Source organism: Miscanthus floridulus, chromosome 4, assembly GCF_019320115.1.
Source record: "Miscanthus floridulus cultivar M001 chromosome 4, ASM1932011v1, whole genome shotgun sequence".
NCBI lineage: Eukaryota > Viridiplantae > Streptophyta > Magnoliopsida > Poales > Poaceae > Miscanthus > Miscanthus floridulus.
This window is the reverse complement of record NC_089583.1, coordinates 41530012-41674190: the sequence shown is the minus strand read 5'-3', so window position 1 is coordinate 41674190 and position 144179 is coordinate 41530012. Positions and strand designations below refer to the sequence as shown.

At 45.4% G+C, this 144179-nt stretch overlaps 2 protein-coding genes and 1 pseudogene across 6 annotated transcripts; all 3 read right to left on the bottom strand.

Moving 5' to 3' along the window:
* Nucleotides 1-3816: 3816 nt before the first annotated feature.
* Nucleotides 3817-10303, bottom strand: LOC136549636 (endo-1,4-beta-xylanase 1-like). 5 transcript variants are annotated; one of them, XM_066540995.1, is made up of 10 exons: nt 9861-10183; nt 9631-9773; nt 8319-8680; nt 8096-8237; nt 7476-7837; nt 7239-7398; nt 6493-6830; nt 6222-6399; nt 5585-6121; nt 3817-5073 (listed from the first exon to the last, which is right to left on the bottom strand). In XM_066540995.1, the coding sequence occupies exons 2-10, from the start codon at nt 9730-9732 to the stop codon at nt 3958-3960; spliced, it is 3297 nt and encodes a 1098-aa protein (XP_066397092.1). In that variant the 5' UTR covers nt 9733-9773; nt 9861-10183; the 3' UTR covers nt 3817-3957. The 5 variants fall into 5 exon arrangements, with proteins under 5 accessions (XP_066397092.1, XP_066397093.1, XP_066397094.1 ...); XM_066540996.1 differs by having other exon boundaries at nt 9870-10183; XM_066540997.1 differs by lacking the exons at nt 9631-9773; nt 9861-10183 and adding an exon at nt 10193-10303.
* Nucleotides 10304-21422: 11119 nt separating this feature from the next.
* LOC136551402 (endo-1,4-beta-xylanase 1-like) lies at nt 21423-27779 on the bottom strand (annotated as a pseudogene).
* A 29136-nt stretch (nt 27780-56915) lies between these two features.
* Nucleotides 56916-135387, bottom strand: LOC136548425 (uncharacterized). Its single transcript, XM_066539955.1, has 4 exons — nt 135328-135387; nt 58275-58584; nt 57602-57639; nt 56916-57497 (listed from the first exon to the last, which is right to left on the bottom strand). The coding sequence occupies exons 1-4, from the start codon at nt 135385-135387 to the stop codon at nt 57303-57305; spliced, it is 603 nt and encodes a 200-aa protein (XP_066396052.1). The 3' UTR covers nt 56916-57302.
* Between the last annotated feature and the right edge of the window lie 8792 nt (nt 135388-144179).

The following is a 144179-nucleotide window of genomic DNA, read 5'->3' as shown; positions in this document are numbered from 1 at the left end:
GTTCTAAGAACCAAAAGCAGTTAACATTAGACCATAAACCTAGGGTTTCTCATTTCATCCACAACAATAAACCCATAACATAACTACATGCGGCTTGGTTTGCTAGCTTTTTCCATGCCTTGAAATGAACCTACGGTTGTATAATACATATATTGAGGGATACAATGAAACCCTAAGTGATGACGATTCTTAGGTTCAAAAATCCGACTAATATGTACCGAATCGATGCGAGAAAAACAAGGAGGTGAGCGAGTATACCTTGCTCTCGAAGATCTACGGATCAAATCAAGGTTTTCAAGGTCCAATATGTTGATTCGTGAGGTAGGATGAAGTGGCGAGAAAAAAACCCGAGAAATAAGAGGAAGAACGCTCGGGGAAGAAGTGCAGGCTGGGTTAAATGTAGGTGGCTCGGCGCCATTCAGACTGGCGCCGAGCTCTGCGCCAAGATATACGGCGTCGAGCTCGGCGCCAAGATATATGGCGCCGAGCTCGGCGCTAGTCACTCTAGCGCCGAGCCCCTGGCAGGCCATTTGCTCGTGCCTAGGACCTCGGCGCCAGTCACCGTGGCGCCGAGCTCAGCGCCAGAGTGACTGGCGCCGAGCCAAGGGTCCATTTCTGGAATTGTTTCCGCCAGAGGTCTATTTGAGAGAAACTTTCAAAAAAAGGGTCAAATAGTAAAAAATTCGACGCTCGTGCCCATGCCCAGCACGTCGTATGGCATGTCCGCCCACGATCCACTGGCGTCCGGCGTGTCCACGCAACGCAGCAGAGGACGCAGTAGCTGCCCGCCGTGCTGGTGACCGACGGGATCCGCTGACCCCCTCCCCTCCGTCCCCGCACATCAGGATGCGGCGGTCGCGGGGCTCCGGGACGAGGGCCTCCTCTCCAACACGTGTCCCGCGCGCTCTGCGTCGGCGCGCCTAGGCCAGGAGGTGGTGGCGCTGTAGCAGGTCGGCGTCCAGGGGGCGCTCGGCATCGATCTTGCGCCCGCCCCGCCGCTCGTCGACCGTGGCGACTTCCACGCGCAGCGGCGCAGCCCTTCCCCGATGCCACCGGATCGATGAGCAGAAGTTGTGAGGAGATCGAGTGCGGCCGCGTTCGGTGAATCAGACCGCGTACTTGACGCTCTCGATCCTCACTGGTATCTTCGCGTCGGGCCTGCTCCGCGCCATCCGCTTCCTGCAGCTCCACTGGGAGCAGCTCGACGACGACATCGAGGTCGGGTCGCTGACCCCGCGCGTGGCCGACCCGTCCATCCGCGACGCCGTCGTGGGCATCCTCCGGCCAGACCCGGAGCTGGCGTGCTTCGTCCGCACCGAGTGCTCCCAGGGCGACTGGGCGAGTATCGTCACCTGCGTCATCCCCACCCTGGAGCACTACAGCGGTGGGCTGCCCATGGCGTGCACCATGTACGCGTCCTCCAAGTGGAGCAACCACACTCGTGCAACGCCGCGAACAAGGGCGGCGGCGAGAATGCAGCAAGAGGTCGTAGGGGCGCGTGGTCGGGAGCGCGCCGAGGAGGGACGCGACGGAGTTGAGCAGGCGCGGGTGGGACACGAGCACGCGTAGGTCCAGGTAGATCGAGGAGGTGATCCTGGACTTGAGATGGTGATCCCCGTGTCGGTGGAGATCCTGACGCAGGTGGCGAAGATGAGGGGCGCCCGAGCGCGGCGGCGCCGCACTTCCTCGTCCCGACCGTGGCTGCTCCGCCGACCTCTCCCACTTGCTCTGCCGCGCCGGCCTACTCTGCCGCACCGGCCTCGCTCTAGGGGGCTAGGTGGCGAGCTTGCACACGGTCCGCGGCGGCGGCGGCGAGCCAGCGCGCGCCCGGCGATGGTGCTCAGCATTCCCAGGCCCCAGCGCCACCAGCGCGATGCCGTCGAGAGGGGGGAAAAGCGAGAAGAAAAGAATTAATATAGATTTAATACAGGGAAGGGTAAGGCTGTGAAAGAAAAATAAATAGAGAAGGTCTACGAATATAAACACAAAACGAGGGGTCATGGACTCTCTATGCATCACTCATCAAGATTTTAGACCTAAAAATACACTTTCAAACTTGATGGACCAAATCGATACACTCTTACAAGTTAATGGACTATTCATGCATTTTAGAGGAATTAAAATCTACATAATGGATTAGACTATTTGGCTTGAATTTGAAATTCCATAATATTTCTAAGCTCATAAATAAGCCTATCTCAAATTCATAGGTTGGGAGATGGAAATAATTTCTATAGATCACTATGCTATAATTCTACTCTTCAACTTATAGCACACTCTTCAACTCACTTCCCTACAATAGAAATGCAACGTATAAGTATGTCCCTACAATATATTTCATATATAGCTATATTAGTTTAATTAATCTATATCTAAATTGTAATTATTAGAATAAATTCAATTCCAGGGATCCAAACGGACCATAAAGCTTTCTTTCAACACCTGCTTCTTTTAGTTATAGGATCTCCTGTCGAGTAGTTTGGGAACTTTGCAATTTGTGTCTAATCTGCTTGTTCGGATGCCTGAAACTCCGCTGTGTACTGTTCGGCGACTCTTCTTTTGCTTGCGGCGGACGGGTTCTCGCAGGCCTATTCCTTGGACCTCGTCGACAATGCGTACGGCCATGTCTTCCTCGTGGCCGTCGTGTCGTCGTCGTCGGCCACCTGCAGGAACGTGTCGGAGTCAGTGGAGCACACGACGATGTTGTGGCACACTCCTCCCTCGGGCCTCGACCTCTAGTTCACCAACCACACGCTCGCTAGAAGTATCTCCTCGGTCGTGCTCATGTACTCCTGCACCTCGCGCAGCTGCTCTCCCACACGGAAGAGCTTGTAATGGAGTCTCGGTCTACAAATTACGGGCACTGAAGAGAGGTTTGCAAATAGAGAAGACAGAAGCATATGTTAAAAGAAGTGAGAGAAGAATGTTTTGGAGTCTCGAAGAAGAGAATACGAGAGAGAATGCTCACAACGGAGAGAGATAAGTGCGCAAGGACGGATGATGGTCGTATGTGGCAGGAATCAGCCGCCTTTTGTTTTTTCTATATTTTGCCATGAACCAGGAAATAGTTTACTAGCTAAAGATAACTAATGATAATAGCAGCTACTTCTAATTAGGGAATTAAATATATACTGTGAACAAGTACATTGGATGAGAGTTGTAATTGTTGATAAAATAATTTCAGTTAGTACTTCTATGCATCATGAATTTCACTTCAGCATGTTGCACTTGCTAATGGATTCATTCCTGAAGAAGCTAAAAAAAACATTTTTTTTTCACCATGGATTTATTCCTGATGAAAGCATATTATGTTTTTATCCCAATGTAACGCACGGGCATATTTGCTAGTTATTATGAGGAGAGAAGATGAGTTTCATCTATATGAAACATGGCACGTAGCCGTATTCAACACAATGAAAATTGAGTAAAACTCCGTCAGGAGTATTTTGTTTCTTCCTCACGTATCGGAAACCGAGCGTAACTCTACTGGAAGCATTCATCGTAACACCATACAAATTTAAAATACTTTGCCCTGTTCATTTCTCTTATAATCCATCTTTATTAGCTTGTTTTTTCAGCCGAAACAATGTTTTTCGCTCACAACAAATCATTTGGAACGGTGTTTCGACTTTTTTTCAGCGAAACGAACGGGGCCACTATACAAGCCTATAAAACTGAAAAATCTTTGATGTTAGGCCATTTTCAGGGTAGGTATTATTGCACTTTTCCAAAAGTCAGCTAAAGAGGTGTGAGAGTGACGATGTCCAGATTCTGCCCCGTATGTTAATGTATACACTCGTTATAATCACACAAAAAAATTAGAACGGAGAATAAAAGTGAAAATATTTTAACAGTCATTTTGTATACACTCTGAAGGCGTGGCATCAGCTACGAAACTCTCGGTGTTCAACACCTCAGTACTTCGCTAAACAGGATACATGCATGATTTCCCACACATTAAACATTAAGAGTGATCACCTGGACCGGGCTATCCTTATCAACAACAAACGATCTAGCTACCTTGCCTGAAGGCATGTCCACTTCAACGGTGTACGAACCATGGTATCCTCTGAACTTGAACTCTCCTTGGTGATCGACATTGCCGTTCGTACGGGTCAGCCACTCTTGTTTGAGAGCAAGGTACCTTCTGCCAGCCTCGTTGATTGTCCCATCAGCGTCGACCAGATGCGCATGCTCTCGAAACATAAACATCTCCCAGAATCCCCAGAGGATGATCCCCCCAACAGCAGGATGTGCAAATGCTTCACGGAGGAACACCTCTAGATCATCAGCTCGTATGTGTTCATTCTCTGCTGTGACATCCAACTCAGTAATCCAGATCGGGAGACCTAGTATGGCGAGCTTGTCCAGGGAATCGCATATGATTTCTCCCACTGGATGGCTGATATGACCTTGCACACCGATCCCACCAACTGGGGCACCCCGCTCTTGGAGATCAACTACCTGTTCAACGAATTTCTCAGGGGTAGATTTTGTGTCACATCCATCTTCGACGTTATAATCATTAACAAACAGGACAGCAGAAGGATCAAGCTTATGTGCTTCTCTGAACATGTAAGCTCTAATGTCCCTTCCCAATCTATCTTCATAGAAGGACCCATGTAGCATCTCATTGTTTACATCGTGATGTCTAAATCGACCTTTGTACCTTGACAACAGGCTTTGCAAACGATTTTGGATGGCAGCCATTAAGTGGTGGCCTTGCAATGACCGAACCCAAGGTTGGACAGCGTCTTCTACTTCCCAGAATAAACAGTGGCCACGAACCTGTATCTTATGTTTCTCGCAAAATTCAAGCAACTCATCAGAATCTTTATAATTAAGCCGCCCTTGTTCTGCTTCTGTATGGTACCATTTCAATTCATTCTCAAATACAGCCCAATTGAAGTTCTTCACAAAAAACTCAGCAAGATCCTCGTTCTCAATGTTGTGCCTCGCGATGCACGATCCAAATGGAAAGCTATTCTCGGTCTGTTGTATCCTCACAGATGAACCTAAAAGATTCACTGCATTTGATCCTTGGAACTTAAGAACAACATCACGCTTTCTCACCTGTCAGCAGAATCGAGAAAGTTCATATAGTATAAATTTAGCCAACTGGAGGTTTACTGGTTTAGTTCCACAAAACCCCAGTTTTTTTGCTATGGTACTTAATCCTAAGTTTCATGGTCCAAGCCGTCATAAATTCCAAATTTCTTAGCTAGTGACATCGAGCATTAAGTTATGGTCAAAAGGTTTCATAACCACCCCCTCCCACCACCACCACCACCTTCATGAATAGACTATATCAACAAATTTAATTACAATAAAAAAAAGTTGAGCAGATTAAGGGCAGCTAAGCCATTATTTGGTTATGATAGGGTTTTGTGAAACTTTATGAATGTATAAAAATGTCATTGATTGCAACCGCCCATGAAATATGTGCCTTTCTGCAATTATGTGAAATTTACACTAATAACAAAGCAAAAAAATCACCACTGTTGAAAATAATGGTTGTATCATGCACGATCACATATGAATTGGAAGAACTCACATCGAAAACGTGAAATGCATTAAAGTTTACCTTGTCTGTTTTCTCCTTCAGATACTCAAACCTTGCTTTTCTGTCGACTGGATATATTTGAAAGTCCATGACTCTGAGATCAACACCTGGAGGAGGGCCTTGAACATATGCAGTAACTTTGGATGGCTGCTTTTCAAGCTTGAATGCTCCATTGATTTCATACCATTGATCCCCATCAGCTTCCACTTGCCCACCATTGACCCATTGGTTATTATCCACAGCAAGACAAACATTTACATGGTGACGTCCATGTCCTCCAGACCCAACTCGTACCCAAGCAGATACTCTGTAAGTGACATGCAACCTTAGTTTATCAGTTATGACCTGAGAAGGACCCATCCAAACATCTGTGCGGTTCGTGGCAAGGATATAACGACCACTTATATGTTTCTGACTTGCACGGTCCTTCAAGATAGAAGATAGCATATGGGGTGTTTCAGTCTGGATACTCAATCGACATGAACCCATAGGACTCCACCCAGCAAGCCCACGAGTGAAGGCATTATTGTGCAATAGATTAGTTCCATACAAAACGTTCTGCAATATTTAGTAAATATTCTTGAATTAGAGAGGACACTTTCAGGATCATTCACAATCAAATAATCTCAATACTGTAAGAAGCCATTAGCCTACAAACCTCAATTTTTGGGCACGGTGCAGCTTGTAGCTTTCTTGCTGGAGATAAGACAAGCCCATCTACAAGAATGTCAATTCCAGCAGGAGGCCCTTCTATGAAAATAACAGCTTTGGTAAAGGGAGCATGAAGGAGGAACTTTCCTTTCAAATGTGTCCATTGCTTATCAGAAGTCTGGTTTCTTTGATTATAGAAAAAAAATAGTAAGATAATAATGTAATTGGCTCCTAAAAAGAGCATTGTCAACAGAGAACAAGAAACAAAAACAACTTACTTGGCAAGTCCCACATATCGCTCACGACCATATTCTTGTACCCACAGAGTAGCACGCACTTCAGTATCATTGGCACTCCCAAATATTCGAACAGCAGAACTGATCTCATAAAGAACTTTCCGCTGCACCCTGCCTGTGATCTCTTGCTGGATGCCATTCCAATTGTGAACCCGTCCAGTTGCAGAAGCGAAATAGCTGCCATTTAAAGGCCGGACATTCCCATATGCAGTGAACTCATGTCTGCAGATATTGCATCCTCTTCCTGACCAATTTTTTAACCCATCTTCGAAGTGAGGATTTTTAATTATAGTCTCAGCTCTACTTGGTACTTTTACTTCCTTCAATTCAAAAGGAATCATTAATCAACAAAACCGAGGCTGTAAGAGTTTGTGCACCTTTTTTTTATGCCATGAAGACAATGAATGAAGACCCCAGAACCAAAGGGTATATATGTTATGCACAAAGTTAAATATCAAGCTCATGGAGATCAATACAACAGAATGTTGACAGTAAAATCTTGTGCACTGCATTCCTCGTACCGATTTCATTAGAACTAAATGAAAATAGAGCTTACAAAGAATTTCATCACTCCATGAAAGATCAGGCATAAATTAGGTTAAGTTCTGATTATTTTTTCATTAGACTTCTGAAAAAATATAAAAAGTGCATAACAAGATATTGATTAAAAAAAGGTAAATCAAACATTTAGTTCAAGAAAATATTACAAAAAGCACATAAGAACTCACTTTTGACTGTTTATGTCTGGAGCAAGTAATAGTGACAGAATCAATGACAAGATCCACACCAGCTGGAGGTCCTTCCAGGTAAAATACAACATTTTTTGGCATGTTTGTCAAAGAAAAGGAGCCTTCCAATTTGTTCCACTTTTCTTTTGAGGCAACCACACTGTTACATCAAATTCGATCGTCAATCAAGGATAGTATCAAAAGAATTTGACTGTTGAAAAATTTTAAGTACAATACCTTCCAACAGGGTTATAATGCGTGGATCCATCTGCATTTTGCAACCTAAGGGTTCCTTTGACTTCAACCTGGCCTTGGACATTCCCATCAACTCTAACGAAAGCAGAAACTACATAAGCAGTGCCTATAGACACTTGATTCGTAATATCTTGTTCAAGACCCTGCCAGTGTTCTGTTCTCTTTGAAACAACAGCATAGTTCTCTCCTGAGTTACCTCTAATACCATCAAGGAAACCAGACCATTGTGATGCCACATAAGCATGGCAGCAGATGGGATTCCAAGGATGAAGGCCTTTAGAAAAATCATAATTTAAAATGATGTTCTCTGTTCCACCAATTGATGAAGCTGACCCCTCTGTTTTCTGAAGAAAATCTATAGTTAATAAGGCTATAAGGCAGAGAATCTAGTAGACAAATTAGTATCTAAGTCAGGGATATGTTTAACAAAAACTAAAATGCAAGCTGTCTTCAATGTTAACAATAGTTCTTGCACATGTTCTGGATGATCAAATAAATATGACATGTTCTCAGAAATAGTTTCAGCAGACAATAATCCTTCCTTTTCGAGGGCCATTGAGAAATTGCAGACACACAAGCAAGCAAGAGATCCATTGCAATACCTTGTAGGAGATGGTGACTGAATCTATGAGTAAGTCCACACCAGGAGGGGGGCCTTCAAGGTAGAACACTAAACGTCTTGGTAGAGTTGTTAGATTAAATGAACCTTCCATCTTTTCCCAGCGTTCTTGTGAGGCCAAAATCCTAGTAATAACTGCTTAATGATAAAACAGTGCTGATGATATATTACACAACACACTGAATGATGGCTTATGGTCGAAATACCTTGCAATAGAAAGATAGTTAGTAGAAGACCCCTCCTCAAGTTTGAGAGTGATCTGAACTCCAATGGGCTCATGAACTTCCCCATGAACTCTGACATATGCAGCAACAAAGTACTCAGTACCAAGGGTGACCTTTTCCGTTATGTCCTGCTCAAGCCCCTGCCAACTCTGTGTGCGATGAGTAAGAACAGCATAGGTTGACCCTGAATGTGGCCTTACACCATAATGGTAACCTGATCCTTCAACGGCTACAAATGCATGGCAACTATTTGGTTGCCACAAATGTAGATCCTCAGAAAAATCACTGTTTGACAGAATGTTCTCCATGACAACTTCGTCAGAAGCACTGTGCTTATCTACTGCCTGCTCAACATTGCACAGGAAACAAAATGTTAATGTGCCTAGCATCATGACAGAGGGCATAACCTGGGAAACCATGGTTGGCAAATAATCTAATATGCATAATATATTAAGTTATATAGAAAAGTTGATCTCGGGAAACCACATTTGCTCAAAAAGTTTCAAAGCTTCTAGCAGAAAACAGAAAAATGGAGAATACTATCTCCTAACAAGCCACATGGTCTTTATTCAGTTTACTTTGCACAAACATTTGCTTAAAAAACATTTTTATTTTCATGGTTTTTCTATCTCGGTAATAATACACTAAAAAGGGAAAGGACATAATTATGATGCAACATGTTTGCAAGCATGCCCCTTGTTTGCGACACTGGTTCAGTCCATCTTGACTTTTGTGCTGACATCAAAGATGTACCTTACTAACAATAAAACAAAGAAATTAACATCCCATCATTAAATGAGAAGATAGGTCGAAGCCCTTGACAGCATTTGCATCACATAGCAGGCCTCTCTGGTCGGGGAGGATAGTTGTGATATTTGGAGTAATCCTGACAGCCTGACACAACTGGCACATGCTTCAGCTAAAACATATGATTTCTTCTCAAAAGTTCTGCATGATCTACTCTACTCGAGTGCCCAACATGTCTCGGAATCTCCCAAACCCAATGGGTTGCATTTGGATCTAGGAGGCTTCACCAGTATTGATAGAGACAAGATCAGCTGAGTGAGATCTACTCAAAAAAGCAAACATGCAACCTCAAACCCGCAAAGGTAAAATATGTACAACCGATTGCAGCATACGCACCTTGAATTAATCTTTGTTCAGTGGGAAATCAAATCAACAGCTGATTGGCTATGCTAATGAAACCACCAAACAATCCTATATATGCAAGGCCTACCGGAACAATCAAACAAGCATCCACAGCAAGAAAGGAATGCAGCGGCCGTTGCTATACCTTGGGCTCGGAATCGGGACCCTGTGGATCTGGTTGCGGGAGCGCGCGGCCGGCCCGGCGAGGGTGGAACAGAGACGATAGCCAGCCGCAGCGCCTCCTCATCTCATCCAACCCGGAAATCCCGTTCCGCGCAGCAGCAGCAGCTACCCGGCGGATGGCACGAAGTCAAAACAGGGGAGTGGAAGTGGAAGGAAAGCCGCGTAAGGTAAGCGGTGGTTGCCTTCCCTCACCTCACCTACCTAACTGGCTACCGAGGTGGCGGCACCGCCGACACGACAGCTTGGGACGCAAGGGTAAGCATGCTTCGGGACGGCACGGAGATGCGCCCGTGAATGCGACAGCGGCGCCGAAGCGTCTTCCACAGGGAATGCCGGCGCGCGTGCGTGCGTCCGGAGCGATGGAAAAGGAATCGGATGCGAAGAATGCCGCGCGAGGAGGATTACTGGATTAGGAAGGCCCAGGTTATCCTACTCACGCTCGTCTCCTGGGTCTTCGAGGCATAAAGATGAACACCTTCCCCTAAAGCCAGACGAGTGCGCGGAGCCACGGAGGTAAGCAGTACCTCTCTGCAGGATCGGCGGCCCCTGACCCCTGGAGACGGAGGCCGCGCCGTGTCGGTGTTCGGCGAGCTGGGGCGGCGGCGTGACAGTCGAGTAGCAGAGGACGCGGGGGGGGGGGGGGCGGGGTTGGGGGGCTGGGGCCTGGGGGGGGGGTGGGGGGGGAGGGAGGAAGGAGGATCCAAGTGAAATTGCTGCGCAAGCTGCATCATACTGTACATTCAGATACCGAACTTTTGAGCAATGCGATCGCAAAGTTTTTTCACTCTTTCCGTCACATAAAATCTTTGACATATGCATGAAATATTAGATACAGATAAAAAAATAACTAATTACACAGTTTGATTGTAAATTATGAGATGAATTTTTTGAGCCTAGTTAAACCAAGATTGGACAATAATTATTAAATACAAACAAAAATGCTACAGTGCCAAATACTGATTCCTAACCCTAATCTAAACAAGGCCGAAGTCAACATCATGAAAAGGTGACGTGTTCACGTTAGAAGGCAAAAAAATTGGCTCATGGACGCTGTTGGAACCTGGCTTTTGCCACAGACCATAAAAAAAGATTGGCTTTGCCGGCAGCCATTACAAATATAGCCCCGTTCGTTCGATAAAATAGTTTTTTTTCTTATAATATTTTAACATAAACATCAACATAAATTAAATTTCAACATCAGCGAACAGGTGATGATATAATTTACTACAAGACACTACAGCCCTTATAATAATATTTCACAACCAAACTAGTCATATAACACGTAATATATGGACAAGTTTGCTCTGCCCTTCCATTCACCAATAGAAGTGTACGTTTCAGCTACATAATTTACTGTACACGGCATGTTTCAGCAAAAAAAACAAAAGGCACAGTAAACAGGTTTAGCCACAACAGGCTATCAAGTACACTACTAAATCACACATTACAAGGTTATTATTTCTTCTTGGACCTGACGACCTTCTTCGCTTTTTTCCTTCTGATGAACAACAACAATAACAACATAGCCTTTCAGTCCTAAGCAAATTAAGGTGGGCTAGAGTTGAAATTCACCAAGAACCCCAAGTCACGGTTCAGGCACTTCAATAGCTACTTTCCAAGTACTCATATTCAAACATAGATCTCTAGTATATCTCAAGCTTTCAAATATCTTTTTATTGCCTTCCTCTGTCGACAGAATATCGTCGGAAGTCCTCCGATGGGTATCCCACGAAGGTAGATTGATCGGCAGAGAAGCGTGTGATCAAGAACAAGAAGGCAACAGAGACACACGAGTTAGACAAGTTCAGGCCATCAGTATGACGTAATACCCCTACTCATATGGTCTGTTGGTTTGTATTAGTTATCGTATGCTATTGCGTGAGTTTGAAGGGGGTCCCAGTCCGCCTTATATAGTCCGGGGGCAGGGTTACAAGTCGGTTAGATCTGAGAGATAACCAGAAAGTAATAACAGATTATAGGAATCTTGGGATCATACGCATCCTAACAGATCTCGTAGTATCTTCAGGATATCTTCCCGGTGTCTTGCGGGAGGCGCCGAGCAGAGTCGTGCCCCGCAAGGCTTCGTCTTGTGGGTTGGGCCGCCCCTAGGGGCGCAGTCCATGTGGTCTGCCGTGGGTATCCGGGGTCGTACCTCCACAGCTAGTCTCCGAGCACCTTGTACCCGTTGTGCAACGCCATCTTGAGCTTGTCTGAGCAGGTGCGAATAAAGTCGAGCAGTCAAACTCATGGTCCGACCACCGTGATGAGTTGCCGAGCAGTTGTGAGCAGTTGCCGAGCAGCGTGAACTGTCGTCGAGCAGCGTGAACCGTAGCCGAGCAGTAAAACCCAAGTACGGCTTGCCATAAGATTGTAAGGAGCTCAAGTTCAGAATCGAAAATTTTCTTCGTAGTGGACCAAGTGTGCCCACTTAGAGTCCGACCACGAGAAAAGGAGGTAGTCTTCTTCAGCTTCAAGAGGCGCAGAGTCTTCCAAATTTAAGCAAACACACTCACCGCAAGGTGAAGTGTGCCCACTTAGTCCCCGAGCCTGATAGTAGATAACGTAGTCATGTGGTGCTAGGGTCCAAAGTAGAAGAATAGTAAAAGACCAGCTGAGCAGACAGCCAGTCCCCGGGCGTAGCCCTGAAGTGAGAAAAAGCACATTCACCGTAAGGCGAAGTGTGCCCACTTAGTCCCCGAGCCTGACAGTAGGTGACGTAGTCAGGTGGTGCCAGGGTCAGAAACAACAGTCAATTGAAGAAAATCCCCAATGTGGTGAGGAACCGAGACGTAATACTGACGCAGTCCCCGAGCCACTTTAGGAAATCTTGGAGAAAACAAACCACGGAGAAAATACCAGAGTAATGGTTGTACAGTAGTAATTACTGAGCCATAACGATTGGTGGAGAAGTCGGCGAAAATTCGGCCGGCCGTAACAAATTACGGAGATAAATCGGCGATACGGGCCGTGGTTGCGCGAAAGCCCAGGTAACGGACCACCTTGCTGTTGCGGAGAATTTGGAGAGGCATAAATTACGGGAACGGTTTCCCAAAAACCCTCAAATGCGAAAGAGTGGAAAAAGTGCTTTATAACTGCACCGCCGCATCCCACATTCCCACCTTTGCCACTTTGCCATTTCGTCTTCCTCCTCAGCCCTCGCATTTCTAGATTCGCATCCACACTTGCTTCCACCGCCAAACCCTAATCAGATCTGAGAGATGGCACCGAAGAAGGGAGCTGCGAAACCAAAGAAGACAAGCCCCAAGAAGGCGATTGCCAAAGCTCGGCGTGACGAAGAGTGGGTGCCGTCATGAATGGGAGAGGCGGAGCTCAACAGATTGGTGGAAGCGGGCGTTCTGCCTGACCGCGTCACCGCCGAATGGCGGCCGGCCCTCGGTGAGCCGTTCCCCATGCCTCATACCGACGAAGTGGTGGTATTTGAGGATTATTTCTGGCGTGGGTTGGGATTTTCTATGCATCCATTCCTGAGGGATCTGTTGGAGCTCTAGGTGGTTAGTCTGTGCAATCTCCACCCAAATACCATTTTGCACATCTCGATCTTCATCCATTTCTATGAGGCATATCTTGGAATCCTTCCCCACTTCAACCTCTTCTATCACCTGTTCTGGCTAAAGAAGAGAGGCAGCGGTGGTTCCAAGGTGGCGGAGTGTACCTTCAGCTGCGCAATGGAATGGCGGGCGAGTACCTTACTGTGCTGCTGAACACGTCGCTGAAGGGGTGGAACACTAGGTGGTTCTACATGAAGCAGAGCCACCCAACCGTCCGCTGTGACGCTGACCACATCCTGGAGAGCCAGAAGAGCTAGTCGGAGTTGCCAAGCAGTGCTAATATGGAGCAAGTGAGGGAGCTCCTTGGCTTAATAAAAGGTGTGAAGACCAACGGCGGATTGGTGGCGACGAGCTTTATAGTTCGCCGCGTTCAGCCCTATAAGGAGAGGGCGCACCCAGCCTTCGAGTTCAAGGGAGAGACCGATGGTACCCGGGAGAGGCCGGAGATGCTGTCGAGGGATGTTGTGGAAGAGCGGGCTGTAGAGCTATTCGCTCCGTTTGTCTCCTTCAGCATGTCAGGGTATACGAAACCCTTTAACTACAAGAATCTACGTCCTAAGGTAAATATCTCAGTTGTGTATTCTTGATGCTTTTTATCTTTTGTCGTTGCCGAGCAGTGGACTGATTCACTTATGCGAAGATCCACTCGCAGGAAAGAGCGGTGTACTTCTTGGGCGTGTTGAGGAGCGATTGGCCGAAGGGAGTAGACACCCGGCCACCGCCATAGCCTAAGGAGGAAACCGTTAGCATCTCATTAGAGAGTCCATCCCTGGTGTCGGAGAAAATCCAGGGGAAGAGGGCAGTGGCAGACGAGCCAGCCCGGAAGAAGAGAAAGACAGTAGGTACCGCTCCCCTCAAGCTGGGCGGCATCTCGCTTGGTGGTGACCAGACCACTCAGACACGAAGGACCACGTTGTTCGAGTGGTCGGATGATGACGACGTTCCGGTGGCTCCTCCACCGAGCACGAAGGCACCTCCATGCAGCGCGCGCGTGGAGGAACAATCGATGGGAGGGGAGGAAGTTCCCCAACAACGACCGACGGAAGTTCCCGAGCAGCAGGTAAGGGGAGCCCCGGAGCGGCAAGCGGAGGAAGTCCTCGAGCAGCAGGCGAGGGGAGCCCTAGAGCGGCGGGCGGAGGAAAGGCCAACGGCAGAGACTGCAAGATCTCCACCCCAAGATGCAGGCGTCGACCCCAAGGCCGCGGCTGGGGGCTCTGGTAGGCACCGCCGGTTCAAGAAATTGTACCGGTAGACCAAACCGTAAGTATCCTTGTCTTGGAGTTACTTTGCCATTATTCCTTAGCTTTTTTGGCGACTGACGAGCTGAACTGATGCAGGACAAGGCGTGCAGAGGATTCGACCCCGCCTATCCAGACTGTCGAGAAACCAAAGGCTGGTCCCAGAGCAGAGGAGGTGGCGGTAGACCCTATTCCAGAGTCCCCAGGTGCTCGGTGGTCTACGGAGGAGTCAGCTGCCGCTACTGGTGAACTTGGTGGCGGCGAACAGTTAGTGCCGATGGTGAACGAGTCAGCGACGGTGCCCGGGCCAACGGCGGAAGCCACCGGGTCTTCAGCGGTGAATGCAGGAGATGTCGATGCTGCACCTGAGTCTGGGGCGGCGAGGCCAGTTGAAAGGACCTAGGATGCCGCCTAGAGGGGGGTGAATAGGCATTTTTGAAAATTAACACCTTTTAAATGTGGAAACAATTAGTAAAGGGAGTTTCCAAAATGGAAACTCCAAATAAGAGTAATACCACCCCTCACAAGTTAGCCACACAGTGTACAAGGTATAAAAAATATATCTAGAAGCTACAACCCTGCAACACAAAGTTAGAACTGCGAATAAATATTTTTAGCACAGAGCTCTAATACCAGACATGTCCGGTATGCACGATTTCTGCAGAACAGCCCCAAACTTGCTCCTTTTGATTTCTATCTTCAAACCAAACTGCAGGTACCTACTAGAGATATCAATATACACAGAGAACCTGCACAAGAGCTGGAGCAACACAAATATCAAATAAAATACGAATTGAGACACGATATTTGTTTTACCGAAGTTCGGACTCGTTCGAGTCCTACTCTCCATTGAGGGGGCTGCGGGCGACCTAGCGAAGGTCAGCCCTAGAGCATACCACGAAGGTCACTCTAGCCAGAGTCTTTTCCAACTCCTTTTCCTCCTTCCACTAAATGATTCCGAGGCGGCGGAATCGATCGTTACAAACTTTCCATGGCACACCACAATCTCTCGGGTGCTCTCCGGTGACGCCTAACCGTCTAGGACCGAAGTGTCCAAGAGTAACAAATGCGAATCACGAGATTGACAATATGCACAAGTGCTCAAGTGGTTGGATTGCTCTCATTTTGAATTTCACTCAACCCACAATTTGATTTGGCAAATATGATCAATCACTCACTAAGAGAGGGTTGGGAGAGTTGGCAAGGCTCAAAAACGTGTGTGTGTATCAGCAGAATCAGCAGCCCCCAAAGGTGGAGGCTTGGGGGTATTTATAGCCCCCTTGGAAAAACTAGCCATTTTGTAGCCGTTGCAATACCAGACACGTCCGGTATGCATACCGGACACGTCCGGTATGACTTACACTACCCCAACGGTAACTAAGTTACAGTGAAGTTGTGAGGCGTCGGAACTCCCGATGAATGTCGGAACTCCCGACCGTCGGAACTCCCGACCCTCAGCAATTTTGAAAACCATGTAACCGAGTTAAAGTATGTGAGGTGTCGGAACTCCTGACTTATTGCCGGAACTCCCGACCGTCGGAACTCCCGACCGTCGGAACTCCCGACTCATGTCAGAACTCCCGACCCTCAAGGCTTTAAAAAGTAACCGTTGGCCTCTGGTCATGAATACGGACACGTCCGGTATGACCAGGACAGTGAACCCTCTAATGTTAGTTAAAGTGCGAGACGTCGGAACTCCTGACCATTGCTGGAACTCCCGACCATTGGAACTCCCGACCTACGCCGGAACTCCCGACGAACCAACCCGAGACCAATAATTTTATAGCTGCTGGACAAATACCGGACACGTCCGGTATGAATACCGGACACATCCGGTATTGCCAGACCAGCAAGAAATCAGTTAGCTCTTTTGTCTCTCAAACACTCAAAACTCACATGGGTTGGCTTAAGAACTTATGAAACATTATCTATCAACATAATGCATCCCTCTTAATAGTACAGCATACCTATCAAACTCAAGATCAAAGGAAAAATGAATTTATACCACTTGAGTTGATCTCTTTTGAATTGATGCCGTCCCTTTCAATCTTCATCAAGTAAGGGTGCTAACATGTTGATATTGATCTTTTCACTTGAGCATAGCCATTTGAGCATGTGACTTGATTCCATTCATCAAATTTGAATAATCCCAAATGTATCAAGTCACTTCCATCAAACACTCCAATAGTGATTTGATCCTCCACATAAACATGAACATCATAGCTTGATTAGTACATCAACTAAATGCAAGTACTTTCTTCTTCACCCTAGCTAGGTTCTTCGGCCGCCAAGCCGTCGGTTGCCCTTCACCCTTGCTTAGTACCTCGAAGCCTTTCCTTGCTATCTTCACCATCTCAAGCCATCAAGTCACATCTTGTGTTGAATCATCCATTCATGTATTGTTATCTTTTTCATTTCAATTTAGCAAGCTTCAAATATGAGACCAATCCATATGCAATCCCTTATGTCTCATTAATTAATTCTTATAAGCTTGCTTTCACATAGAACATGGAAATCCCACAATAAATAAGCATTTGTATGAATTCTATTTGCATTGTTGTCTTATGCTTGAACTAGATTGTTTATACAACAACATATCATTTTGGCTTTCATTAAGTACCTGTGAGATACCTTATTACCTGTTCACACTTAGCAAACGTGTTAGACCTTTAATCACGTTGTCATTCAATCATCCAAAACCCACTAAAGGGCTAGATGCACTTTCAATCTCCCTCTTTTTGGTGATTGATGACAACTTGATTAAAGCTTACAAAAGAATATAAACATTTAAACTTTTGGGTTCAATGATTTATGAGAGGCTCCCCCTTAATATGTGCTTATGATTAGAATTCACAAAATAACATCAAATGTCAATTGCACATACTAAAACATATATGAGACTCCCCCTAAATCATTGCATCCGTGGGGTGCATGTGTGTGTGACAAAGTAAAACTATGATGCATATGACAAGATATATCACACAAGAATAAATATAAAGACATCACATCAAAGTTAACATTAGACCATAAACCTAGGGTTCTCATTCATCCACAACAATAAACCCATAACATAACTACATCGGCTTGGTTTTGCTAGCTTTTTCCATTGCTTGAAATGAACCTACGGTTTGTATAATACATATATTGAGGGATACAATGAAACCCTAAGTGATGACGATTCTTAGGTTCAAAAATCGACTAATATGTACCGAATCGATGCGAGAGAAAAACAAGGAGGTGAGGAGGAGCGAGTAACCTTGCTCTCGAAGATCTACGATCAAATCAAGGTTTTCAAGTCCAACTATGTTGATTCGTGAGGTGTAGGATGAAGTGGCGAGAAAAAAAACCCGAGAAATAAGAGGGAAGAACGCGGGGAAGAAGTGCAGGCTGGGTTAAATGTAGGTGGCTCGGCGCCATTCAGACTGGCGCCGAGCTCTGCGCCAAGATATACGGCGTCGAGCTCGGCGCCAAGATATATGGCGCCGAGCTCGGCGCTAGTCACTCTAGCGCCGAGCCCCTGGCAGGCCATTTGCTCGTGCCTAGGACCTCGGCGCCAGTCACCGTGGCGCCGAGCTCAGCGCCAGAGTGACTGGCGCCGAGCCAAGGGTCCATTCTGGAATTGTTTCCGCCAGAGGTCTTTTGAGAGAAACTTTCAAAAAAAGGGTCAAATAGTAAAAATTCGACGCTCGTGCCCATGCCCAGCACGTCGTATGGCATGTCCGCCCACGATCCACTGGCGTCCGGCGTGTCCACGCAACGCAGCAGAGGACGCAGTAGCTGCCCGCCGTGCTGGTGACCGACGGGATCCGCTGACCCCCTCCCCTCCGTCCCCGCACATCAGGATGCGGCGGTCGCGGGGCTCCGGGACGAGGGCCTCCTCTCCAACACGTGTCCCGCGCGCTCTGCGTCGGCGCGCCTGGCCAGGAGGTGGTGGCGCTGCGGCAGGTCGGCGTCCAGGGGGCCCTCGGCATCGATATTGCGCCCGCCCCGCAGCTCGTCGACCGTGGCGACTTCCACGCGCAGCGGCGCAGCCCTTCCCCGATGCCACCGGATCGATGAGCAGAAGTTGTGAGGAGATCGAGTGCGGCCGCGTTCGGTGAATCAGGACCGCGTACTTGACGCTCTCGATCCTCACTGGTATCTTCGCGTCCGGGCCTGCTCCGCGCCATCCGCTTCCTGCAGCTCCACTGGGAGCAGCTCGACGACGACATCGAGGTCGGGTCGCTGACCCCGCGCGTGGCCGACCCGTCCATCCGCGACGCCGTCGCGGGCATCCTCCGGCAAGACCCGGAGCTGGCGTGCTTCGTCCGCACCGAGTGCTCCCAGGGCGACTGGGCGACGTATCGTCACCTGCGTCATCCCCACCCTGGAGCACTACAGCGGTGGGCTGCCCATGGCGTGCACCATGTACGCGTCCTCCAAGTGGAGCAACCACACTCGTGCAACGCCGCGAACAAGGGCGGCGGCGAGAATGCAGCAAGAGGTCGTAGGGGCGCGTGGTCGGGAGTCGCGCCGAGGAGGGACGCGACGGAGTTGAGCAGGCGCGGGTGGGACACGAGCACGCGTAGGTCCAGGTAGATCGAGGAGGTGATCCTGGACTTGAGATGGTGATCCCCGTGTCGGTGGAGATCCAGACGCAGGTGGCGAAGACGAGGAGGCGCCCGAGGCGCGGCGGCGCCGCACTTCCTCGTCCCGACCGTGGCTGCTCCGCCGACCTCTCCCACTTGCTCTGCCGCGCCGGCCTACTCCTGCCGCACCGGCCTCGCTCTAGGGGGCTAGGTGGCGAGCTTGCACACGGTCCGCGGCAGCGGCGGCGGCGAGCCAGCGCGCGCCCGGCGATGGTGCTCAGCATTCCCAGGCCCCAGCGCCACCAGCGCGATGCCGTCGAGAGGGGGGAAAAGCGAGAAGAAAAGAATTAATATAGATTTAATACAGGGAAGGGTAAGGCTGTGAAAGAAAAATAAATAGAGAAGGGTTCTACGAATATAAACACAAAACGAGGGGTCATGGACTCTCTATGCATCACTCATCAAGATTTTAGACCTAAAAATACACTTTCAAACTTGATGGACCAAATCGATACACTCTTACAAGTTAATGGACTATTCATGCATTTTAGAGGAATTAAAATCTACATAATGGATTAGACTATTTGGCTTGAATTTGAAATTCCATAATATTTCTAAGCTCATAAATAAGCCTATCTCAAATTCATAGGTTGGGAGATGGAAATAATTTCTATAGATCACTATGCTATAATTCTACTCTTCAACTTATAGCACACTCTTCAACTCACTTCCCTACAATAGAAATGCAACGTATAAGTATGTCCCTACAATATATTTCATATATAGCTATATTAGTTTAATTAATCTATATCTAAATTGTAATTATTAGAATAAATTCAATTCCAGGGATCCAAACGGACCATAAAGCTTTCTTTCAACACCTGCTTCTTTTAGTTATAGGATCTCCTGTCGAGTAGTTTGGGAACTTTGCAATTTGTGTCTAATCTGCTTGTTCGGATGCCTGAAACTCCGCTGTGTACTGTTCGGCGACTCTTCTTTTGCTTGCGGCGGACGGGTTCTCGCAGGCCTATTCCTTGGACCTCGTCGACAATGCGTACGGCCATGTCTTCCTCGTGGCCGTCGTGTCGTCGTCGTCGGCCACCTGCAGGAACGTGTCGGAGTCAGTGGAGCACACGACGATGTTGTGGCACACTCCTCCCTCGGGCCTCGACCTCTAGTTCACCAACCACACGCTCGCTAGAAGTATCTCCTCGGTCGTGCTCATGTACTCCTGCACCTCGCGCAGCTGCTCTCCCACACGGAAGAGCTTGTAATGGAGTCTCGGTCTACAAATTACGGGCACTGAAGAGAGGTTTGCAAATAGAGAAGACAGAAGCATATGTTAAAAGAAGTGAGAGAAGAATGTTTTGGAGTCTCGAAGAAGAGAATACGAGAGAGAATGCTCACAACGGAGAGAGATAAGTGCGCAAGGACGGATGATGGTCGTATGTGGCAGGAATCAGCCGCCTTTTGTTTTTTCTATATTTTGCCATGAACCAGGAAATAGTTTACTAGCTAAAGATAACTAATGATAATAGCAGCTACTTCTAATTAGGGAATTAAATATATACTGTGAACAAGTACATTGGATGAGAGTTGTAATTGTTGATAAATAATTTCAGTTAGTACTTCTATGCATCATGAATTTCACTTCAGCATGTTGCACTTGCTAATGGATTCATTCTGAAGAAGCTAAAAAAAACATTTTTTTTTCACCATGGATTTATTCCTGATGAAAGCATATTATGTTTTTATCCCAATGTAACGCACGGGCATATTTGCTAGTTATTATGAGGAGAGAAGATGAGTTTCATCTATATGAACATGGCACGTAGCCGTATTCAACACAATGAAAATTGAGTAAAACTCCGTCAGGAGTATTTTGTTTCTTCCTCACGTATCGGAAACCGAGCGTAACTCTACTGGAAGCATTCATCGTAACACCATACAATTTAAAATACTTTGCCCTGTTCATTTCTCTTATAATCCATCTTTATTAGCTTGTTTTTTCAGCCGAAACAATGTTTTTCGCTCACAACAAATCATTTGGAACGGTGTTTCGACTTTTTTTCAGCGAAACGAACGGGGCCACTATACAAGCCTATAAAACTGAAAAATCTTTGATGTTAGGGCCATTTTCAGGGTAGGTATTATTGCACTTTTCCAAAAGTCAGCTAAAGAGGTGTGAGAGTGACGATGTCCAGACTCTGCCCCGTATGTTAATGTATACACTCGTTATAATCACACAAAAAAATTAGAACGGAGAATAAAAGTGAAAATATTTTAACAGTCATTTTGTATACACTCTGAAGGCGTGGCATCAGCTACGAAACTCTCGGTGTTCAACACCTCAGTACCTTCGCTAAACAGGATACATGCATGATTTCCCACACATTAAACATTAAGAGTGATCACCTGGACCGGGCTATCCTTATCAACAACAAACGATCTAGCTACCTTGCCTGAAGGCAGTGTCCACTTCAACGGTGTACGAACCATGGTATCCTCTGAACTTGAACTCTCCTTGGTGATCGACATTGCCGTTCAGTACGGGTCAGCCACTCTTGTTTGAGAGCAAGGTACCTTCTGCCAGCCTCGTTGATTCGTCCCATCAGCGTCGACCAGATGCGCAGTGCTCTCGAAACATAAACATCTCCCAGAATCCCCAGAGGATGATCCCCCCAACAGCAGGATGTGCAAATGCTTCACGGAGGAACACCTCTAGATCATCAGCTCGTATGTGTTCATTCTCTGCTGTGACATCCAACTCAGTAATCCAGATCGGGAGACCTAGTATGGCGAGCTTGTCCAGGGAATCGCATATGATTTCTCCCACTGGATGGCTGATATGACCTTGCACACCGATCCCACCAACTGGGGCACCCCGCTCTTGGAGATCAACTACCTGTTCAACGAATTTCTCAGGGGTAGATTTTGTGTCACATCCATCTTCGACGTTATAATCATTAACAAACAGGACAGCAGAAGGATCAAGCTTATGTGCTTCTCTGAACATGTAAGCTCTAATGTCCCTTCCCAATCTATCTTCATAGAAGGACCCATGTAGCATCTCATTGTTTACATCGTGATGTCTAAATCGATCTTTGTACCTTGACAACAGGCTTTGCAAACGATTTTGGATGGCAGCCATTAAGTGGTGGCCCTTGCAATGACCGAACCCAAGGTTGGACAGCGTCTTCTACTTCCCAGAATAAACAGTGGCCACGAACCTGTATCTTATGTTTCTCAGCAAAATTCAAGCAACTCATCAGAATCTTTATAATTAAGCCGCCCTTGTTCTGCTTCTGTATGGTACCATTTCAATTCATTCTCAAATACAGCCCAATTGAAGTTCTTCACAAAAAACTCAGCAAGATCCTCGTTCTCAATGTTGTGCCTCGCGATGCACGATCCAAATGGAAAGCTATTCTCGGTCTGTTGTATCCTCACAGATGAACCTAAAAGATTCACTGCATTTGATCCTTGGAACTTAAGAACAACATCACGCTTTCTCACCTGTCAGCAGAATCGAGAAAGTTCATATAGTATAAATTTAGCCAACTGGAGGTTTACTGGTTTAGTTCCACAAAACCCCAGTTTTTTTGCTATGGTACTTAATCCTAAGTTTCATGGTCCAAGCCGTCATAAATTCCAAATTTCTTAGCTAGTGACATCGAGCATTAAGTTATGGTCAAAAGGTTTCATAACCACCCCCTCCCACCACCACCACCACCTTCATGAATAGACTATATCAACAAATTTAATTACAATAAAAAAAAGTTGAGCAGATTAAGGGCAGCTAAGCCATTATTTGGTTATGATAGGGTTTTGTGAAACTTTATGAATGTATAAAAATGTCATTGATTGCAACCGCCCATGAAATATGTGCCTTTCTGCAATTATGTGAAATTTACACTAATAACAAAGCAAAAAAATCACCACTGTTGAAAATAATGGTTGTATCATGCACGATCACATATGAATTGGAAGAACTCACATCGAAAACGTGAAATGCATTAAAGTTTACCTTGTCTGTTTTCTCCTTCAGATACTCAAACCTTGCTTTTCTGTCGACTGGATATATTTGAAAGTCCATGACTCTGAGATCAACACCTGGAGGAGGGCCTTGAACATATGCAGTAACTTTGGATGGCTGCTTTTCAAGCTTGAATGCTCCATTGATTTCATACCATTGATCCCCATCAGCTTCCACTTGCCCACCATTGACCCATTGGTTATTATCCACAGCAAGACAAACATTTACATGGTGACGTCCATGTCCTCCAGACCCAACTCGTACCCAAGCAGATACTCTGTAAGTGACATGCAACCTTAGTTTATCAGTTATGACCTGAGAAGGACCCATCCAAACATCTGTGCGGTTCGTGGCAAGGATATAACGACCACTTATATGTTTCTGACTTGCACGGTCCTTCAAGATAGAAGATAGCATATGGGGTGTTTCAGTCTGGATACTCAATCGACATGAACCCATAGGACTCCACCCAGCAAGCCCACGAGTGAAGGCATTATTGTGCAATAGATTAGTTCCATACAAAACGTTCTGCAATATTTAGTAAATATTCTTGAATTAGAGAGGACACTTTCAGGATCATTCACAATCAAATAATCTCAATACTGTAAGAAGCCATTAGCCTACAAACCTCAATTTTTGGGCACGGTGCAGCTTGTAGCTTTCTTGCTGGAGATAAGACAAGCCCATCTACAAGAATGTCAATTCCAGCAGGAGGCCCTTCTATGAAAATAACAGCTTTGGTAAAGGGAGCATGAAGGAGGAACTTTCCTTTCAAATGTGTCCATTGCTTATCAGAAGTCTGGTTTCTTTGATTATAGAAAAAAAATAGTAAGATAATAATGTAATTGGCTCCTAAAAAGAGCATTGTCAACAGAGAACAAGAAACAAAAACAACTTACTTGGCAAGTCCCACATATCGCTCACGACCATATTCTTGTACCCACAGAGTAGCACGCACTTCAGTATCATTGGCACTCCCAAATATTCGAACAGCAGAACTGATCTCATAAAGAACTTTCCGCTGCACCCTGCCTGTGATCTCTTGCTGGATGCCATTCCAATTGTGAACCCGTCCAGTTGCAGAAGCGAAATAGCTGCCATTTAAAGGCCGGACATTCCCATATGCAGTGAACTCATGTCTGCAGATATTGCATCCTCTTCCTGACCAATTTTTTAACCCATCTTCGAAGTGAGGATTTTTAATTATAGTCTCAGCTCTACTTGGTACTTTTACTTCCTTCAATTCAAAAGGAATCATTAATCAACAAAACCGAGGCTGTAAGAGTTTGTGCACCTTTTTTTATGCCATGAAGACAATGAATGAAGACCCCAGAACCAAAGGGTATATATGTTATGCACAAAGTTAAATATCAAGCTCATGGAGATCAATACAACAGAATGTTGACAGTAAAATCTTGTGCACTGCATTCCTCGTACCGATTTCATTAGAACTAAATGAAAATAGAGCTTACAAAGAATTTCATCACTCCATGAAAGATCAGGCATAAATTAGGTTAAGTTCTGATTATTTTTTCATTAGACTTCTGAAAAAATATAAAAAGTGCATAACAAGATATTGATTAAAAAAAGGTAAATCAAACATTTAGTTCAAGAAAATATTACAAAAAGCACATAAGAACTCACTTTTGACTGTTTATGTCTGGAGCAAGTAATAGTGACAGAATCAATGACAAGATCCACACCAGCTGGAGGTCCTTCCAGGTAAAATACAACATTTTTTGGCATGTTTGTCAAAGAAAAGGAGCCTTCCAATTTGTTCCACTTTTCTTTCGAGGCAACCACACTGTTACATCAAATTCGATCGTCAATCAAGGATAGTATCAAAAGAATTTGACTGTTGAAAAATTTTAAGTACAATACCTTCCAACAGGGTTATAATGCGTGGATCCATCTGCATTTTGCAACCTAAGGGTTCCTTTGACTTCAACCTGGCCTTGGACATTCCCATCAACTCTAACGAAAGCAGAAACTACATAAGCAGTGCCTATAGACACTTGATTCGTAATATCTTGTTCAAGACCCTGCCAGTGTTCTGTTCTCTTTGAAACAACAGCATAGTTCTCTCCTGAGTTACCTCTAATACCATCAAGGAAACCAGACCATTGTGATGCCACATAAGCATGGCAGCAGATGGGATTCCAAGGATGAAGGCCTTTAGAAAAATCATAATTTAAAATGATGTTCTCTGTTCCACCAATTGATGAAGCTGACCCCTCTGTTTTCTGAAGAAAATCTATAGTTAATAAGGCTATAAGGCAGAGAATCTAGTAGACAAATTAGTATCTAAGTCAGGGATATGTTTAACAAAAACTAAAATGCAAGCTGTCTTCAATGTTAACAATAGTTCTTGCACATGTTCTGGATGATCAAATAAATATGACATGTTCTCAGAAATAGTTTCAGCAGACAATAATCCTTCCTTTTCGAGGGCCATTGAGAAATTGCAGACACACAAGCAAGCAAGAGATCCATTGCAATACCTTGTAGGAGATGGTGACTGAATCTATGAGTAAGTCCACACCAGGAGGGGGGCCTTCAAGGTAGAACACTAAACGTCTTGGTAGAGTTGTTAGATTAAATGAACCTTCCATCTTTTCCCAGCGTTCTTGTGAGGCCAAAATCCTAGTAATAACTGCTTAATGATAAAACAGTGCTGATGATATATTACACAACACACTGAATGATGGCTTATGGTCGAAATACCTTGCAATAGAAAGATAGTTAGTAGAAGACCCCTCCTCAAGTTTGAGAGTGATCTGAACTCCAATGGGCTCATGAACTTCCCCATGAACTCTGACATATGCAGCAACAAAGTACTCAGTACCAAGGGTGACCTTTTCCGTTATGTCCTGCTCAAGCCCCTGCCAACTCTGTGTGCGATGAGTAAGAACAGCATAGGTTGACCCTGAATGTGGCCTTACACCATAATGGTAACCTGATCCTTCAACGGCTACAAATGCATGGCAACTATTTGGTTGCCACAAATGTAGATCCTCAGAAAAATCACTGTTTGACAGAATGTTCTCCATGACAACTTCGTCAGAAGCACTGTGCTTATCTACTGCCTGCTCAACATTGCACAGGAAACAAAATGTTAATGTGCCTAGCATCATGACAGAGGGCATAACCTGGGAAGCCATGGTTGGCAAATAATCTAATATGCATAATATATTAAGTTATATAGAAAAGTTGATCTCGGGAAACCACATTTGCTCAAAAAGTTTCAAAGCTTCTAGCAGAAAACAGAAAAATGGAGAATACTATCTCCTAACAAGCCACATGGTCTTTATTCAGTTTACTTTGCACAAACATTTGCTTAAAAAAACATTTTTATTTTCATGGTTTTTCTATCTCGGGTAATAATACACTAAAAAGGGAAAGGACATAATTATGATGCAACATGTTTGCAAGCATGCCCCTTGTTTGCGACACTGGTTCAGTCCATCTTGACTTTTGTGCTGACATCAAAGATGTACCTTACTAACAATAAAACAAAGAAATTAACATCCCATCATTAAATGAGAAGATAGGTCGAAGCCCTTGACAGCATTTGCATCACATAGCAGGCCTCTCTGGTCGGGGAGGATAGTTGTGATATTTGGAGTAATCCTGACAGCCTGACACAACTGGCACATGCTTCAGCTAAAACATATGATTTCTTCTCAAAAGTTCTGCATGATCTACTCTACTCGAGTGCCCAACATGTCTCGGAATCTCCCAAACCCAATGGGTTGCATTTGGATCTAGGAGGCTTCACCAGTATTGATAGAGACAAGATCAGCTGAGTGAGATCTACTCAAAAAAGCAAACATGCAACCTCAAACCCGCAAAGGTAAAATATGTACAACCGATTGCAGCATACGCACCTTGAATTAATCTTTGTTCAGTGGGAAATCAAATCAACAGCTGATTGGCTATGCTAATGAAACCACCAAACAATCCTATATATGCAAGGCCTACCGGAACAATCAAACAAGCATCCACAGCAAGAAAGGAATGCAGCGGCCGTTGCTATACCTTGGGCTCGGAATCGGGACCCTGTGGATCTGGTTGCGGGAGCGCGCGGCCGGCCCGGCGAGGGTGGAACAGAGACGATAGCCAGCCGCAGCGCCTCCTCATCTCATCCAACCCGGAAATCCCGTTCCGCGCAGCAGCAGCAGCTACCCGGCGGATGGCACGAAGTCAAAACAGGGGAGTGGAAGTGGAAGGAAAGCCGCGTAAGGTAAGCGGTGGTTGCCTTCCCTCACCTCACCTACCTAACTGGCTACCGAGGTGGCGGCACCGCCGACACGACAGCTTGGGACGCAAGGGTAAGCATGCTTCGGGACGGCACGGAGATGCGCCCGTGAATGCGACAGCGGCGCCGAAGCGTCTTCCACAGGGAATGCCGGCGCGCGTGCGTGCGTCCGGAGCGATGGAAAAGGAATCGGATGCGAAGAATGCCGCGCGAGGAGGATTACTGGATTAGGAAGGCCCAGGTTATCCTACTCACGCTCGTCTCCTGGGTCTTCGAGGCATAAAGATGAACACCTTCCCCTAAAGCCAGACGAGTGCGCGGAGCCACGGAGGTAAGCAGTACCTCTCTGCAGGATCGGCGGCCCCTGACCCCTGGAGACGGAGGCCGCGCCGTGTCGGTGTTCGGCGAGCTGGGGCGGCGGCGTGACAGTCGAGTAGCAGAGGACGCGGGGGGGGGGGGGGCGGGGTTGGGGGGCTGGGGCCTGGGGGGGGGGTGGGGGGGGAGGGAGGAAGGAGGATCCAAGTGAAATTGCTGCGCAAGCTGCATCATACTGTACATTCAGATACCGAACTTTTGAGCAATGCGATCGCAAAGTTTTTTCACTCTTTCCGTCACATAAAATCTTTGACATATGCATGAAATATTAGATACAGATAAAAAAATAACTAATTACACAGTTTGATTGTAAATTATGAGATGAATTTTTTGAGCCTAGTTAAACCAAGATTGGACAATAATTATTAAATACAAACAAAAATGCTACAGTGCCAAATACTGATTCCTAACCCTAATCTAAACAAGGCCGAAGTCAACATCATGAAAAGGTGACGTGTTCACGTTAGAAGGCAAAAAAATTGGCTCATGGACGCTGTTGGAACCTGGCTTTTGCCACAGACCATAAAAAAAGATTGGCTTTGCCGGCAGCCATTACAAATATAGCCCCGTTCGTTCGATAAAATAGTTTTTTTTCTTATAATATTTTAACATAAACATCAACATAAATTAAATTTCAACATCAGCGAACAGGTGATGATATAATTTACTACAAGACACTACAGCCCTTATAATAATATTTCACAACCAAACTAGTCATATAACACGTAATATATGGACAAGTTTGCTCTGCCCTTCCATTCACCAATAGAAGTGTACGTTTCAGCTACATAATTTACTGTACACGGCATGTTTCAGCAAAAAAAACAAAAGGCACAGTAAACAGGTTTAGCCACAACAGGCTATCAAGTACACTACTAAATCACACATTACAAGGTTATTATTTCTTCTTGGACCTGACGACCTTCTTCGCTTTTTTCCTTCTGATGAACAACAACAATAACAACATAGCCTTTCAGTCCTAAGCAAATTAAGGTGGGCTAGAGTTGAAATTCACCAAGAACCCCAAGTCACGGTTCAGGCACTTCAATAGCTACTTTCCAAGTACTCATATTCAAACATAGATCTCTAGTATATCTCAAGCTTTCAAATATCTTTTTATTGCCTTCCTCTGTCGACAGAATATCGTCGGAAGTCCTCCGATGGGTATCCCACGAAGGTAGATTGATCGGCAGAGAAGCGTGTGATCAAGAACAAGAAGGCAACAGAGACACACGAGTTAGACAAGTTCAGGCCATCAGTATGACGTAATACCCCTACTCATATGGTCTGTTGGTTTGTATTAGTTATCGTATGCTATTGCGTGAGTTTGAAGGGGGTCCCAGTCCGCCTTATATAGTCCGGGGGCAGGGTTACAAGTCGGTTAGATCTGAGAGATAACCAGAAAGTAATAACAGATTATAGGAATCTTGGGATCATACGCATCCTAACAGATCTCGTAGTATCTTCAGGATATCTTCCCGGTGTCTTGCGGGAGGCGCCGAGCAGAGTCGTGCCCCGCAAGGCTTCGTCTTGTGGGTTGGGCCGCCCCTAGGGGCGCAGTCCATGTGGTCTGCCGTGGGTATCCGGGGTCGTACCTCCACAGCTAGTCTCCGAGCACCTTGTACCCGTTGTGCAACGCCATCTTGAGCTTGTCTGAGCAGGTGCGAATAAAGTCGAGCAGTCAAACTCATGGTCCGACCACCGTGATGAGTTGCCGAGCAGTTGTGAGCAGTTGCCGAGCAGCGTGAACTGTCGTCGAGCAGCGTGAACCGTAGCCGAGCAGTAAAACCCAAGTACGGCTTGCCATAAGATTGTAAGGAGCTCAAGTTCAGAATCGAAAATTTTCTTCGTAGTGGACCAAGTGTGCCCACTTAGAGTCCGACCACGAGAAAAGGAGGTAGTCTTCTTCAGCTTCAAGAGGCGCAGAGTCTTCCAAATTTAAGCAAACACACTCACCGCAAGGTGAAGTGTGCCCACTTAGTCCCCGAGCCTGATAGTAGATAACGTAGTCATGTGGTGCTAGGGTCCAAAGTAGAAGAATAGTAAAAGACCAGCTGAGCAGACAGCCAGTCCCCGGGCGTAGCCCTGAAGTGAGAAAAAGCACATTCACCGTAAGGCGAAGTGTGCCCACTTAGTCCCCGAGCCTGACAGTAGGTGACGTAGTCAGGTGGTGCCAGGGTCAGAAACAACAGTCAATTGAAGAAAATCCCCAATGTGGTGAGGAACCGAGACGTAATACTGACGCAGTCCCCGAGCCACTTTAGGAAATCTTGGAGAAAACAAACCACGGAGAAAATACCAGAGTAATGGTTGTACAGTAGTAATTACTGAGCCATAACGATTGGTGGAGAAGTCGGCGAAAATTCGGCCGGCCGTAACAAATTACGGAGATAAATCGGCGATACGGGCCGTGGTTGCGCGAAAGCCCAGGTAACGGACCACCTTGCTGTTGCGGAGAATTTGGAGAGGCATAAATTACGGGAACGGTTTCCCAAAAACCCTCAAATGCGAAAGAGTGGAAAAAGTGCTTTATAACTGCAACCGCCGCATCCCACATTCCCACCTTTGCCACTTTGCCATTTCGTCTTCCTCCTCAGCCCTCGCATTTCTAGATTCGCATCCACACTTGCTTCCACCGCCAAACCCTAATCAGATCTGAGAGATGGCACCGAAGAAGGGAGCTGCGAAACCAAAGAAGACAAGCCCCAAGAAGGCGATTGCCAAAGCTCGGCGTGACGAAGAGTGGGTGCCGTCATGAATGGGAGAGGCGGAGCTCAACAGATTGGTGGAAGCGGGCGTTCTGCCTGACCGCGTCACCGCCGAATGGCGGCCGGCCCTCGGTGAGCCGTTCCCCATGCCTCATACCGACGAAGTGGTGGTATTTGAGGATTATTTCTGGCGTGGGTTGGGATTTTCTATGCATCCATTCCTGAGGGATCTGTTGGAGCTCTAGGTGGTTAGTCTGTGCAATCTCCACCCAAATACCATTTTGCACATCTCGATCTTCATCCATTTCTATGAGGCATATCTTGGAATCCTTCCCCACTTCAACCTCTTCTATCACCTGTTCTGGCTAAAGAAGAGAGGCAGCGGTGGTTCCAAGGTGGCGGAGTGTACCTTCAGCTGCGCAATGGAATGGCGGGCGAGTACCTTACTGTGCTGCTGAACACGTCGCTGAAGGGGTGGAACACTAGGTGGTTCTACATGAAGCAGAGCCACCCAACCGTCCGCTGTGACGCTGACCACATCCTGGAGAGCCAGAAGAGCTAGTCGGAGTTGCCAAGCAGTGCTAATATGGAGCAAGTGAGGGAGCTCCTTGGCTTAATAAAAGGTGTGAAGACCAACGGCGGATTGGTGGCGACGAGCTTTATAGTTCGCCGCGTTCAGCCCTATAAGGAGAGGGCGCACCCAGCCTTCGAGTTCAAGGGAGAGACCGATGGTACCCGGGAGAGGCCGGAGATGCTGTCGAGGGATGTTGTGGAAGAGCGGGCTGTAGAGCTATTCGCTCCGTTTGTCTCCTTCAGCATGTCAGGGTATACGAAACCCTTTAACTACAAGAATCTACGTCCTAAGGTAAATATCTCAGTTGTGTATTCTTGATGCTTTTTATCTTTTGTCGTTGCCGAGCAGTGGACTGATTCACTTATGCGAAGATCCACTCGCAGGAAAGAGCGGTGTACTTCTTGGGCGTGTTGAGGAGCGATTGGCCGAAGGGAGTAGACACCCGGCCACCGCCATAGCCTAAGGAGGAAACCGTTAGCATCTCATTAGAGAGTCCATCCCTGGTGTCGGAGAAAATCCAGGGGAAGAGGGCAGTGGCAGACGAGCCAGCCCGGAAGAAGAGAAAGACAGTAGGTACCGCTCCCCTCAAGCTGGGCGGCATCTCGCTTGGTGGTGACCAGACCACTCAGACACGAAGGACCACGTTGTTCGAGTGGTCGGATGATGACGACGTTCCGGTGGCTCCTCCACCGAGCACGAAGGCACCTCCATGCAGCGCGCGCGTGGAGGAACAATCGATGGGAGGGGAGGAAGTTCCCCAACAACGACCGACGGAAGTTCCCGAGCAGCAGGTAAGGGGAGCCCCGGAGCGGCAAGCGGAGGAAGTCCTCGAGCAGCAGGCGAGGGGAGCCCTAGAGCGGCGGGCGGAGGAAAGGCCAACGGCAGAGACTGCAAGATCTCCACCCCAAGATGCAGGCGTCGACCCCAAGGCCGCGGCTGGGGGCTCTGGTAGGCACCGCCGGTTCAAGAAATTGTACCGGTAGACCAAACCGTAAGTATCCTTGTCTTGGAGTTACTTTGCCATTATTCCTTAGCTTTTTTGGCGACTGACGAGCTGAACTGATGCAGGACAAGGCGTGCAGAGGATTCGACCCCGCCTATCCAGACTGTCGAGAAACCAAAGGCTGGTCCCAGAGCAGAGGAGGTGGCGGTAGACCCTATTCCAGAGTCCCCAGGTGCTCGGTGGTCTACGGAGGAGTCAGCTGCCGCTACTGGTGAACTTGGTGGCGGCGAACAGTTAGTGCCGATGGTGAACGAGTCAGCGACGGTGCCCGGGCCAACGGCGGAAGCCACCGGGTCTTCAGCGGTGAATGCAGGAGATGTCGATGCTGCACCTGAGTCTGGGGCGGCGAGGCCAGTTGAAAGGACCTAGGATGCCGCCTAGAGGGGGGTGAATAGGCATTTTTGAAAATTAACACCTTTTAAATGTGGAAACAATTAGTAAAGGGAGTTTCCAAAATGGAAACTCCAAATAAGAGTAATACCACCCCTCACAAGTTAGCCACACAGTGTACAAGGTATAAAAAATATATCTAGAAGCTACAACCCTGCAACACAAAGTTAGAACTGCGAATAAATATTTTTAGCACAGAGCTCTAATACCAGACATGTCCGGTATGCACGATTTCTGCAGAACAGCCCCAAACTTGCTCCTTTTGATTTCTATCTTCAAACCAAACTGCAGGTACCTACTAGAGATATCAATATACACAGAGAACCTGCACAAGAGCTGGAGCAACACAAATATCAAATAAAATACGAATTGAGACACGATATTTGTTTTACCGAAGTTCGGACTCGTTCGAGTCCTACTCTCCATTGAGGGGGCTGCGGGCGACCTAGCGAAGGTCAGCCCTAGAGCATACCACGAAGGTCACTCTAGCCAGAGTCTTTTCCAACTCCTTTTCCTCCTTCCACTAAATGATTCCGAGGCGGCGGAATCGATCGTTACAAACTTTCCATGGCACACCACAATCTCTCGGGTGCTCTCCGGTGACGCCTAACCGTCTAGGACCGAAGTGTCCAAGAGTAACAAATGCGAATCACGAGATTGACAATATGCACAAGTGCTCAAGTGGTTGGATTGCTCTCATTTTGAATTTCACTCAACCCACAATTTGATTTGGCAAATATGATCAATCACTCACTAAGAGAGGGTTGGGAGAGTTGGCAAGGCTCAAAAACGTGTGTGTGTATCAGCAGAATCAGCAGCCCCCAAAGGTGGAGGCTTGGGGGTATTTATAGCCCCCTTGGAAAAACTAGCCATTTTGTAGCCGTTGCAATACCAGACACGTCCGGTATGCATACCGGACACGTCCGGTATGACTTACACTACCCCAACGGTAACTAAGTTACAGTGAAGTTGTGAGGCGTCGGAACTCCCGATGAATGTCGGAACTCCCGACCGTCGGAACTCCCGACCCTCAGCAATTTTGAAAACCATGTAACCGAGTTAAAGTATGTGAGGTGTCGGAACTCCTGACTTATTGCCGGAACTCCCGACCGTCGGAACTCCCGACCGTCGGAACTCCCGACTCATGTCAGAACTCCCGACCCTCAAGGCTTTAAAAAGTAACCGTTGGCCTCTGGTCATGAATACGGACACGTCCGGTATGACCAGGACAGTGAACCCTCTAATGTTAGTTAAAGTGCGAGACGTCGGAACTCCTGACCATTGCTGGAACTCCCGACCATTGGAACTCCCGACCTACGCCGGAACTCCCGACGAACCAACCCGAGACCAATAATTTTATAGCTGCTGGACAAATACCGGACACGTCCGGTATGAATACCGGACACATCCGGTATTGCCAGACCAGCAAGAAATCAGTTAGCTCTTTTGTCTCTCAAACACTCAAAACTCACATGGGTTGGCTTAAGAACTTATGAAACATTATCTATCAACATAATGCATCCCTCTTAATAGTACAGCATACCTATCAAACTCAAGATCAAAGGAAAAATGAATTTATACCACTTGAGTTGATCTCTTTTGAATTGATGCCGTCCCTTTCAATCTTCATCAAGTAAGGGTGCTAACATGTTGATATTGATCTTTTCACTTGAGCATAGCCATTTGAGCATGTGACTTGATTCCATTCATCAAATTTGAATAATCCCAAATGTATCAAGTCACTTCCATCAAACACTCCAATAGTGATTTGATCCTCCACATAAACATGAACATCATAGCTTGATTAGTACATCAACTAAATGCAAGTACTTTCTTCTTCACCCTAGCTAGGTTCTTCGGCCGCCAAGCCGTCGGTTGCCCTTCACCCTTGCTTAGTACCTCGAAGCCTTTCCTTGCTATCTTCACCATCTCAAGCCATCAAGTCACATCTTGTGTTGAATCATCCATTCATGTATTGTTATCTTTTTCATTTCAATTTAGCAAGCTTCAAATATGAGACCAATCCATATGCAATCCCTTATGTCTCATTAATTAATTCTTATAAGCTTGCTTTCACATAGAACATGGAAATCCCACAATAAATAAGCATTTGTATGAATTCTATTTGCATTGTTGTCTTATGCTTGAACTAGATTGTTTATACAACAACATATCATTTTGGCTTTCATTAAGTACCTGTGAGATACCTTATTACCTGTTCACACTTAGCAAACGTGTTAGACCTTTAATCACGTTGTCATTCAATCATCCAAAACCCACTAAAGGGCTAGATGCACTTTCAATCTCCCTCTTTTTGGTGATTGATGACAACTTGATTAAAGCTTACAAAAGAATATAAACATTTAAACTTTTGGGTTCAATGATTTATGAGAGGCTCCCCCTTAATATGTGCTTATGATTAGAATTCACAAAATAACATCAAATGTCAATTGCACATACTAAAACATATATGAGACTCCCCCTAAATCATTGCATCCGTGGGGTGCATGTGTGTGTGACAAAGTAAAACTATGATGCATATGACAAGATATATCACACAAGAATAAATATAAAGACATCACATCAATTATTTTCACTCTGGCATGCATAGACCTTATGAAAACAAATACAACACATGTATGTCACACATAGCACTCATTACACATTTTCTCTCAAGTCCACAAGCCACTGAATTATATATTAAGATCATGTCTCAAGAGATACAAAGATAAAGCATAAGTGAGTCTCATCTCTCACATGATACAATCTATCTCAAATCCAAGATACATCAATGAAGCTCAAAAACGAAAACTACAACCTGCAGTACATATCATCAGGTACAAAGATAAGCCAAATGAAACAAATATCCTGACACTTTAATCAGTCTCTCTCCCCCTTTGTCATCTATCACCACAAAGGTCCAACAATGACAAACTAAGGACAAAAGGGGCTACAAGCTGTATCTGATCTCTGGCATCACTCATCATCATCTTCATCTCCCCTAGCATCTTCGTTATCTGAGCGTGTAGCACCGGCTGGACGAGAACCACCTGTGCCAGACGGGTCATAGCCACTAGACCTATAGTAGCCGCCACCAGTGAGGTCACTCCACCAGTCAGAAGCATAGTTATATGCAAAACTAGGACGTGGCTGAGAGTGAGTAGGCACACGAGCCTATAGTGGTAGAGTGTCAGGGTGCTCTGGTGCCTGCTGCTGCTGCTGTCTCTGAAGGAACTCAGCATACTCTCTGTTGTATCTGGTCTGCTGCTGCTCCTCAGTCTCAGACTCACTAGCTGCCTCATCTGATACTGGAGACCTAGGAGGCTCAAGCTCAAGCCTAGAAGCAATTTGCTTCAAAGTTCAAGTATCCTTCCTCCTAGCCTCCCTCTCCTTCTACTGCCTGGTCTAGATGTCTCTGCACATCCCGAATATAGAGCTAAAAAGCCTATGGATAGGCGAGGGAGGACTACCACGGCGTGAAGTAGAATGTGAAGGAGCACGTGGTGAAGGTGAAGCTCCTACTGGTGCACCACTCTTAGGTGCATCTGCCTCTGGTGCTACTGCTGCTCCTCCTGGTCCTGCTAGAGGTAACCCTGTCTCAGGCAGATCTGCAACAATATTTAGGGCCTTGTGAATCTTGTCATACTCGAATGTGTGCCCTGTCACCTGCTCAATCATATACATGATATAGGGAGCAAATCCACATCCCTTAAGTGGCCTCTCTCCCACACTCCTGATCTCTGACCAAATGAAGTCAAATATGCTGAACGGCCGAGCATGAGGTGCCATCCTATGGAGCAGGTTCCTAGAGTAATCTGCAATGTTGCCCTTATCTCTACCATTGCAGTCAATAGTCTTCCTAAACATCATGTCTAGGTACCTGTAAGTAGGGTGAAGACCTAGAACCTTCCCCACTGCTCCTCTCTCACCTCCTGGTGGATACATATAGGCGAGCTGCTCAGGAGGTAAAACCTGCTCGGTGTGGATCCTGTCCCTCTGGAGATCATCCTCTAAGAAGCCAAGCTGAGCGGTGAAAACATCATAATCAACACTGTACCACTAGCCCTCAAGCATCCAGTGCATCCGCCTCTCATCCTCCTCAACGAACAGAGTAGCATAGAACTGAGCTACAACCTCTGTGTTCCAGTCATGCTGGAACTCCATGATCTCATAAACCCCAGTGCACTGGCAAATAGCAATAGCATGATCAACTGAGGCCTTCTGCAACTCTCTAATGTACTGCCAGTCAATCCACTGAGACCTGGCAATCACTGGGTTCCTAGTGAGAATCACACTGGAGTAGTAGTCCAGGTGAAAGGCTATCTAGAAGCGGTGATCGTACTGAACCTTAGGTAAGCCCCTCGGATCAACCCTTCGCTCATCTCTAGCTCTCCTGGTCATACCCTTTCCCCTATAGTCAACTCTGGGAACATAAGAGGGCACATTTGGTAGACGTGTCTCAAGTAGACCATAATGCATACCCTGACCAGGCTGGTGCTGAACTAGAGGAACTGACTCCTCCTCCTCAATCTCCTGCTCCTCATCTGAGCTATCACCATCTGATCCTCTGTCAGTGCTCTTCCTCTTTCTTTCTTCTCTAGACTCCACTCTGAACTCATCAGTGTCAGTGTCAGAAGAAGAGCTCCCTGATCCCTCTGCATATTGAGGTGCTACACTAGAGGCAGCTCTGGTAGACCTCCTGCTGGTTGGCTTGAATCCAGGATGCATTTCCTATCTTGCCTTCTTGTACTTTTCAAGTGCGGGATCATGCCTGTGCTTGGACCTCGGCTCCTGTCGTCCACTCATGGCTGCTGTCCTATATCCAAAGATTTTCAAGAAATTTCAGATACATGCCCAAAATTTAATCTCGAATTACAATTTAGACGTAGAATCTTTGATCCATGGTTTTACATCCATCTTTGACACACAATTGTCAATAGGTTTGCAAAATTAAGATACAAAAGAAGCTAAGCCTAACATACAATTCTAATATTGGATTGAATCAAAAGGAAGCAGAGGAGCTACTCTGCTGAGCCATACCGGACACGTCCGGTAGCATACCGGACACGTCCGATATGGGCGCCCAGCAACCCTAACTAGGGTTCCTTGATTCAAACCATCATGGATCAATTCCAAACTTTGGGCATTGCTTCTATATCACTAATGCAGCATATTGACCGAAGGAATTTCAAAATCATGCATTGACCATGTAGATCGGACGAGGTCCATGATTAGGGTACCTTGAGAGGAGAGATGAGAAGGCAATGTGAAATCCAAATCCCCACGCTTTCAACCTTGATGCAAGCCTTCTCCAAAGCAATCTCCCTCTCTCCTTTTTCTTGGTGAAGTCCTCGGTCGCCCTAGGTGTGGAAGAAGTCGGTGGCTAGGTTGGTTGGAAGGAGACAAGCCTGTCTGGGCTGAAGGGGTACGCTCGGTTTTATAGCCCCGCTCATACCGGACACGTCCGGTATACGCGGGCTGGCCCAAGTTATTCCAAAATGTGTTTTCTCTCTTCCAATCCCCTTTTCTGTTATTTCTCAGTCCAAAAAGGTATATAATCTTGATCCAAACTAAGTATCGTCACTTTTCTTATCCAATGCCATAAAATGATTTTCTCTTATCCAAATATTTGGCATAAACAAGATTTCGCTTACTTGAGAGAGATAGAGTGAGACAAAGTAGATTGTGGACTTAAGAAAGCCATGCCATGTGTGATTAGCCAATCAAACAATCAAGGAGAGCTATAATCATCACATGACAAGGCTATGTCACAAAGACCAAGATTCAAATAGTTTTTCAAATTCACACCACCTAAACATGCTAGTTATGTGTTTTGAAAAACATCTCTCCTATGTCACACAAATGCACATTCTAACATATAAAGGGCCTTAGATGCACTTATAATGCATGTATGTAACATACCTTTGCCTTGAGCCCACAAGAATACCACTAAGAGGATCCATGGCATGATAGTCTTTATGTTGACCTTGATTGCCAAATAATCATGCTAGATTCTAAATCAATTTTCATCCAAAGAACTACAGAGAAAGCTAGATAAATTTGTTAGTCTACAATGGTGCAAAATAGAAATTTAGCTCCCCTTAAATAAGTGCTTCAAGTAATTTGAATGACTTTCAACAAGCACTTTTATTCTATTAAGAAATTGAGAGCCAATTTTCCATTTTGACCATAAACCTAATAAATTTGCCATATTTACAATTGAGTTCAAGAGATGCTCACAATCCACTTAGTTTTGATAAATCACAAGCTTCTGAGTACGTTAAGGATATATGAAAATATATAGATCAAAGACTCAGTTGTAATTCAAATTATGTTCTGGTTGCTGCAATACCGGACACGTCTGGTAGGTATACCGGACACATCCGGAATACTCAGAACAGAAGTACTGACTTTCTGTCCCTGGCCATACCGGACACGTCCGATACGTGCGAGACAGAACCGATTAATTCGCTACTTGTGATTCTTTGTTTGGCTTTATTATTTATTGTGTACTTCAATCTCAACAAATGAATTGCTTTAGTAGAGAATTATTAAAAGCATCATATGGCAAACATGATAACTATCAAGTAAAACTTAATTATCCACTTTCACATATTTCACAAATATGCCTATTTGTGAGTCATTGAGCACAAAACAAATAAAGTGGCTATTTATGTGAGGTTTAGGTACTTGTTATCAATGGTGATGATGAAGTAAATGATATATTTATTAAATTATCTACGGGTCAACAATATAAGAGATTATGATAAGAATTGATTGATAGATTGAGTGAATATTTTCAATTTACTTGCTCAACCACCCCGAAGCCTTCATCTCATCATCAAGTACCTACATCTTTATCCTAAGCATACTTTGGTACCCAACACTTGTTGGGTCCTTTTGAGTTAGTCAACAAGTGCTTAGGCACCCAAATGGCTTTAGCACTAGTTTGTGGTGAACACATCACCTTGCTAGCGCTAACTCCATTTGTGGTCTTCCTAAGCATATCATCATAAACAAATGTGTTCGGATTAGGAGTTTTACCATTTGGGCATTCATAACTTAAATGTCCCTTTCTTATACAAGCATAGCATATGCGGCCTTTGTTTGCTCTTTGCTTGCTTTGCTTGTATGGACATCCATCAACCATGTGGCCCATCTCATTGCATCCATAGCATCTTCTTGTTGCAACTTGGGCTTCCTTTCTTGCCTCTTTGTACATTGGGCATTTCTTGGTAGAATCCCTCAACTTCTTGCTCATGAGACAAGTGTTTTGTCCATCACTCTTCATTTGCTTGGCCTCCTTGGTAGAAGCCTTTTGATTGGTGGCTTCAACCTTGTTGGCCCAACTCTTGTGTGGACACATAGCTCACTCATGTCCATACAATCCACAACCATAGCACATTCTTTTTCCATGTTTCTTGCTCTTGGTTGTGTTGGCCTTGCTTGAGATGTGATTCCTTTGTTGGGTTTTGGAGGAAGCAAGGTTTGAACTCTTCTCAAGCTTCTTCACCATGTTATCACGGTTATCTTGAGAAGGTTGTGCTTTCTCCCTACCCTTCAATTGAATCACATCTTTCTTTAATCTTTTCACCTCTTCTTTGAGCTCTATGTTTTCTATGAGATTTAGCTCAATCGAAGATTGGCTTGCTTGAGGAGCACACTCATTAGTACAAGAAACATTTAATTGAGATGGTGTACTAGTGAGTGGATGTGTGAGAGGTTGAGAAAATTTTACCGATGTAATCACAACCTCATGAGCCACCTTAAGCATGATGCTTGATTCTACTACTTCATCATGAGAGCACTTTAGATGAACATAGTTTGCTTGTAGCACATTATACTTGCTTGATAGTTCATCTAGCCTTGCCTTGAGCTCAAAGTTTTCCTTCTCTAGTTGTGAAACACTAGAAGAGGAGTTAGTAACTAAAGCATGCTCAATTAATAATTTTTCATACCTTTCACTTAGAGCCTTTAGTTCTTCCATCTTGGAGATGAGAAACAATTCTTACTTTTGAAGTGATTGCTCTTGCTTCTCAATCTCTTCTTCAAGCTCATCATTCTTTTCAACTATCTTCATGATGATGAACTTGTCTTTGCGGTTGAGATGATCAAGGTTGTAGTTGTCTTCAACTTCAACATCACTCTCATCTTGATCATCTACTTGTGCTTTCTCCTTTTCTTGATCTTTCTTGTTACTCTTTTTCTTGCTTTTCTTGGCCATGAGACACAAGTGATGAGTATCATGAGATACTGAGATTGACTCATCACTTGGTCGCCACCGGGCTTGAGCATCGTTGCAAATAGCTGCTTGCTGGTCTGCTGCCTCGGCCATACCGGACACGTCCGGTATGTGCAGGCAGACAACAAGTCATGAGCTACTTGCACTTCTTGCTCCGGCTCGGCGCTCTTGAAGTCTTGTGAGGCTTCTTTGCTGTATGATGACACAATGAACATACTTTCCATTGACTCGATCTCAAGTGCATCATCACATTTGGATTTTCTATATAAATCAAAAAGTCTAGTCCAAATGAGATGAGCACTCTCCGGAGGTGGTTGTCCATTGAAGATTGCCTCATCTTGAACCTCTACACTCAATGTACTCAAAATAATATTAATAGCTTGAGCATTGAGTTGCATGCATATCTCTTCCTCTTTTGACAAATTTTTGTAGTTGCTCCAATCAACTATAGGAAGAGGTATGCTTGCATCCACAATATGCTCAACAAGAGGACTAATGTCTCTAAAAGCATTGAGTACATGTATTGACCAAGGTAGAAAGTTTGAACCATCATTTTGGAGAAGCACCGGCTCCAACTCGATAGGCGTCGACATCCTTTTCTCACGGCGGTGAAGCTTTAGGTGAGAACCTCACTCTAATACCAATTGAAAGGACCTAGAATGCCGCCTAGAGGGGGGGGGGTGAATAGGCATTTCTGAAAATTAACACCTTTTAAATGCGGAAACAATTAGTAAAGGGAGTTTCCAAAATGGAAACTCCAAATAAGAGTAATACCACCCCTCACAAGTTAGCCACATAGTGTACAAGGTATAAAGAATATATCTAGAAGCTACAACCCTACAACACAAAGTTAGAACTACGAATAAATATTTTCAGCACAGAGCTCTAATACCGGACGTGTCCGGTATGCACGATTTCTGTAGAACAGCCCCGAACTTGCTCCTTTCGATTTCTATCTTCAAACCAAACTGCAGGTACCTACTAGAGATATCAATATACACAGAGAACCTGCACAAGAGCTGGAGCAACACAAATATCAAATAAAATACGAATTGAGACACGATATTTGTTTTACCGAAGTTCGGACTCGTTCGAGTCCTACTCTCCATTGAGGGGGCTGCGGGCGACCTAGCGAAGGTCAGCCCTAGAGCGTACCACGAAGGTCACTCTAGCCAGAGTCTTTTCCAACTCCTTTTCCTCCTTCCACTAAATGATTCCGAGGCGGTGGAATCGACCGTTACAAACTTTCCGTGGCACACCACAATCTCTCGGGTGCTCTCCGGCGACGCCTAACCGTCTAGGACCGAAGAGTCCAAGAGTAACAAATACGAATCATGAGATTGACAATATGCACAAGTGCTCAAGTGGTTGGATTACTCTCCTTTTGAATTTCACTCAACCCACAATTTGATTTGGCAAATATGATCAATCACTCACTAAGAGAGGGTTGGGAGAGTTGGCAAGGCTAAAAAACGTGCATGTGTATCAGCAGAATCAGCAGCCCCCAAAGGTGGAGGCTTGGGGGTATTTATAGCCCCCTTGGAAAAACTAGCCATTTTATAGCCGTTGCAATACCGGACACGTCCAGTATGACTTACACTGCCCCAACGGTAACTAAGTTACAGTGAAGTTGTGAGGTGTCGGAACTCCCGATGAATGTCAGAACTTTCAACCCTCAGCAATTTTGAAAACCATGTAACTGAGTTAAAGTATGTGAGGTGTCGGAACTCCCGACTTATTGACGGAACTCCCGACCGTCGAAACTCCCGACTCATGTCGGAACTCCTGACCCTCAAGGCTTTGAAAAGTAACCGTTGGCCTCTGGTCGTGAATACCGGACACGTCTGGTATGAATACTAGACACATCCGGTATGACCAGGACAGTGAACCCTCCAATGTCAGTTAAAGTGCGAGACGTCGGAACTCCCGACCGTCGGAACTCCCGACCTACGTCGAAACTCCCGACGAACCAACCTGAGAACAATAATTTTACAGCTGCTGGACAAATACCGGACACGTCCGATATGAATACCGGACACGTCCGGTATTGCCAGACCAGCAAGAAATCAGTTAGCTCTTTTGTCTCTCAAACACTCAAAACTCACATGGGTTGGCTTAAGCACTTATGAAACATTATCTATCAACATGATGCATTCCTCTTAATAGTATGGCATACCTATCAAACTCAAGATCAAAGGAAAAATGAATTTATACCACTTGAGTTGATCTCTTTTGAATTGATGCCGTCCCTTTCAATCTTCATCAAGTAAGGGTGCTAACATGTTGATATTGATCTTTTCACTTGAGCATAGCCATTTGAGCATGTGACTTGACTCCATTCATCAAATTTGAATAATCCTAAATGTATCAAGTCACTTCCATCAAACACTCCAATAGTGATTTGATCCTCCACATAAACATGAACATCATAGCTTGATTAGTACATCAACTAAATGCAAGTACTTTCTTCTTCACCCTAGCTAGGTTCTTCGGCCGCCAAGCCGTCGCTTGCCCTTTACCCTTGCTTAGTACCTCGAAGCCTTTCCTTGCTATCTTCACCATCTCAAGCCATCAAGTCACATCTTGTGTTGAATCATCCATTCATGTATTGTTATCTTTTTCATTTTAATTTAGCAAGCTTCAAATATGAGACCAATCCATATGCAATCCCTTATGTCCCATTAATTAATTCTTACAAGCTTGCTTTCACATAGAACATGGAAATCCCACAATAAATAAGCCTTTGCATGAATTCTATTTGCATTGTTGTCTTGTGCTTGAACTAGATTGTTTATACAACAACACATCATTTTGGCTTTCATTAAGTACCTGTGAGATACCTTATTACCTGTTCACACTTAGCAAACGGGTTAGATCTTTAATCACGTTGTCATTCAATCATCCGAAACCCACTAAAGGGCTAGATGCACTTTCACCAGTCACGCCCGAGGAGCAGATGGCGCCCCCAAGGCATCATAGAGCATGGTTGAAAGGTCCTAATATGGCTAGAGGGGGGTGAATAGTCTATTTAAAATTCTACAAATCAACTAGAGCAATTTGATTAGTATGACAAATAGCGAAAAGCAAACTTGCTCTAGCTCTACAAGGGTTGCAAGTCACCTATCCAACAATTCTAGTTGCAATGATTCCTAGACACACAACTTGTAAAGTTACTACTCACTAAGAGCTCTCAATCTTGCTACTCTAAAGAGCTCCACTAGATGAACTTAAAATAACAAAGCAAGCTCTCAATTCTAATTACACTAAAGAGCTTGCCACAACTAGTTTGCAAAAATATAAATGAGTGAGTAGGGTGATTATACCGCCGTGTAGAGGAGTGAACCAATCACAAGGTGAATATTAAATCAATCACCGGGAGAATACCAAATAGCAAGAGACAACTGATTTTCTCCCGAGGTTCATGTGCTTGCCAACACGCTACGTCCCCGTTGTGTCGACCAACACTTGGTGGTTCGGCGACTAAGAGGTGTTGCACAAACCTCGTCCACACGATTGGACACCACAAGAACCTACCCACAAGTGAGGTAACTCAATGACACGAGCAATCCACTAGAGTTACCTTTCAGCGCTCCGCCAGGGAAGGTACAAATCCCCTCACAATCACCGGAGATGGCCACGAACAATCACCAACTCGTGCCAATTCTCCACCGCTGCACCAAGCCATCTAGGTGGTGGCAACCACCAAGAGCAACAAGTAAAATCCGCAGCAAAACACGAATACCAAGTGCCTCTAGATGCAATCACTCAAGCAATGCACTTGGATCCTCTCCCAATCTCACAAAGATGATGAATCAATGATGAAGATGTGTGGGAGGGCTTTGGCTAAGCTCACAAGGTTGTTATGTCAATGCAAATGGCCAAGAGAGTGAGCTTGAGCCAGCCATGGGGCTTAAATAGAAGCCCCCACGAAATAGAGCCGTTGGGCTCCTCACTGCACTGAACACGGGCCGACCGGACACTCCGGTCAGATTGACCAGACGCTGGACCTCAACGGCCAGTCGTGCAATGTGCACCACGTGTCATCGCCTTCAAATGCCGTTCACCCGATTTCAACGGTCAAGTGATGACCGGACGCGTCAGTTAGAAAGTGACCGGACGCTGGACCGCAGTGTCCAGTAAGGTTCCAAACGCGAATTTTCACGACTGGACACGTCCGGTCATGCTCGACCGGACTCACCCAGCGTCCGGTCACTCAACGTCTCCTCTATGTTCCTCACATCAGCGTACGTCAGCACTGACCGGACGCACCCTACCAGCGTCCGGTCGTAGAGCGACCCAGCATCTGGTCGTTTGATCGACGCCAGCGTCTTCGCTGTCACACCTGACCGGACGCGCCGGTCCAACCGAGGCCAGTGTCCAGTCACTCCCAGTGACCTCCATCTTTTCTATCTAGGGCGCCGGTGGCACCGTCGGACTGTCCATACTCTACGGACGGACACTCTGCCGGTGGAGTTTCCTACCCTTGCTCAAATGTGCTAACCACCAAGTGTATCACCTTGTGCATATGTGTTAGCATATTTTCACAAACATTTTCAAGGGTGTTAGCATTCCACTAGATCCTAAATGCATATGCAATGAGTTAGAGCATCTAGTGGCACTTTGATAACCACATTCCGATACGAGTTTCACACCTCTTAATAGTATGGCTATCGATCCTAAATGTGATCACACTCACTAAGTGTCTTGATCACAAAAACAAAATGTGTCGGGTACCTTAGAACGGGGTACCCCAAGCAAACATCAAAAGGGTCGCTAAAAGTCCCATCTAAAAAATAAAAACTAGAAGGTGAGTCGTGGGCCCCTCACCCGCCACGACCGAGCCTGGGCCCCTCACCCGCCACGACCGAGACCACTGGGTCCTCCTCCTCCTCGCCTCGAGCCTCGAGCAGGAGGTCTCGGCATCCTGACGCAAACTTCGCTTCGTGCGAGGCTCTCCAGGGAAGGCCTCGGTAGGGAACGCCGTCTCCGCCTCGCCCGAGGCTCTCCAGGGAAGGCCTCGGCAGGGAACGCCATCTCCGCCTTGCCCGAGGCTCTCCACAGAAGGCCTTGGCAGGAGGTGCATTCTCCGTATCGCACGAGGCCTCTCGCGCGAGGCCTCGGCAAGGAGCCTGATCTCCGTCTCGCGCGAGGCCTCATTCTCCGTGTCGCTCGAGGCCGTCTCGTCCGTAGCCCGTCGCCCCCCGCCTCGGTCAACCCTCCCAACAGCGCGTCACGTCTCATTAATACTTCAACCACTCCCGCAATCTCAGCCGGATGGTGGCTCAACGCCACAGAATGGCCGACGCAACCCAAGGTCGCGTCAGCGCCATACCGGCCGGGACAGGGCACGGTGGGGATTACCGGCCACTATGTCCTAACACTGTGTCCTCGATCAGTGCCATACCGGCTGGGACAGGGCACGGCGGGGATTACCGGCCACTGTGTCCTAACACTGTGTCCACGATCAGCGCCATACCGGCTGGGACAAGGTACGACGGGGATTACCGGCCACTGTGTCCTAACGCTGTACCCACGATCAGCCGCCCGCTCAAGGCCTCGGCACTGTACACCAGGGCCTCGGCGATCTAGGGGTTCGTGCCTGCCGAGACCCCCCCACCGCAGTGCAAGCCTCGGCACCGACCAAGTCTCGGCCTCGCGCATAGTCCGTCCATAGTGGCTTGCACGTTCGCCGCCACGTCCACTCCGAGGCATTCCCGAGACTCCCACGACGCACAGGATCTGATGGGACAACCATGCCGCCCCAGTACTCCAAGGATGGACCACTCCTACGACCACGCCGCCACAGGAACAGGCCACAGGGCTCGGACGTGCCACCCCTATTGGCACGACGCCGCATAGTAATACATGTACTGCCCTTGTCCTCCCTTCAACTATAAAAGGAGAGGACTTGGGCCACTTAGGGGGGGAAAAAAGAAGAGAACGCCTTGTAACACAGACACACGCATACATCTCTGCCGCCTGAGAGCAACGCCTCGAGCAACCCGCGCAACACCTTGCCGAGACCTGGGACTAGCTCCCTCTCTCCCTTAGCTTGTAACCCCCTACTACGAGCACTTTGGTGCAAGGAATACAAGATCAACCTCTCAGACTGGATGTAGGGCCTCGATTGCCCAAACCAGTATAAACCTTGTGTCTCTTTGCATCACCATCCGGAATCGGGAGCACGCAGAACAAATTCACTTGTTGGTTGAGGACCCCCCGGTTCGAAACACCGACAAAATGGCTCCTATAATTTATACCTTTACCTTGAGCCTTTTGTTTTTCTCTTTCTTCTTTTCCAAGTTTAAGCATTTGATCATCACCATGCCATCACCATCGTCATGATCTTCGCCATTGCTTCATCACTTGGAGTAGTGCTACCTATCTCATAATCACTTTGATAAACTAGGTTAGCACTTAGGGTTTCATCAATTAACCAAAACCAAACTAGAGCTTTCAGTGGTCAGACCCGCTGTCCGGCCATGGAACCCCCTGGTGGTGCCTCCGGCCGCAGCGGAGGAGGACGAGGTGGAAGAGATTGAACGTGAGGAATCTCAACCCTAGGCCATTCGAATCCTTCGCAAACATGGTGACGAGGTGGTGGTTGTCGAGGAGGAGGACACCACCAGGGAGATGAGGAGACTGAAGTCCGCCCTTGTGGGAGTGATGAAGCAAATCGAGGTCAGTACCGCAACTGGGATCCTCATCTTTGACGTTGGAGATCGTAGTTCGTCATAACCATTGTGCGCTTGCAGGGGATAACTCGGACTGCCGAGCAGCGCCACCAGCTGATCAAAAGGATGGAGCCTCTCATCGAGGAGAATGAAAAACTTAAGGAGGCGATGAACCTTATGGAAAAAAACATCCATAGGGCCTAGTGCGAGCGAGACCTTGCTGAGTCCAATGCACGGGACCTAGAGTACCAGAAGGGCATCCTATCCGATCAGCTGGCGGCTGCGTCCAAATAGCTATGTGGCAAGTCCGAGCAGCTGGCAAGTGCTTCCACACAACTGGAGCAGAAGTCCAAGTAGCTCAGAAGCGTATCCGAGCAAAAAGCAGGTACTATAGATCGGCGAATGTGCTTTGTATTGATGGATAGTTATATCTTTGGTGATGACTGTTGTGCTCGCAGAGCAAGATGCAGAGCTCGGCCAACTGCGCCAAGCCATCGAACAACTCCAAGAGGAGAAGACGAAGGAGATAGGGTGAGCAGACAAACTGGCTGAGGAACTGAATGGTGAGTACTTCCTGGTCGGAGTTACTGTTGAAGTAGTTTCCTTGCTTGATGGAACCTTGTAATGCTTGCAGACTACCATTGAAGGATCAAGGCATAGTTTGATGTGCTGGTATAGGAGGCCAGGACCCAACGGGAGAAGTTCGACGCCGTAGTCGCTGGGGTTAAACCAGTGCTCGACTGCGTCGACCTGGAGGCGACTCCTCAGCCCGACGGTAGGTCGCTGCGTTCAGATACTCATCCAGAGGTGCAAGGCGACGTGGGAGAGCTTTAAGAGCTTCAACCGCGACGCCGTTGTTACCGCCATTACGCATGCCCTTACGGTGGTTCGGTCCCACTATCAATCTGTTGACCTTCAGGCAATAGGGGCCGAATTCGCTGAAGGGATGGGCGAGGTGGAAACCCAGCAACTGGAGGATGAGGTGGAGGATGCGACAAAAAAGCTGGCCGGCGACATAGACCTGTTCGGCGAGACGAACAGCGATGGCGGAGCTCGGTGATATGCTCGGAGAGTATTGTCTGTAACATCTGGAGAGGGTAGTTAGAGCGTGCGAGAGCACAGAAAACATTTATGTATTTGTATAAATGTTATAAAGTGCATATTTATGTCGCTTGCTCGTATTTACGGCGAAAAATCATTGTAGTAATAACCCTAATGCAATTATACGTAGTATAAGTATCATCCGAGCAGTTAGTTTGTTACTGAACTCTTTGGCCTTAGCTAGCCCATAGTCCATAACGTCGAGCGCGGAGCCCGTGCACGTGTAGGAGGAACATGCGTCACCAAGGAACCGCAGCCGACCACCCATAACGCAGAGCGCTGAGCCCGTAGCACGTGTAGGGAGAGATCGGAGACTGGGTCTTCTCCAAAGAGCGCAGAGCGGAATGGGTGCTGCTCGGCGGTTGGTGAAATAACATAGAGATAAACGTAGTATAATGGTGTCTGAGCAGTTAGTTCTTTACTGAGCTCTCGGCCTTGGCTAGCCCATAGTCCATAACGTCGAGCGTGGAGCCCGTGCACGTGTAGGAGGAACATGCGTCACCGAGGAACCGTAGCTGACCACCCATAACGCAGAGCGTGGAGCCTATAGCACGTGTAGGGAGAGATCGGAGACTAGGTCTTCTCCAAAGAGAATAGAATAGAATGTATGCTGCTCGCTGATCGGTAAAATATCTTGGAGATTTGGAGAAAAGTGTTTGGCGATTTGAAGAAATCTGTTTGGCAAAATACGATGGCGATTTGGAGAAGCATGTTCGGCGATTTGGAGAAACATGTTTGGCAAAATACGACGGCGATTTGGAGAAACATGTTTGGCGATTTGGAGAAACGTGTTCGGTGATTTGGAGAAACGTGTTCGGCACAGTTATGGTGATTTCATATTGGAGTTCGTTATGGAGTAGCTGAAAGCTCGGCGACCGTAAGTGGAGATTAAACCATAATGGAGAAATAATGGAGATAAATTATGGAGACTAAAACTTTATTCATCATGAAGTGGAGAGTACATATCTGGAGCGTTTCAAGGATAGAAACGTATAAGGTGCTCGATGTGCCATGAATTGGGGACATTGATTCCGTCTAAGTCACATAGGCGATAAGACCCTGGTCGGGTAACCTCTTTGACGACGTAAGGCCCTTTCCATGGGGAGGAGAGCTTGTGCATCCCTTTGGTTTTTTGTTTTCTACGGAGAACGAGGTTGCCGATAGCAAATGAATGACCTTTGATGTTGCGGTTGTAGTACCTCCGCAAGCCTTCTAGATACTTAGCTGTGCGGGCGCAAGTGATTAGGCGTTCTTCCTCGGCCCTGTTGACGTCCTCTGTCCGAACAGCTGCAGCTTGCTCTTCATCATAATTTTCCACCCTAGGTGCTCGGAAGGCAATATCCGATGGTAGTATGACTTCTGAGCCGTAGACCAAGAAATATGGAGACACACCGATGCTGCGACTAGCTTGAGTGCATAGTCCCTAGACTACAGCTGGTAGCTCCTTGAGCCATCTGCCCGGATGCTTTTCTTCTTTCTGATATAGCCTCTTTTTGAGGGCATCAAGGATCATGTCATTCGCCCGTTCGCCCTGGCCGTTGGCTCTAGGATGGGCAACGGAGACGTATTTGACGGAGATGCACCGGTCTTTGCAGAAGTCTCAAAAGTGATGGCCAGTAAACGTAGTTCCGAGGTCGGTGATGATGCTATTCGGGAGACCAAATCTGTGGATGATATCTTCAAAGAGCTCGACTGCTTTGTTTGCAGTAGCCAAGACAAGCGGTTTATACTCGATCCACTTGGAGAACTTGTCGATGGCGACGTATATGTACCGAAAACCACCTGGCGCTGGCTTGAAAGGCCTAATCATATCCAGTCCCCAGCATGCGAAGGGCCAGGAAGTTGGGATGGTCTACAGCTCTTGTGCCGGCACGTGGATTTTCTTGGCGAAAAATTGGCATCCTTCACAACGTCGGACGAGGTCTTCTGCATCGGAGATGGCCGTGGGCCAGTAAAAACCAGCTCAAAAAGCTTTGCCAACCAGTGTTCTCGAGGCCGCGTGGTTGCCATAGGAACCAGAGTGAATTTCAAGAAGTAGCTTCACTCCGTCTTCTTGGGTGATGCATTTTTGCTATATCCCTTCCTTGGCACTTTTCCTCATCAAGTTGTCGTCCACTAGCACGTAATGCTTGCTTCGATGGATTAGGCATTCGGTTTCAGTCTTATCAGCGGGTACTTCGGTGCTAGAGAGGTACTTGATGAACTGTTCCCTCCAATTGGCGGCCGGCAAAGGTACCATAAGTACCAGCTGCTCAACGGGGGGAACTTCCTGATTTTCCTTATCTTCCTTAATGGATGGCGCTAGAAGATCTTGAACGAAGACCCCCAGCGGAATCGCAGCGCGAGAGGAGCCTAACTTGGATAAGTGGTCGGCGAGCTGATTTTGATCGCGTACCATGTGGTGGTACTCGATACCGTAGAATTTCCCTTCAAGCTTCCTAATTTTGGCGTAATATGCATCCATCTTCTCACTAGAGCAAGACCAGTCTTTATTGAGTTGGTTGATGACCAACGCGGAGTCCCCGTATACCATGATGTGTTTAACGCCGAGCTCAACGGCTATACGGAGTCCATGGAGACATGCTTCATATTCGGCGGCGTTGTTGGAGGCTGAAAAACGTATCCGGAGAACATATCGGAGCTTATCCTTGGTTGGCGTGATGAATAGAATGCCCACACCAGCACTGTTGATGTTGAGAGCGCCATCAAAGTACATCACCCAATGCTCGGGACAAGTAGCGGCGATAGGCTCTTGAATCTCAGTCCACTCAGCGACAAAATCAGCAAGCGCCTGAGACTTGATGGTAGGCCTACTTCTGAATTCAATGGAGTAAGTGCCGAGCTTGATAGCCCATTTGATGATATGGCCGTTGGCCTCTTTGTTGTGGAGAATGTCCCCTAGAGGGAACTCGATGACCACGGTGATCTTGTAATACTCGAAGTAGTGGCAGAGCTTGTGCGACGTAATTAGGATGGCGTACAACAGCTTCTGGACCTGAGGATAACGAGTCTTGGGTTTGTTGAGAACCTCGCTGATGAAGTATACCGGACGTTGCACCTTATAGGCGTGCCCGGCCTCCTCGCATTCGACCACAATGGCAGTGCTGACGACACGAGAAGTAGTGATGATGTAGATTAGGAGAGTTTCGTCTGGCCGTGGCACCATCATGATCGGAAGCTTTGTTAAGAACAACTTGAGCTGCTCGAAATCTGTGTCTGCCTCCTCCGACCAGGAAAAGCGCTTAGAGGCCTTAAGGAGTTTGAAGAACGGTAGGCCTTTTTCGCTGAGGCACGATATGAAATGGCATAAAACAGCCATGCAGCATGTAAGCTTATGTATATCCTTGACACATGTTGGGCGTTTCATGTTGGTGATGGCGGAAACCTTACAGGGTTGGGCTCAATGCCTCGTGCACTGACGATGTAGCCCAGGAGTATACCGGATGGAACTCTAAAGATGCACTTTGAAGGGTTCAGCTTCCATCGGTACCTTTTAAGGTTGGCGAACGTTTCTTCGAGATCGGCGATAAGATCATCGGCGGTCTTGGACTTGACGACCACATCGTCGATGTAAGCTTCGACGTTGCGGCCGATCTGTTGATCGAGGCACATCTGGATAGCCCTTTGATAAGTCACCCCGGCGTTCTTGAGTCCGAAGGACATGGTGGTGTAGCAGTACGCACCGAAGGGCATGATGAATGATGTCTTGATCTGGTCGCCTTCCTTGAGTTAGATCTGGTGATAGCCGAAGTAACAATCGAGGAAGTAGAGCAGTTCACAGCCGGCGGTGGAGTCTATAACCTCATCTATCCGAGGCAGACCGAAGGGGTCAGTGTTTGTTAAGATCAGTGTAATCAACACACATTCTCCATTCTTTATTCTTTTTTTGAACGAGAACAGGGTTTGCTAACCACTAAGGATGATACACTTCTTTTATGAATTCAACAGCTAGGAGCCGTTTTATTTCTATCCTAATAGCCTCCTTCTTGTTTGGCGCGAATCGGCGGAGTTTCTGATTGATCGGTTTGGCGGTCGGCGAGACATTCAAGGAGTGCTCAATCTTCTCCCGCGGTACCCCGGCATGTCTATAGGTTTTCAAGCAAACATGTCGACGTTGGCACGTAGGAAGGAGACGAGCGTGCTTTCCTATTTGGGGTCAAGGTGAGCCCCAATCTTCACGGTCTTGGATGGGTTGTTGAGGCCAAGGCCGACCTCATTGGTTTCCTTGGACTTGGCGGAGGCGCGAGGAGTCTCTAGTGATGGGATCTCTAGGTCATCGGCGGGCACCATCTTGGCGTCGGTGACCACACTGGCCATCTGGATGGAGAGGTCGGTGGCTTCGGCGAGGGCGAGACTCTCTATCTCGCAGGCGTAGGCGATGGAGAGGTTGGCCCACAAGGCCAGGACTCCTGCAGGTGAAGGCATCTTCAGCACCAAATAAGCGTAGTGCGGTATGACCATGAACTTGGCCAGAGCTGGCCGACCAAGTATGGCGTGGTAGGCGGTGTTGAAGTCGGCGATGTAGAAGTTGATGTGCTCGACGCGGTAGTTGCTTGCCGTGCCAAACTGTACTGGTAGGGTGATCTCTCCAAGTGGTTTGGATGCCCTGCCAGGTACCACACCCCAGAAGGAGTTTGAGGGTGTGAGATCTATTATCCCGAGGCCCAACTCCTTTAGGGCTCCGGCAAAGAGGAGATTCAGAGTGCTCCCACTGTCGACGAGCACTTTTCTGAAAAGCACCTTCTAGACGGTTGCGTTGAGGACGAGGGGGAAACGCCCTATGTAGGGGATGTCCGCCACTGGTCGGCCCTACTGAAGGTGATGGGGACCTCGGACCATGGGCGATAGCTGGGGTTGGTGGCGACGCCTTCTGTAGTGACGACGAGCACCCGCCGGGCGATGAGCTTCCGTTCTCTTTTTCTCTCGATGGAGGTGAGGCCCCCGAAGATGGTGGCGACCACCTTGTCGTGGTCCTGGAAGGCATTGTTATTGCCCCCAGGTTGTCGGCGGCCTCTAGCTCCGTCGTTGGTGTCGTCGTCTAGCTTTTTGTCCAGGAACTCCTTAGCCAAGCCGAGGCAGTCCTTCATCTTATGTCTAGCGTTCTTGTGGAGAGGGCATGGGCCGTCAAGGATCTTCTTGTATTGCTCATCATAGTTGCACTTGGCGCGAGGTTCATTGACGGCGGCGATGATGTGGTCTGGCCGGCGGCGGCGATTTTGGCCAGACTTGGGTCCTTCTGGCCGATCATGGCCGCTGTCACGATGGTAACTGTGGTCATTGTAGCGTCGGTCATCAGGGCGGTCGTCGTAGCGGCGTGTTGGGCGATGAGTGCCCGCATCCTCATTGGAGCGCACCTCGCTTCCTCGGCGTCGGTGTACTAGTTGGCGGTCGTGACCATCTCGCCAATCCCTGTGGGCGGCTTGCGGTTGAACTTGGAGTGAAGCTCATGGTGGTGAAGTCCTCGGATGAAGGCGGTGATGACCTCAGCTTTTGTGATGTTGGGAATAGAATTCCTCATCTCGAAAAAGCGTCGGATGTAGCTATGGAGGAGCTCAGACGACTTCTGGTTGATGCGGTTCAGATCGTGCTTGGTGCCCGACCGAGTACACGTAGCCATGTAATTATCGGTGAAGACTTTTTTCAGCTCTTCCCAGGATCCGATGGAGTCCAGGGCAAGGCTTGTAAACCAGCTCATGGCGGTTGGTGTGAGCATGATGGGAAGATAGTTCACCATGACACTGGTGTCTCCTCTGGCGGCGCGGACAGCAGTGGTGTAAGCCTATAGCCACTGTGTTGGATTCATTCTTCCTTCATAGGGCTCGACCCCGGTGATTTTAAAACCATGGGGCCACTGATGTGTTCGGAGCGCCCTCGTGAATGCTGGGGGCCCTTTGGGGTTGTCGACGCCATCGTCGGCAGTGTTGCCGGTGGTGAGCGGCTTGAGAGCAGAGTCCGGGTTACTGTACTCTTGCTCGTACTCCTGGCGGTGGCGTGCTTCTTCTTCATGGCGACCGAAACGGCGTTCGTCGATACGTCGTCGTGCATCTCGGAGATTGTTGAGATGCACTCGGACATCTTGGTCGACCTCCTGGTCAGGTTGGCGGTGATGTTCAATGCGGTTGCCCCTAGCTCCGCCCTAGAGGGGTTGCCTGTTGTCGTGGTGCTGGTCGATGAAGCGACTTGGGCGGCGATCGGATCTTGTGGCGACTGATCAACGAATCGTGGTTGTGGAGTAAGGTCTTTGATCCTGGCGTATCTCATTGACCTAGCAATGCGCCGCTTTAAGCATTGCGGTGACCTTGGAGACCTCCGGTGTCTGCGGGAGCCGGGCGAGCTCGTTGGCAGCCACGACCAGGTTGGTGCTTGGGGTCTTGTAGACGTCATGGCCGTCAACACGAACAAACTCATCGTCGAGGTTGCGTTGGAGTGGTCTTCCTTGCGAGTCAAGCTGCTGCTCGGCCCTCGCAAGGACAATCTCATTTGCTCGGCGCTACGCGCAGTTGACGTTCCGGTTCTCGCGAGCGGCGCGTTCCTCCTTGGTTTCGCCGTTTCGAGGGGGGCTGTCGACGCTGACGTTGAAGATTGCGCCACCACGGAATGGACGGGGAAGTAGTTCGGTGGTCGTTTCAGCGATGGTCTCCGTAGAGCCCTAGGACTCGAAGTCCGGATTCTCCTCTAGGATGGTCTGGAGGGACGCTCCGGAGCGTCGACCGATGTAGAGCATGTTGATGGCCGGCGGAGGCTGGTCGACGATCTGGTCGATGGGAGGATGGACATCTCCAACCTGGTCGGCGAATCTGCCCCTTAGGGCATCTTGGTACGTGGCGGCGATATTGGTGAACCCGAAGGGTAGGGCCGTAACCCCTGGAGTTTCCCAAGCAGCCTCCGATAGATCTGGATCGGAGAATGGTTGGCGCTGAACTAGTGTCCAGAGCTGATTCGATGATGGAGAGGCAATCGGTGAGCTTCAGACCAACCCGATCGATGGATGCGATCGGATCGTCATTGTTGATCTGCCTCCTATGGTAGCAAGGAAGCAGGCTGCGAGTCATCGATGAAGGCGACTTTAAAGGCGGTTCTGAGATCGGATCTGTAGTCGCAGGTGTGGGGGTGATCGGTGCAGAATTGATCTACACCGGCTCGAGGAGCTCTCCGACTCTGTCAGCATTGATGATCCACAAGATGGATCTGACCATGAAGATCTGGCCAGGCTGTGGGAGGGACGAAGAGCCTGCGGAAAAAGGCATCTTGTTCGACAAGGAAACAGCACGCACACCCCTACCTGGCGCGCCAACTGTCGACTAAATAGCATCGACAGTCCTCCGAGGGGTATCCCACGAAGGTAGATTGATCGGCAGAGAAGCATATGATCAAGAACAAAAAGGCAACAGGGACACACGAGTTAGATAGGTTCAGGTCGTCAGTATGACGTAATACCATACTCCTGTGGTCTGTTAGTTTGTATTAGCTATCGTATGCTATTGCGTGAGTTTGGAGGAGTCCCTGCCCGCCTTATATAGTCCGAGGGCAGGGTTACAAGTCGGTTAGATCTAAGAGATAACCGGAAAGTAATAACAGATTATAGGAATCTTGGGATCATACGCATCCTAACAGATCTCGTAGTATCTTTAGGATATCTTCCCGGTATCTTGCGGGAGGCGCCGAGCAGAGTCGTGCCTCGCAATGCTTCATCTTGTGGGCTGGGCCGCCCCTAGGGGCGCAGCCTATGTGGTCTGCCGTGGGTATCCGGGGCTGTACCCCCACACCCTTCATATCAATTTCGGTCTTCCTCTACCTCTATATTATTAGCTTGACTTAGGATTCCACAATGCACTGGTGCCTCTGGAGGTCTTCTTTGAACATGGCCAAACCACCTCAACCGATGTTGGACAAGCTTTTCTTCAATTGATGCTACCTCTAGGTGATCACGTATATCATCGTTCCAAACTCAGTCCATTCTTGTGTGACCGTAAATCCATCGCAACATACGTATTTCTGCAACACTCAGTTGTTGAACGTGTCGAATCTTTGTAGGCCAATATTCTGCTCCATACAACATAGCCGGTCTAATCATCGTTCTATAGAACTTGCCTTTTGGCTTTTGCGGTACCCTCTTGTTACAGAGAATGCCAGAAGCTTGTCACCACTTGATCCACACTGCTTTGATTCTATGATTAACGTCCGCATCAATATCTCCATCCCTTTGTAGCATCGATCCCAGATACCGAAAGGTATCCTTCTTAGGCACTACTTGACCTTCCAAACTCACATCTCCCTCCTCCTGTACAACTCCGCTAAAGTCGTATCTCATGTATTCGGTTTTAATTCTGCTCGATCTAAAACCTTTAGACTCAAGAGTCCACCGCCATAACTCTAGTTTTCTATTTACTCCCGTCTGGCTTTTGTCCACTAACACTACATCATCAGCGAACAACATACACCAAAGTATCCCCTTGTATGTTCCTGGTAACCTCATCCATTACCAAGGTAAAGAGATACGGGCTTAAGGCTAACCCTTGATGAAGTCCAATTTTAATCGGAAAGTAATCTGTGTTACCATTGTTTGTTCAAACACTAGTTACAACATTGTTGTACATGTCCTTGATGCGGGTCACGTACTTTGATGGGACTTTATGTTTGTCTAAAGACCACCACATAATATTTATTGGTATCTTGTTATAAGCTTTCTCCAAGTCAATGAAAACCAAGTTGAGGTCCTTCTTCTGCTCTCTAAATCGCTCCATAACCCATCTTATTAAGAAGATTGCTTATGTGGTTGAATTTCTGGGCATGAAACCAAATTGGTTTGTTGATATCTGCGTCGTTCCTCGTAGGCGTTGCTCGATGACTCTCTCCTATAACTTCATAGTGTGGCTCATCAACTTAATTTCCCAATAATTAGTACAACTTTGGATATCCCCTTGTTTTTGTAGATTGGTACACTTGAGATAATGCTGGAGATGCAACAGACTCTATAGTGTCTTCAAGTTCCAATTCCAATATCCTGTCCTTGACCCAGTGATCTGTTGCCATTTTGTTCTTCTCAACTTTTCCGGTGCTTTGACAAGTGTGTTCGTGAGGTATCTTTTTTATCTGCGCCAAGTGGAAACAAAATAAGAATTAGAAAAAAAAATGAGAATGGGAATTGTTATCCATCAAACACAACCGGAATTGATGCAAAATTGCATATTTCTTACCTTCCAAGTCCTTGCATCTTGCAACTGTGAAGCAATATCTGCCAATTACATATTCACCTTTTATTCCATATTACCTAATAGCCTTCTTAAAAGTATCACCAAAGGCTCAGAACATGCATATCCACAGCTAATTTATCCTCCAAACCAGCATACTCTACATCATCTAACTCAAAATTGGATAAATCAGAAAGTTCATCTTCGATAGGATTCTCGTCATCCAAACTGACGTACTCTACTTCATCAACCACCCAATGCTCTTCACTAACGTTCTGAACTGGAGGCTCTATAAGGGATGGTGTAATTTCAAGTGGAAGCTCTACAGTGGATGATGTAATTTCAAGTGGAGGTGTGCTTCGGCATTACTGTCCCCCTGCAACACACAAGGCATGCACTGCTGACTTCTTATGATTCTACTTTTGATGAGGGGTGATCATCCATGAAATCAGATTTGTCATTTCTCATCACACGTACTTGCGCTGAGAGCCTTCTTATGTCACAGTACATATCAATGGCATGAAGCAGTTCATGGTCATGTAATTTATTCATAGCTATGACTCAGAATCTCAGATTGTCCCAAATAGGTGACACGCAACTTGTGCATAGCGCCTAGCTTAATTTCTGTACTAGTACCACTTAGCAAATCATTCCATCAGGAAAATAGCAGAAGACTTACCCATCGGGAACCCATGAAAAATCAGCATGGTCCTGCGGGAAAATCTCGCTGAAGAATCGTGGAGACTCCACCTGTGGGATTCCCCCGCCGGGAGGAACCGCAGCCCCGTTTGGATGTGCCATCGGGGGGAACCTCTGCAGCCAGCACCAACCTTTTCCGCCGACGCAGCTGGGAGGAAGCGCCGCGCCACAGGGAAGTAAGATCGCTGCCGTGGGAGGGGCCTCCGACGCCCCCGCCGGGAGGGGCCGCCGCCGCCTGGAACAGACCTCCCGTGCGGCCGTGCGGGGAAAGGACAGCCGATCTGTTTTCTCTTGAGGGATTAAAGGGGCAAGGGCAAAATTGTCAATTCCCATGGCTATGGATTAAAACTGAATATAATAATAGACATAATGTCTCCTAGCAAATTTGCATGTATTTACGGTGTCTTTTGGCAAAGCCAAATATTTTTGTGGTCTTTAGCAAAAGACACGTTCCAAGAGTGTCTTGAGTCTTTTGCCATGTTAGAATGATCTCGGCTCAATCAAAATTAACTGAGACATAAGGGTCTAGCAGCCACACCGTCTTGAGTCTTGACCGTATTCTGATTCAGGACAAAAAAATCTGATTCTAGACTACACTATCCGTTTGGCGCAGCTTAGAGCGTCCGCAGTGTGAGTTTCATAGGCGGTTCGATGTATTAAATGCAGCTATAGCACCAGGTACGTAACATTGTGGAGTAGTTTCGATGGAGGATCAACTTCGAGCTATCGACCCCGCCCCTTTTCAATAAAAAAAATAGATCACCATGGTGCTAAACACCAGGATATGGAGCCGAGTCCGGTTCGATACACTACGAGCTGAACACCAGAACATGTCATTTCATTTGTGGGACCTAGGATAGGAGCGACCCCGCTTCTCCGCACTGCGGGACGCTCTTAGCTTTACTATCGAGCACTGGCGGAGGGTACTGGTGGCCAACCTCGGCACCGAGTCTTGACCGTATTCTGATTCAGGACAAAAAAAAATCTGATTCTAGACTACACTATGTGTTTGACGCAGCTTAGCTTTACTATCGAGCACTGGCGGAGGGTACTGGTGGCCAACCTCGGCACCCCCCTTCGTCCACACTAGTCTCACTACATCTCTGGTCACTGGGTATCATCTGGCTAGTGCTGCCGCGAGACAATGGGAAAAAAACAGGAGTACAAGGCGTGTGTGTTGAAGAAATTGAATAGGGTGGCTTGTAAGCTTGTACGTCTGGGCTTTGAAGGCATGAGATCACAAAAAATGGGCTATATCTAAACTACGCTAAGGCTAACAGCATGACGTGCGCAACGTTTAAGTGTTTAATAGAGGTGTATTGAGCCAAGCAAGTAAAGACACCCCGGGAAAGTTAGTGTCAGCGTAAGCATGCCGTCGTGGAGGTGGAGCGGCTTGACGTGTCACCGACTCATCTGGGCATCACCGGAGGAAGATTTGTAGTTCTACCTTAATTTTCCACTTCATTAAGTAATTTCTTTAAACTGAGTGTAATGGGAAGCCAAAACTAAGTCTCTTTAGCATCCATCCAATTTTATGGGTAATAAGAAATTTCTCAATGAGTCAAAAAGTGGGTTGTTATGGGTCTACATATGTAAGTGCAATCAAGTCATATCGTGGGTTTTGGTGATAATGACCACGCAATTAGAGGACTAATGAGATTTATCGCGTTGACAAGCAGGTAAAATGACAAGTAAGATTATATATATGTTGGTGGAGCCCCCAATTACAAAAGGACACGGTGACCGACTCAAATGCGCTTAATTATTTTATATTTTAAATTTGAGTGTAGAAAAAGCCGCACTACAAAGGGATGCAATACACAAGCTTCAATGTGCAACCATGAGCTCAAATACCCACCAAATTATCCTCATTACCTAACCAAGACAACAAGCTTTTCACTCCATCCTTTTGGATGTCTTTGGGCAAGCAGCAGTGCTGCTCGAGCAGCAGTGCCGCGTGAGCGAGCAGCACTACCGCAACTTAAAATGACCGTTGGGCCTGAGGGGGTATTTTATCCGCTCCCTCATCCCCTCCAACGTTTACCTCGCCCATTTCCACGACTCAGCAACCATAGCACCTCTCCTCTCTCCATTGAAGGCTCCCCAAGCTCTCAAGCTTCTCTCCCTTGATTCCCTTGCTAATCTTTGAGAGATTGTGCCTTCAAACTTCGATTGAGAGCTGCTCCAATTGATCTACAACTCCCAGAGCTCGTGGTTCGCGTTCAAGCCAGTGGATTGCATCTATTACTCTTGAAGCTTGCTCCTAGCCGACTAGAGCATTGCCTGTGGAGCTTGCCAACTTGTGTTGCAGCCCCGGGAGGTTTGCAATCACCTCAATCAGCTAGTGAGATCACCCCTCATCTCAAGAGTTCATTCTCTTAACTTGAGAACGAGGATAGGGTTCCACGAAACCCAAGCCTTAGTGGCTTCCTCAACAACGTGGAGTTATGCAAGCCTTAGTGGCGAGCTGAACCACGGGATAAATCGGTGTCTCACTTGTGTTCTTGTGATTTGCATTGCATTATTTGTGTTTGTGGTGATTCTAGGGTTTGGTCCCGATCTACTTGTGCATAAGCTTTCGATCTGATTCAAGTGGTGGAATAGGTTCAATACTACCCCAGGAAGCTCAGTAATTTACGTGATCTATTTTCCCTTAGGCAGATTTTGAATTGTAAGCTCGTGGGTCTGTGCGAGTAGCAGTGCTACTTGAGTGACCAGTAGTGCTGCTCGAGCAGAAGTGTTGCTTAGGTTTTTAATAGAGCTTTTGAGTTTTTGTTTTGATAGGCCTATTGTTGACACCTGTGGTGGCACATAGAGACAAAATCCGAAAGCGCATGGGTCGAAGTAGTTTTCACCTAGAGTATTATTGAGTATCGTACCCACGGGGAAACGTGTGTGTTGTCTACTTACTAGTTTGTCTAGAGATAGCAATCAAGGTATAAGTACGAGTAGAGAGGATTCATATGGTTATGACCCTATGCAAAGCAAGGCTTATGATTCTAGTGTTCACTTCAGGACGCCGCTTAGGCAGTAAAGCACCGCTAATAGATAACTCTACCGACGTGACTACGATCCTTCTAATTTAAGAACCTGCTCAATTTGGCGTGGACTACAAAGGATAGACGGGGCTGTCACCTCCTGCTGCTACCACACAACCAAGAAGCAAGGATCAAACACAAGTAGCTGATAGCCTAAGCACCACGCTTATGCTAACGATTACTACTCTAATCTAGAGATCTAACAAGGACTAGAGCACTCAAAAGAACTATGAACCCATGAACAAAAGGGCACAAAACTTACTTTAAACAGAAATCAATTACCGGAGGTATCTCAGATGTAAACTTGGAGAAGCCTAGATCTACCAAAGTACAAGCCGTAGAGGTAGCACCGATAGGTCGGTACCTCCTCCCAACTCCTCCCTCACTCTCTAACTCACTATTTTCTAGGTACAAGACTAGATCCTATAGAGGACTAATCTTCTCTTGAGTGCTGGCTCTGATCCTGACAAGAAGGATATGAATTAGGGTTTCAAGATGGCTCTAGGGAGGGGGTAGGGGCGCCTTATATAGGGGAGATGGAGTAGGGGGCAAGGCACTGCCACGTCATTGATCCGCGTCAACTCCCTCAATCACCGTTGGATGAACCGACTTAAAAGGACGGCGTAGATGCAATCTAGGAGGCGGTGGAGAACTGACCTGACGTTTAGCTCCACCTTGACGGTTTTCTGGATAAACCCTCCTACAAACATAGATTCACCAGAACTCATGAAATTTATTAGTTTAAACCCCCTAAACCTATGTTTGGTGACGAAATCAAGTATATATGCAGGTTATATTGACGGTTTTATAATTAATGTTAATGACCATCAACAAGCTCCCCTAAGCTTACCCTTTGCTAGTCCCTGAGCAAAGCTAAACTTAGCAATGGATCAGGAATTGCTACAATGCTTTTACGCCTCAAAAGTACACAAGTGTTCAATCAAGAATTCTCCTCCGGATTAGAATAAATTGATCTGACTTTCAAACTTACCCATATTACCTTCAACCATGGGGCTTCTTAGCCTTCACTTGGGTCTTGAGCAATTGAAAGACAGAATAATCAAGTCAAGCACTATGTCTCAAGTTCTTTGTTCAACCATTATTCTAGAGTTTTTATAAGTTTTCAAAATAAAACTCAGAGATTCTATTGTATGACACTCTCAAGTCTCTTAATATATATGGTATTTGTGGATCCTCACCAAGGCAATAATGATGTTGTGCCTTTTCTCTTCCTACTACTAAGGCTTATGTGGAGTTCATAGGTAGGGAGAAAGCTAGAGCGTACTTGCAATGCATATATTTGTAAAGTCAAACAACAGATCCAAAGAGAGATGAGTCATATAATCAAATCAAGATGTGCATGTGTGTGGAAGTATGGTGGATATATAGTAGCTAACCTAATTCTACTTTGCTCCTTGAAAATATATCTCTCTCTTGGAACTTAGAAACATTTGCTAGAGAACAAGGGCTATCTTATTCATCTCTTTTTTTCAGGCGGGCATCTGAGTACCCATTGTTTTAAATATCTCAGACACTTGTCCATTTTTTCAACTCTTTTTTTTATGAATAACTTTTGCATAGCCCCATGTCTCTTTTCTGCAATAGAACTTTGAGATAGATATCAACAAGAACTTGGAGCATTTATTTTGAGTGGAAACCTAACAAGCATGTTTTTGTGTTCACCCCCAGTGTTGGAGTAGAATATTTTTGGTGGATCTAGATGGAAGGCATGTTTTCGCGCCTACCCCCAGTGTAGGAGTAGTGTATATTTGTGTGGTGTGTACGTGATCTTGATTTTAAGAGCATGACAAATCTCTCATAAGGGTCAACAAAGCTTGACAAAACTCAATGCAAAAACGAGCAGCATATATGTGAAAGTTTTCCTAGCCTAAACAACATGTATGACTCTAGTGGGAATTCAAGCTGTCATACAGAAACTCATCATGTAGCATTTTTATGTTTTTAAAAGAAATCTCCAAAACTTTAGTATCACTTGAAACAAGATAAACAACAGCTTAGACCTTCTCATATCATATCCATCAATTACCTAGACTTAGATCAAGCATATGCTACCCACGAGTTTTAAGTTCAGAGTAAATCCTTATATCAAAACAATTTTATCCGAAACTCGGGAGAATTCAAGGCTGAAAACTAGGTACTTGAAAGAAATTACAACAGAGCAACTATTCATCATTTACATTTTAAGGAATTGTCTTCAGAGTCCATTTTATTTATTTAGCTCTTAAAGGAAATTAAAGTAAACTAGACACACTCTTTTTTTATTATTTTTATTTTTTTATAAAGCAAACCAAACAAATATAATAAAATAAAAGAAGAGAAATACTTAGCTAGATACATGAGGGCGCCTCTCCCTCATGCTAGTTGATGGTAAACCTGGTCGAGGACAAAGTGCAAGGCTAGCAAATCCAAGACAGGTTGGCCTACCTTTCTCATGGTTCTTCCGTCGTTTGTCGATGTCGTGCTTTGTTTAGGAGGGTTGCCACCCCCACACTTGAATTCTATTACCTTCATAAACAACATCTGGAGACAAGCACCAACAAAAGACTAGAAAGATTCTGGCCATACTTTATTCAAATGTATAGATAGCTTAGCATGGGGTTTTAAGGTTTTTCACAGAGTAAAGAAGAAGAGCTAAATTGAAAATGTTATTTAAATTCTATAAAGTTAATTATATCCAATTTTCTTCTTGCAATTGTGTGTCATGGAAAACTTTTAAACGCTGACCATTTACCTTGAAAAGTGTACCTTCGTTATTTTGAAGTGTGACAGCTCCATGAGACAATGTGCTAATTACCTTGTAAGGTCCTTTCCATTTGCGTCGTAGTTTTCCATGTCCAAACAATTTCACTCTAGAGTTGAAAAGCAACACCTTGTCACCTGGTTTGAATTTCTTCTTTTTCAATCTTTTGTCATGCCACCTTTTCGTCCTCTCTTTGTAGAGTTTTGCATTATGATATGCCTTTTCTCGCTATTCCTCTAGCTCAGAGAGTTGCATTTTTCTTTTTTTTTTCTGGCTGCTTCAAAGTCCATGTTCCACCTTTTTATGGCCTAATGAGCTTTGAATTCCAACTCGATAGGTAGGTGGCATGTCTTCCCGTAGATAAGTTGGTATAGTGACATTCCAACACGTGTTTTGTAAGTCGTTCTATAAGCCCATAGTGCTCGAATAACTTATCTTTCCATGCCATCCCCATCTCATTGACAGTCTTCTGCAGAATGTTCTTGATTTGCTTGTTTGACATTTCTGCTTTTTTGCTAGTTTGAGGATGATATGGTATCGCGATGTTATGATGGACCCCATGATCGGATAAGAAGCATCGGAACTTTCTAGCAATGAAGTGACACTACTAGAAATATCCACTTCTATGACAAAAATGCTAATGATGAATTTGAAATCGTCATAGAAGATCATTTTTTATGATGAATATTTCTGTTTCGTCATAGATCAGTGGTGACGATCCTGCAATTGTCCCTTTCTATGATGAAATCAGGCATCATAAAAAAACATCATAGAAGAGCGCAGGGTTTCATCATAGATCACTCGCGTGACTCATCTATGATGATCTTGTTTAAACCTATGACGAATAGGGCTTCGTCATTGAACTAATTACCCATCTATGATGGACAATATTTGATCTATAACGAGCGGCTTCATCATAGATCTCCACACTATATTTTCTCAATCCGATGTGTCCCTGTGGGACCTGCAGTTACTCATTCATGATGCTTGCAATTCATCATAAAAGTCTTTGCTCGATCTTTTCTCCATGCGACGTGTACCTGTGGGACCCTTCTCCATCCGACGTATACCTATGGGACCTGCAGTTACTCATCCATGATGCTTGCAATTCGTCATAGAAGTCTCCGCTCGGTCCTTTCTCCACCCAACAAGTACCTACAAGACCCTTCAGCATCCGACCTATGGGACCCGACAGCTTACGTGTCACGTGTACCTGTGGAACTATTCTCCATCTCCATCCCATCTGTGGGACCCGACAGCTTGCGTGTCATGTGTACCTGTGGGACCATCTGACCTTTGGGACTCGATGGCCAGTGGGACCTTTCTCCATCTCCATTCGACCTGTGGGACCTGACGGCTTGCATGTCACTTGTTGCCGCCAGGGTTTAATAAATTTAAACTTAAAAACCCATGAGACCTGGGAGTCAAACCCAGGACCCAGATCAAGGAATATACCGTCTTCACCATTGCGCTAGACGCCTAGTTGTGTTGACATGTCTTTGGAGTCCTAATAGTAGTATATGTTCTCTGTGTGGATAGGTTGACTTATATATTGGATGTATCCCCTGCAAGTGGAAACAAATCTATGCCTGTTGGACTTGCCGTGGCGGCGGCAACAATGGAGGATCCCCAATGTGCTGTGGTGGCTTAGGCGCCCTTTTGGAAGCTAGGTGGTGGGTCTTCCTAGTGGAGCACGGCGGCATTAGCGTCCATGTTCATCATGTGCCACAGCAGAGGCGACAGATTCGATCCGTAGGTCTCCTTTCTTGCCTTTTCCTACCTTCACTGTTTTGGTTCGTGCTTGAACATAAAGTATACAAGAAACATTGTAGTGTTGCAGATATGGTTAGGCCAATGCTGATGAAAAGAACTAGGAGGTGGCACTGGTTTTCTACTGGTGTCTTGGTTTTCTGCATATGTTTAGTGTTCTTACTGTAAATGCCCGTGTGCAACTAGACATGTTAATTGTCAAGTGCTTGCTTGATTATACCAATCTATCTAGGCAAACATATAGGCCCTTTGCTTTTGCCTAAAACTATTTTTTCTACCTAGTGCTTGCTTGATTCTACATTTATGTTTCATATGCTCCAGTGCCACCGGTGAGTCCTTATGGTATTTTGAACTTGTAACATATCTGAGGCCACATTTCTGTGCCAATGGTGTCTACATGGCTGTTGGATGTATTAGGATGCAGCTCATATGTTTGCTTTATGTGTCTTCTCCTTGTTGACAACCAAGTTATCCATTTGGTTCCAAACAAGAGGAAGGCATCGAAAGCAAATCAATGCTTTGTGTCCATCATTCACATCACTAAGGCCAATAATTTTTAAGCTGCACATGTTGCTACTGATGCCAATGATGATCACTACCACTTGTTCACTGACATTCTACATGTGAAAACTGAGGAAGCTCAATTAACTGCTAAAATTGTAATGGTTACAACTCCATTAACTGCTACTCTAGTTTGAGTTATATATATCTATGTGGTGCTACTCTAAATTTACATGAGGTCGTACCATGAAAATTGTTAATAGTTGCATTTTGGTATGAGTTGTGGACTTCACAGATGGATCTTTGTTGGATTATTTTCCTCTTCAGTGATCTCATTACTGAGGAAGCTCTCATTGTACTGCACACTGACAAAATGGAGGAGGCTCCCAACAAGAGGAACGCACTGGCTAGCCTCACGGAGGATCTCGTTTTTGTGATCCTCTGCCGCCTCCCCACCCACTCCTTGTCCTGCTATAAATGTGTCTATCGCTCCTAGAAAGACCTCATCTCGAACCCCAACAACCATAAAAAGCTACCCCAGACTGTTGCCGGCTTCTTCAACGATAGTTAGAATGGCAATCAAAACTTCACCAGCATCGTTCGTGGTGTACGCCCCGCTCCTTGGAATTATTGCCCTTCAACAATGATAATGTGGCTCTCTTAGATTGCTGCAATGGCCTCATCCTATGCTGGTGCCTTGGGGCTGATGGATACCACTATGCTGTCTGCAATCTAATGACCCAGAAGCTTAAAATTCTGCCGCCTAGCACCCATGATGTTGGCCATGTTGTTGGTGAGGCTCGCTTGGCGTTCAATCCATGTGATTAAATATGTGGATGTCAACACTGTGTGCGTAGGTGTGGAGATCTACTCATCTCAAACTATAGCATGGATCTATTAGGAATCTGAATGGGGCGAGCATACTGATGTGACATTTTACAGACAACCAAGTGTGTTTCTTAACGGTTATCTGCACATTATGGGGCACTCTGGGAGGTACTCTATGATATTTGCTGTGGATATGGAGGGAAACACATGGAGGAAAATTGATAGGCTAGATGGTCTTCATCACTCCATGCATCAAACCTAGGGTCACTTGTGTTTATGTACTGTTGATGGTCCAATGATTCCAAGCTTTCAATCTGGATCCTTGAAGACTATGGTACTGATAATTAGACATTGAAGCATACGGTCACCACGTGGATCATGTTTGGAAGGATTAATATTAGATTTGGTTACCCATATTTTGATGACGAGGATATAGTGATCACAGTTCACCTAGAATGGAATTTGATTTTCTTTGCTAGGGAGGATGGAACAATCATCGCATATAACATGGGCCACAAAAAAGTTCATGTCATCCCTGTCCATGTCTTTTGGTATGGTAGACGTACCATTAAAAAAGAGTTCATCTGTAGACCATACTATCTTCCTTATGTTTCCTTATTCTTGGATTTATTAGCAGAGCAATAAATAAAGCTGCATTTGATGTATCTCTCTATCATGCATTTTAAATGGACCAATGTTGTTTGCTTGGCTATGGACATGTTAATTTCCTCAATGATGGATGTTATCATTATTTCAGCTAAATTAGTGTGCCATCTTTATTTTATTTGTAAATTGAATTATTTGTTTGGTGCGCACATGTGTTATGGTGGTGTTACAGCTCCCGTCGCTGTTTCATCTATTAATTCAGATATAGTATAATACTTATATTGATTTCTAATGTCATGGGTACATGGGGTATGCTGATGAAGGCACTCCAAAATACACAAAAATGCACTTCAAAAGCACTACAATGCACCACCATATTGTACTCCTAGGCTATGCTACTATTAAGTTAGCCAAACTTAAAATCATAAATGACACGGTAACAAGCATCACAGGAAGACGAGGAAAACTATGGAGGATACTGTTAGATGCGTTCAAATATACAGAGGTTAGACTTTCTTACGTGTGCAATAACATTTCAACACCAATGGCTCCTCTGCCCAACATTAGACTGAGACGAGACTTGCGGTCAGACTTTTTTATGTGTGCAATAACATTTCAACACCAATGGCTCCTCTGCTCTGCATTACACTGAGGCAAGACTTGTTCCTCGCTGTAAGGTTCTTGCAAGTTCAACAAAGATTGACAAAGACACCAAGGCAACAAAAAAACAAATAAAAACCAAACGACCTGAGCTACACCATGCTCAATAGATTGTAAGTGCGAGACTTGCTCCTGGTGCTGAAATTGTAATGGTTGTCACATGTACTTTCTTTAGATTTGTTTCCTTTAGGGAGCCACATAGGTATTCAAATTTACTGCGCACGCAAGAGAAGTCCCTGCATCGTAAATCTGATTAGACCGGACACATCTCACGTTATACATGGAAACCTGTTTCTTATGAGTACTTTCGTTGAATCCCTAAAGGAAAAAAATAAAATTGAAACAAAACAACACATAAGCAAAAGCAAAAATAATATTCTAGACTTGTTTAGATGAACTCCTTGCTGCATGGTTCTTTCAAGTTCAACAAATTTTATCAAAGACATGAGTTGGCTTCAACAGAGATCAAAGGCACTCATGACTGTTTAGCATATTATAGATCAGATCAAAGATAACTAAAAAGAAATCTGCAGTGAAAAGCAACCAACAGGGGCTACAAACTAGCTACAAAATGACCAAAGGACTTGAGCTACACCACGCTTAGCAGAGTTTAACCCACCTAAGGCCTTATTTGGATGCGCATGTATTCATCTTGATCCACATGTGTTGAAGTGAATTGGAGTTGAATTAAACTAAATTCTATTCCATTCCACTCCAACACATGTGGATTGATGTGGATACACATGTATCCAAACAAGGCCTGATACAAAGTTCAACAAAAGTTAACACCAACATGCAAATAAGAGTTCACATATTTTGTAAGGGCGTCCAGCAGATCAAAATTATTCATGACTACTAATACTACTGATATGTCCCATGGATCAAGGGTCGAGGTTGGCATGTAGGATCTCATCTAGGTCCACCTTCGGTAAGATGACGTTGGTGGCTAGCTCGAAACTCTCGATCAAATTGGCGATGTTATTGTTCATCGAACACGGTGAAAAACCCTGCTCTGCCACTCCAAGGTTCACCGCTATGCCAATCTAAACCTGGGCAGCAGCCAGTGCCGTGGCATCCCCTGATGAATGGCTTCGATCACCATGGCTTGAATTCGGGCCGGCAGGGCTCGGAGGTGCTCCTCTGCAGCCAACAAATTATCCACTCTTCCAATGGGGAAGGCCACGTTACAGGCAGCTAGCACGGACATCTACAGGGTGTCAACCCATGTGCTCAGTACCACAACAAGGTTCATCATGTGTTGGGCCTTGTGACAGAACCGACCAATTTATACAAGATCAAGTACGGCTGTCCCCGTTAAATATGTTGACACGCGCATACTTTCACCTATATAAACCCGGTAGTTCACCGAGTGTCACGAAGGACCTTGGTAAATCAACATCATAACCAAGATCACATGATTAAGCAAATACACATCACATACATAGAGTTACAGCAGAAATAATATTACAAATGGGTTCACAAATAATAGTACAAGTTTGGGTTTCAAAACCGGTTAAGGGAAAACAACATAGCTTTCAAATGATTACATTAATATAAGTTTCAAATACATTGCTAGCATAAGTGACCTCTGATAAAAGCATATAGATGAGAAATAAATAGAGTCACCTTGCCCACCAGTGGTTAACCACCATCTTCAGCAGGCCGAGAACTTCACCTACAACATGGTGGGATAAACCCTGAGTACTCGAATGTACTCAGCTAGACTTACCCATCATAAACCAAAAATAAAGTGACACCAAGGATCATGCAAGGCTTTATAGGTGGAGCTAGCTTGACAAAATTTTGCATAAAAGCCACTAGTTGAGCTATACATTTTATAATTCGGTAACCAAGTTAATTATAGCTATTCATCTCTAGATTAGCACATGTACTAGAGCAATAATGTGATTAAGCTAACAAGCATTAGTAACCATATCTGGTGTAACATTTCCATATTCATCATAACCATCAAATTCCATCAATTAATGCTACGTTGCCGCTGCTCAGTCAAGTTCTCACTATCCGGGAGAGACGGCGACTCGAATCAATTCCAACCAGCTAGGGAATTATTCATAACACAAACCTAGACATACCTGTGCTAAGGTAGTCTTAGATCACCTTTGGTACAACTCAAGTACAGTCACGGGTCTGAGCAGCACTGCACCCTTAGGGATACTACCAGTCTGCTAGGAAGTTCAGGCCTAGCCTGCCCTTGGGCTCACACCACTAGCTCCCCACACATCCTTACAGCCTCTAGTGTGTGCACTTTCACTTATCAGGTCCCGGCCTGAGTTGAGCTACTCAGCTTCACGGTCAGAATGACTTATTTGGCCAACTATGTGCTAGGCATGCGTTCAACATGACATGAGGACGTACAGTGAATCGATCCTTAACCGACACAAATAGGGATAAATAGGCACTAAGACCTCCATGCCTTGTTGCTTCTCTATCACAATCTCGCCCAGTCTCTTTTTATTCATCAACACATGGTTATTTCCACGATAGCAAACATAGCCAACCGTGCTTTGGTATCCACCTATATCTCGCAGGTGATAGGAAATCACCCGACTTCTACCGGTCTAAGCATTGCTAAGCATACATTCGATCCTAGACCTACATAGGGTTCAAGGTATATTTCTGGACAAGGTAGTTCTATGCATCAAGTGGTTCCAATCAACTCTTATAACCTAATGCATCAAACATAAAGGACTCAAGTGATATTTGTAAAAATATAGAAGGCTTAGAATGCTTCGAGGCTTACCTAGGATCCAACACTAGGTTAGTATTTATCAGACGACACTCGCTTGGCGAGCATCTCCTATTTGGGCATGTACTCCAGGGGTCCTTCCATCTTCGAGATGGGTCCACCAACACCGTCTTCTAGTTTGATTCCTTCATCATGTCCTTCACATGGTGCATCTAGTGTACCTAGATGAGATGCAATAATGTAAGTGCATGAATGTGAAGAATGGCAATATAAGATGCCTCACATAAAAGTATTCAAGATGAGCACAAGGTTGCACCATACATATATAAGCACTCCATGTTACTTAATTAAACATCCCACAACCAATCATGCTAGGATAGCAAGGAAGGTAGCACCAAGCATGACACAAGTTTCACAAAGTTTTAGGTATATTAACTTAGCACCATCAAAGGCATGAGCCACACTTAGCAACACACAAAGCAAAGCAAGGTGAAGCAAACAATTTTAGGTACAAACACAGATTCTGAACAACAGCACCACAGTCACTTGTTTTAATCATACTCGAAGTTCTAGGCATGCAAAAAGTGTGATTCAAGACTTTCTAGAAAGCTAATGAAATTATCTAAAACTTTGTTATTAACACCAAAAGCTAATTTGTAACACTGCAGGTGTTTGACACTAGTTAAGCAATGGATTTGAGAAACATGACATGTTAAGTGGTGATGAAGGTGTCAAGAGCAAATCTACAAGAGTGAGCTCCAACTTAAACTTGGACAACACACCCTTAGTACACATGGACCCTTGTTACGATTATGCAAGAGTAATGTTAGACATGCTTATTTCATGTACATTACATCAATGTGCATCCATCTTGACCACTCAAAAAGTTTCATGAAGTTTGGAATCAAGAAGTCACATGAAATGATAAGTTATAATCTTTCTTGGATTGCTTTATTAAGTGAATGGAATTATAGGTCATCAACCAAACCTTGCTACCTTACCAAAATGACTTTAATTGAGCTCTACAACAAAAGTCATAAAGGGTTCATGTTGAGCACATGTCAAGAAAAGGCCTCAATTAGTCAAAAACCCTAATTCCTGGGTTAACAAGATGCTGCTTTGACCGAGATAAAGAATTGGTTCATGTACTAGATATGAAGTTTGACCTTTAATAAAAGTTGAAGTTTGAGTGTAGTAGAACAAACTTTGTTTTTGGACCAAGAGCTAGATCAACTTGAAACTAAGTCAAACCGAGGCTCAAACTTTGAATCTGCAATTGTTTTCAGTACTTAAAATTTGGCTAAGTCTGGAATTCATCGTCGTCGACCTTGGCATCTCACATTCTCGTGATTTTGTTAAACAACTCAATTTGGTCCAAAGATAAAAGTTGGAGTATACATTGTCGAGAAGAGCGTGCAAAAAGAGGGCACTCGTTTGACCTTGTTTTGACCAACAATTTTGGAGTTTGTTAATCGCCGGCAATGCTTTAACAATGCCATCTTAGAGCTTAATTAACTGGAGATGCAGAACTCAAATGACCATGGTGCCTTAAGTAATCTTGTAGTGTAGTCTAAGAGTGACAAATTTGCTTCAAGCACCTAGGGACGAATATGCTCTGAAGATGACGAAATCTAGACTGAAGTTGGCCTCGTTCACGCAGGCCACCTGTTCGACAGAAAGCCGTGTGGCCACCATGCACCGGAGCGCCCCCCACCATGGCCGATGCGCATCCCACCTTAGTGCCATGCGCTGCCTTGTGCCCTGCTCCTCCATAACTGAGTGCCAGAGCTGCCCCATCCCTTACTCACCTCACCTCTCTCCCTCCCTCGCTCTCTGGCATCACGCCCATGCTCTTGGACGTGGCTGCCATTGACACCGCTGAGCGAAGCTCGCTGCCACTAGCATTGCTGCCCCTCGGCCTCCCTACGCCCCAGCTCCGCGCTCATGCCGTCCACCGCCACTGCCGCATCACCTCGTCGCTGCCAAAGTCGGCTACGCATGGATGCCGCCATGGCCAAGGCGGGCTGAGCTCGCCGCTGCCGCGGCTAGGCCACTCTGAGCCTTCTCCGCCCCAACCGAGAGTCGCAATGCCTCCATAGCCTCACGTCGCCCCTCCTATGCCCCTTTTCCGATCACCGTGGCCGCCGTAGTGCCGTCACCGCTAGAGCAGCCGCCGGCGTTCCGCCTGCTCGCACGGCTAGCAGGCCATAGGCCACCTCAGGCCATGCCATGGTCACTTGGAGGTGCGCCTAGATCTAGGACAGCCAGAGCCTACAGCAGCATGCCGCCGACGCCGCCTCAGCTGGCCGGAGCCACGAGCCCGGCCACCCCGTGCGCTGTCGTCGAGAGGAAGGAGAAGGGGGACCGCGCGCGTGAATATGATGTTTTTCCAGGGGGTTAAGTGAAGGACAGGTGACTCATTTGTTGAAAAGGACCAGTCCGCTAGCGTTTAATTTGTGTTTTCTATAGGGACCCCGATGCAAGATTTACATTTCTTTTCTTTGATTTTTTCAGATTTGAATGATCAAATTTAAAAATTCATAGTAATTAGTAGAAAAATCACAAGATAGTAAATGAGGACTTTTTGGAATACTTGTGAAATTATCTATGCAGTAGATCTATAATATGGCATGCTTTAGTTTAAAGTTTTTGCTATAAAAATCAATTTATGCAGTTAGGTTTTTAATACTAGTTGCGTCTTGTCTTTTTCATAAATGCAGTCATTGTGCTCAAATAAATGTGAAATTTTTATGGAGTTCGACTAAAGTGATGATTGATGTCTGGTAAAAATTTTAGGATTTTAGGCTTGATAGTTTAAGAGCTATAAAAATAATAAATGCCCTATGTTGCTTTGCTCCTATTCTGAATGGGCCTGCATGTTTGAATTAATTGGCTTAGTTATATTATGAATCATGACTTGATGACAATATATGAGTTGTAGTACTTTTCTTAATCTTTCCAAAAATCTAAAGAACATAGTTTTTGGTTAAGTATATTTTTAGTTATAGTTGCTTAAATTTCTATGACTGTTTCTGCCCACACCCAGACAGGATTGCCTTGTTGGTACTATAGGGCCTTTTTAATAGTAGAATTAGCTTTAGGTGTTTATGAAAAAGTTGTTTAGAATTTCCTAAGCTTTCTAAAAAGTCTAGAACCACATTTATTGGACTGTATAACTCTAGTTATAGGTGTTGAAAGTGGCATGTAAGATTTTGTCCATGTTTTGGACAAAGATGCATTCATTGGATTATTGACCTTGTTAAATGTAGAATCTTCTTAAGATGGGAATAATAAAGTTGTAGGTAACTTCATAATATTTTCAAAAAGTTATGATTCATGTTTGTTGAAGATCTAGAACTCTAGTTATGCTTCTTTGAAGTTCCTATCAGTTTTCTGTACCACTACTGTTGGGCTGCATATGTAGTCTTGCTTGTGCAAATATTTTCGTGGTGTAAATGATGTTTGCTGTGGTTGTAGTGAATACCAAAGTTATAGCTAATTTCATAATATAGCTTGTGATAAATTTTCATAACCATAGGCCTGATAATTTAGGAGCTATAGATTTTACAAGTTCATTGTTAGATTTTGCATGCTCTCTGTATAGATCTGAATGATTGTGTTGTTTGACTTAACTAAGATTTAAATCATGTCTTGGAGATAATAGAATAAGTGTAGTTATTTTCATGAGCTTTCCAAATTGTTAAATATCACCCCTTTTGGTGTTGTAGAGCTCCAGTTATAAGCTTGCGAATTTGCATGGCAGAATCTGTCCAAGTCTGGACAGAGGTGCTCAATTATGCTTGATTGACCTTGTTAATTGTGGAATCACCTTGTGATGATAATAACAATGTTGTAGGAAATTTCATTAGCTTTACAGAAAGTCTAGGATCATCCTTTTTGGATGCTTATATATCTAGTTATGGTTAAAATAAGTGACTGCTGTGCCGCTGTCCAGATTTCTATACATGTGCTAGGTGATTGCTTTAGCTTGCTCTTGTTTTGGCTAAACATGTTGAATAGTTCTTGATCGATGCTTGGGTGCAATATATGAACTTAAGTTCACTTGTGTGCCGTGCCTAATATGCTTGCTATCCCTCTATAATAGGTTGTGTGATGTTTTGTTAAATAACTCTTGGTGCCAATGTCTTGCATGATCTTATGTTTGCCTTGAATGCTATTATGTGATGCATCTCATATTACCATTCTTCATATTCATGCACTTGCATATTGCATCTCATCTAGGTATGCTAGATGAACCACGTGAAGGATATGATGTTGGAGCCGAAACCCGAAGATAGTGTATGGTGGACCTATCCCGAAGATGGAAGGAATGGACAAGTCCTAGGATGGGAGATCCTCACCAAGCGAGTGTCGTCTAACAAACACTAACCTAGTGTTGGATTCTAGGTAAGCCCCAGAGCATTCTAAGCCTCCTATGTTTTTACAAATATCACTTGAGTTCTTTATGTTTGATGCATTAGGTTATAAGAGTTGATTGGAACCACTTGATGCATAGAACGACCTTGTCCAGAAATATACCTTGAACCCTATGTAGGTCCAGGATCGAAGGTATGCTTAGCAATGCTTAGGCCAGTAGAAGTTGGGTGATTTCCTGTCACCTACGAGATATAGGTGGATACCAAAGCATGATTGGCTATATTTGCTATCGTAAAAATAACCATGTGTTAATAATGAATGGAAACCGGGCGGAATGTCGATGGAGAAGCAACAAGACATGGAGGTCTTGGGTGTGGATCTATCCCCATCAGTGTCGATTAAGGACTGTACCGTTGTTGGACCTTTTGATAAGATTGAACACATACCTATCACTTAGCTGGCTGGATAACTCGTTCCAACCATGAAGCCGAGTAGCTCAACTCAGGCGGGGCCCCGCTTTGTTAGAGTGTGCACTCTAGATGGTAGTAAGGATGTGCGAGGAGCGAATCAATAGACCGTGGGCAAGCATGACCTGAGCGACCTGGTCCGAGATCGTGGGTAGGTATGGCTTGAGCGACTTGGCTACCATCAGTCCCTGATTGTGCGGCGCTGGGCGAACCCATGAAATGTGGACCTAAGTTGTACCAAAGGTGACCTAAGACTACCTTAGCGTAGGTATGTCTGGGTTTGTGTTAGGAATAAATTCCCAGCTGGTTGAAATCGATTCGAATCACCATCTCTCCCGGATAGTGAGAAACTTGGCTAGCTCCAACATCGTAGTAATTGTATTATGGAATCTGATGGTTCTTATAAACATGGAATTACTATACCGGCTATGGTTACTATTGTATGCTATCAAATGATATACCACATGTTTGGCATAGGTTAGTTGCTAATCTAGAGATGAATAGCTATAATTAACTTGGTGACCAAAGTATAATTGTATAACTAAATTAGTCACGTTTTATGCAAAATGTTGTCAAGCTAGCTCCACCTATAAAGCCTTGCATGACCCTTGGAGTTATTTTATTTCTGATTTATGATGGGTAAGTCTAGCTGAGTACATTCGAGTACTCAGGGTTTATCCCACCATGTTGCAGGTGAAGTCCTTGGCCTGCTGAAGATGGTGGCTAACCACCGGTGGGCTCGGTGACTCTATATTTACTTCTTATCTATATACTTTTATCTGAGGATGTCACTTATGCTGGCAATATATTTAGAACTTATATTAAAGTAATCATTTGAAAGCTATGTTGTTTTCACTAATCGATTTTGAAACCCAAACTTGTACTATTATTTGTGAACGCATTTGTAATATTATTTCCACTGCAACTCTGCGTATATGATGTGTATTTGCTTAATCATGTGATCTTGGTTGTGATGTTGATTTACCGAGGTCCTTCGAGACACTCGACGGACTACCAGGTTTATATAAGTGAAAGTATGCGCATGTCAATGTGTTAGCGAGGACAACCGTACTTGATCTTGTATAAATTGGGTGGTTCTGGCACAGCTGGTATCAGAGCGAGATTAAGCATAATACTGTCATGTACTTAGTTTTCAAAACAAAGTTTTGTTTTAAAAAGCCTATTTTTAACTACAACTTTAGCTACAGGCAAACTTGTCAAAACTAATTTGCAACACTATGCTAGCTACATCCTCCTTTATGCCCAATTAAAGACTACTAGGTGGCAATAATTAAACTAACACTAACTATGGGGGATTTACTTCTTGCAATTTTTATTTCGTCGTCCATACGGCATGCTATTGTATGGATGCCATTCGCTTGAATGGTAATGTATGGATCACTATACCTCTACGCCCAGGTAAGAAGGTAAGTTGATGAGTGGTATGACCGCAAGTGTGAGCGTGTGGTCGAGGAGAGCTAGCTTTGATATGACTGTATACGCATGCTTGTGTGTGTGTGTGTGTATGGTGCGTATTTAATTGTGGGTAGCAAATTTATTGATCGGGTAGCTTTGATATGGAAGTATATATATGGGTATATATATATGGAAGTATTTAGCTTGCAACCTAGAGCCTAGACTTTCATTTCTACATACATAATTGTGGGGTTGGGTTGAATTGAAATCCTTCTGCAGGTACGCTAACCACGAATGCGTAGATTGAATGTAGCTGATGACTAGCTATATGTCGAGAGAGTACGGGTTATGCCACCGACATAGAACGTGATTGCTGCCTTAGGCTGGCAATTTTGTGAGGACGAATAGGATAGTCATGCATCCTGATTGTGCGTGTGCATAAATATGATTCCCTCACTTTGTTCTAATACTAAGTAACTTGAGATCAATGTGATGTTACTATCTTCCTTGTGTGAAGCTAGACAAAATGCCTTGTCCCATGCTGCTTGAATAGCTATGCTTGAAGATAGTGTGTGATTAGTTTTGCCTTGTATGTTTGCTTCCAAAGGAAATAGATGACAAGTTAATAGTTAGCAAAAAGTTCACCCCTTTGAAAACTAATTTGCTAAGTATAAGTAAAACTTGTTCTGAAGATATGTTCACCTACTCAGTAAAAAGGAAATAAAAGATAACAGTACCTTTCCACCATGTTTTGCATGATATGTGTAGTGGTGTTACTGTAGGTGACTGCTTGTTATATATGAGCTTTGTGCTTAGTAATAGGTCGCTTAAGCTCATTGGATTGAGTATATTCGAAATGCTTGCTTAAGACCATGATGTAGGTGTGGATGCTCGTTATCTAGGTAATACCATAGGTGTCACCCCTTTTTGTCCACGGTGAGCATACAAGTGTTGAAGGGCCTAATCCTAGATCAGCATCCAAGTTTTGATAATCTCATGGTTGTCGTCTCCAATTAAGTTCTCTCTTAGGGGCCTAAGCCTATACACGTGGTTGTTAGCCCTTGAACATTGCGCTTTGAAGACCTATATCCATGCCTTTGCTTGACCTTAGGCCCAAGCTCAGTTCCCTTAAATGCTTGCATGTGTCGTGGTTGTCCTGCTCTTGTGTGGGAGGACCTTGCTCAAAAATCCTTGTCAGGCCTCATTACTCCTTCTCCTATAGATGATCTGGTGCAATGCTAATCGCTATCTACCTTGGCTTCAAAATCTTCTCCTCACAGATCATGTCATTGCTTTATCAACTGAATCCCTACTCAGTGCGTTGGCACTGTCTCTCGAATCTCGTTTGTTTTGTCTCCAACACTTCCTAGTCTCTAGATGTTTATCAATCTTGATATCATGTTGCTGCTCGATAAGACCAAATCTCATGTTAATTTTTATCTGGTAATCAGCTTGGTGGACACAAGGCGTATATGGAAAATTAGCAAAAGTCCCCTGCTTAGTTGTCTTTGGCAATTAAGCTATGTTCTCTTGCGCTATGTTTGGATCTTTGAATCACCTCCTTGTTGACTCCTAACCTTGTGGCTACCTTTGTTTGCTATCCCTCCTTTGCATAGTGCTTGGTCATACGACCCAATCTATGCAACTTGAAATTTCACTTGGGTGTGTGATCAGTAATGGTGTTATAAGTAGCAACTATGGTGCCGCGATGAAATTGAGGGCATCCTATGGACTGTAGGCACATGGTTGTGCTACTCGGCACACGCTGGTATCGAAGTTCATAGTCATGATCCATTGCAGAACCGCACCGATGTGTTATTTTCACATGAGCTCTTCCTTGGTTATCTCTCCTTATCTTGTCAAAAGATTTGTATGTCAAACCAGATGCAATAGGACTCCCTTCTAAAGTCGTCCAAAGGATAACCTTGAAGAACATGTCACTGACATGAACATAAATAGACTACAAGAGGTGGTAGACAAGTGACCCTACTTGACTATCCCTATAATGACATCAATCATCTAGTGAGCAACTTATGTCATTTTCGTTGGATCAGAAAGGTGCACCACACTTAAGGTTGAACAAGTTATCAGTCGAATGATAAATGGACCGGGATATTATGTGCTGTAATAGGTCACCTGGTACTCATGAGTTTCCTATCTAAGTTCTCAATCTTTAGGTGCATAAGGATCATGTAGACAAACCGACTTTCTTCGGTGTCGCCCCTTTTCTGCTGACTTCCAAGGTGATTGTCTGTTTGCACATCCACTACAGTTGTTGCTGTCAAAAAGAAATTTTGAAGTTCTTTTTTAGTATTCAGAGATAACTGATTAGTTACCAGTAGGAAAGTTAGTCTCTAGGTAGGTAATGACTCTTTGGTAACTATGAAGGCCAGATCTCACAGAATAATGTTAAACAAAGAAACAGCAAAGCCGGTTAGAAATACCAGTACTGCTTTCTTCTCCAAGCCTTGTGTCGTCAAGTCAATTCCATCTTGGACAATCACACGGGTAGTGCAAGATACTGTATCAGCTAAGTAAAGAGCTAGAGAAACCATGTCCCTAGTTTCAGTCAGCATCACCATGTACACGGTGTATCAAAGGATTTGTTTAGGACTCTATTGGAAAAAGAACAGAAGGGTAATCAGAGACATTTCCTTATCTAGTAGGACTGCCCCTCCACATGAAGTATGCATTATGCCCTGCAAAAATAGTCCACCAATCCAATGCTTGTGCATCGTTGAGTCGGTGTCTAAATCAACGGTTGAGGTTGTTTCCTCAGGGGCATGTAAGGAAAACCCTAGCCTCCATCCTCAGCGAGAAAGCTACCACTGTCATGAAGAGAATTAGAGAGTGTAGAACATACTCCACAATGCGTGAAGCAAAGAAAAACAAGAGCGGGAAATCTATCAAGGTTTTATCGCACTCCACTAGTTATCTTAAGCCAGTGATTAGTGGCTCAAACATGGTTGAATTCAAACCAAACTTGGTAATCTCATTCCTCACTTAAGGTACTTCGGTGTCTTAAGTTGGTTTGAGGATTGGTTGAGTAAAGCATCAGATTTGAGAGATGTTTTGATAGTTCAGTCCCCAAATTTCATAACAAAGCAGTTTTGGTAGATGATTTGTTTGGATAGTCAAACGGTGTCCATTTGAGCCAAATTTTGGTCAGTAGTTAAAGGACTCTTGGATCAAAATGACTACCAAAATTTGTGCACAATGGAGTAGTAGTTTGCAGAATATGAACTGATTACTGAGGGGAATAGAATCTATAATCTTCTTGTTTGACTACTATCATTCTTCGTATTGGATGATTGTGTTTGTAGATCAGGTCATGTTGGCAATGTGATGATTGTAATACTTTAGATGCCCTAGAGAAGACTCCTTGCATCCCTTTGTGCCTTGCTTTTGCCCTCTCATATCAACAATGCGTGAGCAGTCAAGGTGTTCTACAAGTCAATTTGTGCTTTTGTGAGTCGAAAACAATTGAAAAGTGTCAAACAACATATTTCAGATTTTGCTTATGAGTTGTTGATGGACAATAGAAAGGAAGCCTCAATGTCAAAAGTAGTCCCACAAAGCTAATTTTTCGATCGTGCAAGTCAACCCAACTTACTGCACCACTGCACCATGAAGGCAAATTATGCTCAACCTGCTTAGTAGTGTAATGTTTTTCCAGTCGGTGTATACTTGTAACTTTCGTTGACCTCCAGGCCTCGCTAACATCCTTCTTAAGCAAGGATTTCCAAGGTGGACTTGTCCTTGGTACATTCTATGTGTTTTTACCAAAGAGGTTGCCTCAGATCCAACCCAAATAACTATTGCTGCTTGGATACGAGGATTCCCTCAAATAATGATCATAAAAAACGTTGAGTCAACAGAGTAAGCTACCACATTCATCTCTCACTCAACGGACTCAGATAATATAGTATTATAGTTGGAGAAAGAGAACTACACACATGGAACATTATGTAGTTTTCCATTGGTTGGCATCTGAGTGATTGAACGGTTACGACCGGCATAAATATTATTTATTAGTTACTCGGTTTCTCACAACTTCAGAGGATGTTTACCCATCTGTGATCTCATCTCTTATGAAAGGTTGTACTCAAGCTACTTTGGTAGAGAACTGCTTTTCGAACTTTGGGAATGAACATGGAACCATTGTAATGAGTAGCTTTCAGAAGCGTGCAGTCTAGTGCTAAGTTCACCTGGTCCATGCTATATTCATTAGGGAATTAGAGATTGTGGGTAATTGGTTTATGCTCCGTAGTACTCTCTATATCCCGAGAACAAAGTGCTGTGCTATCTTGGATTCCTCCCAAAGTAATAATGCTTCATGGAAGCCAACGAAGGAAATTCTTTAGACAAAACTTACTACGAAGAGCAAGTATCAGAAAGTGTCTTGATCAAATTAGCCTCTCTGATACTCCAAAGTTAAGTAGCCTAATGCTATCACTGATGTGAAAAATGGTTGACATACTTCTCTTCCCTTGAAAGTCTTTCGCACTGAATCTCGGGGCGAGATTCCCGTAAGGGGAGAGGGCTATAACACCCTAGGTGTTTGTCACCAGTTAAGCAATGGATTTGAGCAAACATGACATGTTAAGTGGTGACGAAGGTGTTAAGAGCAAATCTACATGAGTGAGCTCCAACTTAAACTTGGACAACACACCCTTAGTACACATGGACCCTTGTTAAGATTATGCTAGAGTAATGTTAGACATGCTTATTTCATGTACATTACATCAACGTGCATCCATCTTGACCAGTGGAAAAGTTTCATGAAGTTTGGAATCAAGAAGTCACATAAAATGATAAGTTATAATCATTCTTGGATTGCTTTATTAAGTGAATGGAACTATAGGTCATCAACCAAACCTTGCTACCTTGCCCAAACGACTCTAATTGAGCTCTACAACAAAAGTCATGAAGGGTTTGTGCTGAGCACATGTCAAGAAAATGCCTCAATTGGTCGAAAACCCTAATTTTAGGGTTAACAAGATGCTGCTTTGACTGAGATGAAGAATTGGTTCATGTACCAGATATGAAGTTTGACCTTTAATAAAAGTTGAAGTTTGAGTGTAGTAGAACAAACTTTGTTTTTGGACCAAGAGCTAGATCAACTTGGAACTAAGTCAAACCGAGGCTCAAACTTTGAATCTACAACTGTTTTCAGTACTTAAAATTTGGCTAAGTCTGGAATTCATCATCGTCGACCTTGGCGTCTCATGTTCTCATGATTTTGTTAAACAACTCAATTTGGTCCAAAGGTAGAAGTTGGAGTATACATTGTGGAGAAGAGCGTGCAAAAAGAGGGCACTCGTTTGACCTTGTTTTGACAACAATTTTGGAGTTTGTTAATCGCCGGCAATGCATTGACAATGCCATCTTAGAGCTTAATTAACTGGGGATATAGAACTCAAATGACCATGGCATCTTAAGTAATCTTGTAGTGTAGTCTGAGAGTGAAAAATTTGCTTCAAGCACCCAGGGATGAATATGCTCCAAAGATGCTAAAATCTGGACTGAAGTCGGCCTTGTTTGCGCACGCCACCTGTTCGGCAGAAAGCCGCGTGGCCGCCATGCACCGGAGTGTGCCCCACCATGGCCGATGCGCATCCCACCTTAGTGCCACACACCGCCTCATGCCCTGCTCCTCCATAACCGAGCACCAGAGCTGCCCCCATCCCTCACTCACCTCTCCTCTCTCCCTCCCTTGCTCTCTGGCGTCGCGCCCACACTCCTGGACGTGGCCGGCATTGACGCCACCGAGCGAAACTCCCTGCCGCTAGCGTCACGCTATATGCTCGTGCCGTCCACCACCATTGTCGTGTCGCCTCACCACTGCCATAGCCGGCTACGCACGGATGCTGCCATGGCCAAGGTGGGCCGAGCTCACCGCTGCCGCGGCTAGGCCACTCCGAGCCTTCTCTGCCCCAACTGAGAGTCGCTACGCCTCCACCGTCTCACGCCGCCCCTCCTGCACCCCTTTTTCGGTCACCGCGGCCGCCATAGTGCCGTCGCTGCTGGAGTAGCCACTATCGTTCCGCCTGCTCGTGCGGCCAGTAGGCCATAGGACACCTCAGGCCATGCCATGGTCACATGGAGGCACGCCTGGATCTAGGACAACCGACACCTACAGTAGCTCGTCGTCGGCGCCGCCTCAGCCGACCGGAGCCATGAGCCCGGCCACCCCTTGCGCTACCATCGAGAGGAAGGATAAGGGGGACCACACGCGTGAATATGATGTTTTCTAGGGTGTTAAGTGAAGGACATGTGACTTGTTTGAATAGTGCTGAAAAGGACCGGTCCACTAGCGTTTAATTTGTGTTTTCTGCAGGGACCCCAATGCAAGATTTATATTTATTTTCTTTGATTTTTGCAGATTGGAATGATCATAGTAATTAGTAGAAAAATCATAAATAGTAAATGAGGACTTTTTGGAATCATTGTGAAATTATATATGCAGTAGATCTATAATATGGCATGCTTTTGTTTAAAGTTTTTGCTATAAAAATCAATTTATGCAGTTAGATTTTTAATACTAGTTGTGTCTTGTCTTTTTAATAACTTCAGTTGTTGCTCACATAAATATGAAATTTTTATAGAGTTCTACTCAGGTGATGAGTTGATGTCTGGTAAAAATTTTGAGAAGTTGAGGCTTCATAGTTTAAGAGCTATAAAAATAACAAATACCTTGTGTTGCTTTGCTCCCTATTCTGAATAGGCCTGCATGTTTGAATTAATTGGCTCAGTTAAGTTATGAATCATGACTTAATGACAATACATGAGTTGTAGTACTTTTCTTAAGCTTTTAAAAAAGCTAAATAGCAATATTTTTGGTTAAGTATATTTTTAGTTATTGTTGCTTAAATTTTTGTGGTTGTTTCTGCCCAAACCAGACAGGGTTACCTTGTTGGTACTGTGGGGCCTTTTTAATAGTAGAATTAGCTTTAGGTGTTTATAAAAAAGTTGTTTATAATTTCCTAAGCTTTCTAAAAAGTCTAGAACCACATTTATTGGACATGTATAACTCTAGTTATAGGTCTAGAACCACATTCTGTCTATGTTTTGGACAGAGATGCATTCATTGGATTATTGACCTTGTTAAATGTAGAATCATCTTAAGATGAGAATAATAAAGTTGTAGGTAACTTCATAATATTTTCAAAAAGTTGTGATTCATGTTTGTTGAAGATCTAGAACTCCAGTTATGCTTCTCTAAAGTTCCTATCAGTTTTCTGTACCACTGCTGTTGGGCTGCATATGCAGTCTTGTTTGTGCAATTATTTTCATGGTGTAAATGATGTTTTCTCTGGTTATAGTGAATACCAAAGTTGTATCTAATTTCATAATATATCTTGTGATAAATTTTCATAACCATAGGCCTGATAATTTAGGAGCTATAGATTTTGCAAGTTCATTATCAGATTTTGCATTCTCTCTGTACAGATTTGAATGATTGTGTTGTTTGACTTAACTAAGCTTTGAATCATGTCTTGGAGATAATAGAATAAGTGTAGTCATTTTCATGAGCTTTCCAAATTGTTAAATATCACCCCTTTTGGTGTTGTAGAGCTCCAGTTATAAGCTTGCGAATTTGCATGGCAGAATCTATCCAAGTCTGGACAGAGGTGCTCAATTGTGCTTGATTGACCTTGTTAATTGTGGAATCACCTTGTGATGATAATAACAATGTTGTAGGAAATTTCATTAGATTTACAGAAAGTCTAGGGTCAGCCTTTTTGGATGCTTATATCTCTAGTTATGATTAAAATAAATGACTATTGTGCTGCTGTCTAGATTTCTATACATGTGCTATGTGATTTCTTTAGCTTGCTCTTGTTTTGGCTAAACATGTTTAATAGTTCTTGATCGATGCTTGGGTGCAATATATGAACTTAAGTTCACTTGTGTGCCATGCCTAATATGCTTGCTATCCCTCTATAATAGGTTGTATGATGTTTTGTTAAATAACTCTTGGTGCCTATGTCTTGCATGATCTTATGTTTGCCTTGAATGCTATTATGTGATGCATCTCATATTACCATTCTTCATATTCATGCACTTGCATATTGCATCTCATCTAGGTATGCTAGATGAACCATGTGAATGATGTGATGTTGGAGCCAAACCCAAAGACAGTGTATGGTGGACCTATCCCGAAGATGGAAGGAATGGACAAGTCTAGGATGGGAGATCCTCACCAAGCGAGTGTCGTCTAACAAACACTAACCTAGTGTTGGATTCTAGGCAAGCTCCGGAGCATTCTAAGCCTCCTATGTTTTTACAAATATCACTTGAGTTCTTTATGTTTGATGCATTAGGTTATAAGAGTTGATTGGAACCACTTGATGCATAGAACGACCTTGTCCAGAAATATACCTTGAACCCTATGTAGGTCCAGGATCGAAGGTATGCTTAGCAATGCTTAGGCCGGTAGAAGTTGGGTGATTTCCTGTCACCTACGAGATATAGGTGGATACCAAAGCATGATTGGCTATATTTGCTATCGTAAAAATAACCATGTGTTAATAATGAATGGAGACCGGGCGGGATGTCGATATAGAAGCAACAAGACATGGAGGTCTTGGGTGTGGATCTATCCCCATCAGTGTCGATTAAGGACTGTACCGTTGTTGGACCTTTTGATAAGATTGAACACATACCTATCACTTAGCTGGCTGGATAACTCATTCCAACCATGAAGCCGAGTAGCTCAACTCAGGCCGGGCCCCGCTTTGTTAGAGTGTGCACTCTAGATGGTAGTAAGGATGTGCGAGGAGCGAATCAATAGACCGTGGGCAAGCATGACCTGAGCAACCTGGTCTGAGATCGTGGGTAGGTATGGCTTGAGCGACTTGGCTACCATCAGTCCCTGATTGTGCGGCACTGGGCGAACCCATGAAATGTGGACCTAAGTTGTACCAAAGGTGACCTAAGACTACCTTAGCGTAGGTATGTCTGGGTTTGTGTTAGGAATAAATTCCCAGCTGGTTGAAATCGATTCGAATCACCATCTCTCCCGGATAGTGAGAAACTTGGCTAGCTCCAACATCGTAGTAATTGTATTATGGAATCTGATGGTTCTTATAAACATGGAATTACTATACCGGCTATGGTTACTATTGTATGCTATCAAATGATATACCACATGTTTGGCACAGGTTAGTTGCTAATCTAGAGATGAATAGCTATAATTAACTTGGTGACCAAAGTATAATTGTATAACTAAATTAGTCACGTTTTATGCAAAATGTTGTCAAGCTAGCTCCACCTATAAAGCCTTGCATGACCCTTGGAGTTATTTTATTTCTGATTTATGACGGGTAAGTCTAGCTGAGTACATTCGAGTACTCAGGGTTTATCCCACCATGTTGCAGGTGAAGTCCTTGGCCTGCTGAAGATGGTGGCTAACCACCGGTGGGCTCGGTGACTCTATATTTACTTCTTATCTATATACTTTTATCTGAGGATGTCACTTATGCTGGCAATATATTTAGAACTTATATTAAAGTAATCATTTGAAAGCTATGTTGTTTTCACTAATCGGTTTTGAAACCCAAACTTGTACTATTATTTGTGAACGCATTTGTAATATTATTTCCACTGCAACTCTGCGTATATGATGTGTATTTGCTTAATCACGTGATCTTGGTTGTGATGTTGATTTACCGAGGTCCTTCGAGACACTCGACGGACTACCAGGTTTATATAAGTGAAAGTATGCGCTTGTCAATGTGTTAGTGAGGACAACCGTACTTGATCTTGTATAAATTGGGTGGTTCTGGCACAGCTGGTATCAGAGCGAGATTAAGCATAATACTGTCATGTACTTAGTTTTCAAAACAAAGTTTTGTTTTAAAAAGCCTATTTTTAACTACAACTTTAGCTACAGGCAAACTTGTCAAAACTAATTTGCAACACTATGCTAGCTACATCCTCCTTTATGCCCAATTAAAGACTACTAGGTGGCAATAATTAAACTAACACTAACTATGGGGGATTTACTTCTTGCAATTTTTATTTCATCGTCCATACGGCATGCTATTGTATGGATGCCATTCGCTTGAATGGTAATGTATGGATCACTATACCTCTACGCCCAGGTAAGAAGGTAAGTTGATGAGTGGTATGACCGCAAGTGTGAGCATGTGGTCGAGGAGAGCTAGCTTTGATATGACTGTATACGCATGCTTGTGTGTGTGTGTGTGTGTGTATGGTGCGTATTTAATTGTGGGTAGCAAATTTAATGATCGGGTAGCTTTGATATGGAAGTATACATATGGGTATATATATATGGAAGTATTTAGCTTGCAACCTAGAGCCTAGACTTTCATTTCTACATACATAATTGTGGGGTTGGGTTGAATTGAAATCCTTCTGCAGGTACGCTAACCACGAATGCGTAGATTGAATGTAGCTGATGACTAGCTATATGTCGAGAGAGTACGGGTTATGCCACCGACATAGAACGTGATTGCTGCCTTAGGCTGGCAATTTTGTGAGGACGAATAGGATAGTCATGCATCCTGATTGTGCGTGTGCATAAATATGATTCCCTCACTTTGTTCTAATACTAAGTAACTTGAGATCAATGTGATGTTACTATCTTCCTTGTGTGAAGCTAGACAAAATGCCTTGTCCCATGCTGCTTGAATAGCTATGCTTGAAGATAGTGTGTGATTAGTTTTGCCTTGTATGTTTGCTTCCAAAGGAAATAGATGACAAGTTAATAGTTAGCAAAAAGTTCACCCCTTTGAAAACTAATTTGCTAAGTATAAGTAAAACTTGTTCTGAAGATATGTTCACCTACTCAGTAAAAAGGAAATAAAAGATAACAGTACCTTTCCACCATGTTTTGCATGATATGTGTAGTGGTGTTACTGTAGGTGACTGCTTGTTATATATGAGCTTTGTGCTTAGTAATAGGTCGCTTAAGCTCATTGGATTGAGTATATTCGAAATGCTTGCTTAAGACCATGATGTAGGTGTGGATGCTCGTTATCTAGGTAATACCATAGGTGTCACCCCTTTTTGTCCACGGTGAGCATACAAGTGTTGAAGGGCCTAATCCTAGATCAGCATCCAAGTTTTGATAATCTCATGGTTGTCGTCTCCAATTAAGTTCTCTCTTAGGGGCCTAAGCCTATACACGTGGTTGTTAGCCCTTGAACATTGCGCTTTGAAGACCTATATCCATGCCTTTGCTTGACCTTAGGCCCAAGCTCAGTTCCCTTAAATGCTTGCATGTGTCATGGTTGTCCTGCTCTTGTGTGGGAGGACCTTGCTCAAAAATCCTTGTCAGGCCTCATTACTCCTTCTCCTATAGATGATCTGGTGCAATGCTAATCGCTATCTACCTTGGCTTCAAAATCTTCTAGCGTTTAATTTGTGTTTTCTGCAGGGACCCCAATGCAAGATTTACATTTCTTTTCTTTGATTTTTGTAGATTGGAATGATCAACTTTGAAAATTCATAGTAATCCTTGTGAAATTATCTATGCAGTAGATCTATAATATGGCATGCTTTAGTTTAAAGTTTTTTCTATAAAAATGAATTTATGTAGTTAGGTTTTTAATACTAGTTGTGTCTTGTCTTTTTATAACTACAGTCATTATGCTCAAATAAATGTGAAATTTTTATGGAGTTCTACTAAGGTGACGATTGATGTCTGGTAAAAATTTCAGGATTTTAGGCTTGATAGCTTAAGATCTTTAAAAATAACAAATGCCCTGTGTTGCTTTGCTCCTATTCTAAATAGGCCTGCATGTTTGAATTAATTGGCTTAGTTATATTATGAATCATGACTTGATGACAATATATGAGTTGTAGTACTTTTCGTAATCTTTCCAAAAAGCTAAAGAACATAATTTTTGGTTAAGTATATTTTTAGTTATAGTTGCTTAAATTTCTGTGACTGTTTCTGCCCAAACCCAGATAGGATTGCCTTGTTGGTACTATGGGGCCTTTTTAATAGTAGAATTAGCTTTAGGTGTTTATAAAAAAGTTGTTTATAATTTCCTAAGCTTTCTAAAAAGTCTAGAACCACATTTATTGGACATGTATAACTCTAGTTATAGGTCTAGAACCACATTCTGTCTATGTTTTGGACAGAGATGCATTCATTGGATTATTGACCTTGTTAAATGTAGAATCATCTTAAGATGAGAATAATAAAGTTGTAGGTAACTTCATAATATTTTCAAAAAGTTGTGATTCATGTTTGTTGAAGATCTAGAACTCCAGTTATGCTTCTCTAAAGTTCCTATCAGTTTTCTGTACCACTGCTGTTGGGCTGCATATGCAGTCTTGTTTGTGCAATTATTTTCATGGTGTAAATGATGTTTTCTCTAGTTATAGTGAATACCAAAGTTGTATCTAATTTCATAATATATCTTGTGATAAATTTTCATAACCATAGGCCTGATAATTTAGGAGCTATAGATTTTGCAAGTTCATTATCAGATTTTGCATTCTCTCTGTACAGATTTGAATGAATGTGTTGTTTGACTTAACTAAGCTTTGAATCATGTCTTGGAGATAATAGAATAAGTGTAGTCATTTTCATGAGCTTTCCAAATTGTTAAATATCACCCCTTTTGGTGTTGTAAAGCTCCAGTTATAAGCTTGCGAATTTGCATGGCAGAATCTATCCAAGTCTGGACAGAGGTGCTCAATTGTGCTTGATTGACCTTGTTAATTGTAGAATCACCTTGTGATGATAATAACAATGTTGTAGGAAATTTCATTAGATTTACAAAAAGTCTAGGGTCAGCCTTTTTGGATGCTTATATCTCTAGTTATGATTAAAATAAATGACTATTGTGCTGCTGTCTAGATTTCTATACATGTGCTATGTGATTGCTTTAGCTTGCTCTTGTTTTGGCTAAACATGTTTAATAGTTCTTGATCGATGCTTGGGTGCAATATATGAACTTAAGTTCACTTGTGTGCCATGCCTAATATGCTTGCTATCCCTCTATAATAGGTTGTATGATGTTTTGTTAAATAACTCTTGGTGCCTATGTCTTGCATGATCTTATGTTTGCCTTGAATGCTATTATGTGATGCATCTCATATTACCATTCTTCATATTCATGCACTTGCATATTGCATCTCATCTAGGTACGCTAGATGAACCACGTGAATGATGTGATGTTGGAGCCAAACCCAAAGACAGTGTATGGTGGACCTATCCCGAAGATGGAAGGAATGGACAAGTCTAGGATGTGAGATCCTCACCAAGCGAGTGTCTTCTAACAAACACTAACCTAGTGTTGGATTCTAGGCAAGCTCTGGAGCATTCTAAGCCTCCTATGTTTTTACAAATATCACTTGAGTTCTTTATGTTTGATGCATTAGGTTATAAGAGTTGATTGGAACCACTTGATGCATAGAACGACCTTATCCAGAAATATACCTTGAACCCTATGTAGGTCCAGGATCGAAGGTATGCTTAGCAATGCTTAGGCCGGTAGAAGTTGGGTGATTTCCTGTCACCTACGAGATATAGGTGGATACCAAAGTATGATTGGCTATATTTGCTATCGTAAAAATAACCATGTGTTAATAATGAATGGAGACCGGGCGGGATGTCGATAGAGAAGCAACAAGACATGGAGGTCTTGGGTGTGGATCTATCCCCGTCAGTGTCGATTAAGGACTGTACCGTTGTTGGACCTTTTGATAAGATTGAACACATACCTATCACTTAGCTGGCTGGATAACTCATTCCAACCATGAAGCCGAGTAGCTCAACTCAGGCGGGGCCCCGCTTTGTTAGAGTGTGCACTCTAGATGGTAGTAAGGATGTGCGAGGAGCGAATCAATAGACCGTGGGCAAGCATGACCTGAGCGACCTGGTCCGAGATCGTGGGTAGGTATGGCTTGAGCGACTTGGCTACCATCAGTCCCTGATTGTGCGGCGCTGGGCGAACCCATGAAATGTGGACCTAAGTTGTACCAAAGGTGATCTAAGACTATCTTGGCGCGGGTATGTCTGGGTTTGTGTTAGGAATAAATTCCCAGCTGGTTAATATATATTCGAATCGTTGTCTCTCCCGGATAGTGAGAAACTTGGCTAGCTCCAACATCGTAGTAATTGTATTATGGAATGTGATGATTCAGATAAACATGGAATTACTATACCGGCTATGGTTACTATTATATGCTATCAAATGATATACCACTTGCTTGTCATAGGTTAGTTGCTAATCTAGAGATGAATAGCTATAATTAACTTAATGACCAAAGTATAATTATATAACTAAATTAGTCATGTTTTATGCAAAATGTTGTCAAGCTAGCTCCACCTATAAAGCCTTGCATGACCCTTGGAGTTATTTTATTTCTGGTTTATGACGGGTAAGTCTAGCTGAGTACATTCGAGTACTCAGGGTTTATCCCACCATGTTGCAGATGAAGTCCTTGGCCTACTGAAGATGGTGGCTAACCGCCGGTGGGCTCGGTGACTCTATATTTACTTCTCATCTATATGCTTTTATCTAAGGATGTCACTTATGCTAGCAATGTATTTGGAACTTATATTAAAGTAATCATTTGAAAGCTATGCTATTTTCACTAATCGGTTTTGAAACCCAAACTTGTACTATTATTTATGAACACATTTGTAATATTATTTCCACTGCAACTCTGCGTATGTGATGTGTATTTGCTTAATCACACGATCTTGGTTGTGATGTTGATTTACCGAGGTCCTTCGGGACACTCGGTGAACTACTGGGTTTATATAAGTGAAAGTATGCGCGTGTCAACATTTTAGTGGGGACAGCCGTACTTGATCTTGTATAAATTGGGCAGTTCTGTCACATGATTCAACAAATAACAAGGTCAAAATATATCATGAAGCAGAGCTTATACAACTAAGGATAGAAAACGGATATTAGCTTCAAAAATGCATATATGGTGTTCTAGACGTTCAGCAAACATGATTCTTAACTTTATGGAAATCTTATTAAATTATCTATAACTTTCTCATTATCATTTTAAGATGATTCTATAGCTAACAAGTTCAAACAACACCAAAAAGGCATCTCTGTCCGGATTTGGACATAAATCTACTATTCCACTTTAAACAGCTATAACTGGAGTTCTAGACCACCAAAAAGGGTGTTCTCTAACATTTTGGAAATCTTAGGAAAAGAACTAAAACTATACTATTATCACCAATATATTATTCCATGTTTAAATAAGTCAACCAAAGCAATCATTCAGATCTGTTCAGAGCACATATAAAAGTTGGCAGCAAACTTGTAAAATCTCTAACTCCTAAACCAGCAGGCCTAAAATCATGAAATTTTAGAAAAATCAAGATAAATAAATTATCTAAAACTTTTCTAGTCAACATATCTATATAAAACATCATTTGAATCATGAAAATATCATAAACCACAGAACTGTACATGCCACCATAACAGCAGAGATACAACTATATGCATTTATCATTTATGTTGTTAACAACTAACATTTTGTTGCTATATATGTAGCTCCATGCAACTCCTAACTATAACCAAGCAATCACATTACCTAGCACCAATTATTAGAAGTATTACATGGCATAAACACAAGCATCTACTAACAAACTTTCATTAACTTTTCTATATATAAAAAACTATATATTAATTATAGGTGATGTTGCAAATATCTCATTTGGATCTAAAATTTTATGTGAGATAGATGATGACAAAACATGATTACTGTGCAAATCTTACATGCTCAGGATTTATAATTTAATTGTTATGAAAAAGACAAATCTTAATTATTAATAAAATGTGAGAACAAGATAAATCTAAAGATCACTATTTTGTATAAACATATAGCCATAATATGGTTTGTCAGGCCACATTATCACCATGCAAGGGCAAAGGAACCACATTTCACATTTTTGCATATATAAATTATTTATAAACCATTTAAAACCATTTTTCAAGCATTAAACTAGTTAAATCAATAACTCAATCATACTACATCCAATGACCATGAAATTTTTACCACAGCACACACATAGAATCAGGAGCCTACCATAAAAATTTCACAGCAATTAGAGCACCACAACTTTAGATAAGAGAATAACAAGCAAAACAAGCTAAAATTGCCTATTTAACAAGATTAAATCAAAACATTATAAAAATAGTACACAACTAGCATGTTTAATATTTTTATTAGCTATACCATGTCGTCACAAGATTAACACAATAGGAATTACCATTTTTGGACTTCTATAACTCAAGATATGCATCAGTCCAACTTAAAAGCATTTTTAAAAGCACTTTTCAAGAATAAATAAAAACAGCAGAAACTTTCTACTAACACATATCATATTATGACTCTACTGCATATATAGACTCTCAAGGATTCCAAAAAGTCCTCATTTGCTATTTTATGATTTTTCTACACTTTATTATGATTTTCCAAAATTTTAGCCATAAAAGAAAAACAAACTTGCACCGAGGACCCTGAACTTTCACGAAAACATATTCTAGCGAACAGGTCCTTCTAGGCACTATTCAATTGAGACACAAACTTTGCAGTTAGGCCCTTACCTTTCATTGAATTCTTACATGAGGTCCTTGTCGTGAATCAGAGCAGAGGAGGCGCGGGAGCTCACCAATGCCTACCGGAGGAGGCTCATCGGTGGCGATGGAGTGGCGACGGAGATCCCGAGAGTCCACGCGCATCCATGGGATAGCTCGACTCAGCCCAAGGTGGCCCTAGGTGGCTCGGCCTTAGTAGCAGTGGCTCGACGGCCGGTGAGGATGGCTCAGGTTCGACCGGCCTTGGCCAGCAGGGGTCAGCAGTGATGGGGAGCACCTAGGGGTCCGCACACATCCGTTGGTATCTGTGGTTTGGCTCGAGGCAAGCCAGGTTAGCTTGGCCACGTGGCACCAGCGGCAGACGCGCCTACGACTATGGATGGCGGTGTTGCAGCAGAGAAAGCGATTGGCAGACGTGTGCTACGGATGTGGGGTTGCTAGGGCATGCTTCCACTTGGATGGAGGCGAGCACAAGCGGTCGAACGCAGCACTGTAGAGCTCAGCTTAGAAGTCAGCCATGGCGGGCGTGCTCTAGCAAGCGCGTATGGCATAGAGGGAAAGGGAGGAGGAGCGAGTAAGCGAGAGAGAGCTGAGGGTGCCAGGTCTCTATTTCTCGAGCAAGGGGGCTGAGGTGGCGTACATGCAAGCGAGCACGTGAGGCACGTAGTAGTGAAGCGCTACGGCCGGTTGGCCACTTTTGCCCCCATTAGCAGCTTCAGGCAATTGCCCGACTAAAACCTCCAACTTCTCCCCTCTCTTTCTCCTAATCCAAGCAAGATCAGCTCAAGGCACTGTGGTAAAATTGGTACAGCTACATGAGATGAACAACTTTACTTATGACCTCGAGGCTAGATTCTACATGGTTGAAGAGATCTAGGGCTCCAAAGATTTGTACTTGAAACTAAAACCACGATTCAGACATTTAGGTTAAATCCACGACGTTCAGTGAAAATTAGCAGTTTTGGGAACTAATTTTAACGGTCCAAACGTGTTCCAAAAGTGATAAAACTTATTTTCTTGTTTCCAACACAAAGTGTAATTCAACTCATAGTAAGGAATCTAGTTGAGTTACCATATGAATTTGGAAGATAAAAATTCACAAACATGTCAACTTGTTGTTGTCAATCGGGGATTTAGAAATATTTCTGAGAGCTCTAAAGGAGCACTGCATTCAAAATTGAGGCCACTGTTTGAGATACTTAGAAGTTGAATCAGGTCTTGGTCCAAAAATAAAGTTTATTGTACTCCACTCAAACTTCATCTTTTATTAAAGGTCAAACTTCATATCTGGTACAAAAACTATTGCTTCATCTTGGTCAAAGCAGCACCTTGTTAAACCCGGGAATTAGGGTTTTCGACCAATTGAGGCCTTTTCTTGACATTTGCTCAACATGAACCCTTCATTACTTTTGTTATAGAGTTCAATTAGAGTCATTTGGGTAAGGTAGCAAGGTTTGTTCAACATCCCATGTTCCCATTCACTTGATGATGGAATTCAAGAAAGATTATAACTTATCATTTCATGTGACTTCTTGATTCCAAACTTCACGAAACTTTTCCACTAGTTAAGATGGATGCATGTTGATGTAATATACATGAAACAAGCATGTTTAACATTACTCATGCCTAACCTTAACTAGGGTCCACATGTAAGCAAAGTGTGTATTATCCGAGTCCAAGTTGGGGCTCATTTTCATAGGTTTGACCTCAATACCTACATCATTACTTCCATATTATGAACTAGAGATCATAATCATTGCTTGGCATATCCTACTTAAGTCCAATTTTGCTGCTTAACTCATGACTAACACCTAGGGTGTTACAAGCCTGCTGTTGGGCGATCGCCAAGTCGTCTCATGCCTGGGAGGCTAAATTCTTGGAAGCTTGAAGTGCATCGAGCGAGGCGTCTAGCTCACCACGTAGCGTCTCGATGTTTAGCCTGGTCTATGGCAAATCTGCTTGGACTATGCGATAATCCTTCAATAATTGATGGTACTCTATGTCTTCTGAGGATTCATGCTCTTTTGATGATTTGCCTACTTTAGAACCAGAGGGCTGTGCGGGGACAGACGGGCTCGATGACGGCTAGCGGTGACGGGACGACTCTCCGGCACCACCAAGGGAAAGCCCCATGACCTAGGATGGCGTCGCCATGGAGGAAGCACTGCACAATGCAAGCCAACTTCAAGCCCATATAGGATAAGGGGGAGAGCGATCTGATTGAGAAGGCAAATGACTTTTACCAAACTAACCGGTGCAGCTTGGCATGGAATCGTAGGTGGCTACCTCCATCGGGGGATGCCTCGTGGGGCCACTTTCCGAACATAATCCTAGACAAAGAACCGGGCACTAGGGCAAACAAGGCTTGGGACGCGATCATGCCCATGAACACCTATTGAGATAGTAGGCAAATTCCAAATACTAGTTAAATTAAACAGCATGAACACAAATACTTGTGTGAGCATTGCTCACATACCCTGGTTAAATGAAGATAAATAACTTGAATAGCGATGATGATCCACCTTGAAAGGGGGAACTGGTAGGTTAGAGACTAGGCTGATGAGAGGTCCGTCTGTCGGTGGAGGATTGCCAGTGCTGAAGGCCTCTAGGGACTCCACATCGATAGACGACCTCGTCCGCTCTACCATGGTCCTGGTAGGAGGCATCGACGATGTAGTAGGGTGGAAGGCAAAAGCTTTGGGATGGAATCAGGAGCTCTAGAGAGAGAAGGCAGTAGGTATAACCTTTCCTCTCGCCCCTTGTCTGTGCTGTTATAGTTTTGGGGCCTACGCGGGAATGTAGGGGCATGTCGTTCGGGTAGTCAAGATTTCAGACAGCTGGACCTTGTGTGATCCTGTAAAGTATAAAGTTTCTGAACAAAAATAATCCTTAATGTATGGTTCTTGCAAGTTCAACGAATCTTATCAAATACATGAAAATAAGACGAGTTGGGTTCAACACAGATCAAAGCCACTCATGACTACAACTACTACTAATACAAATGTTGTGACCGAGTGCACTCCGTAGGCAATAGTTTTACTCATGCTCTGTACAATATAGTGTCCGATGAGATCAAATGTGCAGTATTTGGACTTTCTTGTGAGCGCGGTAAAATATGAGAGTGAAGCGAATGCGTCTGGAAACCGAGACACAAGATGTGATTCAAGAAAAGGAGCTTTTGACATGCTTGAGACTTGAATGCCTGGTGTGGTTGTGTTAGGTATTTTCTATACTTATTTGATTCCAATCCAAGCAGTCACAATAGTTGAGAGGTAGACTAAAGACATGTCTGTCTCGGTTAGATTTACAATGCTTGAACCATCATAGGGACTCTAGGGCAAGGCAAGATAAAGATTTTTTTTCCAACCGGTGTGCTATGCCTCAGGTGCTATCGCACTCCCTCGGGAACCTCAACCAGTCATACCATAGAAGGCGTGTTCGACCAGAGATGTAGGAGTATTGATGTTCCCAAACATACAATGATAAAAACAGAGCATGTCTCCTCCATTTATGCTGATGAGACGACATCAGTCTTAGTGCTGGTTTTTACTACATGTTAGCTCCTCTACTGATGCCCTAATAGTGTGTGCACTCCTTGTGTTTGTGACAACACCAGAAACATAGAAAAAAGAAAGCCCCCCCCCACCACCATGTGAGGAGAACGAGAATAGAGACATACCAGCAAGGATTCCTCAAGGCTATCAAGTTCCCTAGTTGGCATGGCGGGGCTACAAGAAGACATGGTAGGACCGAGCCAGAGTGACCTCGAATTTCTTCTTCCTAGATTGTATGCAGAAACATTGCTAAGTGCTCATTTTCTATGTGCTAAATCTGATCGGCTAGGGTTTGCCTTTGGAAATGAACTTGTCCCTCATGTGGCTATGTTGATCGTTGTGCATGCAGAAACTACCGGCTTCAATGGCCTGAGCCATCGGAGGTCACCAAAAACTCGAGCTTTGTCTGGACGACGAGCAGAGCCTGGCCTAGTGGAAGGTGGAGGTGTTCCCTGACAGTGGTCACTTGTACCTCCACTGGGGATGGAAGCACTTTTCCCATGCCCTCGACCTCCAAGACAGGTTCTCTCTTGTATTACAGTATGACGGCCGGTCATAGATTAACATCAAGGTCTTCGACCTTATAACCTACTGCAAGCAGTATCTGCATGACTTCGAGGCCGGCGGTAGTCAGCTCTCCCTATCCATCATGGAGCCGAGGAGTTTTGTAGTGATCCTAAAGAAGTACCACCTCAAAGCGAAGTATCTGGTGAGCACTCGTGCGAGACGCAGAACGTACCGATGATGTCGCAAGTTACCATTGTCCTCACAGATTAATGTCAAGGTCTTCGACCTTACTACCTGCCACAAGCAGTACCTACATGACTTCGAGGCCGGCGGTAGTTAGCTCTCCCTATCCATCATGGAGCTGAGGAGTTTTGTAGTGATCCTAAAGAAGTACTACCTCAAAGCAAAGTATCTAGTGAGCACTCGCGTGAGACTCAGAACGTACCGATGATGTCGCAAGTTACCATTGTCCTCTTTGTCATCCGTCTTTTTTTGTGCGAGGCAAAGAACATGCCAGTGGACTTTGAGTGAGCGCACGACTACAAGCAACGACGCATGGTCGAGCTGTAGATGGCTAGGTAGTCCTGGTTTATGGGCTTGGAGAGGACCCACATGAACAAAGTCTTGCGAGTGTCATTCAAGTACGGGTGGGGCACCTTCTACACTGACAATAACCTCAACATCGGCGATACCTGCTTCTTTAGCGTGATCTACGAGGCCACTTGTAGCAATGGCAATGATGATGAACGGAAGGAGGAGCTAGAGGATGATGAAACTAAGCTCAAGGTGGAGGTGCATAAGACAAACGGTGGATGGAGGTAGTGAACTCAGCGTAAGAGTTGACACGATCTGTATTTTGTTGTTTCATCAATACTATTATCCGGCCTATCAAGATTTCTAAGTACCAAACTGTCTTAGGCCCTGTTTGGATGAACTACGACTAGTTAGCCATGGCTAAAAATTAGCCAATTAGTTATTTTATTAGTCCATACATGTTTGTATCGTGAACTAATTATTGGGTTCTATGGACTAGTTGGATGGCCCTTGATAGTTGCCATCAATGTATTTCATTGTTCATCGACTCACAACAATCTATATCGTCTATATTTCCTAGGGTCAGACTGTCTTAGGCTCCAGAAAATTTCAACATCTATACACCCATGTTCTCCAATCAGAAAGGGCGAACACTGTTAGTATACTATAGATCAGAAAGAGAACCAGAAAGAGAATTGTATGCAAAAGGAACCAATAGGGGCTAGACAGAGTTTAACCCACCTAATACAAAGTTCAACAAAATTTAATGCAGACATAGCGATTGCGTGGGTTAAACTCTGTTGAGCGTGGTGTAGATCAAGTCCTTTGGTCATTTGGTAGCCGTTTTCTAGCCCTTCTTGGTTGGTTTTGCCTGCTGGTTTCTTTCTGGTTCTCTTTTTGATCTGTAGTATGGTAAATATGCATAATGAAATTCATCCAATCAAGTCTTCTGTCGATCTAATGCCTAATGGAGGAGCCACATAGCTATTTGAAGTTTACTGCACACATAAGAAAGTCCGAGCATTGTGAATCTGACTGGGCCAAACATGTCTCACATTATACAGGGAAACCTATTTCGTACTAGTATTTTCATTGAATCCCTAAGGCCTTGTTTGGATACGCATGTATTCATCTCAATCCGCTATATTTGAGGACAAATTTCAAATGCTAGAATTCTCTACATTCGAAAACAGTGAATTACTAGTTTCTTATTCTAATTTCCCATCCGAGGGGCAGCAGCTAGCTAGAGATGGCCACATTACATGGAAAACATCATTTCGTCTAATATACTAGAGGGACATGGTTGGAGAAAAGTTGTGGCCGATAGTTGTAGAGTACACATCCCCGGTATGGTAACTAGTTGCCATCTGTAAGCTTGATTTTGGTTAGAATAAATGTCAATTGAGATCCTCAAACCAGCATGGAACATAATAATAAGTTCATACAAATAGTACGGTTTGATATGAAGCACATTACCTTAATCCAGATCCTCAAACCAGCATGGAACGCGGTTGGGAAAATGCAAATGAGTGAGGGAAGGGGGGGGGCTAGAAGGTAGGTGATTGATGCAATGCACGCTATCGGATGAGGGAAGGGGGGACGCTCCTTTCATGTAGACCTTGCACTGCTGACGAGAGTGAAGCAAATGCGGTAGAAAAGCTGGACACAAGAAGTGAATCAAGAAAAAGAGCTTTTGACCACCATGACATGCTTGACACTTGAATGCCTGGTGCAGTTGTGATAGGTCTTTTCTATACTTATTTCACTACAATCCATGTAGTCATAGCAGTCGAGGGGTAGACTGATTGCTATGACACTTTATTCTGTCCTACGAGATTAGATACACAACGGGTGGACTTTCTTGCATTCATAGTAAAAGTCAACCGCTATGGCTCATCCGTTCTGCATTAGATCGAGGCGAGACTTGTTCAGATGAACTCCTCATGCATGGTTCTTTCAAGTTCAACAAATTTTATCAAAGAAAATTTCAATATCTATACACCCATGTCCTCTGATCAGAAAGGGTGAACAACATTAGTATATTAGGGTGTCCCCAGTGATAGCAGAGAAATCGCTAGCAGTGCAACCTCCAAAAATAAAAAAAATAGATGTCAGAATGTGAAGCCAGACATGCTGTGAGAGAGACTTTTTCGAAACATGTGTGAGACTACCTACCGTGCTCTCGCTAGCGCTGTGCTCTGTTTCTTTTGCAGCCAATAGAATTTGGACTACGCTGGCGATTTGGTTCCCATTAGGGATGCCCTTATAGATCAGAAAGAGAACCCAAAAGAAATCTGTAGGCAAAAGCAACCAACAGGGGCTAGAAACAAGTTACCAAATAACCAAAGAAATTGAGCTACACCACGCTCAACAAAGTTTAACAGGCCTAATACAAAGTTCAACAAAAGTTAACACAGACATGCATGCAAATAATTGAGACTTCACATACTGTCGTCCCATAGACCAAACCTAGTCATGACTTGTACTACTGATACATCCCATAGATCAACGATGAAGGCAGTCATGCAGGATCTCGTCCACGTTCACCTTCACTAAGACGGTGTTGGCAGCCGGCTCGACGAGCTTGAATAGATCATCAATATAATCTTCGTCTTTCCATGCCGGTGGAAAAGCCTGCTGTACCACCTGGACTTTCACCACTACACCAAACTCAAGCTGGGCAGCAGCACCGTGGTAGCCCCTTGATGGATGGCTTCAGACCCCATGGCCCGAATGCAGGCCTACGGGGCTCAGAGGCACTCCTCTGGTGCAGTGACCGGATCATCCGCTATCTGCACTGGGAAGGTAGCGTCACAGGCGGCAGTAGCGTCAACAAGTAGGTTCTAGACCTCTGCCTCAGCGGCCACCTTCTGGTCTCGCACCTAGGTGACTTCTTGTTAGGCGACGCCAAGTGCGGCATGCGCGACCTTCTTCTCATTGCGTAGCTTGTTGGTGTCCAGACTGGCCCCTGAGTACAAGTCTATGACCTTGAGGTAAGCCATCTTTAACTTAAAGTATTCTTCATGGTTTGACGATGCATCACCAGAAGACTGTCCGAGGTCAGATGGGACTTCATGGTCTGACGATGCATCACTAGAAGATTGTCCGGGGTCAGAGGGGATCGGCGATGGCGTGCGGCAATGGGACATCTCTCTGCGCAATGCAAGCCAAGTTCAAGGCCACAAGATATGGGGGAGAGCGATCTGATTGAGAAGGCAAACGACTCACTGGACTGTCCGGAGTAGCTTGGGACGGAATCATAGCTGGTGGCTGCCCCCACTAGGGGATGGTTCTCGAGGCCACTTTTCAAGCATGACCGCGGATGAAGAACCCAGCTCTAGGGCCAATGATCCTTGGGACGCCATCACGCCCATGTACACCTATTGAGAAAATAGGAAATTTCCAAATACTAGTTAAATTAAGCTGCATGAGCACAAATACTAGCATGAGCATTACTTGCAAACTCTAGTTCATTTAATGAAGAGAAACAACAAGAACAGCGGTACACGAAAAAATCACCTAGTCAGGAGGAACTGGCGGCGGCTGTGAGACCACGCCGACGAGAGGTCCGTCTATTGGTGGAGGATGGCTGGCGCTGAAGGCCATCGAGGACTCCCCCTACCATGATCCATCATGTACTCTCCCATAACCTTCATCACCTGTTGGTCTAGGTCATCCTCGCGGATGGTGACCCATGACTCGATTGTAGGGTCTGTTGGGCCTCGGAACTCCCACTGGGGGTGGTGCCTTGTCTTCAAGGGGAGGACCCAATGGCCAATGGAGGTATGGATCACCCTCATTCCCATCAAGCCCTAGTCCTTTAGGTCATTGATCGTATCCAACAAGTTGGGCACATGGTGCCTGTAGGCCTCCAAGGGCGGTAGTTACTCCTAGGACTCCGAGAGGTCACCACGTAGCCAGTTAGGAGAATAAGATGGCAGTAGCAGGCTCTCATTGCGGACATAGAGCTATGACTTTTGCCTCTCCAAGTCCACAGAAGGGTAGCGGTCAAGGCTCAAGTACCTGTCCTCTAATCTAGGATGAAGTTGGATCAAGGTGCTCCCCATCCGAGGAAGATGGACCCCCAGGCACTGAGCGAACCACCCAGAATAAAAGACCACCATAGCTCATATTGGGTAGGGACTCCTAGGAAGCCCTCACATAGCATGATGAAGATAGAGAGGTGGAGGGCCCCCTCTAGGGTCAAGTCATGGAGGCAGAGCCCATAGTAGTACAACAACCACCGGATTAAGGGGTGTGCCGGCACCCCAAATCCAAAAGAGTGGAAATGGGTGGAAGAGATGACCTCATTCTCCTCTGACCTCGGCTCCACTTCGGTTCTTAGTAGGACTCTCCACCCGATTGCATCGGTGGCCTCTAGGATCACCGCATTCAGTCGCAGCTCGTCGAACACCTTATGGTCGATGGATGACTTCGTCCACTGCGTGGTCTGGCGTTGGTGGTACAAAGGGCGCAGTAGGGTGGAGGGCAAAAGCTTTGGGATGGAAGGAGGAGATCTGGGGAGGGAAGGTAGATGATCGCAGAAGGCAGCAGATAACCTTCCCTCTCACACCCTTGTGTCTTTTATAGTTTGGGGGCCGTGGAACCACCCTATGCCCCACGACCTCTGACACATTTGTGTAGGTGGGCGGTTCAGCTTTGCCCCATCACATCAATGCGATGGGCCATGAGGCGACATCCCTACTGGAAATGCCTGCTGACGCCCCCACGTGCACACACATGCGCCTGAGTGGGAATCTAGGAGCCTACAAGACAAAAACGGACGCCACACGTCGCTCATCAATACTATCCAGGTAGTCATGATTTCAAACCGTGGACCTTCTGTGATAAATCTTATCGGTCCACTAGTGTCCGACTAGTGAAAATTTTAAAGGATCATTCTGTCTATAGGGTGCACAAACATTTCAATAGCTGTGCATCCATCCTTTGACGGTTGCGATCAGCCCAAATCTGAATTCAACTACTCCCTCAATCCCAAATTGATGAGTCAGATTGTCAAATTTGATAAAATAAAAAAACTCAATGTAATAAGAATCAACCAAAGTATATGAAGTATGAAAGAAATAAAAGAAGATAAATATAGTTGGACCAACATAAAAACTTCATTCCATTATAAAGAAAAGTGCATTACATAGTTTTTCTCTAATCTCTGATGTCTAAAATAACTCATCTTACCAAGGGAACTCATGTTAGATGGTTGACAAATTTCATTCAGTCGATCAACATGAGTGAAGATGACAGAGTCTCCTACCATAAACACAGTAACACTACCAAGTCTTTTCGTTTGCTTGAAATTCCTAACATGGACAAAAATCTCGCCACTATCATAGTCTTTGACAACTGTAACAAAGCAATCTTTACCAAGCATATAACGAACTACTGCTTCAACAATGATCTATCGAGGCTATTGATGAACATGACATCCCCAGCAACAAACACCCCTTTTACGATACCTGGTGACACTCCTAGCTGCCAAAGCGCAAGCTTGCTGATGGAGTAAACATGGGTGTAGTGGTACAACGACATCTCTATGTATACATAAAGAACAAAAAACATAAGGAAAAATCATTAAAAAACCACATATGAAACACTACACCTTGAACAAGCAAGAACCAGCACAAAGCAATAGAATATTGACTAGGCCATATCTTATCCTCGATTGAGATCCTAACTGGAATAAAATGACAAAGAAACTAAAACTCACCTCAACAAGGACGATCACTGTTGTTCTATGGGCAACAGCTGCTAACGAAGTTGTAACACTACCTCCTTTCCTTGGCTAGCAACTTGCAAGTGATAAGTAAAAGAGACAAGGAAGGATATTTATACTCGACGCAGATGCCAACAAATGTTAGAAGACATGAGTCCTCGCAGCATTACTAATTACTAATAAAATAGATTCAGAATACGAGCAGTCAGAGTAGTAGTCAAGGGGTTGGCATGTTTTCCTGCTCTGATTATGAGAAAGTTTGGCGCGTTAAATACACAGAGCCATGGACTTTCTTGTTATCAGAGCAGGAAAACACATCAACCCCTTGACTACAACACTGGCGATTCGAGTAGTAACAGCGGCGAGCAATGGGAACGTACTTGAGCAATGGCATGTACAACACCAACTATGACTCCAGCGAGGAGGAGGATGATCTGGAGTACTATGACTCGTCCAGTGATGAGTCTGGCTAGTCGACGAATCGCTAGAGCACTACCGAGGAGGATGTTTTTTTTCTCTCTCGAAACTCAAATCCTCTTAGAATCCATGACTTTTTCTAGGTTGGGAAGTCCAATAACCCATTTAGTTATTTATGGAGGGTTTTCCATCCCTAGGTCTACGATCCTATTGCTTCCAAATTATAGGCCTTAGTTCAAATAGTCGCAGATGCAATCACACACATAAACAAAATAATCGGCAGATGCAGCGCAACAAGCTACAGTGAGTAGGTTTTTTTTGGTAAATTTTAGGTGTCAAATTCATGCATCTTTTAATTATTTATTTATTATTATCCTCTTTTAGTTTTATTTTTATTTATATTATTATGAAAAAACCAAAAAGGAAACAACTAACTCATCGAATATATAAACAGGTGCACAGGAGAAAAAAATGAAAAGATAGATATTAGATAAGTAACATTTTGTCGTAATCATTTCCTATTAAAACATGGAATAAATTCCGGTCTTTGCTGACCACCACTCTAAGAAGTCCCGCCCACATGCACTGAAAATTTAATTTCACACTGTGCCGAGCAGTCCTGCCAACACGCACCAAAAATTAGATGTCTCTCTTTTGCCTTCCACGTGGAAAATCGGTTTACCACGCTGTCTCTGCCTCCATCACCATTCTCCACCTGCACTGTCACTCCTCTAGCTCCAAATCCTAGATGGCCTCCCTCTCCACTCTCTAGCCGCCCCCTCTGCCACCTTCCTCTGGACCCTTGGCACCATCGGCACAGTAGCTCGACTCCCTCTCGACTCTGCAGCCACACCCTCTTTCATATATTTTCGAACCCTAGCCTCGACAACGGTATAAGCCAGATCTGGATCCCCAACCTCAGCACCTACCATGATCGACTGGATCTAAACCCTAGCTAGAGCTAGATCTGTTAACACTACGTCAACGCCGGCCACACCAGCTCCACGACCCCGATGACAAGATCGGATCTGAATACAGGCACGGAGGAAGAGGTACCCAAATTCCTTTTGTGATGTGTGATCTACTGTAGAGGCTGAACCAAGGATATGTAGATAGCGATGGGGTTACATATTTTCTATAGTTGAGTGTAGCTAACATGTGCTTTATTGGATTAATGACTTTCGTATAAGCTGTAGTTATGTACTAGTTAGGCGTTTATTTGCATACTCTTGCTCTATTGTGTTGACATTCTATAGAAGCTTTAGTTAATAAATGCCTTTGTAATCTAGAAAGATGGAAGAACTTGGAATACATGTGGGCCCAAAACTTGTGTCTCCAAAGGCAAAAAAAAAGTAAAGTGCAAAGGGTAGACACGGTGAAGATTTAGAATATATCCCTGAACCAGGGGAGGTAGTTAAGGGATTGATGTTACAGATGAAACATATTCAGATTTAGAAGATGAGCCAGTACCCCTAGCAATTGAGGTGCTTGTTCTATCTTGTATTTAGTTCGGAGGGGGTATGTAGCAATGCAATGCTTTACTATTTGGATACCAATGTAACTTGTACATGCTTGATGCTTAAGTTTGTATCTCCAATTTCAGTGTCTAGGTCGAAGGAGCCATGGAGGAGGCTCTACCAGTAGAACAAAAGGCAGCGCTGCCATGAGTCCTGGGCAAAGGCACTCCAAGCGAGTGAATTCAACATGATCAAGAGAGTTTGCTCATGGAGTTCATACTCGGAGGGCTGCCATTGGCAAAAGGGTGGAGGTATCAGCAGTAGGTGAACATAATTCTTCATCACCATGGATACCTATACCCAGGGATCAATTCAAACTTCATGAATTAACTAGAGACATTTGTCGAGATGGCTCCCTACCTAGCTGAAATGATCAACGATTTCCTCGAAGGGAAATTGATAGATTATATCATAATGTGATAGTCTAGGAAGACCAAGCTATCACATTATCATTATTGAGTTGATACCACAGTTCATATATTGTGGAATTACAAGTTTACAAGGTATTATGACACTTGGTAACACACCTAAGTACACCGTATACTAGCAAAGATGCACACAGAACAATATCAGAGTAGATATAGTGCCTCAATGGGTGAAGTCTCCTCCTTCACGGGCAATCATCAGAATAAGCGTAGAGCATCAGCGGGCGTAGACTTCATCTCCTCAACCAAACTAGAACATAGGAACAAGACCATCTAATCCTCCTAATCTCCACTGTCATCGTAGATTACATCCAAAAACCTGCCAAAAATTTTTTAGTATGATTTGTACTGGCCACTGGCTCCCACCCTATGCTTTGTGTTTGCTTTGTGGTAAGTGGAATGCAAGCGTAGAGCAAAAAGCCTATTTATGGCTGTAGTTTTTCCTATGCAAGTTCATCAATATTTTATAATAGCTCATCATGTTTTAACCTATCTTATCCACACACGTTCACCCATCCCATCACACACATCTCACCACACTCTCACTCTCTAGGCGGCAAGGACAACTCCCTCTCGTGCCTTGCCTCAACGGCCAAAGCCAGAAACCAACACCAAACCTAGGGGAAAGAAGAAAAAAAGACTCCTCTCACTAATCAAGGGAAGCATAGGTCATAGGAGTGTCCATATCTGAGGACGCGGCTATACATATAGATCGATCAACTCTACAGAGCTTGTACACCTAGAACCACAAGATCACCATCATCGACAGTGCCCCTCCTAGGCTGATACCGGGTTACTTTCCAATTGGTGCGATGCCACCCTACCACTCAACCCTAGGCCACCCTGGAGTCCACCAGCACGCTAAGACTGTGAGACGTAGTACTAGGCCCCCAAAGGTCACTATGCTATCTTAGAAGGGTGTGGGTCCCATGCGCGTACCTCCCTACACTATCTACTAACAACCTAGTAGTAGTGGCACCCTCCTAGATGGTTAGCATCCATCCCCCGCCCATTTAGGAACGAGTGGTGTGCGTGCACGTAGGGTCCTATGATCTAGTTCTCTTGACATACCAATCCTTAGGGGGACCAGACATGATATCTTCTCAAAGGGGATAACCAACACCCCATGCCTTGATGTCACCTCCATTCCAAAGAGTCACCTCATCAGAATATATTCCTCACACATGTACCCGCCATAGGTACCTCTCATAGGGAATGCATAGGTCGCATCCCCCTGGCAAGACTCATCCAAAGACTCATCGTAGAATCCTGTCCGGTCGACTCAACCCTCTCCACACACCCAAGACACATGCCAAGATCTCCCCAAGTTATCACTAGTTTTAGCAGCGCCATGTGCCTTAGCCACTGACAAACAATGCTCCACCAAGCATCACATCACAGATATAATGCATAGTAGAAGTAAGCAGTAAGTAGTAAGCGAGCGTCTAGCCTAATAGCAGGTGTGTAGGGGTAAAGGTTATGTCAAGGTATTGGCTTCAACCAATTCTACCATGCATCCTATCATAGTTTATTTGCATGAAAGTAAAGCACTAGAAGCTACATTATTGCATGCCTAATAGGATTCTACGAGGTTGGGTGGGACATGGCACCTATTGATTGGTTATCTCCAAGATCCTTAGTGTAACCATAGCCGTTCCCCTCCAAGTCCTCTTGTCGTCTACGTCTCCTCCCTCCAATGGATTCCGGTTCGAACATCATCATCCCCGATGCAATTACCTCACTTGTACGACAAACAAAACAAGGGAGCAATCAACCACTAACCAAGAAAGACCACAAATAAAGAGGCAACAAAGCACGGGAAGAGCAAATAAACACCAAAAGAACACTAAAGGAAAAGGACTTAGCCCTCACAGGGGAAGTCCAAGCCTTGGGCTTGAGAGAAACAGAAGTGGTTGTCTGTTAAGTACAAGCTCGAGTCACAGCCTAGCAAGTACTTCCTGAGCCAATCGTGTTGACCTGTACGGCTGCATGAATAATGGCCTAGACCCTAGCTCGACTTAAGCAAACACCACGAAAAAACTAGGCCAACCCTCATGAAGCAAGTCCATTTTCCTCAGGCTAAAAAGGGTGAGGGAGAAAATCAGCTAGGCACGTCCATGTCCCATCCTCGGTAGAGATGGCACTCTAATGGTCGATCAGGTAGACTCATGTGGTTTCAAGAACACGACATAGACACTCACCTCACCAATTAAAAGTGATAGCCTGATCTTTGATCCAATCATCATTGTTAAGGCCGGGATCAAATAGAGCTGGCTAAGGGGAAAAGGAAGTAGTCCCAATCTCTCTCAATCCGTATGCCATTGTAATTCACGACAACCGAAGAGAGGGTGGAATGGGGGAGAGAAGAGAAGGGAGGTGGTATACTTCTTCCAATCCACACGCCATGGAAAGAGATGGGGCATTGAAAGGAGCGACACACAAGAGAACATGAGTGCCCAACTTCTTGTAGGGTACCACGCCCTAGGTGCACTAGATGCACTAAGACATCCCTAGGGTTCTTAGCAGTGCGGTTGTCACCGCAAGAACCAAAGAAATGCTATGATCTAAATAGGTACAGGCATACAAGGACCTAAGCACAACATAACCAAAAGAGGAGGACATGGGATTCAACTTCCTTTGATCCACTCGCTATAGCAAATGATGGAAGTCGAAGGAATGGAATTAAGGGAGCAATAAACACCCAACAAGCGAAGGACTCAATCCACATCTTACTGGATCGATGAGGATTGAGAATAAGAGAGGAGAGAAGAATGGAATCCGCACTCTTTCGATCAAATCATCATGGAACAGACGAAGGTTGGAAGAAAGGAGACACGATCCCACAATACAAACCCACTCGTAGGAAACCACAACCGTGCAACTAAATCGACACAAGGCTATTCCTAAGGTATGTAGCGATGTAGTTGTCACTGCTAGATCCGAAGGAACACTATGGTCCAAGTGGTACAAGCATACAAGGTGGTTAGGATAAACAAGCGAGCAAAAGAGATAAAGCCCGATGGTCATGGCGAGGTAACTCACGGCCATGAGCTTCACCTAAATGAGTTGGCTTCCATAAATCCCGTGATGGTCATCCCCTAGTTCGTCTCCTATAGACTAGGTCATGATAGGCTCATCGTGTGTGGGTAGGAGGTGCACCGATATTGAGCCATGGTGGCCATGTCCTAGAGCCGTAGGAGGGGCCAACGATCATGGCACTACCAGGTCAACTAAAAATGAGGGTCGAGTTACGCTCTACATCATGGCCATGGTGGGACGAACCCATGACCGAAATGTTCAAATGTGGTATGATCCCTTGAATGACTTGAAGGCTCGGCCCATAGGCAACAACACAAACACGCAACGAACCAACAACACAAATGATGATCGGAGTAGCATAAGAGATAGACATCATAGCATAAGGGATAGACCGGCATGAAGGCATGGCATAGGCATAAATAGATATATCATGTATATGAAAAAGGATAGATGACAAGTGTGAAATGAAAGGTAAAACGGGAGCTGTGTCGACATCGAGGATGGCATCGATGGAGTTCAAAAGGGTCAACATTGACGATGAAGATGGTGCAAGCCTTGCTATGGTGCATCCGGGCGAGCCTTGGGCGAGCTAGAGCATCCCCTAGCCTGCTATAGCCTGCTACTGCCAGCTGTGGCCTACTCTGGCCGGCCATGGCCAACTGCAGGGTGGTTGCAGCCAGCCAGGACTGACTACAGGCTGGCCAGAGGAGGCCAGCCGGTCGGGGGCAGCAGCAAGGTTCAGCGAGGCAGCAGAAATATCTGCAAGCGGACAGAAAGTGGCTGCAGCTACTAGATGCAGACCCAGTGGTGAGGCAGGAGGCCGATGGAGTGGTGACGATGCCTAGCTCCTCGATGAGGGCGAATAGGGTGGTTGGCTCCCCTACGATGGTGAAAGATAGCGGCACGAGGGCTAGACTTAGGCAGGAACATGGCAGCTTTGGTCCACGGTGGCTCACCGATGGTTGCTGGTGTCCTCTGGCGTGGTGGTGCAGGTCGCTACAGAACAAAGGTGATAGGGCCTGGATGGCGCTATGCTGCCTGACGAGGAAAAGGAAGGTGGTGGTGGTGCCCTTCATAGAGAGCAGTAGAGCTCGACGATGAGGACACTACTCAACTCAAGGCAGAGACGCGGCTGGCCTAGAGCAGCATGGCATGGAGGACGACATCGTAGCCACGCTAGTCATGTAGCAGCGCAGTGAGGATGGCTCCCTACTCGGTGAGGTGGAGCATGGCATTGCAGAGCCTTAGCTTCAGGCTAGCAGTGCAGATGTGGCTGGCCATTGCTTGAGGACGGTGGTGCTCATGTCGACCATGGAGGAGGTGTGGTACTGGCTTGTCGGGATGGCATAGGGGCAAGGTGTGGATGGCGACATGGCCTAGCTAGTCACTAACGAAGGATGTAGCGAGGTCATGGTTTAAGGCACTGGTGTCAGCGTAATAGGCACGACTAGTAGAGAAGTCTCGGCAGCGCGGAGGATGATGTCGAGCGGTCGAGGTGCAACCGTAGCTAGCCCATGACTGGCTAGACCCGATGGCAGCATTGGAGATAGAGAAGGATGAGGCCAAGACAATGAGGTAGAGGCTGCTATGGAGCACCGCTGATGAGGAGCCAATGGCGAGGAAGGGCGTCCACTGGGGGATCGGGTGCAAGCCTAGAGTGATGGCAAGGCGTGGCCCGGTGTCGAGGTGGTGGCATGGCTCCTGTGTCCATCGGTGAGAAGAAGACCGGTGTTGGGGTGGACACCATGGGGATGGAGAGGAGCTCATGGTGGTCATGGCCTCATGGTTGTGGACGGAGTGAAGCAGCTCGATGAGCCATTCTAGGTCCAGCGTGGTGACGAAGAGAGGCCAGCAGCGTACTGGGTCGCAGCACCGAGATGCCATAGTGGTGAAGCTATTATTGGCATCTAGGTAGTAGAGGTGCGATGCAAAGAGGGCAAGGTCAGAGCACAGTGTTGGTGGTGGCGAGCGGGGTCATGGTGGAGTGGCTCGGTGGGCTCCTGCCATGGAAGAAGAACGGCGAGGTGGCTTAGAGGTGAGGGTGGCTCGGTGGCCATGGCATAGCAGAGGTGGCACCGGTGATGGCTCTAGTGCGGTCGCTCTCAGCTGCTGTGCAGCAAGGAAGGGCATGGCGGCTGCGAGGAAGTAGAGAAGGAAGTGGTGACAGCTAGAGAAGAGGAGAGGAGTGACGGCGGCTAGAGTTTTGTAGCTTTGTTCGGCTAGGGTTCTCAAGGAGTCAGTCCTGCTGAACAGCGATCCTTGGTGTACATGCAAGGAGAGGGGCACATGGCGCGCATCGAGCGGTGGAGCGTGTTGGAATTGGTGGTGACCACCAAGTTCATGATCTTACAGCTGGCTTATAGCCGGCCCGACTCATTACCACGAGCCTACGCTCCCACAGGTCCTAGGTCCACTAGAGCTACAACATATAAGGCCTTGGGCCTTACTCAACCCAAAAGACTAGCCTGATAGGTGGGGGCTTCTTCTGCCTTATATGTTGTGCTCCCCCACCATCGCTACATGATGTGGGACTAAACCCCAACAATCTCCCCCTTAGTCACACATCGGGGTGCCCCCACCATATGTGTGACGCTCGATATTTTTTTATCGGGTTTAGCTTTTTTGACCATGGTCTCCGATACCAATTGTTGGAACCGGTGGTGACCAGCGAGTTCACGATCTTGGAGCTGGCTTACAGCCGGCCCGGCTCGTTACCACGAGCCTACGCTCCCAGGTCCACCAGAGCTATAACATATAAGGCCTTGGGCCTTACTCAACCCAAAAGACTAGCCTAATAGGTGGGGGCTTCTTCCGCCATATATGTTGTGCTCCTCCACCATCGCTACATAATGTAGGACTAAACCCCAAAAATTTAGCTACAACATATAAGGCCTTGGGCCTTCCCAACCCAAAAGACTAGCCTGATAGGTGGGGGCTTCTTCTGCCTTATAAGTTGTGCTCCTCCACCATCGCTACATGATGTGGGACTAAACCCCAACAATCTCCCCCTTAGTCACACATCGGAGTGCCCCTGCCATATGTATGACGCTCGATATTTTTTATCAGGTTTAGCTTTTTTTGACCATGGTCTCCGATACCAATTGTTGGAACCGGTGGTGACCATCGAGTTCACAATCTTGGAGCTGGCTTACAGCCGGCCTGGTTCGTTACCACGAGCCTACGCTCCCACAAGTCCTAGGTCCACCAGAGCTACAACATATAAGGCCTTGGGCCTTACTCAACCCAAAAGACTAGCCTGATAGGTGGGGGCTTCTTCCGCCTTATATGTTGTGCTCCCCCACCATCGCTACATGATGTGGGACTAAACCCCAACAATCTTTTCTAACCATGGGTACCAGCTCTGTTACCAATTGTTGGAACCAGTGGTGACCACCGAGTTTACAATCTTGGAGCTGGCTTACAGCCAGCTCGGCTCATTACCATGAGCCTGCGCTCCCACAGGTCCCAAGTCCACCGGAGCTAACAACCTATAAGGCCTTTGGGCCTTCCCAACCCAAAAGACTAGCCTAATAGGTGGGGGTTCTCCCGCCTTATATGTTGTGCTCCCCTACCATCGCTACACGATGTGGGACTAAACCCCAACAATTTTTTTTGACCATGGGTATCGGCTATGTTACCAATTGTTGGAACCGGTGGTGACCACCGAGTTCACGATCTTGGAGCTAGCTTACAGCCGGCCTGGCTTGTTACCACAAGCCTACGCTCCCATAGGTCCCAAGTCCACCGGAGCTAACAACATATAAGGCCTTTGGGCCTTCCCAACCCAAAAGACTAGCCTAATAGGTGAGGGTTCTCCTGCCTTATATGTTGCGCTCCCCTACCATTGCTACACGATGTGGGACTAAACCCCAACATTTTTTTCTGACCATGGGTACCGGCTCTATTACCAATTGTTGGAACCAGTGGTGACCACTGAGTTCATGATCTTGGAGCTGGCTTATAGCCGGTCTGGCTCGTTACCATGAGCCTACGCTCCCACAGGTCCCAAGTCCACCGGAGCTGACAACATATAAGGCCTTTGGGCCTTCCCAACCCAAAAGACTAGCCTGATAGGTGAGGGCTTCTTCCGCCTTATATGTTGTGCTCCCCTACCATCACTACACGATGTGGGACTAAACCCCAACAATTTTTTCTGACCATGGGTACCGGCTCTGTTACCAATTGTTGGAACCGGTGGTGACCACCGAGTTCACGATCTTGGAGCTGGCTTATAGCCGGCCCGGCTCGTTACCATGAGCCTACGCTCCCCCAGGTCCACCGAGCTACAACATATAATGCCTTGGGCCTTACTCAACCTAAAAGACTAGCCTCATAGGTGGGGGCTTCTTTCGCCTTATATGTTGTGCTCCCCCACCATCGCTACATGATGTAGGACTAAACCCCAATAATCCTGATAGGTGAGGAGCTACAACATATAAGGCCTTGGGCCTTACTCAACCCAAAAGACTAGCCTGATAGGTGGGGGCTTCTTCCGCCTTATATGTTGTGCTCCCCCACCATCGCTACATGATGTGGGACTAAACCCCAACAATTTTTTCTGACCATGGGTACTGGCTCTGTTACCAATTGTTGGAACCGGTGGTGACCACCAAGTTCATGATCTTGGAGCTAGCTTACAGCCGGCTCGGCTTGTTACCATGAGCCTGCGCTCCCATAGGTCCCAAGTCCACTAGAGCTGACAACATATAAGGCCTTTGGGCCTTCCCAACCCAAAAGACTAGCCTAATAGGTGAGGGTTCTCCCGCCTTATATGGTGTGCTCCCCCACCATCGTTACACGATGTAGGACTAAACCCCAACAATCTCCCCCTTAGTCACACATCGGGGTGCCCCCGCCATATGTGACGCTCGAGATTTTTTATCGGGTTTAGCTTTTTTTTACCATGGTCTCTGATACCAATTGTTGGAACCGGTGGTGACCACCGAGTTCATGATCTTGGAGCTGGCTTATAGCTGGTACCCATGGTCAGAAAAAATTGTTGGGGTTTAGTCCCACAGGGCCTTCCCAACCCAAAAAACTAGCCTGATAGGTGAGGGTTCTTCCGCCTTATATGTTGTGCTCCCCCACCATCGCTACATGATGTGGGACTAAACCCCAACAGAGTGCAGTGCAGGGGCATAGACGCTAGGCGATCGGTAGTGGCACTTGGGGTGAACACGAGGTGAGCGACTCTAGTTATGGTTTCCCAACCTGAGCACACGGATAGGCCTGCGGGGGCCAATAGGCTTGCAGGCTGCGTGCGCGCGAGCAGCCTAAGTGACGGCACTGCTGGGTTGCACAGTGAAGAGGGCAAGCTAGGCCGTGGGTGGAGAAGGATGGGGCTTGGCCCACGGTGGATGAAGGAGGGGGGCAGAGTTGGGTCGTTGGCGCTGCTAGGCCCAGAGGCCAGCTAGGCCAAAGGAAGGGAAAAGAAGGGAGTGGGCTGGTTGGGTTGAGAAAGGGCAAAGAAAAAGGGAATTTTTCCTTTTAATGAATTAATGACTAGGGGTTTGAGAGGGAATTCAAAGAGAATTTTCAGGGGAAATTCTAGAGGGGTTTGAGAAGGAATTCAAAAGGGGAACTCAGAAGGGATTCAAATGGGATTGGGATGTAATTCAAGAGAGATTGGGAGGAACTCTTGCTACAGATTTGTGCACTCCAAACTCTAACAAGACTCAAACACAAAACAAACTTGAGAGCACTGGCATGCTTCTATAAACAAATCTAAATGAATGCAATGATTTGTTAGTGGGTTAGACTTAGGTTCGACCTAGAAGCTACATGATTCACATATTGCAAGAAAAATTTAAAAATCTCATATTTTTTATTACACAAAAACCTGAGTTGTTACACTAGCCCTGTGAGAGAGTGACCATGGCTAGATGATGATAGCCATGCCAAAGAGAAGCCCTCTGAGCTACCTAACCCTGTGAGAGACTGCCCATGGCCAGATGATGATAACCATGCTGAAGAGGCACCCTCTAAGCTACCTAGCCCTATGAGACTGTCCACAGCTAGATGATGATAGCCATGCCAGAGAGGAGCCCTCTGACCAAACTCTCGTCTTCACCCACCCGCAGAACAATGAAAGTTGCCTAGGTTGGTATTACCTTACAGATGTCTATCAATCAATTCACACTAGCTATTTGATATCCATATTACTTTTCTAACAATCTGAATGTATGAAAACTTTGTAGTACCATTGCCGAGAAGTGTGAGGAAACCAAGGCCCCAAACTCATAGAATTTTGCTTGACAAACTAAGCAAATCAATGGGAGGATTGAGGATGTCCATCTCTGTTGCTGAGGGAAATAGAAGGCCACATGATCTAGTGCAAGCTGTCAAGTTTGCCTAAGAGGCAGGTGCAGTAGTCAGGCATCAAATACCAATTTTGACACATTAGAAACATTATAAGAAGCCCTCCGGTGTCATCCATTACAGGAATTTTGTGGAGAGGCTCACTGTATGTATGGGTATCCTCTCTTGACATTCAACTCTGCTTTGAGCAACTTTAACGGATTTACTTTTCATTCACACTACTACGTGCAGTCAAGGCTGAACATTGACAAGGCTCACCCACCAACACAAGAAGCTGCAAGAGCAGCTATTGCAAGTACCTTCATTTGCTTTCCTTGAAATCTACTAAACCCATTACCATAAAAGAAGGAAACGCAGCAGGAGCCTAATGTGGCAACATCATTTAATGTTGTAGTTGCAATTTTACACCATTCAATATGGTACCTGTATATTGTGCTTATGTAATCTCTATCGGCAGTAGGCCACAAAAGACCTATGCATTGTCCTTATGTAATCTCTATGAACAGTCGTCTGAGGAAGCCCTATGCATTACTTGTTTTGAATTAATCTCTTGGGTTTTCAGTTGAAGTTCTCTTCCACTATTTGTAACATAATGTTTTACTGGTTGAATTTCATAGGAAGCTATGGAAGCTATGCAAGCAGAACCTATTGCTAATGGGTAGCAACCAATGACTAGTGCTGATGTTATTTCCAAGGTTCTCTGCCTCTACCAGGGCAACCGCCCCTCCTAGGCAAGTAGCAAAAACCTTTTTTTAAGAATGCTGGTATCCTAAGAAGCTCCACTAGAGCAGAGACATCGGTGGAGATGACACTTTAGGAGCAGTTTGCTGCTGAATAGGAAAGTACATCTGAGCTCATTGAACTAGTGGATGAACTGAAGGTGAGGATAGAAAAGGCTGAAAGGGAGCTTGAGGAATTCAAGCAACAGCAATAGGAAGAGTACAATAGGCTTAGCAAGCTAGTCTTGCGCTTAAGCTCTCCTAGTAATTAACTCTTTGTCTTCAACTCTCATGGCTTGATGCGGTGAACATTTGTGGTCTGTTGTGTGGACGCATTTGATGGTTTGATGTTGTGATACTCTATCAGTGGTTCGCTGCTGACATGTGAAATGTTAATTGTAGTTATTTGATTGTCAGGCTAAATTGTTTTGTAGTCAATCTGTGCAGTAGTGACGATCTCGAATTACTTCTATGATGAATTGATTGTACTCCATGTGGTAGAACTAGAACAGGCCACATGATCAAATAAAAATGCAACACGTGGAGGAACCAGTGCATGACACGTGAAATAGCCATAGCACGACATGTGGGCTATTAAAAATCTAACACATGAAAGGATATCATCAAGCCACGTGGCCAAATAAAAATGTGAAATGTGAACAGACTGTGCGATGACGCGTCGTCGAATAAGAAATGGTCACGTGGACCAATAAAAATATGCCACATGGTCCAAAGAAGAAGTGACACATGATCCAACCGCAACACGACACGTGTACCCATAGAAAACTGACATGTGGAACAATAGGAACATGACACATGGTCCAGTAAGAACCTAAAATGTGTAAGAACCAGAGATGGCCACGTTGTGCAATAAGAAGATGGCATGTACCCGAACAATCTCCAATGCAACCGGCTATAGCATGTACACGTGGAAAGCATCTCCAATGGAAGCATCCACCAGCATGTTAGCCCCCCTGTCATGCATGCCAAAATAGTTCTATGATGTTCTGTTTTCATCACAAATCAAGCCACTTCTATGATGTTTTGCAAAAATCATCATAGAATTTCAAGTGTGACCCGACTTCTATGACGAACCAGTTTTCGTCATAAATTCATCATAAAACTAAAATTAAGACAAATTTGGCTCATTTAGTGATGAAAGCAGATCGTCATAGAAGTGGATATTCCTACTAGTGTCAGGACCTCCATCACTAATTACCATGCATGGAACTCCAAAGCATGGAAAGATGGTCTCTGAAAACATCCTCTTGGTGTTATTTGAATCTACAGCTTGACATGGTAAAACTTCAACCCATTTTCACACATAGTTGACAGCCACCAGGATGTATTCGCATTGCTGGGTTTTGGAAATGGTCTCATGTAGTTGATGCCCCAAACATCAAAGAGTTCTAACTGGAGGTTGCTGGTGAGTGGCATGATGTCTCTTGCATTGATACTTCTGTGTTTCTGACACGGAGTACACCTCCATATGAAGTCTTTGGTATCATCGTACATGGTTGGCCAGAAGAATCCACTTTGCTAGATCTTAGCATTCATGTGGAATGCCCCATAATGTCCCCCATATGGTGATGAGTGGCATCTTTCAATGATCTTGATTGCTTCCTCAACCAAAACACACCTCCTAAGCAGTCCATCAGCATAAGGTACGGTTCATCCCATAGGTGGAGGCAACTTTCATGGATGAGCTTCCTCTTATTCTCTCCTGGTGGTACATAACCTACAACCATAAAATTAATAATATTTGCATACCAGGGGTCAAATCCTCTGACTTTTAGGAGCATGTTGTCCCGTAGAAAATCGTTGATGGGCAACTCCTGTGGATTCTCGAACTGCATTCTTGACAAGTGATCAGCTACAGAATTTTCTATTCCTTTCTTATCTTTAATTTCTAAATCAAATTCTTGAAGCAAAAGGATCCATCTTATAAGCCGAGGTTTAGCATCTTTCTGAGTAAGGAGATATTTAAGAGTAGCATGATCAGTGTAAACAATAACTTTAGCTCCTACTAAGTAAGATCTAAACTTGTTAATAGCAAAAACGATAGCTAGGAGCTCTTTTTCAGTTGTTGCATAATTCAGTTGAGGTCCTAACAGAGTTTTACTAGCATAAGAAATTGCATGATGCTTTCTATCTTTCGTTTGACCCAAAACTACCCCCACAGCATAATCACTAGCATCACACATAATTTCAAAAAGGCAGCGACCAATCAAGGGGGTGAATGATTGGTGCAGAGATGAGTGCTTTCTTAAGGATTTGAAAAGCACTTAAACACTCATCATCAAACTCAAAGGGAGCATCCTTGGCTAACAAACTTGTAAGGGGTCTAGCATTATGAGAAAAATCTTTTATAAAATGGCGATAGAACCCCGCATGACCAAGGAAACTTCGTATCCCTTTGACATTTGTTGGAGGAGGTAGCTGTTCTATTACTTCTATCTTAGCTCGATCTACCTCTATCCCACGTTCAGACACCAAGTGTCCAAGCACTATGCCTTCTCTAACCATGAAATGACATTTTTCCCAATTTAAGACCAAGTGCTTTTCCTCACATCTTTGCAAAACTTTGTCTAAATTTTCTAAACAATCATTGAAATTTTTTCCATAAACAGAAAAATCATCCATAAAAACTTCCATGATTTCTTCTATCATATCAGAAAATATAGACATCATGCACCTTTGGAACAAAGCTGGAGCGTTGCATAGTCCGAAAGACATCCTACGATAAGCATATGTTCCATAGGGACAAGTAAAAGTAGTTTTGCTTTGGTCATCAAGATGGATCGGGATTTGATGATAACCTAAATATCCATCAAGGAAACAGAAGAAAGAATGCTTTGCAAGCCATTCCAACATCTCATCGATGAAGGGTAATGGAAAGTGATCTTTCTTTGTTGCCTTGTTAAGTTTTTGATAATCAATGCACATCCGCCATCCTGTAACTATTCGTTGTGCAATTAACTCATCTTTTTCATTTTTTACCACAGTCATGCCCCCTTTCTTCGGTACAACTTGTACTAGGCTTACCCACTCAATGGGTACATCAATGAGCTTGTGTATGTTGAGCAACCTCCCGGTTTTGAAAGTGAAAAGAAACCCAACCATGTTTACAAGTTGAGATAGGCTTTGTATGGATTGAAACAAGCACCTAGAGCATGGTATGAGAGATTGAGGGATTTCCTACTCTCTAAGGGATTCAAGATGGGAAAGGTTGACACCACTCTCTTCACCAAGAAGCTTGGAAATGAGTTGTTTGTAATGCAAATCTATGTTGATGATATCATATTTGGGTCAACAAATCAAGATTTTTGTGAAGAGTTTGGCAAGATGATGGCAAGTGAGTTTGAGATGTCCATGATTGAAGAGCTTAGTTACTTCCTTGGTCTTCAAATCAAGCAAATGAAGAATGGCACATTTGTGAGTCAAGGCAAGTATATCAAGGACATGATCAAGAAGTTTGGAATGGATGATGCTAAAGCTATTAGTACACCAATGGGAACAAGTGGAAGCTTGGATAGTGATGCTAGTGCCAACATGGTGGATCAAAAGATGTATCGGTCTATGATTGGAAGCCTACTCTATGTGACCGCATCAAGGCCGGATGTGATGTTTAGTGTATGCATGTGTGCTAGATTTCAAGCCTCACCAAGAGAGTCATTTGAAGGCAACAAAGAGAATATTGAGGTACTTGAAGCATACACAAAATGTTGGATTGTGGTATCCCAAAGGAGCAAGATTTGAGTTGATTGGATATTCAGACTTCGATTATGCGGGATGCAAAGTTGAGAGAAAGAGCACATCGGGCACATGTCAACTATTGGGAAGATCACTTGTGTCTTGGTCATCAAAGAAGCAAAATAGTGTAGCACTTTCAACCGCCAAAGTGGAGTACATTTCAGCTGGTAGTTGTTGTGCTCAAATACTTTGGATGAAGGCTACTCTGAGTGACTTTGGAATCAAATTCAAGCAAGTGCCATTGTAACACCCCTGGTGTTACGAGTTTATTTAGCACCGCGATTTAGGCCTAAGAAAATTTTCAAAACGAGTTTTTCGGGTTTTTAATTTAAAACGTACTTGCTGCGACAAGTGAATCCCGTGTGACTTAGTTTCGTGGACTCAAATTAACGCTCAAGTTAAATCACGCCGGGCGTATAAATATTTAGGAATGTCGAATGACAATTCTGGCCAATCGATAGCAAACGGCTCGTTCTATTAGATTAAGCATGAAAAACAACTTTTATAAATAAAATAAAATCTATTAATAAATAGAATGATATACATATATATATATATATATATATAGCTTTTGAATCAAATTCGAGCTTGCTAAAATTTTCATGTGCCTAGATGTTGCAGATTGACTAAAGTAGTAAACTGTTATATATATATATATGTATATATGTATATGTATGTGTGGGGAGAGACTATTCAGTAGCCGGCTACAGAATAAGTTATTCTGTAGCCACCTCCATTTACCATAATTTTATATACTAATTTACCGTAATGTCAATACATATTTACGATAGTTGGGTTACTATAACACACGGGGATATTTACCATAACGTTATATTAAACCACTTAGTAAGGAGTTACTATAATCTCGTAAATTAACATAGTAATTATCATAACTCAAAGTGGCTACAGAATAAGTTATTCTGTAGCCAGCTACAGGATAGTAGTTCTATGTATGTGTGTGTATATATATATATATATGTATATATATATATATGCATATATATTGGAATCGAAGCCAATCCAGACGTGGAGTGCAACCAATACTACGTTATGGATTGAAACATATACATCTATCTAATCAGAATTCGAATACGTGCATACATGAACGCACATGCAGTCACGGTCAGTCAGTGCATGCATCTTCCTCCCTGGAAGGCTAGAACGTCCAGCCGATCTTCTCTTGTGCTTGTACTGCTATAGCCCTCTTGTGCAGGTCATGTGCACGGTGAGCCACGACTAGGGCCACGGCCGTACTGGCCCCAGGCCTGGGTCCGCCAATGGTCATGTCACCTCTGTAGTTAAGACCTGCCCTTCGGACACTCCACTTCTCAGGCACCCTTTCCTCACGGCAGACTGAAGCAGTGAAGATTTTCCTCACGTCAGAATTGGAGCAGTGAAGATTTTCCATACGTCGACACTGTAGCAGGACAGCAAACAATGTTCGCGCGTGGAAAGCACTGTTCCTGCATGGAAAACACTGTAGCACGCAGAAATCACTGTAGTGCGAAGTCAAGCCAGTGAGCCTTGCACGGTGTGCATCACTCAGGAATTACTGTTCATCCGCAGAAAGTACTGTTCACCCGTAGAAAACACTGTTCGCCCGCGCCTCACGTCATGAACCAGGAGGGCTTTATTACCTTTAAGCAAGCTAGTTAGCCGCTAATCTTACGATGCGTCGCTGTCGCGCCTTCGCGTCTCCTGTCTATAAAAAGGATACGCCGAGCTGCCGAGCCGTTCCGCTCCGCTGTTCACTTGTTTCTTTCAACTCCAGTTCGTCTGTTCTTGTCCGAGAAAGCCGCGTCTATCGTTTTCTCCGCAAGCTGAAATCGACCGAGGTAGCTAGCCTCCAAGAATTCCTTCATTCTCCTTCTTCATTATTTTTTGACCCAACGGTGCAGTGTTTGAAAGGAGACCAAGCGAACATTAATTTGTGCTTGGCAGCCAGACATACAGGCTTGACTGACTGAGCTACTTGTCTTGCCCCAAAATTTTGATGGCAGCAACTTGTCTTGGCCGAAACTTTTGACGAGAGGGCCAACAGAGAGTTAATACGAGAGATAAATGACGCAAGCATCCGTGCTAGTGCATTCAGCAGCCATGCAGAGGGAGAGGACAGTGACATATGCAAATTGCTTCCTGTCGTGCACGGTGGAGTGCCCCGGTACTATGCGAAGGAGAGGAGACCAATTAGTCTTGGGTTCGTACATGAAAGCCAGCGCACCAGCAGCATTTTTATAGCACCAGCAGCCAAGCAACGCAAGCTGCATTAGGCCATTTCTTCTTTGTCTCCAACCACGCCCTGCACCACAGCACGTCGTGCTACTGCCACTGCACGCCGGCGCAACCACGCTCCGGTTGCCTCCGCACGCCCGCGGCATAGCGACGTCCACACGTGACTCCGTCTCTGCCGACCTGTTGCCCTGGCTAAGCTCCAACTTATCTCTTTCGTCTTTTAAATATCTTGTTTATACATGTTTTCCTTAGACAAGCATATTGCAAAGATGTATACCATTTAGGAGCGATGGTGGATTAACTGGAATAACCAAAAGAAGGCATGATGGTGACCACACATCGACGGAGGAACGATGAGGGATCGTGGGATCAACTGGAGTAGCTGAAAGATGATGCTATGGTGATCATATCACGAAGATGGAATGCTAACTTTTGGTTATATTTTACCAAGGCAAGCCCCGGTGCATAACCCCTACTTTCTGCAGTTTAAATTATATTTGTGCATTAAGTTTCAAGGAGTTGAATGAAACCCACTTGCATATATATATATATATATATATATATATATATATATATATATATATATATATATATCTTTATCCTATGAGTCTTACTAGTATGACAGGATCGTGTAGATTGCTATGCTACAGGACTCCGGTAAAAGTCGAGTGATTGCCTGTCACTCGCGAGATACAGGAAATATGTTACTATATTATTATCACTTGGAAAATATGAAAATGGTGGAAAGGAAAAATGGTGACCGGGCAGGGATATGGTTTGGGTATTGGTGGGTGTAAGGAGTTGTGTCGCCGTGGACACGGGGCATAGCTTGGTTACACTGTCTTTCTCTGTCTGGTCGGTTAAGGACCGATCGCTGCATATGACTCTAGGCAAGTCACAGACTTATTATCCCGAGCACATACTTGTGTATGGGCGCTTGGAAGACTTGTTGCTCTCTTGTCGCGGATCCGGCTCTTTCCGGACCGACTGTTAGGGTTTGTTTTGGTGGAGGAGGTCCTTGCACCGCACTGAGTCCAGGACTCAGGGGCGGGGGCTTGGAGTCCCAGTTTGGACGGGGACCTGGACACCCGGGACAGGAGAGTGATGGGTTGGTCCTGCTTGTGCTTGGGGTACAAGCGGGGCATGTGTTTTCGGGGTACCCAGCTGGGGGCATTGATTCGCGAATCGCCGGGCTATCCGGTACGGCTTGTCTGCGGTTTAGCATCGTAGTAAGAACTAAAGATGAAAGATGAAAGATGGAAAAGGAAATCTGATTGCTTACCACCTGCTTGAAAGTAGCACAGGTGCTTACATAGAATGGTTAGTTAATGAACCAATGCGGCTATTATTAAAAATCAAATATAAGGACGCACGCTTAGTAATGCTTTCTGCAAATGCAACCCACAAACCAGATAGCCTTGCATATCCTTGGAGTCTTTTCTTTTCTTCTACCGGGTAAGTCTTGCTGAGTACAATTGAGTACTCAGGGTTTTATTCCCCCTGTTGCAGGTGACAGGTGGACGCTTGAGCTGACCTTTGTATGTGGATTCCTCCTGGTGGGCTCAGAGAGGATTTCCTTTACGCTGCGATCGTAGTTGTTATTTATAACCCTCACCAAATACTTTTATAAATGAAAGTTTCATAATCTGTTGCCGTAGTCTATATATATCAATACTTCATCATGTCATTAATAGAGGTTTATTTCCGCTGTAACTCTGTTCACATGTTTCTATTCCGCTATTCAATTAAATTGTTTACAACTCTGATAATATAATTTCATTCCGCTGTTATGTTAATAATTATTATATTCTAAGGTTGTATTAAAAGTGATGTAAGAAATGGTTACGAAGGATGTAAGCTTTATTCTCTCATTTGTGATCCTGATGGCAAAAATGTGGATTTTCGGGTTCTCCCCTAGGGTGTGCCCGACGGAACCAAGTAATTTAGTGTTCTCCCTCGAGTGCTTAGTGTCTAATGGAAGACAAGCACTCCTGTGAGGCATTAAATTAGGCGGTTCTGCCACAGCCATTGCTATGTGACAATGACAGTGTTATAAAGCTCACCAACAACTCGGTTCAACATTCAAGAACAAAGCATATTGATGTCCGCCATCATTTCATAAGAGATCACCAACAAAAAGGGGACATTTGCATTGAGAGTGTGGGCACCAAAGATCAACTTGCAGATATCTTCACAAAGCCACTTGATGAAAAGAGGTTTTGCAAGCTAAGGAATGAATTGAACATACTTGACTTCTCCAATATGTGTTGATACACCCCCCCCCATTATATGACATGCCTCTCCTTCGAGCAAAGCAAGGTAAAGTTGATTGACATGTCATCCATCCATTACTAAGGACTTGTTTAGTGCATCTAGTCATTCCTATTATGTCCTAGGCTCATTCATGAAAATTAAATGAATTTGATGCTTGTATGGTACCACTATTGCTTGTATGTTTGAAATGATCTAGTGGTAGCATATGACATGTTTGTGGGCTTGTAAACATAGTGTTTGATCTAAAAAATGAGCTCTAAGTGTTTAACTCAACATGGTACAAGATAACCCTTATATGGAGGTGTGAAGAAGCTTGTCCTTGGATCAAACTGAGTTAAATATCTTTTGCTAGTGATCTAGATTGAACCAAATTGGGAAAATGATCCTCACTTCACATGGCTTCACCCCAACCTATCTAAAATTTGAGCTCACCTTTTTATGCTAATTGTTGACAAAGGGGGAGAGAAATTCACAAAGATAGTAAGATAGGGGGAGCAATCAAATGAAATGACATTGTAAGGGGATCAATCCAAAATTGCACACAAGTAGGGGGAGCAAGCTCATAAACTTGTATGTTGCATTTTGAATGTGCATTTCATATATTTGCTTGCATGGCACAAGTTTTAAATTTCAATATCCATGCTTGTGTGGTGTATGCTAGTTATATGCTTGAATGGTGAAATGAAAAACTAGCATGCATAGGCTAAAGTAACTAGACTTAAGTTCATGGAAACTAGACCCTTGCTTGTAATGTTGATCTCATGGGGTATTCTAGTATGTGTGTATGTCTAGTTACTAATGGTGCTAAGGATGGTATATTGGTGCACTCCGATTGGTATCACGCTTCAAAGGTCCATCTCTTATACCTTAGCATCATTTGGTAGACATTGTCTCCTGTATTTTCTATCTAAGCATATGTGCAAGCTTCAATCCAAACTCTTAGCACATATGTAGGGGGAGCAATTGCTACCATTTGGGGTTCATGAAACTTGTCCATATACTTTTACACATGGTAAATATGCTTGGGCAAGCAACATGGATTCAATTGAATTTCAATTCATATCTTTGTGAAAGGGTTGTCATCAATTACCAAAAAGGGGGAGATTGAAAGCTCTAGTTTGGTTTTGGTGAATTGATGAAACCCTAAGTGCTAACCTAGTTTATCAAAGTGATTATGAGATAGGTAGCACTACTCCAAGCGGTGAAGCAAATGAAGATCATAACATGACGATGGTGATTCCATGGTGATGATCAAGTGCTTGGACTTGAAAAGAAGAAAGAGAAAAACAAAAGGCTCAAGGCAAAGGTATAAATTGTAGGAGCCATTTTGTTTTAGTGATCGAGACACTTAGTGAGTGTGATCACATTTAGGATCGATAGCCATACTATTAAGAGGGGTGAAACACATATCGAAATGTGGTTATCAAAGTGCCACTAGATGCTCTAACTCATTGCATATGCATTTAGGATCTAGTGGAGTGCTAACACCCTTGAAAATGTTTGGGAAAATATGCTAACACATCTGCACAAGGTGATACACTTGGGGGTTGGCACATTTGGCAAGGGTGAAGAAGATAGAGTTGAAAAGGAGTTAGTCATGCTGGTCACACAGTGACCGAATGCTGGGGTTCTATGTCCAGTCAGTGCAAGCTATGAAGACGCTGGCATCTGGTCCCACTAACGTGGCTGCACAAAGGAGATGTTGAGTGACCGGACTCTAGGTGAGTCCGGTCAGGCATGACCAGACGTGTCTGGTCATGATTTTTCACAAATGGAAGCTTACTAGAAATGATCGGATGCTAAGGTCCTGCGTCTGGTCACTTTCAAGCAGCGCGTCCGGTCACAACTTAAATGTACTGATGACCATTGAGATCGGGCAATCAGCATTTGAAGTAGGGGCCATGTGGCACACATCGCGCGACCAGACGCTTGGGTCCAGCGTCCGGTCAATCTGACCGGCGCGTCCGGTCATCCTGTTTTTTAGTGGACTGAGGAGCTAACGGCTCTATTTCATGGGGGCTTCTATTTAAGCCCCATGGCCAGTTCAAGCTCACTCTCTTGGCCATTTGCATTAACATAACAACCTTGTGAGCTTAGCTAAAGCCCTCCCACTCATCTCCATCATTGATTCATCATCTTTGTGAGATTGGAAGAGAATCCAAGTGCATTGCTTGAGTGATTGCATCTAGTGGCACTTGGTATTCGTGTTTCGCTGTGGGATTCACTTGTTACTCTATGTGGTTGTCGCCACCTAGATGGCTTGGAGAAGCGAGGATCATTGAGCAGAGGTTGCTGATTATCTCTGGCTCCGACCGTGGTGATTATGAGGGGTCTTGTGCCTTCCCCAGCAGAGCGCCGAAAGATAACTCTAGTGGATTGCTCGTGTCATTGAGTTACCTCACTTGTGGGTAGGTTCTTGCGGTGTCCAATTGTGTGGATGAGGTTCATGCAACACCTCTTAGCCGCTGAACCACCAAGTGTTGGTCGACACAATAGGGACTAGCGTGCCAGCAAGCACGTGAACCTCAGGAGAAAAAATGGTTGTCTCTTGCCCTTTGGTATTCACCCGGTGATTAATTTAGTATTCATCTTGTGATTGGTTCACTCCTCTACACGGTGGTATAATCATCCTACTCACTCATTTATATTCTTGCAAACTAGTTATAGCAAGCTCTTTAGTGTAATTAGAATTGAGAGCTTGCTTTGTTGTTTTAAGTTCATCTAGTGGAGCTCGTTAGTGCCACAAGTGTGAGAGCTCTTAGTGAGTAGTAACATAGCAAAATTGTGTGTCTAGTTATCATAGCAACTAGAATTGTTGGATAGGTGGCTTGCAATCCTTGTAGAGCTAGAGCAAGTTTGCATTTCGCTATTTGTCATACTAATCAAATTGCTCTAGTTGGTTTGTAGATTTTTAAATAGGCTATTCACCCCCCTCTATCCATATTAGGACCTTTCAGCGTCCCACAACCGGGGAGATACCCACTTGTGGTTGACCTAATTATCAGCATAAAGTGGCTCACCAAGGTACTGATGGATGGAGGCAGTGGCCTTAACATCATGTACACCAAGACACTCTATGCTATGGGCATCGACCTAGCACGCATTTGACTAACCAGAGCGCCTTTCCATGGCATCATGCCTAGAAAGCAGGCCATGCCACTTGGGCAAATCCATCTGCCCATCACCTTCAGGGATCCATCCAATTATAGGATGGAGATCCTCACCTTCGAGGTGGTTGGGTTCCATGAAACCTACCACGCCATCCTGGGACGACCATGCTACATGAAGTTCATGACCGTCCCCAACTACACCTACCTAAAGCTGAAGATGTCGGGCCTAGGTGGGGTCATCACCATTGGCTCCTCCTTCCAGCGCGCCTCTGAATGCGAGGTCGAGTGCTACGATCACACCGTGGCAATCATCGCCTCCAAAGTGCTCGTGGCCATCAAGAAGGAGGTCGTCAAAGAAGCACCCAACCCCAAGTGGTCAGCTGGATCTTTTGAGCTAGTGGAGGGCACCAAGGAGGTCCTCATAGACCCTAGTAGCCCCAAGGGCAAAGTGGTGCGTATTGGTACACGCTTTTCTCCAAATAGGAAAGCACGCCCGTCGGCTTCCTCTGCGCCAACAGAGACATCTTTGCGTGGAAACCCTCGGACATGCCAGGCATTCCGAGGGAAGTCACCGAGCATGCCTTGAAGATCCGGCCAGGCTCCAAGCTAGTGAAGCAACGCCTACGTCACTTTGATGAGGGGAAATGCAGGGCCATCGGTGAGGAGATTGTGAAGCTTTTGGTGCTGGGTTTATCAAGGAAGTGTACCACCCCGAGTGGTTAGCCAATCCCATTCTTGTATGAAAAAAGAGTGGGAAATGGAGGATGTGTGTTGACTACATGGGTCTCAACAAAGCATGCCTGAAGGATCCATTTCCTTTGCCATGTATAGACCAATTAGTCGACTCTACCTTATGGTGCGAAATCCTTTGCTTCCTTGATGCGTACTCCAGGTACCATCAAATCACGATGAAAGAGTCCGACCAGCTCGCGACATCTTTCATCATCCTGTTTGGATCATTCTACTATGTCATAATGCCATTCGGTCTGAAGAACGTTGGGGCTATGTACCAGCATTGTATGCTCAAGTGTTTCGGGGGCCTCATCGGGCGGACCGTTGAGGCCTACGTGGACAACATCATGGTCAAGTCCAAACAGGCTGACTTAGTCATAGCCGACCTTGAGCAGACCTTCACAAAACTTCGAGCAAATGGCATTAAGCTCAACCCCGAGAAGTGCGTTTTTGGGGTCCCGAGGGGTATGCTGCTCAGTTTCATTGTCTCTGAGTGTGGCATCGAAGCCAACCCAGAGAAGATCTTGGCCATCACAAGGATGGGCCTGATTCAGAACATAAAGGGGATATAGCGAGTTATAGGGTGCCTCACCACACTTGGCCACTTCATCTCGCACCTCGGTGAATGAGGTCTCCCCCTTTATCGACTTTTGAAGAAGGCCGACCGCTTTGAATGGATGTTCGAGGCCTAGGAGGCACTTGACATGGTCAAGAAGCTTCTAACGAAGGCCCTGATCCTGGTTCCTCTAACCGATGGAGAACCCCTTCTGCTCTACATTATGGCCACCATGCAAGTGGTTAGCGCCACCCTGGCAGTGGAACAAGAAGAAGAGGGGCACACCCACAAAGTACAGTGCCCCGTGTACTTCATTAGCGAGGTCCTATCCGATTCTAAGATCTGCTACCCCCAAATCCAAAAGCTCCTATACGCCATCCTCATCACCAAGAGGAATCTACGCCACTACTTTGAGTCACATTTGGTGATGGTCGTGATGTCCTTCCCTCTCAGTGAGGTCATCCAAAACTAGGATGCCATGGGAAGAATCACAAAGTGGGCACTCGAGTTGATGGGTTAGGGCATTACATATGCCTCCCGGATGGCCATCAAATCCCAAGTGTTGGCTGATTTCATTGCAGAGTGGACCAAGGTCCAAATGCTACCATCTATCATCGACCAAGAGTACTGGACGATGTACTTTGATGGATCGCTGATGAAGAAAGGCACCAGTGTGGGGCTGGTCTTCATTTTTCCCCTCGGGGTACGCATGAGGTACATGGTCCGCATCCATTTCCCCTCCTCCAACAATGTGGCCGAATATGAGGTTCTCATCAATGGCCTGTGCATCGCCATTGAGTTGGGCATCCGATGCCTCGACGTTTGGGGCGACTCCCAGCTGGTCATCGACCAAGTCATGAAGGAGTCAAGCTGCCACAATGCCAAGATGGTTGCATATTGCTGAGAAGTCCACCAGCTGGAGGACAAGTTTGATGGCCTCGAGCTCAACCACATTCCAAGGCGTCTCAACAAGGCTCCCGATGTGCTGGCAAAAAGTGGCATCTAGTCGAGTGCTGATGCCAACGGGCGTCTTCGCCAGCGATCAGCACAAGCCCTTGGTTCACTATGAGGGACCGAAACAAGCTAGTGACGGGCCACCCACCCTGGGCTCGGGGGCTAACCAACCATCGGCTCCATCCGACCCTAAAGTCATGGAGCTCGAAGAGGACCCAGTGACAGAGGCTGACCCTCTGGTCAACTAGAGGATGCTCTACCTTGACTACCTCCTCCATGAGGCGCTGCCAACAGACAAGATGGAGGCTCGATGGCTCGCACGTCGTGCCAAATCTTTTGTCCTTTTTGAGGGCGAACTCTACAAGCAAAGCCACACCGGGATCCTATAGTGCTGCATCCCCATTGAACGGGGGAAGCATTTATTGAGCGATATCCATGGTGGGGTCTACGGTCACCATGCCGCACCTAGAACCCTGGTTAGAAATGTGTTCCGATAAGGCTTCTACTGGCCGACCACAATAGCCGACGCTGAGCAGATTGTGCGCACCTACAAAGGGTGTCAGTACTATGCTCAGTAGACTCACCTATCGGCCCAAGCACTCCAGACAATCCCCATTATGTGGCCATTTGTGGTCTAGGGGCCCGATCTGGTTGGACCCCTCAAAAGGGCACCCGCGGGCTACACCCACTTGCTTGTCACCATAGACAAGTTTACAAAGTGGATAGAGACTTGGCTGATCTCCGTGATCAAGTCCGAGCAAGCCATGCTATTCTTCCTCGACATCATCCATCGCTTCGGAGTCCCAAACTCCATCATCATGGACAACAGCACGTAGTTCACCAAAAAGAAGTTCCTCCGATTCTATGATGAATACCACATCTAGGTCGATTGGGCCACCGTGGCGCACCCCTGCATGAACGGGCAGGTCGAGTGCATGAATGGCATGGTCCTACAAGGCCTCAAGCATAGCATCTTCAACTAGTTGAACAAGTTTGGTAGACGATGGGTCACAGAGCTTCCCGCAGTGCTCTAGAGCCTGAGGATGACCCTAGCCAGGCCACCGGCTACACGCCATTCTTCATGGTCTATGGTTCCAAGGCTGTCCTCCCGACTGACCTTGACTATAAAGCACCAAGGGTTAGGGAGTATGATGAACAGGGAGCCAAGGCGTCCCTCGAGGATGCCATGGTCCAGTTGGATGAAGCGCGTGATGTTGCCCTCCTCCGCTCGGTCAAGTACTAGCAGTCGTTATGATGGTACCACAGCCATTGAGTGTGGGGTTGGGCCTTCAATGTTGGAGACCTGGTCCTTTGCCTTGTCTAGAGCAGCAAGCACCACCACAAGCTCTCCCCGCCATGGGAGGGACCATACGTCATCATGGAGGTGTTGTGGCCAGGCGCCTATAAGCTCAAGACCATCGACGGCAAGGTCTTTGCTAATACCTAGAACATCGAGCAGCTACATCACTTTTATCCTTAATAAACGCACACTTTCTCTTATTAGTTTTGCTATCAGACTCCCCAACCTTTAGTGACACCCAACCCTAGCAATGGCAAAGGGTCGGGCCTCACTCGGGGGCTAATAAGAGCATATCTATCTGGTAGAAAGTCTCTACATCCAACCCTTTCTCACGATTAAGACCCAGAAGCAAAGTTTGCAAAAACAAACACTGAGTAAAACTGGTTAGACTGTGAGAAACCTATGCCTCGGCGGCTATGGTGCCTTTGCTCACCAGCGTGATTAGAGTTTTTTCCGTACCCCGAGCTTTTTGTCCTTAGCTACGGAAAGAGTCGGTACACGTTTAAGAGTCTATCTGCCTGGCGAACATTCTCCATGCCCGACCCCCTCTCACATTAAGACCTAGGAGCTAGGGTTGCGGGAACAAGCTCTAAGTATAACTGATCGGACTATGAGAGACCTATGCCTCGACGGCTACGACGCCTTTGCTCACAAGCATGATTAGAATTTGCTCACTCGCACCCTGAGCTTTACGACCTTAATGATGGAGAGGGTCGGAATGCACTAACCTTTTTATACAACAAGGGGAGAAGGGCTAAAAAGCTATTTGGCTATTACAAAATTTAAGAGCTTGTCCATTTATTACAAGTTCATCGCCTGGCTTATCTGCCTAACTTAATTTTTGGGCGGGATGTTCTCATCCCCTATCTGTGCAGGAAAGTCCTATTCCAGCGGGTTACACAAGTCGATCGGACGGCTTGGTCGCTACCATGAGATGGGTAGGGAGCAGCAGGACGCCCCATGTGGGTTATGCCAACCCCGTCATGGATGATAAACCTGGATTCCACTTGAACATGTTCGGTAAGAGCTCCCTGAACCCGTCACTCATGCCATCAAGGTAGGTCCTACGCTAGCAGGTCACCCTTAATTTAAACATGATTTCTCCTATTAATTGCGCTATCAAGCCTCTGACCCTAGCGATGGCAGACGATCGGGCCTCGCTCAGGGGCTGGCAATAGTGTTAAAAAAACTAGATTTCTCCTATTAATTTGGTAGACATTCTCTATGCCCGACCCCTCCTCATGTTAAAAAAACTAGAGGCAAGGTGTGTGGAGACAAGCACTGAGTAAAGCTAGTCGGACTATGAGAAACCTACACCCCGATGGCTATGGCTTCTTCACTCACTAGTGTAATTAGAGTTTTTGTCCCCACACCTCGAGCTTTAGCCTCTGCCTTCTTGGGAAGGGTTTGGAGGGGCCCACCTATGGAATCTCCATCGAGGAGAGGCCGGTAGGTCACCTAAATCGATCGAACAGCTTAGGCCACTACTAAGAGATGGATAGGGAGTAGTGGGATGCCCCATGTAGGTTACATCGGCTCCATCACGAACGATGGACCTAGACCCCATGAGGACATATCCGGTAAGAGCTCCCCGAACCTATCACTCGAGCCATTGAGGTAACTTTACCAAACCCCCACTTTTCTTTTCCATTGCATGATCATTCATTCATCCATTCTCATGCATGCATTCATTCATTCATTTGTTCATCCATTCATCCATACATTCATCCCACACATCCAAGCATTGCATATGCAATTGCTGCATCATAATGCTTCGCGTCGTGTCACGAAGCGATAGTCGTCTCATTCGATATGAGTGGCAACCGACCGAGATTCAAAGGCCGCCTCATGTCAAACAGAGCCAGGGGAGAAAAACCGAGATGAGCCCCAGCGGCCTTGCCTAACCCTGCTCAGAAGCGGACAGGGACACCTCGACCTTTCTCATTCGATCCTAACCTCAAGCCAAGACCACAGAATCCGCATTAAGGGGAGGCTAGCGGGCCACCTAAGTTGCTCTCTAGAGGGACACGGGCATCTGCTGGGAGGTGGGTTAAGAAGTAGTGGAATGCCACATGAGGGCTATGCTGACCCCATCTGCGGATGACGGACCCGGATTCCACTCGAACATGCCCGTTAGTGAGCTCACCGAGTGCGACACTCGAGCCATTGAGGCAAGTGTCATTAGCGATGCCCCTCTAGTTGTGGAAACCGAGGACGGCATGACGCATGAAATTTGGCCAACCCCTACCGACCCCCATGGGGCTCAGGGGCTCAAGCCGCCTGACCCGAACTTAGGAATCTACCTGATCGGGGTTCAAAGGCTGGCCCACGAAGGGCTCAAAGCTGCCTCGCGTCGAACAGAGCTAGGGGAGAAAATGTAGATGAGCCCTAGCGGCCTCTGCTCAACCCACTCAGAAGCATACAGGGTCATCTTGACCTTCTCATTCGATCCTAACCTCAAGCCGAGCCCATAGAATCTCCATCAAGGAGAGATCAGCGGGCCACCTGAGTCGCCCTCCGAACCGGCTCAGGCATCTGTCGAGAGGTAGGTTAAGGAGCAGTGGAATGCTGACCCCATCACAAATAATGAACCTAGATTCCACTTGAACATGCCCATTAGCGAGCTCACCAAGCACATCACTCGAGCCATCGAGGCAAGTGACGTTTGCTCAACCCCTCTGGTTGCGGAAACCATGAATGGGGCAACGATCACAAAGATAAGCCAACCCTCGACCGCACCCCTACTATGTGCGGGGGCTTAAGGAAAGTTGGACTCGCAAGGAGACCAAATGCGTAGTCTTAGAACGATGGCTCAGATCCTAGGGAGGGGGTACGTGCGAAAACAAGAGACGCTCTCTCCTACTAGTTTCACTATCCTTTCCTCGATCTTCAGTGACACCCGACCCCAACAATGGCAAGGGATCAGGTCTCACTCGGGGACTGATAAGGGCATATATACACCCTTTTCTAAAATGGCCGCTGCACCCGACCCCTTCCTCACATTAAAAACCTAGTGGCAAGGTCTGTGGAAATGAATGACTGAGTAAGGCTGGTCAGACTATGAGAAACCTACGCCCCAGCGGCTATGGCACTCTTGCTTACCAGTATGATCAGAGTTTCCCTCCTACACCTCGGGCCCTATGGTCTTAACAAACAGAAGGGTCGGAACACATGAACCCCTTTTCACACATAAAAAGGGAGGAAAAATAGATTCAATCAAACAAAACAAAATGATAAGTTTGTTCGGATAGTACAGAGGGGTCAAAGCTTGTCCGCTTGTTACAAGAATGATTGCCCAACCTATCTGGCTAACTAACCCCTTTGGGGGAGAACTATGCTCTCTATTCTATCTGCCAGGTCCTACAAAAGGGTTGCCACCGCTGTCTCCATCTTGTCTAGCTCGTGGGCTTCATAGCCAGGCACGAAGCCGTGGCTCATCGCCTCCAGGTCGATGCTATCCCCATAATGAGAACGAGCAATCACATAGGATTGGTTGACCTCGGTGCAAAGTGCATTCCTCTTGAGCTAGCTCACCCGAGCTGTGATCTCAACAGCATGGGCTATAAGCGAGCTGGTCCCCTCCAACTGCACCACCTCAAGGTCATCGCAGACCACTCCGAGGGCGGCGCTAAGGTACCGAGCTCATCGCTTTCCGCCTAAAGATTTCTCCTCACCTCAGTGAGGTCCATGGCTAGCCCGACAAAGATGCTCTCAGCCTCCAGCTTCTGGGTCATCACATTTCTGAGCTCGGCCCAGAGGGAGCCAACCTTTTGCTACGTGTCATCGCGCTCTTGGTAGGCCTAGTCACACTCTTGGAGGGCCTGATCATGCTCCTCGCAAGCCATGCCATGCTCTGAGTGGAGCCTCTCCATGGTTTGGAGCAGCTCATCCCACTCCTTGTGCAGCTGGGTGACCGCTACGACATCCAAACTCGCCCTCTTCTCTAGGGCCGTGAGCTTCTCCTTGGCCCCTAGCTTCAGCTCCCTTTCCTTCTCAACCTTGGCCAGAAGGTCGAGGATCCACTAGCGGGTCTCGGTGTCCTTTTAGAGCAGCTCGTCCTGCTCCTTCCTGACCTTGGCAGCCTCCTCATCATCCCTTCACGATCTCGCCGATAGGGCCTCAAACGCCCTCTTGGCCTCGTCAACATGCCGACGGGCCTTGGCCACCTACAACCGAAGACTGTCTGCCTCCTCGGTGAGGGGAGTTAGCTCAGCCACCCTTTGCTAGGCAGCAACAAGCTAAGTGGTCACCTCCCTATGTAGCCGCGCCTCCTCGATGAGGTGGTCCCAGGTTTCCTTCTGCTCAAGAAGGAACCAAGACTTCCCCCGGCTGCGAGTGATAAGGGACTAAAAGGAGACAATGGTCAGAACACAAAAAATATATAGGGAAAGACAAGGGCAAGAAGTAGGGTCAAGCGAATACCTGGCTGGAGGGAATGACAACATCACGCAAGGCACCTCAGGCATGGTCCAGGGCTTTGAGCATGGACGCAACCCCCATGTCAAGGCTCTCTTGCTCCATGCTCTCTATGGTGTCGTCGAGAGTGAAGAGCATTGACATCGGATCCTCTGGACTCGCCCACCGGAGTAGGGGCTACCCCATGTAGGCGAGTCGCTACCCACCGACGATAGGGCCAGGGATGGCTCCTCGCTAGCTCTGGTTGCTGCTGACCCTTCTCACCGTGACGTCCCCGCCAGGACACTCCCTCTAGCGATGAAAGGGGTCAGCGGTATGGACGATGACTCCTCTCCCAGCACCACGACCTCCAGGGACCCCTCGGTCATGTCCCCTTCATCTGGCCCATGCCAGATGCCATCACCTGGGCCACCGATGGTGCGGGTCACATAGGTTCCTCAGGTGCTGCCATGATAGCACCCAGCTGTGACCCACCTGTCACAGCCGCCGCCACCTTCGCCTACATCGGCAGGGTCCTAACCGGCTACGTCGTGCCCGCCATGGTCGGCGCTACGAGCGTGGTCAGCAGCCCCATCCGCCCCATTATCGGCAGTGGTATTGCCACCATCGCCGGCTATTCCATGACCTCTAAAGGCGTCCCTTGAGCCCCCGTGTCTACCCGTCCCACCGAGGGCATGGGCACCAAAATGGGCGGTGTCTGACCGGCCAGCGATGCAGTCACACTAGCGCCGCTCTCGCCTAAAACAGGCGCGATGCTAGCCGATGGATGCTGCCTCGCTTGAAGGGTGAGGCTGTTCTTTAGCGCTAGCACCAAAGGATTTCTCTGCCTCCCAATGCTGCAAGAGATGAAAAGCATAAGTCACGATGAAATCTGACCAAAATAGGAAAAAAAAATAGAGGAGCCGATGACTCACCTCAGCACCATTGGGCGGCGGATACATTTGGGGGGTGAACCCCCCGACCTCTACTCAACCTCATTGGGCAAGGCTGTTTCAAGCCCGCCCCCTGCTCTTGGGCAGAGGGGCTCGCTCGCCTTGGATCTTGGGGCACGATGGTGGAGCCACCCACCTTCACTGGTTCCCTAGGCGTGGCAGCAGAGCCGCCTGCCCTGGTTGGCTCCTAGGGCAGGCTGATGGTACGGCCCATCTCTGCTAGCTCCCCGGATATGCCCTCCCCTTCGTGGAATGGGAAGGGTCCCAACTCCTACAAGGATGAACTGATACCTATTAGCACATCCTTATTCTCTATGTTGTCCCACTCGATGTCATCGACTACCTCGTCATTGTCTCCATCATCATCATCACCATCGCTATCGGTGTCCTCCCTTCGCTCCCGTGCCTGTAGCTTCTGCTTCTTCTTCTTCCTCTTGTCCTCCATCACCTTTCTAAGCCGCTCACCCTTGGCACGATTTGCTGCCCTCATGGACGAATCCCTCGGCAATGGCACCGGGTGATCCATGAAGATGAGGTCCCTTGGCTGGTCCTGTCCCTCTCAAAGTTAGTATCAAGGGGTTAGGAAATCAATTGAAGAGGAGGTATGAGGAGGGAAAACTTATGAAGATGACATGGCCTAGTTCTGGCCACATTAGAGGATGTCCCAGCACCGGGTAGACGAAATCAAGGGGGGCTCCATCACCTCCTTAATGCATTGCATGACCTTGGAGTGGGGGAGCACTCCCTCGGCAAGCACCATTCTATCGAACGATGCCTCAGGCGCCATCGCGTATAATGGGAGCACGCGTGTCATCAACGGCGCCACCCTCCATATGTGGTAGGCCCCGATGATGCTTGACCCCTTCAGGCCGCTCTCCTTTAGGATGTGGATGGTGGCGATGTGGTCTCGGATCTTCTTCTTATCCTTCTCTGAAATGCCCCACTTCCTCCATGACTCTAGGACATCTTCTATTAGGCGGTCGGTGAACTCCGGCAGAGGGGTGGTGGCGTCGTTCTTGAGGTAGAACCACTACAAATGCCACCCCCTTGTTGGACGTTGACAACGGCATTGCCGGGTACTCGCCGACTCGGTTGTTCTGGAGTTGGATGCCGGCGCACCCCATCGGCATGTGCAGTTCCTGCCTGCCGCTCTTCTCCCTCTTCTTCTAGAGGGTGACGGCAAAGAAGTACCTCCACAGATTGAAGTGGGGCTGATCCATAGGAATCCCTCACACAGGGTGACGAACGCCACCATGTGCTAGAACCCATTGGGATTGAGGTGCTACAGCTCAGTCTTGTAGTAGTGCAGTAGCCCTCGAAGAAATCTATGGGCGGGGGTCATGAACCCAAGCTCATGGAAGTGGGCGAATGACACCACATAGTAATCGAGTGACAACGGTAGATCCTCCTCATCAGGCAACAGCCACTCCTCGACCAAGGTCCATGTGTGGAGAAGACCACGATGGATGTGGCCCTCCATGCACTGGAAGGTAAAGTCAGAACAGCACCACGGATCCATTGGAGGTGGGACAGTTGGATGTGGGCTCGATGACAGTGGGGATGCGAAGATGAGGAACCCTAGGTGATTGGTGGTGGCGGTCGGGGCTATGGAGGCAAGGATGCAAGGTATGGAACCTAGGGGGGCGAACCCTTTGATTTTATAGGGGCGATGGGTGCGAGGAAACCAATCGCCTGGCTAGATTTCTATGCCTGCCATGATCAGCCACAACATCTCGCCACGGGAAGTGCGCACGCAATCTCTATCCGTTCCCTTAGAAAACTTGCTAGACATTTCACCTCTCCGGACGGGTCACGACTCACCACGAATAAGAGGAATACGGATCAAAAACACCTCTACGGCCCACCTAGGCCTAGGATTTCAAAGGTTGGCCCATCGATGGGTTCGACAACCGCTCTGGGCACCCTTAAAATAAGGGATGGAAAGGGATGGGCCTGCAAGTGGCTAGTACCTAGGTGCATGAGCACCATGGGCATCCCAGCCCATGATCGAGTCTCAGCTAGGTATGATCCATTTTTTCCCTAAAGAAAGGTAGAGAGCCCTCGGGACCGGTCGAATGGACCCGAGAACTATATGGATTGACCGCTAAGAATCTAAAGTCAGTCACCAAGCTGACCCTAGCTGGATGCCCATGAATAGGATGCTAGGACCCACTCAAACTAGCCTGCTAACAACCCACCAAAATCTCATGGCCATACCCACGAAGGGTCCGACCTCGACGTGAGGGAATCACCATCCTCGGGACATGCCGTGGGCAAGAAAATGAGCCCAAGGCCCTCAGAGTCCTCTAGTTTGGAAAAACATCCGAAGGAGTATTGTACTCCTCTGCAGGCTCGAGGGCTACTGTCGGGGACCAATACCAAGGTACCCGAAGAGGAGAAGCTAATAACCATCAACATTGATTCGTCCGAGCAGTCAAGAGTGCGACTACAGCTCCACCTGACCCCTAGGTGCATAAACTCCACCTTGCCCAACCCCTGAGGGTTGGCTCCACCTCGCCCGACACTGAGGCCATGGGCTCCACCTCGCTCGACCCCTAAGGGTGGCTCTGCCTCACCTGACACTAAGGCTATGGGCTCTGCCTCACCTAACCCCTGAGACTGGCTCCACCTCGCCCAACACCGAGGCCATGGGCTCCGCCTCACCTGACCCCTAAGGGTGGCTCCACCTCACCCAACCCCTAAGGGTGGCTCTGCCTCACTAGACACCAAGGCAGTGGGCTCCACCTTGCCTGACCCTTGAGGGCTGCTCTGCCTCGCCTGACACCTGAGCGTGACTCCGCCTCGCCCAACACCAAGGCTATGGGCTCCACCTCGCTCAACCCCTAAGGGTGGCTCCACCTTGCCAGACCCCTAAGGTTGGCTCTGCATTGCCTAACACTAAAGCCGTGAGTTTTGCCTTGTTTGACCCCTGAGGGTGAGCTCTGCCTCGCCCGACACCGAGGCCATGGGCTCTGCCTCACCCGACCTCTAAGGGCTAGCTTCGCCTTGCTCGACTCTTGGGTTTGGACACTACCTCGCATGAGCCTTGGGTTTGCACTCTGCCTCGCCTAGCCTCTAGGGAGGAACTCCACCTTGCCCAACCCTGAGGCTAGGGGCTCCGTCTCATCTGGTGGAGACCCATACCGCCGCCGACCACTCTAGGTCCAAGCGTATGAGCCTAGGTCAAAGCTCTAACACTAGAGAGGTGACCGACATGCCTCAATACAACCCATGGCCATGACAGGCCATACCTAAGGATTCACATTAGGAACAGCGTTGGGCGAACCGGTGCTGTTCTGCCTAACCCTCGTATGAACACTAATAGGTGCATCAGTTTGCCATGATGTCTACCAGGACAGAGTGGAGCGACATGATCGAGAGACGATGCCTATGCATGGTGCCAGTGATGGACAAGGCCGCGACGTGAAGCTATCCTTGTTGATGTCTATAGGGTCGGCGGGACCCACATAGAAGAGAAGAAGGACCCGACGATCCTAGAGGATTTCTTCTCCTTCTGATTCTCCTTTTTCCCTCCGTTGTAACCCCTACTTTCCCTTGGCCTATAAAAGAGAAAGCAGGGCGTCCCATTAGGGGGCATCGGAATTCATCGCAACACACCATAAGAGACTCGAATCTAATCAACTCATCGAACCCCGAACATACAACCAAACAGTGACCGAGCTCTCGATGCCCATTTACCCTTTCCATCAGAGACTTGGGACATGTCCCTCTCTCACCTGTTTGTAACCCTTACTATGAACTTTCAGTGCTAGTAACACAAGCAGCAGCAATGAACTAGACGTAGTGACATTCTGCCCAAACCAGTATAAACCTCGTATCCTCTTAGCACACCATCCGAGCCAGACGCGCAATATTAGAAATTTACTAGTCGGTGGCAACTCGAAACACCGACAACAGGTATACCCGAACCATAGGGAGTGTACAAGGATATTGGGAATGTAACACCCCTAGTGTTATGATCTTGCTTAGCACCGAGATTTAGGTCCGAGAGGAATTAGCCGAACAAGTTTTTGAGTTTTAAAAATTTATAATGCACGTGAAATGATAAGCGAATCATATGTGACTCAGTTTTGTGGTTGAGAAAAATCAAAATAAATAGTGTGAACTAGTGCTCTTGGGAGCTCAAAAATCAAATTTGACGTTAAGATAAGCTCTTTTCATTAAGTCAGCAAACACTTGCACTATTGTTAAAATACCATTTTTGGTGAATTATATTGAGCAAAATAGTTAAATCGTGCTTAAATATTTTGCTCCTATGGGTTAGTATAAGGTATGGACTATTGCATGAAGTATTTGTTGATTGAAGTTAACAAGGTTTAGACCTATTAAAAATTACGACAAAAGAGTTAATGGTTACTTATCCCCAACTAAAATCCTTAACTTTTCTAAGTATGGAAAAGTAGTAAGATAATGCTATTTTGACATTTAATTTCTAACAACAATGTTTAAACACTAGCCGCATATTTTGGTATGGTTGATTGCACCAAAGTGAGAGTTTGAGCATGGCATAGGTCGAAGTTGTGTTGGATGTCATGTTGCTCTCGTAAAAATTGCCCAAACTTCGTTGGAATGCGTTGTAAACCATGTCATTGGCGCTCTGTTCATGAACCGGCACTCCAGCGATGAACCCAAGTAGGCATCCTATTATCTCCCTCTCTGGTTGCTCTCAGGTCATGACGATTGCTAAGCTAGCTAGCTGGTAGTGTCGACTTTAGGTTAGTAGGATTGGTTGAACTTCGGTTGAGATGATCAGCATTCTTTGCTCCACTTTAAAATGTGTGCACGGCACCGAGCGCAGCTGCTCAGCCTAAGTCTGCGATCACCGTGCGCGTAGACGCTATGGGCATCGGTCACACGCCATGGCCGGGTCATGGCCGTGGATCAGCCCATGTGCACGGATGGTGCCTCATAGCACCTCGGCCTGGCGTTGGCTAGCCTCGGCTGGCCATGGTCAGGCTCCCGATGTGCCATGCGCTAGGCCGAGCCAAGGCTACGGCTACCGTTGCTCGGTCAGCATGGCGTCTGCCTCACTCCTCATATCACCTACCATGTCGTGCCCTTAGCGTATGCCACTACCAACATGTCTAGTCGTTGGCCCGGTCATAGTGGCGATGGGATGCCTTCCTACCTCAATTGCCCTCGCTAGCCGACGCTGGTGTGACCGACTCTGGTCTGGCTGCTCCAATTCAAGCACATCCTACCACTGGTCTCATCACCTGTGTGCATAAGCTCGCTCTGCCACCATTGACTAGAGCTCTGCTTTAACACACCCTATCGCTCGAGCTCATCCGCATGCTTTTCTCCATGACATGACCACAGCGGGTGCATCACGGGCTCTACCTCTTGATTCGCTTAGCTCAGAGCTTCGTAGTTCAATTCCTTGCACCAGCAAGTGGCCTAGGGAGTTGACTAGCCAGGCGACCCCTATCAAGGCTTTGTTGTGCCTCGGCGTGGATGAATTTAGTGTTTCCACAGCCGCCGGTCATCACGCGTCCAAAACAGAGAATGACTTGGGGGTAAGGACCTACCCCTCGGTAGGGGTTCAACTAGTTGTTGCTATGAGCTCACCTTAGTCCCCTCATGCTGTTGCTCATCTTTGTTTGACCAAGAACGATGTGAGTGAGGACCTAACGCATCAGTGTCAACCTTGGAGCACCGCCGATATCACTGCACACACGTGGCCAGGCCACCTTGGAACTCTCCCGCCTCAACCGCCACCACAGCGCGAATTCTGGTGAGCTACTGGTGCTTACCTGCTATCTCCACAACCTCAATAGAACCTTCGGTCGCTAGAACAGTCACGTCGCTGCTGCAAATAGTCGCTCACCGCTGCAGCTCATGCCAGTGTGCCTCCAAGTCCCTAACCGCCACCCATCCTTATGCGTTTAGCTATAGATGGCGGTCGGCCCTTTACTCCCATTGTAGCATGCCTAGGTTGCCCGATGTAACCGCCTTATGCCGTCGGCTGTCGTGCCAAAGCGCACAGGGTTTCTAGGGATCTCCCTGTGGTAAAGGTGAAAACATACGAGGGTTTGGTTGCAAGATTATTGATGGTAGGAATAATGCACATAGTAGTCATGTCATTGTCTAAAAGAACAGGGGGTTTTCTACAAAATAGCCAACACACGTGGGCGCCCCGGCCATGGGCCATGCTGGGCCACCACGACGCACGTGCAACCGCGCCGCGCTAGGATGTCGAGCCTGAAGGGGTTGCTGCCAGCCTTTTTCTTTTTCAAATGCATTTTTAATTTAGTTTCTAAGGTAAACTTGTAAATTCAGTATAAAATTGTTTAGTTAACCTAAAATTATGAAACCAATTTTGTTAGGTTCCTAAAATCATGATCTATCTGCTAGTATATTTTGTTCACATAATTTTGTAATATTTTCAGGAGTTATCTAATTAATTTGAGATGCTTAATATTGTAAGGTATAAACTTGTAGGAATTTTTGTGATAGATTGGTGATAGTGTTGGCTCTGAAACTTTCATAGTAAATTCCTAACATTATGAGGTGCTCACTGTAATTTTATAGCTCCAAAATAATTAGTTTGCTAAGGTAGCTAAATGAGCCCTAGTTCAAAAATATATGTTTAATCAATAAAATGCCGAAACAGCTTAGGATTTTAAAACTAGAACATTTTCCAAAAATGAAGGCTTACTTAACAACACGGATATGTAGACTAGTACGTTAGTCATTAAAGCTATCTCGTTAGCTTGCATAGCGTAATTGTATTTTAGAGTTGCAGTTGTCGTTGGTTAATTATGTTTTCTGCGTTGCATCCACGTATATCATAATAGGAACAATGATGGATCATGGAGTCGACTGAAGTAGCGGAAAAGATGGTGCCTTGATGATCGTGTCACCAATGGAATGCTAATCTTTGGTTATATCTTGCCAAGCAAGCCCCGGTGCATAACCCCTATTATTCTGCACTTTATTCTATGCTTGTGCATTAAGTTTTAAGGAGTTGAATGAAACCACTTGCATATATATATATATATATATATATATATATATATATATATATATATATATATATATATATATATATATATATATATATATCCTTATCCTATGAGTCCTACTAGTATGTTAGGATCATGTAGATTGCTATGCTATAGGATTTGGTAGAAGTCGAGTGATTACCTGTCACTCGT

Coding starts and splice junctions, on each gene's coding strand:
- LOC136549636 (XM_066540995.1), bottom strand. CDS start 9,732: ATGAGGAGGCGCTGCGGCTGGCTATCGTCTCTGTTCCACCCTCGCCGG. Junction 7,838..8,095: donor CAGTCACCATCTCCTACAAG/GTATTGCAATGG, acceptor GATTTTCTTCAG/AAAACAGAGGGGTCAGCTTC. Junction 5,074..5,584: donor TGAAGGAGAAAACAGACAAG/GTAAACTTTAAT, acceptor TTCTGCTGACAG/GTGAGAAAGCGTGATGTTGT.
- LOC136548425 (XM_066539955.1), bottom strand. CDS start 135,387: ATGACCCAGAAGCTGGAGGCTGAGAGCATCTTTGTCGGGCTAGCCATG. Junction 58,585..135,327: donor TAGCCATGGACCTCACTGAG/GTGAGGAGAAAT, acceptor TAATCCCTCAAG/AGAAAACAGATCGGCTGTCC. Junction 57,498..57,601: donor AAGATGCAAGGACTTGGAAG/GTAAGAAATATG, acceptor CACTTGGCGCAG/ATAAAAAAGATACCTCACGA.